Source organism: Hyperolius riggenbachi, chromosome 7 (genome assembly GCF_040937935.1).
Source record: "Hyperolius riggenbachi isolate aHypRig1 chromosome 7, aHypRig1.pri, whole genome shotgun sequence".
Lineage (NCBI taxonomy): Eukaryota > Metazoa > Chordata > Amphibia > Anura > Hyperoliidae > Hyperolius > Hyperolius riggenbachi.
Window position 1 is genome coordinate 277,373,085 of NC_090652.1, and position 144,179 is coordinate 277,517,263.

The following is a 144,179-nucleotide window of genomic DNA, read 5'->3' on the forward strand; positions in this document are numbered from 1 at the left end:
GCCCAGCCGCTGATACACACGCTGCTTCTGGCTAAACAGGAAGCAGTGTGTGTATCACCGGCTAGACAGAGGAGGTGACCAGCGGTGAGTGAGCGCCAATTGCAACCAGGGAGGTGAGTTGCCCTCTGTATACAGCACTTCCCTGCGCTTACTCTGCAGTCAGACTCGGAGGGGGGAGCACAGAGGCGGCCCGTGGAGAGGAAGAGAGGGAGAGGTCAGGCTGCCCTTCCCGTGGCTGACTCCCCCATCCATTACAGCACCCCCACTCCTTCTGCGCTCAGGGCGGCCGCACGGGTCGCACGGCCCTAGAAACGGGCATGCCTTTCTGTGCTCATTCCTTTAATTTGCCAATAGCTTAATAAAGGTGTCTCAAACCTCCGATTTTAGGTTTGCAAATCTCGAACGCGAACATGCGAAAAAAGTTCACGAACATGCAAACTTTTCGAACCACCATAGACTTCAATGGGCAGGCGAACTTTCAAAACTACAAACACTAATTGTGGCCACAAAAGTGATGGAAAAGATGTTTCAAGGGGTCTAACACCTGGAGTGGGGCATGGCGGAGTGGGATACATGCCAAAAGTCCCAGGGAAAAATCCGTATTTGACGCACAGCAGGGTTTAATGGCAGAAATTACATTGCAGTGCTAAATTGGAGGCCTAAAGTGCTTTAAAACATCTTGCTTGTGTATACATCAATCAGGTAGTGTAATTAGTGTACTTCTTCCCACTGACAGACTAAACTCACTGTGTAACGCAATGCAAACAGCTGTTTGTGTAGTGACGAGACGACCGTGCTGGACTGGTGCGCGCCATGGCAAGAGTGCAGGCGATGGCGGTTTTCAAGCCCATATGGTCGGGCTGAGGTAGCTCAATGACAGAACAACAGTGACTAAGTGTCCAGCTGATCGAATTTGGTCTGTTCACAATGAAGCAACAACCTTATTATCTTCTTGGGTCAGGTGTGCCCTCAACCCCAACACACTCATTTAGCCGGTCATTGCTTCATTGTGATTTGCAAGCCCCTTCACTGCAGCAAAGTAATGATCACAAAGGGGAATTGAAACATGTACATGCCTTTTGTTTTGTTGTTGCAGCCGCAGTGCAGCCAGAAAAATTAGGCAGGCATGTATTGTACACGCACCAGAAAAATTATTATAGCAGCCGCTGCTAGCAGCGGCCTTAAAAACTCAGGAATCCACCTGGAGTCCAGGACCCTGTTGGTGGTGGCGAAGAATGCAGTCAAGTGGCTTGCAGGCTGAGATGCTGTTTGGGGACCAACTTAGTCTTGAGGCAGGCAGTCACACAGTGTGCAGGCAGAGATGCTCTGTGTGGGGACTGTCTTCAAGCAGGCCTGACCGTGCTTTGCAGATCAGGCATCCGTGGTCAGATTGACCCTTGACCCAACGCTGTGTGCCAGAGATGACACCACTTGCCTTTCAACATCACGGTACAGTTTGGATATCGCCTTTTTTGAGAAATAATTGCATGATGGTATCTTACACTGCGGTGTGTGTGTGCCTTTGCTGTTGTGAGCTGCTTTTCCTCAGGTGGTCATCCTATTGCAGTTTGTGCTTTGTAATCATGTGCCTTCGTAAGGTAGTTGTCCCTACGTGGGTCTTGGTCTTTCCACGGCTCAATTTTCGGTGGCAGAGAGTACAGATGACATTGCTCTCATCTGAGGCAGACACACGGAAAAATGTCCACACCGCTGAGCCCTGGGATGAGGGCACTTTGGTGATGGCTGCCGACGGAGTGTTAAGTGGGGTGCCAGAATCAGAGTAGGAGGAGGAAGATATGTCACGCTTCCGTGCGGAAGCTGAGGAAGATGAGGTGTTCTGTGTTAAATAGTCAACTATGTCCTGACAATATTGGGGGTTGATGGCACTTGCCTTCATCTGAACACTGTACTTTGGTCGAGGGCCACACGAAATCACGACAGCACGACCTCGAACAGACCTGCCGGGTGGCCTGCCTCTGGCTCTGCCTATTGTTTTGTCCATATTGGGGGGAATGAAGTGAAAGGTATGCACTGACTTGACTAATATGATGTGCGGTTACACAGGTCAGGTGCAGTGAAAAGGTTGCAGTGACTGCTGGTACAACAATGTACGGTCACACAGGTGCAGTGAAAAGGTGACTGCTGGTACAACAATGTGCAGTCACACAGGTGCAGTGAAAAAGTGACTGCTGGTACAACAACGTGCGGATAAACAAGAGCAGTGAAAATGTGACTGATGGTACAACAATGTGCGGTTACGAAGGTGCAGTGAACAGGTATGCAGTGGCTGGTATATAAAACTGTGTGCTGTTACACATGTGCAGTGAGAGGTATGCACAGAGTGGTATTACAAATGTGCAGCTGTCACACACACAGGTACAGTGAACAGGTATGCAGTGACTGGTATATAAAACTGCGTGTTGTCACACAGGTGCAGTGAAAGGTATGCACGGACTGTGCTGGGCCTGCCACAGTATAGCAATAAGCAAGGGCCAACTGTGACACACAGGGCTGTAATATGCAGTGTCAATGGCACAAATGTGCAGTCAAACACAGATGCAGTGAAAGGTACTGACTGCTTGTATAATATGTGCAGTCACACACACAGGTGCTGTGAAAGGTATATACTGAATGTGCTGGGCCTGGCACAGTATAGCAATTAGCAAGGGCCAGCTGCGACAGACATGGCTGTATATGCAAGTGTCAGTGGCACACACGCACACACAAAAAAAAACACATAGCAAGAACATTAGTTCTCAAAAGAGCTGTTTTGGTGGTGCTTTTTAGCAATAAGTATCAGCAAGGAGCAAGCTAACAAGCCTAACTAAGCTTTTCCTATGTCTCTGCAGCAACCTCTCCCTTCTCTCACTACTACAGCAGCAGACAGAGTGAGATCATGGCCGACGCTGCTGCCTTATATAAGGGGGGGGGAGCTCCAGGAGGGAGTGCAGCCTGATTGAGAAACATTAGGTTGCTTAAAGAGAATCTGTATTGTTAAAATCGCACAAAAGTAAACATACCAGTGTGTTAGGGGACATCTCCTATTACCCTCTGTCACAATTTCACCGCTCCCCGCCGCATTAAAAGTAGTCAAAAACAGTTTTAAAAAGTTTGTTTATAAACAAACAAAATGGCCACCAAAACAGGAAGTAGGTTGATGTACAGCATGTCCACACATAGAAAATACATCCATACACAAGCAGGCTGTATACAGCCTTACTTCTGAATCTCAAGAGATCACTTGTGTGTGTTTACCTTCTGTCCCCAGCTTCTCTCATGCACTGAACATTACAGGCTTCCTGCAGACAGCTCTGCCTATGTCGTTAATTCCTCAGTATGTGACAGACCAGCTCCTTTCACAGCCTCCAGAGGAGGATTTTTATCCAGCTCTCTTCTATCACTGATAAGATAGCAGAGAAGCTGCTGGCTTATGTAAATAAAACACACACTGGAGTGTGCATAGAGGAACAGTTCAACACTGAAGAACTTGGCAGCCTTCCAGACACAGGCCGACAAGTCTGACAGGGGAAAGATACATTGATTTATTACAGAGATGGTTATAGTAGAAAGAGCTGCAGTGAGCCAGAACAGATTAGAATAGGTTTAGGAACTTGTAGGATGGTAGAAAAAACGTTGTAATTTTTGTTACAGAGTCACTTTAAAGGGAACCTTAACTGAGAGTGATATGGATGTTTCCTGCTAAACAATACCAGTTGCCTGGCAGTCCAGCTGATCTCTGTGGCTGCAATAGTGGCTGAATCACACCCTGAAACAAGCATGCAGCTAATCCAGTCTAACTTCAGTCAGAGCACCTGATCTGCATGCTTGTTCAGGCAGGGACGGATCTGGGGGGGGGGGGGGCAAGCGGGTATCTTGCCCCAGGCGCAGTTTGTTGAATTCTTAAAAAGGCGGCAAAATGAATGGCAGTTTAGGCGCCAAAACCTGACCTTTAGGCGCCAAAACCTGACCTTGCCCCAGGCGCAACTTGGTCTTGATCCGTCCCTGTGTTCAGGGGCTGTGGCTAAAAGTATTAGAGACACAGGATCAGCAGGCGATTCAGGCAACTGGTATTGTTTTAAAAGGAAAAATCCATATCCTTCTCAGTTTAGGTTCCCTTTAAGGATTTGTAGCATAAAAGCCAACTCACATTGGTTGGGAATTGAACCCAGGTCTCACTGTGTGGTGGGCAAGTACCTTAACTGCTGTACCACCAACGCTACTACTGATCCTATGTCTCTAATACTTTTAGCCACAGTCCCTGAACAAGCATGCAGATCAGGTGCTCTGACTGAAATCAGACTGGATTAGCTGCATGCTTGTTTCAGGGTGTGATTCAGCCACTATTGCAGCCACAGAGATCAGCTGGACTGCCAGGCAACTGGTATTGTTTAACAGGAAACATCCATATCACTCTCAGTTAAGGTTCCCTTTAAGCAACCTAATGTTTCTCTTGGATTGAGCAGAGATGGTACATGCTAGGCTAGCTTCAGTTAGTAGTGTTGGTGGTACAGCAGTTAAGGTACTTGCCCACCACACAGTGAGACCTGGGTTCAATTCCCAGCCACGGTATGTAAGCTGGCTTTTGAAATACTATAATTCTCTGGCAGATGAGACCCTCCAGGAGAAGGGAGGAGGGAGAGTAGAGTAGGCCTGTAATTGAAAATTGACCTTAAAATAGGGGTTTATGTGAAATCTAGATTTTTGCCTGGGACTTTTGATGTGTATTTCACTCAATCATGTCTGCCTCCAGGTATTAGATCCCTTGAAACATGTTTTCTATCATTTTTCCAGACGGTAGAATTTTTTCTATTTTTAAAAGTTTGCCTCCCCATTGAAGTCTATTGCGGTTCGCAAACTTTTTCGCGAACCGAACCTTTCGCGGAGGTTCGCGAACCAAAAATCGGAGGTTCGCGACATCTCTACTAATCACAATGAAATGATCTATATCTTGTTTTTTTCACCACCAATTGGGTTTTTTGGGGTTGATATTTGTTTTCAGTAATTACTTTATTTTCTACTAGTAACCTTAGCCTGTGTAAAAATGGGCTAGGTCTGTCGGCACTCCTCCAGGCGCGCATGCACAGGCACACGCCCACCTCTTCTGGCCCCTTCCTCCCTCCGCTCTACACAGTCTCTGCGTCCCTCCCTGCACAGGACACACACACACACACACACACACACACACACACACACACACACACACACACACACACACACACAAAGTCAGGCACAGGGACGCAGAGACACTTGCATATTATTATAGAGGATGCATTTTAAAGAGAAAAACAAGGGAAAAAATAAAAAATACACTTTCTCCAATTTCATCCCCTATGGTTTTAATATAAACACTGCTACTGTCCATAAAACCCACACATTTTATCTGCCTATTTGTTCTGGTTATCACAAGATTTTAACTATGTCCCTAGTACAAAGTATGGTGACAATATAGTATTTGGAAATAAAGGTGTATTTTTTCTTTGGTGTTTTGTTTTTCAATATTTTCACGTGCACAGGAAAGCATGTGTATGCACACAGCGGCAGCAGCACTGTCTGGCTTATAAAAAACGAGTCATTAAGAGGCTCTAGCTGGACGTTTTTATAAGTCAGCTTGTTATTAAGTGGTTAAACGTTATGTGATAGGTGCTGCTGAGAACCATTTAAATTCAAATTATAACAAACTCATGTAAGAGGTAAAACAAATGTAAAAAGTAAAATTTATTTGTTCCATTATGATCAATTGATACATAACACATTTCTTCTTGTCTTCTGCATCGGTATAAAATTTTAAGTACAAAACATACCGGTACTACCGGCATTGTAATGCTTCTGTCTCCTCATAAGACCTTGTCCTGCTGCTCTGTGCTGCTCCCTTTACTTAACATTTTAAAACTCATTATAATCCGCAAGATGGCTGCAACACCAGAACTACTTTCAGGTCCTTGCCGTGCAATGTTGCTGGAAAGTCACACTATACAGTGAAGCATACAGTACAATAAAAATATGCTTCACTGCCACTGTAAACGCCAGGTTAACACAAAGCATGCGTTGCATTACTCTGTCGGGACCCGCCCCACCCCACTCCACTCATTGTGAAAGCCCCATAGGAATGTCACTGCACTGCGCTGTAATGCAATGATATTGGCGTGAATTCACTAAGATTATCTACTTTCTTTAATAACGTTTCTGTATTTATCACCATGGTGATGAGGCATGTCGTATTCAGGAAACATTTTACCTCAGGCAAACCTAAAGTTAACTCTTCTGTCTTTAAGTTAACTCTTCAACCCTTAAAATAACTCCAGAATTCTAGATAGGCTGTTAATTAACTGCATGTGAAAATAACTACAGAGGAGGTAACTTAACTACAGAGGAGGTGACTTAAGGAATGAAGAGATAAGATAACTCTCTTACTGTCTGGTGGTACCTTTTCTCTTGCCTTATCTCCAGCGTGATCTTAGTGAATTGAGGCCATTGTCTGTTGCAACACAGCAAAATGGGCACAGTGTTAAAGGGCCCTTACGGGATGCAAGAAAGAGAAGTGGCCTTAGGAAGGAGGAAAGAAATCAGCCCCCTTCCAAATGTCCTCTTCAGCACACAGTCTGTGTAGAATATTCGCTTTATAAGAGGCACAGTTGTTTTCCTCTACTTTTGGGGTAAAAAATGCAGTAATTTATGGAGGTTCCTCTTATGTCTTCTATGGGCTCCAGAAAGTGACAGTCCAAAGTATAAAAATAAGTATTAGCATCTACACATCAGAGTAGGATTATCCACCAGGCAACCTAGGCAGGTGCCTGAGGCCTAGTGGGTGTCAAGGGGCCCACCTTCCATCTTCTGTGACATCTCTTCACTTCAGCTTACCAAAAGGACCACAAGGGGGCCCCAAATCTACTGCCTTGCCTAGGACCCCATTATATGATCATTACATCTTAATCAATTTCTGCTGTACATCCAAGCTAATAAACAACAAAAGAAGGTGAAGGAGACACCCAAAAAAAGATAAAATAAAAACAGTCTAAAAACCGGGAATGGGTTGCTTACCTACAAACATAAAGCGCTAAGGCCCTTTTTGCACAAGGGTGCCTTTTCCATAGTTTCCAGTAGGGTGCCACATCTATTTTTAAATTGTACAAATAGCATCCGATTCCCTCTAGCCGTGTCATGTACAGCTATGGAAATTCAGATGTAATATGCAGAAAACTGACATTTTACTATCAAAATGACTACTCTAAAATAGTAGAATATTGGTACATGTAGTATTCTACTACCAACTATTGCCCAGTGCTCAAATTTTCTGGCGCCTGTTTTTAGCATACGCATGTAGCCTAGGGCCCTTTTACACTTAATCAGTCGCTCTCAGTTATAACTGAAAGAAAACATTTTTTCAAAGTAATGCTCATGCTTTCCTATTGCACAGTTCACACTATACGCTTTTTAAAGAGGAACTCCAGTGGAAATAATGTAATAAAAAGTGCTTCATTTTTTAATTATGTATAAATTGATTTAGTCAGTGTTTGCCCATTGAAAAATCTTTCCTCTCCCTGACTTACATTCTGACATTTATCACATGTGATGTAAGTAGAAGGAAATGCTGCTTGCTTTTTTGGCAGTTGGAAACAGCTGTAAACAGCTGTTATTTCCCACAATGCAACAAGGCTCCCACAGTGTGATGTCAGAACCATGGTCCTGACATCACACTGTGGTAGTGTTGGGCGAACATCTAGATGTTCGGGTTCGGGCCGAACAGGCCGAACATGGCCGCGATGTTCGGGTGTTCGACCCGAACTCCGAACATAATGGAAGTCAATGGGGACCCGAACTTTTGTGGTTTGTAAAGCCTCCTTACATGCTACATACCCCAAATTTGCAGGGTATGTGCACCTTGGGAGTGGGTACAAGAGGAAAAAAAAATTAGCAAAAAGAGCTTATAGTTTTTGAGAAAATCGATTTTAAAGTTTCAAAGGGAAAACTGTCTTTTAAATGCGGGAAATGTCTGTTTTCTTTGCACAGGTAACATGTTTTTTGTCGGCATGCAGTCATAAATGTAATACATATAAGAGGTTCCAGGAAAAGGGACCGGTAACGCTAACCCAGCAGCAGCACACGTGATGGAACAGGAGGAGGGTGGCGCAGGAGGAGAAGAAGGCCACGCTTTGTGAGACACAACAACCCCGGCCTTGCATGAGGGCAAGAAGCGTGCGGATAGCAGGCTTTGTACCGCCATGCAGTCATAAATGTAATAAAGATAAGTGGTTCAATAAACAGGGACCACGCGGCAACGCTAACCCAGCAGCAGCAGACGTGATGGAACAGGAGCAGGCGCAGGAGGAGAAGGCCACGCTTTGTGAGACACAACAACCCAGGCCTTGCATGAGGGCAAGAAGCGTGCGGATAGCAGGCTTTGTACCGCCATGCAGTCATAAATGTAATAAAGATAAGTGGTTCAATAAACAGGGACCACGCGGCAACGCTAACCCAGCAGCAGCAGACGTGATGGAACAGGAGCAGGCGCAGGAGGAGAAGGCCACGCTTTGTGAGACACAACAACCCAGGCCTTGCATGAGGGCAAGAAGCGTGCGGATAGCAGGCTTTGTACGGCCATGCAGTCATAAATGTAATAAAGATAAGTGGTTCAATAAACAGGGACCACGCGGCAACGCTAACCCAGCAGCAGCAGACGTGATGGAACAGGAGGAGGCGCAGGAGGAGAAGGCCACGCTTTGTGAGACACAACAACCCAGGCCTTGCATGAGGGCAAGAAGCGTGCGGATAGCATGCTTTGTACCGCCATGCAGTCATAAATGTAATAAAGATAAGTGGTTCAATAAACAGGGACCACGCGGCAACGCTAACCCAGCAGCAGCAGACGTGATGGAACAGGAGCAGGCGCAGGAGGAGAAGGCCACGCTTTGTGAGACACAACAACCCAGGCCTTGCATGTGGACAAAAAGCGTGCGGATATAGCAGCAATGCTTTTTGCCGCCATGCAGTCATAAATGTAATACAGATGAGAGGTTCAATAAACAGGGCCCGGAAACGCAACACCATCCCAGATGTTCATTGGTCATGTTACTTGGTTGGGGTCCTGGAGTGTTGCGTAGTCATTTCCAATCCAGGATTGATTCATTTTAATTTGAGTCAGACGGTCTGCATTGTCTGTAGAGAGGCGGATACGCCGATCTGTGACGATGCCTCCGGCAGCACTGAAACAGCGTTCCGACATAACGCTGGCTGCCGGGCAAGCCAGCACCTCTATTGCGTACATTGCCAGTTCGTGCCAGGTGTCTAGCTTCGATACCCAATAGTTGAAGGGTGCAGATGGATGGTTCGACACAGCTACGCCATCTGACATGTAGTCCTTGACCATCTTCTCCAGGCGATCGGTGTTGGAGGTGGATCTGCACGCTTGCTGTTCAGTGGGCTGCGGCTGCATGGGTGTCAGAAAATTTTCCCACTCCAAGGACACTGCCGATACCATTCCCTTTTGGGTACTAGCTGCGGCTTGCGTTGTTTGCTGCCCTCCTGGTCGTCCTGGGTTTGCGGAAGTCAGTCTGTCTGCGTACAACTGGCTAGAGGAGGGGGAGGATGTCAATCTCCTCTCTAAAGTCTCCACAAGGGCCTGCTGGTATTCTTCCATTTTGACCTGTCTGACTCTTTCTTCAAGCAGTTTTGGAACATTGTGTTTGTACCGTGGATCCAGAAGGGTATAAACCCAGTAATTGGTGTTGTCCAGAATGCGCACAATGCGTGGGTCACGTTCAATGCAGTCTAGCATGAATTGAGCCATGTGTGCCAGAGTCCTACCAGAATCCTCATCATCCTCTTGTGAGCGTTGTGATAGTTGTTGTGATGCATCATAGTCGTCACCTTCCTCCTGGTCTGCTTCTGCTGACCATTCGCGTTGAATTGTGGAAGTCCAACGTGCACCGCTCTGGCCCTCGTCAGTGGTGGCATGAAATTCCTGCTCCAACTCCAGCTGTTCCTCCTCCTCTTCTTCGTCATAGCTGCTGGGGCCAGCGTTCCCTGAGGCGGATGGCCTGATGTTGGTACCATCACGCTGATCGTTTTCTCCTTCAGATTCCCCCAGTTGCATCATGACAGCTGTTTCCTTGATTTTTAACATCGACCTCTTCAGTAAACACAGCAGTGGTATGGTAATGCTGACTGAAGAGTTGTCACTGCTCACAAGCAACGTGGATTGCTCAAAATTTTGGAGGACTTGGCAGAGGTCCAACATGTTGGCCCAATCGGATCCACAGAAGCTTGGCAGCTGGCCGGATGCGCCTCGGTACTGCGCCGTCATGTACTGGACCACTGCACTCTTCTGCTCGCAAAAGCGGGCTAGCATGTGCAGCGTAGAATTCCAGCGCGTAGGGACATCACACAGCAAGCGATGGTGGGGGAGATTGAAGCGCTCCTGCATCTTGGCGAGTGCCCCCGAAGCAGTACTGGAATTTCTACAATGTTTGGACACTCGACGCACCTTCAACAGCAGATCGGGCACGCCTGGGTATGTCCTCAGGAACCGCTGAACTACTAGGTTCATCACGTGCGCCAGGCAAGGGATGTGTGTCAGCTTAGCCAACCTTAAAGCGCGAATGAGATTACTCCCATTATCACACACAACCATGCCCGGTTTCAGGTCCAGCGGTGCCAGCCACAAATCCGTCTGTTCCTTTATTCCCCTCCAAATTTCCTCCCCTGTGTGCTGCTTATCCCCAAGGCAGATTAGCTTCAGCAACGCTTGCTGACGCATGCCAACAGCTGTGCTGCACTGCTTCCACGATCCTACTGCTGCTGGGTTAGCGTTTCCGGATGAGGTACAGCTTTGAGATGCGTTGGAGGAGAAGGAGTCAGAGAGGTAGGTGCTGCTGTTATCCAGTGGGAGGGACGGCGGTGCAGCTGTTTGTGGCGTGGGCAACACCCGTGCCGTAGCAGGTGAGGAATCGCTGCCAGGCTCCACAAGGTTCACCCAGTGCGCGGTAAGGGAGATGTATCGACCCTGGCCGAACGCACTCGTCCAGGTGTCAGTGGTGAGGTGAACCTTGCAGGCAACGGCATTCTTCAAGCTTCGGGTTATTTTGCTGACCACGTGCTCATGCAACTCAGGCACTGCAGAGCGTGCAAAGTGGTAGCGGCTGGGAACCACGTAACGTGGGATGGCCACTGACATCATGCCCTTGAAGCTGTTTGTCTCCACCAATCGATATGGCAGCATTTCGCAGGCCAGAAGCTTGGCTATGCTGGCTGTTACTGCCACGGCCCGGGGGTCATTTGCTGGCAATTTCCTCTTGCGCTCAAACATCTCCGACACAGACAACTGAACCGTAGCGCTGCACACGGAAGGGCTGTTGGTTGTTGTGTTTGATGAACACTGGGAGACCTCAAGAGCACTACTCCGGAAAGTGACAGTGTCAGCGTCGTCTGATGTTTGTGAATGTTGTGAACCACGCAATGGCTGGGCTACTGCTGCTGCTGAGGCGGGTCTGGTGAACCCAAGGGAGGCAGTGTTGTTTCTGGTACCCTGTCCTGACGCGTTTGCCCAAAGAGTGGGATGTTTGGATAGCATGTGACGGCTCATGCTGGTGGTGGAGAGGTTGTTAATATTTTTCCCCCTGCTCAGGCGGGTCTTGCACACCTTGCAAATCGCCATGGTAACATCCTCAGTGCAGTCTTCAAAGAAAGCCCAGACTTTGGAGCACCTGCCTCCTTGCTGGCGATTTCTGTTTGCTCCTCTTTTGCCTCTCACTTGAACTTCCACGCTTGTGGTGCCTGAAATTGCGCGCCGCCTACCTTGTGGCACAAGGCGAACTCGTGCAGCAGTGTGTTCTTCAACAGACTCATCTGTGCTGCTGCTACGACGGCGATGTTCTCGTTCACAAACAAAATCTGGGTCTCTGTCCACATTGTCCATACCCTCCTCTTCCATCTCCTCAAACTCGTCATATGTCATTGTGGGCCACCGCCGTGGAGTAGAGCTCCCCACAACAACCTCTGCGCAGCACACTCCAACGTCGTCTTCCAGATCTTGTCGGCCGACCTCCTGCAATTGCAACCCCTCCTGCCCAAATTGCTCTGGGATTTGGGTTTCCGAGTCCTCTTCGGACTCGCCTCGTATTTCAGTGCGCGGTACATTTCCCACAGTTAACGGTTGTGAATCCAGGCACAACATTTCTGGCTGTTCCTCCATTGACCTTTGAAAGGTGGAAGTTTGTTGGGCTGGGAATAGCTCCTGCGAATACCCCATTGTGTCCTGAGGTAATTCATCGGACTGGTTATCTGGCAGTTGTGTGCGTGGTGTCGCTGCCGGTTGTGTCAGCTTTGTGCCCACTGGCTCCTTGTAACTGGCTGAGGACTCGGACCTCGTGCGTGATGTGCTGGTGCTGCTTAACCCACTGCTGGACGCTTGAGAGGTCATCCAAGTAATTATCTGGTCCTGTTCTTTTGGATTTGTGAGGGTTGTTGTCCTGGACAACATGGGTGGTATTGAGTGGGTTTTCTTGGGTGCTCCCCTGTGGCCTGTACGTGAACCGTCAGGGGAAACACCTCTTCCCTTGCCCCTCCCTCTTTCACCGGATTTCTTCCTCATTTCACTTATCCTTACAGTACACGCTGACTGGCAGCAGTACAGTGGCAGTACAGAAATGCTATACAGTACCACTATTCCCAGCAGCGACACAGAGCACAATGCTATACAGTGACGGGTGAGCGGTGTACCACTATTCCCAGCAGACACAGAACAGTGAACAGAATGCTATATAGTGTGGCTGAGCGAGCGGTGTACCACTATTCCCAGCAGACACAGAACAGTGAACAGAATGCTATATAGTGTGGCTGAACGAGCGGTGTACTACTGTTCCCAGCAGACACAGAACAGTACACAGAATGCTATATAGTGTGGCTGAACGAGCGGTGTACTACTGTTCCCAGCAGACACAGAACAGTACACAGAATGCTATATAGTGTGGCTGAACGAGCGGTGTACTACTGTTCCCAGCAGACACAGAACAGTGAACAGAATGCTATATAGTGTGGCTGAGCGAGCGGTGTACCACTATTCCCAGCAGACACAGAACAGTGAACAGAATGCTATATAGTGTGGCTGAGCGAGCGGTGTACCACTATTCCCAGCAGACACAGAACAGTAAACAGAATGCTATATAGTGTGGCTGAGCGAGCGGTGTACCACTATTCCCAGCAGACACAGAACAGTGAACAGAATGCTATATAGTGTGGCTGAGCGAGCGGTGTACCACTATTCCCAGCAGACACAGAACAGTGAACAGAATGCTATATAGTGTGGCTGAGCGAGCGGTGTACCACTATTCCCAGCAGACACAGAACAGTGAACAGAATGCTATATAGTGTGGCTGAGCGAGCGGTGTACCACTATTCCCAGCAGACACAGAACAGTGAACAGAATGCTATATAGTGTGGCTGAGCGAGCGGTGTACTACTGTTCCCAGCAGACACAGAACAGTACACAGAATGCTATATAGTGTGGCTGAACGAGCGGTGTACTACTGTTCCCAGCAGACACAGAACAGTACACAGAATGCTATATAGTGTGGCTGAACGAGCGGTGTACCACTATTCCAAGCAGACACAGAACAGTGAACAGAATGCTATATAGTGTGGCTGAGCGAGCGGTGTACCACTATTCCCAGCAGACACAGAGTGGCAGTAAACAGAATGCTATATAGTGTGGCTGAGCGAGGTACACAGAGTGGCAGTAAACAGAATGCTATATAGTGTGGCTGTGCAAGCGGTGTACTACTATTCCCAGCAGACACAGAGTGGCAGTAAACAGAATGCTATATAGTGTGGCTGAGCGAGGTACACAGAGTGGCAGTAAACAGAATGCTGAGCGAGCGGTGTACTACTATTCCCAGCAGCGACACACAATGACTGGGGGGGACCCTGGCTAGCGTGGCTGGAGCGCGAACTACCCTGCCTGCCTACCCAAAGCTAAACCCACAGACAAATGGCGGAGATATGACGTGGTTCGGGTATTTATTTACCCGAACCACGTGACAGTTCGGCCAATCAGAGCGCGTTCGGGTCCGAACCACGTGACCCGTTCGGCCAATCACAGCGCTAGCCGAACGTTCGGGGAACGTTCGGCCATGCGCTCTTAGTTCGGCCATATGGCCGAACGGTTTGGCCGAGCACCGTCAGGTGTTCGGCCGAACTCGAACATCACCCGAACAGGGTGATGTTCTGCAGAACCCGAACAGTGGCGAACACTGTTCGCCCAACACTACACTGTGGGAGGGGTTTCACCACAATATCAGTCATACAGAGCCCCCTGATGGTCTGTTTGTGAAAAGGAATAGATTTCTCATGGGAAAGGGGGTATCAGCTACTGATTGGGATGAAGTTCAATTCTTGGTTACAGTTTCTCTTTAACTGAAAGCAATTCCACAATGCATTGCTATGGAAAAAATGCGTAACAATGCATACTAACGCGTACCTACGCATTAAGTGTAAAAGGGCCCTAAGGGTTAAAACAAAAAGCTGGTGCAGCAACACATCAGATAGAAGACCATTAGGATAGGAGACACCTCGATGAAGTAGCTGAAGTTGGTGAAGTAGGGGAAGGAGGTGAAGTAGGGGAAGTAGATGAAGTAAGTGAAGCAGGTAAAGTAGATGAATTAAGGTAAATAAATGAAGTACATGAAGCAGGTGAAGTAGATAAAGTAGGGGAAATATATGAAATACGTGAAGCTTTTGAAGTAGATGAAATAGATGAAGTACGTGAAACAGGTAAAGTAGATGAAGTAGTTGAAGTAGATAAAGTCGGTGAAGTAGATGAAGTCGGTGAAGTAGATGAAGTAGGTTTGAAAGTGATTAGGTACTCCGGATAGGCGTGGTCATCATGAAACACTACGAAGTAGGTTGTATCTGTCAGGCTGTCCACAACCGAATCATAACGATCTTCATTGGCGTCATTATTGATGTATGGAGGCTCCATGAGTGACTGATTTCCAGGACAGAATTTTCCAGTGATCACCATGGCCTGGTAGACGCGCTTGTGTCCTTGGTTGTCTGGAGCGGAGTATGTGTCTTGGCAGGAGTAGTTTGACTTTACAGCAAAATATGTTCCCTTTCCACGTGCTGTACCTGTGCAATTCAAATGCCAACAGATTAAATTTAATCAAAGAACTATTAAAAAAAAATCTGCAGTTATGACTGTAATCAATTTAGTATTGTTGGTTACGCCAACCACACACAGGCATAAACTCCAGATGGCCCTAAGCTGGCTGCAACAATCCCTGGCCCATATGCAATTTACTTTTTCTCCTGAATTTTCTCCTAGGTGATATTTTCGCGTCTAGTGAAAAATGGCGCCGGCAAAAAAATGGTGCCCCCTTCTGCTCGATATATGTTTAAAACGATATTTATCGTTTTAAAGGTTAAAATAGTGCAGACCTTTTGAACGAAATGTATCGTTTTAAAACTTTTTTTTTTGTCCTGCCTGAACAATATTTATCGTTTTAACCCCTGCTTTGCTGCCGTTTGGAAAATATTTGCCCGCCGGCTTTAATGTTTAATAGCAAAGCCCCCTTAAAAGCTAAAAACACCAAATTTGCAGGGAATATTAACCTCTTGATGACCAGCTAACGCTGATTGGCATAAACTGGTCGTCTGCGGGTTTCCATGGAAACGGCCGCTCGTGCGAGCGGCCTTTCCATGTCCGTTCACGGAGGCTGTCTCCGTGAACAGCTGGAGAGCTGCCGATCGCGGCTAGCCGGCGAAATGTAAACACGCGGGGAAGAAATCCCGCTGTTTACATCATACGGCGCTGCTGCACAGCAGCGCCGTAAGGCAGATCGGCGATCCCCGGCCTCTGATTGGCCGGGGATCGCCGTCATTTGATAGGCTGAAGCCTATCCGTCCTGCGCAGCTCAGGGAGGGAGGGAGAGGGAGGGAGGGGAACGGAGCGCCGAAAACGCTGCGGAGGGGGGCTTTGAAGAGCCCCCCCCCGCAAAGCGCAGAGAGCCAGTGGCGATCAGACCCCCCCAGCAGGACATCCCCCTAGTGGGGAAAAAAGGGGGTAAGTCTGATCGCCCTGGCTAAAACCTGATCTGTGCTGCGGGATGTAGAGCCTACGCAGCACAGATCATTCAGAAATCCACTGGTCGGCAAGTGGTTAAGAAGAAAATTGTGAACAAGAGGAAATTTTTTTTTTTTCAAAAAGACCTCATAGTTTTTGAGAAAATCGATTTTGAATATTCTTCTTCTGACCGTGGGAAAATTAAACGCCCGCCGACTTTAGTGGTTAATAGCAAAGCCCCTTTAAATGTCAGAAACACCAAATGTGTAGGGAATGTTAAGAAGAATAGTGGGAACACGAAGAAAAAAAATTGTTCAAAAAGACATTATAGTTTTTGAGAAAATCGATTTTAAATCTTCAAAGAGGAAAATGTATCTATTTAAATCGCGCAATGACATTTCCATGGAAACAATTCCCGCCGACTTTAGCAGTTAATAGCAAAGTCCCCATGAATCCTAGCAACACCAAATTTGCAGAATATGTTAAAAAGATACTGGGAAACAATATTTAAAAAAAATTGAACATTTTTAATTATTTTTTTTTAAATTTAAATTTTTGGGTTATGTTCTGAGTGTGGGAAATTTTTTGAAAAAAATGATGTGGCGTCCCCCCTCCCGAGCCTCTGTAACACCTTGTCCCCCATGCAGGCTGGGATAGCCAGAATGCGGAGCCCCGGCCGACTGGGGCTTCGCACCCTGAGCTATACCAGCCCGCATGGTCCATGGTATGGGGGGGCTTCGGGGGGGAGGGGCGGCCAAGCCTCCCCCTCCCTCCCGGAGCCCCTTGTCCAATCCATTGACAAGGGACTCTTCCCCGCCTCCCTTACCCCAGGTGGAAGCGGGGACAACGACTCCCTGGGGGGGGGGGGTTCATGGTGGCATCTGGGAGTCCCCTTTAAGAAGGGGACCCCCAGATTCCCACCCCCCTCCCAGGAGAAATGAGTATAGGGGTACAAAGTACCCCTTACCCATTTCCACAAAGGGTTAAATGAAATAAAAACGCAACAACGAGAAAAGTCCTTTAATGTTCTAAATTAACCACAAATACTTACCTGTACCTTTAAGAAAAAAATCCCACGCCAATTAGATCCCACGACAGTATCCTCCATACACATACACAGTGCTGGGTTAGGCTGAGTATAAGGCCCATGACTCTGCAGCTACAGTACTGGCTACATACACAGTGCTGAAGTAGGCTGAGTATAAGGCCCATGACTCTGCAGCTACAGTACTGGCTACATACACAGTGCTGGAGTAGGCTGAGTATAAGGCCCATGACTCTGTAGCTACAGTATTGGCTACATACACAGTGCTGGAGTAGGCTGAGTATAAGGCCCATGACTCTGTAGCTGCAGTATTGGCTACATACACAGTGCTGGGTTAGACTGAGTATAAGGCCCATGACTCTGTAGCTACAGTATTGGCTACATACACAGTGCTGGAGAAGGCTGAGTATTAAGCCCATGACTCTGTAGCTACAGTACTGGCTCCATACACAGTGCTGGGGTAGGCTGAGTATAAGGCTAATTACTCTGTAGCTCCAGTACTGGCTCCATACACAGTGCTGGAGTAGGCTGAGTATAAGGCCCATTACTGCAGCTACAGTACTGGCTACATACATAGTGCTGGAGTAAGCTGAGTATAAGGCCCATGACTCTGTAGCTACAGTACTGGCTACATACACAGTGCTGGAGTAGGCTGAGTTTAAAGAGAACCCGAGGTGGGAATTACTAATACTATTGGGGCACAGAGGCTGGTTGCACACACTAAGACCAGCCTCTGTTGCCCCATCGTGTGCCTCCATGTCCCCCCTGCTCGTCGCTACAGACCCCGCAGTGCTGGCGACACGCAGCGTGTCGCCAGCACAATGTTTACCTAAGCGCTGTTTGTCAGCGCCGCTCCCCCGCCTCCTCCGCATCGGCGCACCCGCCCGTGTCCCTTCCCTCCCGCTGATAGGAGGGAAGTGGCGCGGGTGGGTAGCGGCGATGCGGAGGAGGGCGCTGACAGACAGTGCTTAGGTAAACATTGTGCTGGCGACACGCTGCGTGTCGCCAGCACTGCGGGGTCTGTAGCGGCGAGCAGGGGGGACATGGAGGCACACGATGGGGCAACAGAGGCTGGTCTTAGTGTGCGCAACCAGCCTCTGTGCCCCAATAGTATTAGTAATTCCCACCTCAGGTTCTCTATAAGGCCCATGACTCTGTAGCTGAATTACTGGCTACATACACAGTGCTGAGGTAGGCTGAGTATAAGGCCCATGACTCTGTAGCTACAGTACTGGCTCCATACACAGTGCTGGAGTAAGCTGAGTATAAGGCCCATGACTGCAGCTACAGTACTGGCTACATACACAGTGCTGGAGTAGGCTGAGTATAAGGCCCATGACTCTGTAGCTACAGTACTGGCTACATACACAGTGCTGGAGTAGGCCGAGTATAAGGCTCATGACTCTGTAGCTCCAGTATTGGCTACATACACAGTGCTGGAGTACGCTGAGTATAAGGCCCATGACCCTGTAGCTACAGTACTGGCTACATACACAGTGCTGAGGTAGGCTCAGTATAAGGCCCATGACTCTGTAGCTCCAGTACTGGCTACATACACAGTGCTGAGGTAGGCTGAGTATAAGGCCCATGGCTCTGTAGCTACAGTGCTGGAGTAGGCTGAGCATAAGGCCCATGACTGCAGCTACAGTACTGGCTACATACACAGTGCTGGAGTAGGCTGAGTATAAGGCCCATGACTCTGCAGCTACAGTACTGGCTACATACACAGTGCTGGAGTAGGCTGAGTATAAGGCCCATAACTCTGCAGCTACAGTACTGGCTACATACACAGTGCTTGAGTAGGCTGAGTATAAGGCCCATGACTCTGCAGCTACAGTACTGGCTACATACACAGTGCTGAGGTAGGCTGAGTATAAGGCCCATGACTCTGTAGCTACAGTACTGGCTACATATACAGTGCTGGAGTAGGCTGAGTATAAGGCCCATGACTCTGCAGCTACAGTACTGGCTACATACACAGTGCTGGGTTAGGCTGAGTATAAGGCCCATGACTCTGCAGCTACAGTACTGGCTACATACACAGTGCTGGAGAAGGCTGAGTATAAAGCCCATGACTCTGTAGCTACAGTACTGGCTCCATACACAGTGCTGGGGTAGGCTGAGTATAAGGCTCATGACTCTGTAGCTCCAGTACTGGCTCCATACACAGTGCTGGAGTAGGCTGAGTATAAGGCCCATTACTGCAGCTACAGTACTGGCTACATACATAGTGCTGAGGTAGGCTGAGTATAAGGCCCATGACTCTGTAGCTGCATTACTGGCTACATACACAGTGCTGAGGTAGGCTGAGTATAAGGCCCATGACTCTGTAGCTACAGTACTGGCTCTATACACAGTGCTGGAATAGGTTGAGTATAAGGCCCATGACTCTGTAGCTCCAGTACTGGCTACATACACAGTGCTGGAGTAGGCTGAGTATAAGGCTCATGACTCTGTAGCTCCAGTATTGGCTCCATACACAGTGCTGGAGTAGGCTAAGTATAAGGCCTATGACTGCAGCTACAGTACTGGCTACATACACAGTGCTGGAGTAGACTGAGTATAAGGCCCATGACTGCAGGTACAGTACTGGCTACATACACAGTGATGGAGTAGGCTGAGTATAAGGCCCATGACTCTGTAGCTACAGTACTGGCTACATACACAGTGCTGGAGTAGGCCGAGTATACGGCTCATGACTCTGTAGCTCCAGTATTGGCTACATACACAGTGCTGGAGTAGGCTGAGTATAAGGCCCATGACTCTGTAGCTCCAGTACTGGCTACATACACAGTGCTGAGGTAGGCTGAGTATAAGGCCCATGACTCTGTAGCTCCAGTATTGGCTACATACACAGTGCTGAGGTAGGCTGAGTATAAGGCCCATGACTCTGCAGCTACAGTACTGGCTACATACACAGTGCTGGAGAAGGCTGAGTATAAAGCCCATGACTCTGTAGCTACAGTACTGGCTCCATACACAGTGCTGGGGTAGGCTGAGTATAAGGCTCATGACTCTGTAGCTCCAGTACTGGCTCCATACACAGTGCTGGAGTAGGCTGAGTATAAGGCCCATTACTGCAGCTACAGTACTGGCTACATACATAGTGCTGAGGTAGGCTGAGTATAAGGCCCATGACTCTGTAGCTGCATTACTGGCTACATACACAGTGCTGAGGTAGGCTGAGTATAAGGCCCATGACTCTGTAGCTACAGTACTGGCTCCATACACAGTGCTGGAGTAGGCTGAGTATAAGGCCCATGACTCTGTAGCTACAGTACTGGCTACATACACAGTGCTGGGGTAGGCTGAGAATAAGGCCCATGACTGCAGCTGCAGTACTGGCTCCATACACAGTGCTGGGGTAGGCCGAGTATAAGGCCCATGACTCTGTAGCTACAGTACTGGCTACATACACAGTGCTGGGGTAGGCTGAGTATAAGGCCCATGACTCTGTAGCTACAGTACTGGCTACATACACAGTGCTGGAGTAGGCTGAGTATAAGGCCCATAACTCTGTAGCTACAGTACTGGCTACATACACAGTGCTGGGGTAGGCCGAGTATAAGTCCCATGACTCTGTAGCTACAGTACTGGCTACATACACAGTGCTGGAGTAGGCTGAGTATAAGGCCCATGACTGCAGCTACAGTACTGGCTACATACACAGTGCTGGAGTAGGCCGAGTATAAGTCCTATGACTCTGCAGCTACAGTACTGGCTACATACACAGTGCTGGGGTAGGCCGAGTATTAGTCCCATGACTCTGTAGCTACAGTACTGGCTACATACACAGTGCTGGGGTAGGCCGAGTATAAGTCCCATGACTCTGTAGCTACAGTACTGGCTACATACACAGTGCTGGGGTAGGCTGAGTATAAGGCCCATGACTCTGCAGGTACAGTACTGGCTACATACACAGTGCTGAGGTAGGCTGAGTATAAGTCCCATGACTCTGTAGCTACAGTACTGGCTACATACACAGTGCTGGTAGTGTTGGGCGAACATCTAGATGTTCGGGTTCGGGCCGAACAGGCCGAACATGGCCGCGATGTTCGGGTGTTCGACCCGAACTCCGAACATAATGGAAGTCAATGGGGACCCGAACTTTTGTGCTTTGTAAAGCCTCCTTACATGCTACATACCCCAAATTTACAGGGTATGTGCACCTTGGGAGTGGGTACAAGAGGAAAAAGAGCTTATAGTTTTTGAGAAAATCGATTTTAAAGTTTCAAAGGGAAAACTGTCTTTTAAATGCGGGAAATGTCTGTTTTCTTTGCACAGGTAACATGCTTTTTGACGGCATGCAGTCATAAATGTAATACATATAAGAGGTTCCAGGAAAAGGGACCGGTAACGCTAACCCAGCAGCAGCACACGTGATGGAACAGGAGGAGGGTGGCGCAGGAGGAGAAGGCCACGCTTTGTGAGACACAACAACCCAGGCCTTGCATGAGGACAAGAAGCGTGCGGATAGCATGCTTTGTACCGCCATGCAGTCATAAATGTAATAAAGATAAGTGGTTCAATAAACAGGGACCACGCGGCAACGCTAACCCAGCAGCAGCAGACGTGATGGAACAGGAGGAGGCGCAGGAGGAGAAGGCCACGCTTTGTGAGACACAACAACCCAGGCCTTGCATGAGGACAAGAAGCATGCGGATAGCATGCTTTGTACCGCCATGCAGTCATAAATGTAATAAAGATAAGTGGTTCAATAAACAGGGACCACGCGGCAACGCTAACCCAGCAGCAGCAGACGTGATGGAACAGGAGGAGGCGCAGGAGGAGAAGGCCACGCTTTGTGAGACACAACAACCCAGGCCTTGCATGAGGTACCGCCATGCAGTCATAAATGTAATAAAGATAAGTGGTTCAATAAACAGGGACCACGCGGCAACGCTAACCCAGCAGCAGCAGACGTGATGGAACAGGAGGAGGCGCAGGAGGAGAAGGCCACGCTTTGTGAGACACAACAACCCAGGCCTTGCATGAGGTACCGCCATGCAGTCATAAATGTAATAAAGATAAGTGGTTCAATAAACAGGGACCACGCGGCAACGCTAACCCAGCAGCAGCAGACGTGATGGAACAGGAGGAGGCGCAGGAGGAGAAGGCCACGCTTTGTGAGACACAACAACCCAGGCCTTGCATGAGGACAAAAAGCGTGCGGATATAGCAGCAATGCTTTTTGCCGCCATGCAGTCATAAATGTAATACAGATGAGAGGTTCAATAAACAGGGACCGGAAACGCTACACCATCCCAGATGTTCATTGGTCATGTTACTTGGTTGGGGTCCTGGAGTGTTGCGTAGTCATTTCCAATCCAGGATTGATTCATTTTAATTTGAGTCAGACGGTCTGCATTTTCTGTGGAGAGGCGGATACGCCGATCTGTGACGATGCCTCCGGCAGCACTGAAACAGCGTTCCGACATAACGCTGGCTGCCGGGCAAGCCAGCACCTCTATTGCGTACATTGCCAGTTCGTGCCAGGTGTCTAGCTTCGATACCCAATAGTTGAAGGGTGCAGATGGATTGTTCGACACAGCTACGTCATCTGACATGTAGTCCTTGACCATCTTCTCCAGGCGATCGGTGTTGGAGGTGGATCTGCACGCTTGCTGTTCAGTGGGCTGCTGCTGCATGGGTGTCAGAAGATTTTCCCACTCCAAGGACACTGCCGATACCATTCCCTTTTGGGCACTAGCTGCGGCTTGCGTTGTTTGCTGCCCTCCTGGTCGTCCTGGGTTTGCGGAAGTCAGTCTGTCGGCGTACAACTGGCTAGAGGAGGGGGAGGATGTCAATCTCCTCTCTAAAGTCTCCACAAGGGCCTGCTGGTATTCTTCCATTTTGACCTGTCTGACTCTTTCTTCAAGCAGTTTTGGAACATTGTGTTTGTACCGTGGATCCAGAAGGGTATAAACCCAGTAATTGGTGTTGTCCAGAATGCGCACAATGCGTGGGTCGCGTTCAATGCAGTCTAGCATGAATTGAGCCATGTGTGCCAGAGTCCTACCAGAATCCTCATCATCCTCTTGTGAGCGTTGTGATAGTTGTTGTGATGCATCATAGTCGTCACCTTCCTCCTGGTCTGCTTCTGCTGACCATTCGCGCTGAATTGTGGAAGTCCAACGTGCACCGCTCTGGCCCTCGTCAGTGGTGGCATGAAATTCCTGCTCCAACTCCAGCTGTTCCTCCTCCTCTTCTTCGTCATAGCTGCTGGGGCCAGCGTTCCCTGAGGCGGATGGCCTGATGTTGGTACCATCACGCTGATCGTTTTCTCCTTCAGATTCCCCCAGTTGCATCATGACAGCTGTTTCCTTGATTTTCAACATTGACCTCTTCAGTAAACACAGCAGTGGTATGGTAATGCTGACTGAAGAGTTGTCACTGCTCACAAGCAACGTGGATTGCTCAAAATTTTGGAGGACTTGGCAGAGGTCCAACATGTTGGCCCAATCGGATCCACAGAAGCTTGGCAGCTGTCTGGATGCGCCTCGGTACTGCGCCGTCATGTACTGGACCACTGCACTCTTCTGCTCACAAAAGCGTGCTAGCATGTGCAGCGTAGAATTCCAGCGCGTAGGGACATCACACAGCAAGCGATGGTGGGGGAGATTGAAGCGCTCCTGCATCTTGGCGAGTGCCCCCGAAGCAGTACTGGAATTTCTACAATGTTTGGCCACTCGACGCACCTTCAACAGAAGATCGGCCACGCCTGAGTATGTCCTCAGAAACCGCTGAACTACTAGGTTCATCACGTGCGCCAGGCAAGGGATGTGTGTCAGCTTAGCCAACCTTAAAGCGCGAATGAGATTACTCCCATTATCACACACAACCATGCCCGGTTTCAGGTCCAGCGGTGCCAGCCACAAATCCGTCTGTTCCTTTATTCCCTTCCAAATTTCCTCCCCTGTGTGCTGCTTATCCCCAAGGCAGATCAGCTTCAGCAACGCTTGCTGATGCATGCCAACAGCTGTGCTGCACTGCTTCCACGATCCTACTGCTGCTGGGTTAGCGTTTCCGGATGAGGTACAGCTTTGAGATGCGTTGGAGGAGAAGGAGTCAGAGAGGTAGGTGCTGCTGTTGTTATCCAGTGGGAGGGACGGCGGTGCAGCTGTTTGCGGCGTGGGCAACACCCGCGCCGTAGCAGGTGAGGAATCGCTGCCAGGCTCCACAAGGTTCACCCAGTGCGCGGTAAGGGAGATGTATCGACCCTGTCCGAACGCACTCATCCAAGTGTCAGTGGTTAGGTGAACCTTGCAGGCAACGGCATTCTTCAAGCTTCGGGTTATTTTGCTGACCACGTGCTCATGCAACTCAGGCACTGCAGAGCGCGCAAAGTGGTAGCGGCTGGGAACCACGTAACGTGGGATGGCCACTGACATCATGCCCTTGAAGCTGTTTGTCTCCACCACTCGATATGGCAGCATTTCGCAGGCCAGAAGCTTGGCTATGCTGGCTGTTACTGCCACGGCCCGGGGGTCATTTGCTGGCAATTTCCTCTTGCACTCAAACATCTCCGAGACAGACAACTGAACCGTAGCGCTGCACACGGAAGGGCTGTTGGTTGTTGTGTTTGATGAACACTGGGAGACCTCAAGAGCACTACTCCGGAAAGTGACAGTGTCAGCGTCGTCTGATGTTTGTGAATGTTGTGAACCACGCAATGGCTGGGCTACTGCTGCTGCTGAGGCGGGTCTGGTGGTGAGTCTGGTGAACCCAAGGGAGGCAGTGTTGCTGGTACCCTGTCCTGCCGCGTTTGCCCACAGAGTGGGATGTTTGGATAGCATGTGGCGGCTCATGCTGGTGGTGGAGAGGTTGTTAATACTTTTCCCCCTGCTCAGGCGGGTCTTGCACACCTTGCAAATCGCCATGGTAACATCCTCAGTGCAGTCTTCAAAGAAAGCCCAGACTTTGGAGCACCTGCCTCCTTGCTGGCGATTTCTGTTTGCTCCTCTTTTGCCTCTCACTTGAACTTCCACGCTTGTGGTGCCTGAAATTGCGCGCCGCCTACCTTGTGGCACAAGGCGAACTCGTGCAGCAGTGGGTTCTTCAACAGACTCATCTGTGCTGCTGCTACGACGGCGATGTTCTCGTTCACAAACAAAATCTGGGTCTATGTCCACATTGTCCATACCCTCCTCTTCCATCTCCTCAAACTCGTCATATGTCATTGTGGGGGGCCGCCGCCGTGGAGTAGAGCTCCCCAGAACAACCTCTGCGCAGCTCACTCCAACGTCGTCTTCCAGATCTTGTCGGCCGACCTCCTGCAATTGCAACTCCTCCTGCCCAACTTGCTCTGGGATTTGGGTTTCCGAGTCCTCCTCGGACTCGCCTTGTATTTCAGTGCGCGGTGCATTTCCCACAGTTAATGGTTGTGAATCCGGGCACAACATTTCTGGCTGTTCCTCCATTGACCTTTGAAAGGTGGAAGTTTGTTGGGCTGGGAATAGCTCCTGCGAATACCCCATTGTGTCCTGAGGTAATTCATCGGACTGGTTATCTGGCAGTTGTGTGCGTGGTGTCGCTGCCGGTTGTGTCAGCTTTGTGCCCACTGGCACCTTGTAACTGGCTGAGGACTCGGACCTCGTGCGTGATGTGCTGGTGCTGCTTAACCCACTGCTGGACGCTTGAGAGGTCATCCAAGTAATTATCTGGTCCTGTTCTTTTGGATCTGTGAGGGTTGTTGTCCTGGACAACATGGGTGGTATTGAGTGGGTTTTCTTGGGTGCTACCCTGTGGCCTGTACGTGAACCGTCAGGGGAAACACCTCTTCCCTTGCCCCTTCCTCTTTCACCGGATTTCTTCCTCATTTCACTTATCCTTACAGTACACGCTGACTGGCAGCAGTACAGTGGCAGTACAGAAATGCTATACAGTACCACTATTCCCAGCAGCGACACAGAGCACAATGCTATACAGTGGCGGGTGAGCGGTGTACCACTATTCCCAGCAGCGACACAGAGCACAATGCTATACAGTGGCGGGTGAGCGGTGTACTACTGTTCCCAGGCCCAGCAGACACAGAGTGGAAGTAAACACAATGCTATAAAGTCTGGCTGAGCGGTGTACACAGAGTGGCAGTACACACAATGCTATATAGTCTGGCTGAGCGGTGTACACAGAGTGGCAGTACACACAATGCTATATAGTCTGGCTGAGCGGTGTACACAGAGTGGCAGTACACACAATGCTATATAGTCTGGCTGAGCGGTGTACACAGAGTGGCAGTACACACAATGCTATATAGTCTGGCTGAGCGGTGTACACAGAGTGGCAGTACACACAATGATATATAGTCTGGCTGAGCCGTGTACACAGAGTGGCAGTACACACAATGCTATATAGTCTGGCTGAGCCGTGTACACAGAGTGTCAGTAAACAATGCTATATATAGCGTGGTTGAGCGAGGTACACAGTGGCAGTACACACAATGATATATAGTCTGGCTGAGCCGTGTACACAGAGTGGCAGTACACACAATGCTATATAGTCTGGCTGAGCCGTGTACACAGAGTGTCAGTAAACAATGCTATATATAGCGTGGCTGAGCGAGGTACACAGTGGCAGTACACACAATGCTATATAGTCAGGCTGAGCGGTGTACACAGAGTGTCAGTAAACAATGGTATATAGTCTGGCTGAGCGGTGTACACAGAGTGTCAGTAAACAATGGTATATAGTCTGGCTGAGCGGTGTACACAGAGTGGCAGTAAACAATGGTATATAGTCTGGCTAAGCGGTGTACACAGAGTGGCAGTACACACAATGCTATATAGTCTGGCTGAGCGGTGTACACAGAGTGGCAGTACACACAATGCTATATAGTCTGGCTGAGCGGTGTACACAGAGTGGCAGTACACACAATGCTATATAGTCTGGCTGAGCGGTGTACACAGAGTGGCAGTACACACAATGCTATATAGTCTGGCTGAGCGGTGTACACAGAGTGGCAGTACACACAATGATATATAGTCTGGCTGAGCCGTGTACACAGAGTGTCAGTAAACAATGCTATATATAGCGTGGCTGAGCGAGGTACACAGTGGCAGTACACACAATGCTATATAGTCAGGCTGAGCGGTGTACACAGAGTGTCAGTAAACAATGGTATATAGTCTGGCTGAGCGGTGTACACAGAGTGTCAGTAAACAATGGTATATAGTCTGGCTGAGCGGTGTACACAGAGTGTCAGTACACAATGCTATATAGTCAGGCTAAGCCGTGTACACAGAGTGTCAGAAAACACAATGCTATATATAGCGTGGCTGAGCGAGGTGCACAGTGGCAGTACACACAATGCTATATAGTCAGGCTGAGCCGTGTACACAGAGTGGCAGTAAACACAATGCTATATATAGTGTGGCTGAGCGAGGTGCACAGTGGCAGTACACACAATGCTATATAGTCAGGCTAAGCCGTGTACACAGAGTGGCAGTAAACACAATGCTATATATAGCGTGGCTGAGCGAGGTGCACAGTGGCAGTACACACAATGCTATATAGTCAGGCTAAGCCGTGTACACAGAGTGTCAGAAAACACAATGCTATATATAGCGTGGCTGAGCGAGGTGCACAGTGGCAGTACACACAATGCTATATAGCCAGGCTAAGCCGTGTACACAGAGTGTCAGAAAACACAATGCTATATATAGCGTGTCTGAGCGAGGTACACAGTGGCAGTAAACAATGCTATATATATAGTGTGGCTGAGCGAGCGGTGTACTACTGTTCCCAGCAGCGACACACAATGACTGGGGGGGACCCTGGCTAGCGTCGCTGGAGAGCGAACTACCCTGCCTGCCTACCCAAAGCTAAACCCACAGAGAAATGGCGGAGATATGACGTGGTTCGGGTATTTATTTACCCGAACCACGTGACCGTTCGGCCAATCACAGCGCGTTCGGGCCCGAACCACGTGACCCGTTCGGCCAATCACAGCGCTAGCCGAACGTTCGGGGAACGTTCGGCCATGCGCTCTTAGTTCGGCCGTGTGGCCGAACAGTTTGGCCGAACGGTGCTCGGCCGAACTCGAACATCACCCGAACAGGGTGATGTTCTGCAGAACCCGAACAGTGGCGAACACTGTTCGCCCAACACTAAGTGCTGGGGTAGGCTGAGTATAAGGCCCATGACTCTGTAGCTACAGTACTGGCTCCATACACAGTGCTGGGGTAGGCCGAGTATAAGGCCCATGACTCTGTAGCTACAGTACTGGCTACATACACAGTGCTGGGGTAGGCTGAGTATAAGGCCCATGACTCTGTAGCTACAGTACTGGCTACATACACAGTGCTGGAGTAGGCTGAGTATAAGGCCCATGACTGCAGCTACAGTACTGGCTACATACACAGTGCTGGAGTAGGCTGAGTATAAGGCCCATGACTGCAGCTACAGTACTGGCTACATACACAGTGCTGGGGTAGGCCGAGTATAAGGCCCATGACTCTGTAGCTACAGTACTGGCTACATACACAGTGCTGGGGTAGGCTGAGTATAAGGCCCATGACTCTGTAGCTACAGTACTGGCTACATACACACACAGTGCTGGGGTAGGCTGAGTATAAGGCCCATGACTCTGCAGCTACAGTACTGGCTACATGTGCTACATGTTGAGAATCTATGGTAACAGATTGCTGGAATTATCTGGGTGACATCTTACCATGTTTCCCATTGTAGATGCGGTTGAAACCATGTTTGTTAATGTTGGCGATGCAATCCGTAGAGGTGCCATGGTACAGGTGCCGTACATTTCGCTGTCCGTAATGCTTGCAATTCACGGCCTGCTTATTAATTGTGAAACTCTGCCAGAGCCTCACATTCTGGATCCTAACAATCTGCAAAAATGAAACATGATCCATTAACACCTTAACAATATATACATGGAGTCATTTTATACATTTTAATTCAAATGGATTTGAAAAAGCACAATATGCGATTTTGTTTTAAAGGGATGGTTCAGGGACAATAAAAAAAAAAATTCCATATCCACTTATCTGGGGCTTCCTCCAGCTCGTGGCAGGCAGGAGGTGCCCTCGGCGCCGCTCCGCCGGCTCCCGGTGGTCTCCAGTGGCCGACCCAACCTGGCCAGGACGGCGGCCAAGTCGGGCTTCTTCTGTGCTCCATTCTGCGTTTCACGCCGGCGCGCTGACGTCATCGGACGTCCTCCGGGCTGTACTGCGCAGGCTCAGAACTACTGAGCCTGTGTGAAACGCAGAATGGAGCGCAGAAGAAGCCCGACCTGGCTGCCGGCCTGGCCAGGTCGGGTCGGCCACCGGAGACCACCGGGAGCCTGCGGAGCGGCGCCGAGGGCACCTTCTGCCTGCCACGGGCTGGAGGAAGCCCCAAATAAGTGGATATGGATTTTTTTTTTTTTATCGTCCCTGAACCTTCCCTTTAGTGACATGAGCTGTCTGGACGAGAAGTGACATTAGTTATGCAGGCCTGCTGATGATGCTGGACTATGGGGAAAGACAATAATTTATGAAGGTCTTGTTTCTCATGAAGGTTATATGAGATTTACTTTTTTACTGACATTTGGCTCTCTATGAAGATTCACTGGAATGTGATGCTGTCCTGTCCAGACTGTGTTTGCTAAAAAGGGAACCTAAACTAAGAAGGATATGGATTTTTCCTTTTAAAATAATACCAGTTCAGGTGCTCTGCCTGGAGTCAGACTGGATTAGCTGCATGCATGTTTCAGGTCTGTGATTAAGCAGCTATTGCAGCCAACGAGATCAGCAGGACTGCCAGGCAACCGGTATTGTTTAAAAGGAAAAATCCATATCCCTCTCAGTTTAGGTTCCCTTTAAATTATCTGATTTAGTACCTGATATCTGATCAGATTTAGTACCATATGTCGACTAAGCAAACCTGGAGCTTTATATAGATTTAGTGAGATTTGTTACTCCACAGTAATTCACTGACATCTGGTGCTCTACAGAGATTTACTGACATTTGGTGCTCTACAGAGATTTACTGACATTTGGTGCTCTACGGAGATTCACTGAGATTTGGTGCTCTACAGAAAGTCACTGAGACTTGGTGCCCTACAGAAATTCACTGATATTTGGTGCCCTACATAGATTCACTGAGATTTGATACCCTACAGAAAGTCACTGAGATTTGGTGCCCTACAGAAATTCACTGAGATTTGATACCTTACAGAAAGTCACTGAGACTTGGTGCCCTACAGAAATTCACTGATATTTGATACCCTACAGAAAGTCACTGGGACTTGGTGCCCTACAAAAATTCACTGATATTTGGTGCCCTACAGAAATTCACTGAGATTTGGTACCCTCTAGAAATTCACTGAGATTTGGTACCCTCTAGAAATTCACTGAGATTTTGTACTATTGGTTTGCAATAGTAATCCTTCTAGGGTAGATTGAAAAAAAAAAAAAAAACCTGTTTGAGTGAAGAAGAGCAGGATTTATTCTCACACTACACACTCTTTAGTGGTCATCATCTATATTCAGGCAACCACAATCAACATAGAAAAAACAAGGCCAGTTTATACTTTTCCTTAATTACGGACGCAAATTTTGTCGTTAGGACACAAATTCATAATTTCGTAATTGCCATACACACCCTAATTTGGAATTCTATAAGCAAAATTTTGTTTTTGTAAATTACTAATTGCAATTACTGATAATGCAAAGGCCCCTGCACATGCTGTCGCTTTAAAGGTGTCAGGAGGTTCTTCTACAGCCACTTCTAAGACAGGTGCTCTTTGTCAAGGTGCACTTAGCAGTCATGCATGCTGAGATACTTGGTTTTGGGCCTTGCAATATCTGATAATGCTTAGGTCCCTGCACATGTTGTCACTTTAAATGTATCAGGAGGCTCTGGACTGGAACACAATTTAGAGAACGGACAAATTTCTGTGTTAAACACGAAATTCTGATTTGTTTGTATTACGTAAATTATCAGAATTACGAAAAACGATAGTAATTACGAAATTCCCCATAAATGCAAATTTTTGTGTAATTCGATTTGAGTAATTTGATTCGATTACGACCATAATCGTAATTTCACAAATTACAGAAATTTTGCATAATTGAAATTAGGTCATTACGCTCATCACTAGCATCTTCCCATTCTATGTGCAGCTTCCTCTTTCCTGTGTGACTTTCGTGGGCTTCAACTACTTCCCATTCTATGTGTAGCCTTCTCTTCCATGTAGCCTTCTCTCCCATTTTATATGTAGCCCTCTCTCCCATGTGTAAGCAGCCCCTCCTATTCTATGTATAACACTCTCTTTCACCTACAGCAGCCCCTCCCAGTCTATGTGTAGCCCTCTCTCCAACGTGTAAGCAGCCCCTCCCATTCTATGTATAACACTCTTTCACGTACAGCAGCCCCTCCCATTCTATGTGTAGCCCTCTCTCCCATGTGTAAGCAGCACCTCCCATTCCATGTATAACACTCTCTTTCACGTACAGCAGCCCCTCCCAGTCTATGTGTAGCCCTCTCTCCAACGTGTAAGCAGCCCCTCCCATTCTATGTATAACACTCTTTCACGTACAGCAGCCCCTCCCATTCTATGTGTAGCCCTCTCTCCTATGTGTAAGCAGCCCCTCCCATTCTATGTATAAGACTCTCTTTCACATACAGCATCCCCTCCCAGTCTATGTGTAGCCCTCTCTCCCACGTGTAAGCAGCCCCTCCCATTCTATGTATAACACTCTATTTCACGTACAGCAGCCCCTCCCATTCTATGTGTAGCCCTCTCTCCTATGTGTAAGCAGCCCCTCCCATTCTATGTATAACACTCTCTTTCACATACAGCAGCCCCTCCCATTCTATGTGTAGCCATCTCTCCCATGTGTAAGCAGCCCCTTCCATTCTATGTATAACACTCTCTTTCACGTACAGCAGCCCCTCCTAGTCTATGTGTAGCCCTCTCTCCCATGTGTAAGCAGCACCACTCATTCTATGTATAACACTCTCTTTCACGTACAGCAGCCCCTCCTAGTCTATGTGTAGCCCTCTCTCCAACGTGTAAGCAGCCCCTCCCATTCTATGTATAACACTCTTTCACGTACAGCAGCCCCTCCCAGTCTATGTGTAGCCCTCTCTCCTATGTGTAAGCAGCCCCTCCCATTCTATGTATAACACTCTCATGTACAGAAGCCCCTCCCATTGTATGTGTAGCCATCTCTCCCATGTGTAAGCAGCCCCTCCCATTCTATGTATAACACTCTTTCACGTACAGCAGCCCCTCCCATTCTATGTGTAGCCCTCTCTCCCATGTGTAAGCAGCCCCTCCCATTCTATGTATAACACTCTTTTTTATTGTACAGCAGCCCCTCCCAGTCTATGTGTAGAACTCTCTCCCACGTGTAAGCAGCCCCTCCCATTCTATGTATAACACTCTCTTTCACGTACAGCAGCCCCTCCCAGTCTATGTGTAGCCCTCTCTCCCACGTGTAAGCAAGCAGCCCCTCCCATTCTATGTATAACACTCTTGACTTGCTTTGCGAATCAGCCAATGTGCTTTTCTACATGCTGTGTATTTTACACAGCGTGTGGATGTGTTTACTTTGTTGCGGAGCTTCCTATTGGCTGGCGTCATAGAGGCTCGTCTCCCCTTACATTGCTGTAGAGAGGCGATACTATGCCGCTCCCACTAGCTGTAGCCAAGGCAACGCGGGAGGCGGCGCTTTGGCTCCGCCTACTCCGCGTCACGCAGGCCAGTTCCCCGTCAGGTCCGCCAGACAGGCGGCCTGCTGGGAGAAGCGGTCATGCGTTCCTTGGCACAGAGATGCGCCCCTGCTGCCACCCGATAGGTAAGAGTGGGAGAAGGGGGCAGTCATACATTCGAACTAGCCTATAGTGAATAACCAGTGAAGTTTCCCATCAGGTCCGCTCTGAGGACGGACCATATGATTGGTTTGTTTAAATGAGTAATCTTATGTGATTGGCTATTGTTCTCTTATGATGTGTATATAAACCTGTATGTTTGTCAGTGTGAAACTTGAAGGCGTACAGCTTAGCTTGATAAAGGGGCGGCTGCCCTGAAACCTTGTGATGACAGCTGATTACTGCCAATAAAAAGAGCTGAAACTTTATATAGATGGTGCCGGTCTCATCTCTACAATGTATAACACTCTTTTTCACGTACAGCAGCCCTCCCCCAGTTTATGTGTAGCCCTCTCTCCCATGTGTAAGCAGCCCCTTCCATTCTATGTATAACACTCTCTTTCATGTACAGCAGCCCCTCCCATTGTATGTGTAGCCCTCTCTCCCATGTGTAAGCAGCCCCTCCCATTCTATGTAGAACACTCTCTTTCACGTACAGCAGCCCCTCCCATTGTATGTGTAGCCCTCTCTCCCATGTGTAAGCAGCCCCTCCTATTCTATGTATAACACTCTCTTTCACATAGAGCAGCACCTCCCAGTCTATGTGTAGCCCTCTCTCCCATGTGTAAGCAGCCCCTCCCATTCTATGTATAACACTCTTTTTCACGTACAGCAGCCCTCCCCCAGTCTATGTGTAGCCCTCTCTCCCATGTGTAAGCAGCCCCTTCCATTCTATGTATAACACTCTCTTTTACGTACAGCAGCCCCTCCCATTGTATGTGTAGCCCTCTCTCCCATGTGTAAGCAGCCCCTCCTATTCTATGTATAACACTCTCTTTCACATAGAGCAGCCCCTCCCATTGTATGTGTAGCCCTCTCTCCCATGTGTAAGCAGCCCCTCCCATTCTATGTATAACACTCTTTTTCACGTACAGCAGCCCTCCCCCAGTCTATGTGTAGCCCTCTCTCCCATGTGTAAGCAGCCCCTTCCATTCTATGTATAACACTCTCTTTTACGTACAGCAGCCCCTCCCATTGTATGTGTAGCCCTCTCTCCCATGTGTAAGCAGCCCCTCCTATTCTATGTATAACACTCTCTTTCACATAGAGCAGCACCTCCCAGTCTATGTATAACACTCTCTTTCATGTACAGCAGCCCCTCCCATTCTATGTGTAGCCCTTTCTCCCAAGTGTAAGCAGCACCTCCAATTCTATGTATAACACTCTCTTTCACGTACAGAAGCCCACCCCATTCTATGTGTAGCCCTCTCTCCCATGTGTAAGCAGCCCCTCCCATTCTATGTCTAACACTCTCTTTCACATACAGAAGCCCCTCCCATTCTATGTGTAGCCCTCCCTCCCATCATTTCTAATAGACCAGATAATGTATCAAATGTGCAGGTTCAAGAACATTTGGGAAATAGTGATCACAACATGATAACGTTTGATCTGGTGACTGATAGGCCACGGGGCAGCGGGACCACTAAAACTATGAATTTTAGAAAAGCAAAGTTCAATCAAATTAGGCAGGCACTAAGTTTGGTGAACTGGGATAATGTACTACAAGGGAAGGACACTGAAGGGAAATGGCAAGCTTTTAAACTTATTCTCAATCAATATTGTAGTATGTATATCCCATATGGAAACAAAATGTCTAGGAATAAAAAAGGCCTCTATGGATGAATAGAAAGGTTAGGGATAAAATGAAGAGGAAAAAGAATGCCTATAAGGTCCTAAAACAGGAGGGGACTGAGGCTGCACTAAGCAATTATAAGGAGTGCAATAAAAATTGTAAAAAAGAAATTAGGCTGGCAAAGATCGAAGCTGAAAATCAAATCGCTAGGGATATCAAATCTAACCCAAAAAAGTTTTACAAGTACATCAACTCTAAAAAAAGAAAGGTTGACTGTATAGGAATCCTAAAGGATGAGGGTGGGAACTCAATGGTGGATGACCAAGGTAAGGCAGAGTTATTAAATGCTTTCTTTGCTGCTGTCTTCACAAAGGAAACAGCACTGTTGCAAACTACAGAGGCGGAAGAGTCTCAATCTTCTAACTGTAATATTAAATACTTAATGCAGCCAGGAAGAAGTAAAGGCAAGACTAAATAAATTAAAAATAGACAAGGCACCTGGCCCGGATGGCATGCATCCTCGGGTCCTAAGAGAATTAAGTTCAGTTATAGATAAGCCCCTTTATCTTATCTTTTGTGGCTCTCTTGCAACTGGCAGAGTCCCAGTGGATTGGCGTACAGCCCACGTTTTCCCATTATTTAAGAAGGGCAAAAAATCTGATCCAGGAAATTATAGACCTGTAAGCTAAACATCAGTTGTATGCAAACTATTTGAGGGGTTACTTAGAGATACTATACATGACTTCATAGTAGAAAATAAACTTATTTCTCAGCATCAACATGGGTTTACTAAAGACAGGTCCTGTTTGACTAACATGCTCAGCTTTTATGAGGTAGTGAATGCTAATATGGATATTGGGAATGCTGTAGATGTGATATACTTGGACTTTGCAAAGGCCTTCGACACTGTTCCCCACAGAAGTCTGGTGCAAAAGTTGAGGATGCAAGGACTGGGGAAGAGTTTGTGTGCATGGATAGGGAACTGGCTAATGGACAGAAAACAAAAGAGTTGTGGTCAATGGATCGTACTCAAAACGGGAGACTGTTAGCAGTGGGGTCCCACAGGGGTCTGTACTGGGTCCAGTGCTCTTCAATTTATTTATTAATGACCTAGTAGATGCAGTAGTGAGCAATGTTGCTATTTTTGCAGATGATACAAAATTGTGCAGAATCATCAACTCTCAGGAAGATAGTGTCATATTGCAACAGGATCTGGATAGGATGGCTATATGGGCACATACATGGCAGATGAAATTCAATGTTGACAAATGTAAAGTCATGCATTTTGGTCGTACCAATGGTCTAGCACCATACAAAATAAATGGGATACAGTTGGGAACATCAAACTTGGAGAAGGACTTAGGAGTACTCATCGACAACAAGTTAAATAATCGTACTCAATGCCAAGCCGCTGCAGCTAAAGCGAACAACATTTTGGGATGCATTAAAAGGGAAATAAAAACTCGAGATGCTAGCATAATATTGCCCCTGTTTAACTCTCTAGTAAGGCCACATCTGGAATATGGAATTCAGTTCTGGGCACCACATTACAAAAAAGATATTGCAGTTTTAGAGCAGGTGCAGAGACGAGCTACAAAATTGATACGTGGGATGGAAGGTCTCGCTTACCAAGAAAGGTTAGATAAACTGGGTTTATTTAGTCTATAGAAAAGACGCCTTAGAGGAGATCTAATTAACATGTATAAATACATCAGAGGGCAATAATAGCTTGGCGGATAAGCTTTTTGTCCCTAGGCCTTCTCAAAGGACTAGAGGACATGAGCTGCGCATGGAGGAAAACCGTTTTAGCCATTTATTTAGGAAAGGGTTCTTTACAGTAAGAGTGATTAAGATGTGGAATGCATTGCCACAGGAAGTCGTTATGGCAAACTCTATACCTGCATTTAAAGGGGGCTTAGATGCTTTCCTTGCGTTGAAAGACATCCATGGCTACAATTACTAGGTTATGCCTAATGATGTTGATCCAGGGATTTTATCTGATTGCCATCTGGAGTCAGGAAGGAATTTTTCCCTTTTGGGGCTAATTGGACCATGCCTTGTGGGTTTTTTTCGCCTTCCTCTGGATCAACAGGGGTATGAGGGGGACGGGCTGGAGTTGTACTTTGTACTGGTTGAACTCGATGGACGTATGTCTTTTTTCAACCAAAATAACTATGTAACTATGTAACTATGTGTAAGCAGCCCCTCCCATTCGATGTATAACACTCTCTTTCACATACAGAAGCCCCTCCCATTCTATGTGTAGCCCTCTCTCCCATGTGTAAGCAGCCCCTCCCATTCTATGTATAAAACTCTCTTTCACGTACAGCAGCCCCTCACATTGTATGTGTAGCCCTCTCTCCCATGTGTAAGCAGCCCCTCCCATTCTATGTAGAACACTCTCTTTCACGTACAGAAGCCCCTCCCATTCTATGTGTAGCCCCCTCTCCCATGTGTAAGCAGCCCCTCCCATTCTATGTAGAACACTCTCTTTCACATAGAGCAGCACCTCCCAGTCTATGTGTAGCCCTCTCTCCCATGTGTAAGCAGCCCCTCCCATTCTATGTATAAAACTCTCTTTCATGTACAGCAGCCCCTCCCATTCTATGTGTAGCCCTCTCTCCCATGTGTAAGCAGCCCCTCCCATTCTGTGTATAACACTCTCTTTCACATAGAGCAGCACGTTCCAGTCTATGTGTAGCCCTCTCTCCCATGTGTAAGCAGCCCCTCCCATTCTATGTATAACACTCTCTTTCATGTACAGCAGCCCCTCCCATTCTATGTGTAGCCCTCTCTCCTATTTGTAAGCAGCCCCTCCCATTCTATGTATAACACTCTCTTTCACGTACAGAAGCCCCTCCCATTCTATGTGTAGCCCTCTCTCCCATGTGTAAGCAGCCCCTCCCATTCTATGTATAACACTCTCTTTCATGTACAGCTCCCTTGGGCAGCAGCTCCCTTTCAGTGTTGCTTGGATACCCCCTAATTCCAGATTCGACTATTCGGCCGTGATTGACAAAAATCCGGAAATTCCATGATTAATTTCCAGATTTGAAACAGACTTACGAATTCGACTTGGATTTTTTTCTGTGAAACAGGCAATCACGGATATTCACGGCCATGATGTCGGAAAAGCGTTTAAGCTATTATTAAAACCCCCATACATGCTACAATCCCCCAAATTGCATGGATTATAAAGGTGATAAGGGGCTACAACCTAAACACAATTCCAAAACGAACTTTTAGTTTTTGAGAAAATGGATTTTAAAGTTAAATCAACACTTTAAATGCAGCTATTAATTGGTAATAAGTGGTTTCAAACAGGGAAATACACTTTAAGCAATCACAGAGGTGAAGGTGAGTCCCAATGGCACCTGGCGGGTGGATGTCCGTGGGTGGATGTCACAGCAAGCATGGGGCTGACTTAAGTAATCACTCACTGGCTAGCTAGCTGAATACAAGTATCAGATAGATACAGTATAAGGGCAATGTAAGGACTGAAAATGCTCTTGCTGATGTACAATATGGCCTGGAGATGATCCTCTCAGTGCCACAGAGTCTATCAAGGATGGAGCTATGGAAATGGCCCTCACTTTATATACAGGAGGGGAGGGCAGAGCCTCCCCTCCTATGATTGGTTGCTAGGGCCTGGCTAAGGGCCTCTGCTTGGCTGAGAGATGTCAATTCTGCCCATTTTCGCCAATCATGACCTAATCTCGGATTTCCACAGCGATCACGACCGTAACCGAATTCCGAAAACTTGCAATCACAGAATTTCCGTGGCCGGTTTCCGTGATCCAAAATCTATCACAAATTCGGATTCGGCAGTCGATTAGTGGAAAAATTCTAGTGAATCACGGCTATTCCGTAATCACTGCTCCCCTTTTCCATGTTCCATGTCCATCTACAGCAGGGGTCTCAAACTCAATTTACCTGGGGGGCCGCAGGAGGCAAAGTCAGGATGAGGCTGAGCCGCATAAGGAATTTCACAATCGCGGCGCATCGCCGCCTCTGCCGGCCCCTCTCACTCTTCCTTCACAGAGAGGGGCGGGGAGAGGCAGCGATTGGCATCAGGAGGGGCAGAGCTGAAGCTGAAAGCTCTGCCCCTTCCAGGAAATGCTGGCGGATTGCCCCCCGGGCGATGTGGGGGCTCTGCAGCCCTCGTTTAGCGATGGGGATGCGGCAAATTACTTGGGAGCAGTGAAGCAAACTATAAGGAAGCTTTTGCTGGCGAGGGCCACAAAATATTGTATCGAGGGCCGCAAATGGCCCGCGGGCCGTGAGTTTGAGACCCCTGATCTACAGCATTCCTTTTTCATTTACATTCTCTCTTATATGCAGCACCACCCCTTTCATGTCCAGCTATCCGCTAGGCTTGGGCTGCACAACTTTTTAAGAAATTATGCCTTTGCAAAAAATATAAACGATCCCACTTGGATGTGACACACTCTTTAAGCTTTTTGGAATTACCTGTTCAAGACCTTGAGACTCAGATTAAAAAATAGTAAGAATCGATACTCACCCGGGACTTCCTCCCGCCTTTAAAAGCTGTGTAATAACGTATAAGCCAAGATCCTTCAGAGTGCGGACTCAACTTAACTGACTGAGATTTTCCATTTAGTTGAATTAAATTTTTTTCCTGAAATCAATCAAAAATATTGTCTGGACTAGATGGGATATGTGTGTCAGTCTGTGGGGTATGGGGTCTGGGAGGGATGATGGGGTGGGGGGGTTTAGAGTGGAGTGGGGTATAAAAAATGTACTATGGGGCCCTGCTTCTATTTTCTATGTAAAAATTTCTTCCTTTAGGATATTATAAGGGTAACTGGAAAAATAGACTTTTGGGCTCATTTTTGTATATTTAAAATTGTTGATGACCCTCTTCTTAGTCCATGTCCAGAATGTTGCCTTCCTTTTCGGTGGTACTTCCTTCACCAAAGATAATTATGATATGATGATGTATATTGGCACTCAACATAGTGGTCAAGTCTGTAATAAATAACATTACCTCCACCACTTGATATGAGCCTCCAGAGGTGGACAGAAAGTTAGCTGCAACCTCTCTGAATTCTGTTGAACTTTTATCTAGTTTCACTTCTTGATGCCAAGAGCCAGCAGTATTTGTCCACGTTGATGGATAGATGAATCTCACTGTCAAAAACAACAGTACAGAATGGGATTTGAATATACAGGTTCATTTGGGCATTGTTTCCAAGGTATCGTGATCTGAGGGAAAAAAAATGAATGAAGCCCATGGCGATTGCAGTGTTTCCTGATGCAGCTAATTGTCTTTTGGGTCACTACCGTTCCCGGTCGTCTAAGCATTCAACTGGATTCCTCAGTCAAAAACTTTGCCAGAGCAATTCAAAACTGTGCAGGCGCTAGTTCTGAACCGTGTGTGCACAGCAAAAGTTAGCCCTTGTCCATGCGCATGGGCAATTCAGAATTACTCAATGCTGCTCAGAGGAGATCCCGAGTAGAGTTGGGCCGAACGGTTCGCCGGCGAACGTGGTTCGCGCGAACTTAGGTGGTTCGCGTGCGGGTACCGCACGCGAACGTTTTGCGGAAGAAGTTCGGTTCGCCCCATAATGCACCTGAGGGTCAACTTTGACCCTCTACATCACAGTCAGCAGGCCCAGTGTAGCCAATTAGGCTACACTAGCCCCTGGAGCCCCACCCCCCTTATATAAGGCAGGCAGCGGCGGCCATTACGGCCACTCGTGTGCCTGCATTAGTGAGAGTAGGGCGAGCTGCTGCAGTCTCTCATATAGGGAAAGATTAGTTAGGCTTAACTTCTTCCTGGCTGCATACCTGTTCTGTTCAGTGAGCCCTCAGCCCACTGCATACCTGTACTGTGATCCTGCCACTGCATACCTGTTCAGTGATCCTGCCACTGCATACCTGTTCTGTGAACCCACCCACCACCACTGCATACCTGTTCAGTGATCCTGCCACTGCATACCTGTTCTGTGAACCCACCCACCACTGCATACCTGTTCAGTGATCCTGCTGCCACTGCATACCTGTTCTGTGAACCCACCCACCACTGCATACCTGTTCAGTGATCCTGCCACTGCATACTTGTTCTGTGAACCCACCCACCACCACTGCATACCTGTTCAGTGATCCTGCCACTGCATACCTGTTCTGTGAACCCACCACTGCATACCTGTTCTGTGAACCCACCCACCACTGCATACCTGTTCAGTGATCCTGCTGCCACTGCATACCTGTTCTGTGAACCCACCCACCACTGCATACCTGTTCAGTGATCCTGCCACTGCATACTTGTTCTGTGAACCCACCCACCACCACTGCATACCTGTTCAGTGATCCTGCCACTGCATACCTGTTCTGTGAACCCACCCACCACTGCATACCTGTTCAGTGATCCTGCTGCCACTGCATACCTGTTCTGTGAACCCACCACTGCATACCTGTTCAGTGAACCCGCCACTGCATACCTGTTCTGTTCAGTGGACCCGCCACTGTATACCTGTTTAGTGAACCCGCCACTGCATACCTGTTCTGTTCAGTGGAGTTTGGTGTGTCAGTGTGAAGCAGTACCTTAATCACACTACCTGATTGATGTATACACATGCAAGATGTTTTAAAGCACTTTAGGCCTGTCATTTAGCATTCAATGTGATTTCTGCCCTTAAAACGCTGCTTTTCGTCAAATCCAGATTTTTCCCGGGGACTTTTGGCGTGTATCCCACTCCGCCATGCCCCCCTCCAGGTGTTAGACCCCTTGAAACATCTTTTCCATCACTTTTGTGGCCAGCATAATTATTTTTTTTTTCAAAGTTCGCATCCCCATTGAAGTCTATTGCGGTTCGCGAACTTTAACGCGAACCGAACCTTCCGCGGAAGTTCGCGAACCCGGTTCGCGAACCTAAAATCGGAGGTTCGGCCCAACTCTAATCCCGAGAGGCTGGGGAGAGAAGAGGATCAGGCATGGGGGAATGGGAGGGACCCTGCCACGGACAACAAGCAGCATCAGGAGGTGATAAACGTTTCATTCAGTATTTTTCTCTGATTTGGGGGCACTTTAAGACTTAGACCTGAGACCCACTAGCAGCGCTTTTCTAAGCGCTTGTGATCTGTAATGCTCTTGCTAATGTAATGCTATGGGGGATTGTCTTACAAAATCACAGCTCTAAGTGGGATCACACCCATAGCCTTACATTAGCAAGAGCTTTTCAAATCACAGGTGCTTAGAAAAGCGCTGCTAGCGGGTCCCAGGTCTTAAACTGAACCGTGAATATACATAAAAAGGTTTTTTAAATAATCTTAGATATTACAAAATAAAAACAGGAAAATACCTATTGCTTTTATTTATAGATATCCTCTTCTCTTCAAATGAAGTAGGAAATGTGGGCACTGTTTGTCACCCAGAAATTTGACACCGCCATAGGTGCCCATGTTATTATAGAATTACTGGCTAAAGCTGGTCATTTGGGCCCCGAAGGTGCCTAAGATTCATACCAGCAGCAATAATTACAGACAGTGGAGTTCCATTACTTTGTGGTGGAACTCTAGCAGCAAAGACATTGGCAGGGACAGTGTAAAAAACAGCGGTGGAGTTTGGTGTAACTGAACTCCATAGTGGCATGGACACTAGTTAGTGGTGTTTGATAGCGGTGGTGTCAGTAGTGCTAATCTGATCCAGTTCTGATCAGAACAATTCCAAACACGGTTCTGAATGTAAAGATCCTAAACATGTCAACACTATTAATGGCATCTGAGATGTCAATCCTAGAGTAATCTGAGTAATAACAGTGCTCATCTACCATAAAGTGTAGTAATTTATGCTATGTACTTGTTTTTAATATAGACAATGTTAGATTCAATTGAAACACTGAATTTAAAGCAAACCAAAGGGGAAAATAAACTGATGAGATAAACAATTGTATTTATCATCATACTCCTAAAAATGACTTTTTTTTCAGATGTCTCATGCTTTCATTTTATATTTAAGCATTTACAAAGTAGATTTAATGTTTTATTGTCTCTGCTCAAAAGCAGTCTATTGAGTGTTCCAGTGTTAAAATACATTACCTTTTTCTATCTATCCCCTCCTTTCAGAAGTTGTATTATGTCAGGAAAACTTTTATGGCTGTAATTTGCTTATAAGTGAGGTTTATTCCTGACGAGGTGCCAGCTGTCACTTGCATGCCTGTAAATTAACTCTTTCAGGCAGCATAATAAAAAAGAAAAACAGCCTGGTTATTAATATTTTTTGCACCGTACATACACGTTTGTCTCATCATGACACATATCACCTCAGGTACACTTTAACTAGTTAACCACTAAGGGGTTTTTCCCCTTATGGACCAGAACAATTTTCACCATTCAGCGCTCCTTCCATTCATTCACCAATAACTTTATCATTACTTATTATAACAAAATGATCTATACCTTGTTTTTTTCAACACCAATTACACTTTGGTTTGTACTTTTTGCTAAAAATCATTGTATTCTAAATGTATTTTAATGGTAATAATTTAAAAAATGGAAAAAATTCATTATTTCTCAGTTTTCGGTCATTATAGCTTTAAACTAAATTGTTCTATTGTGGATAAAATCCACACATTTGCCCATTTGTCCCCGTTATTACAACTTGTAAAATACGTCCCTAGTACAATGTATAGCCACAATATTTTATTTGAAAATAAAGGTGTATTTTGTCGGTTTTGTGTCTATCACTAATTACAAGCCCTTGTTTACAAAAATAAAACTAAAAAATAAAAATGTAATTTTGTATAGGGAAAGTGGGCGCTGCATTAGTCATTGGGGTGAGGAGAACATTTGTGGTCACAAATGTTATGGTGAAGGGGGGAGGGGGTGGCTATACAGGCTATAGGGGATTTCTATGGTAGCAGCACAATGTTGGAGAGGGTGAACGGTTATGAGGCAGGTTGCTTTGGCGCATGCACGGGGCCGTGTAGTGCCTGTGTTCGGCACCGCTATAGCTGCAATGCTATAGTTCACGTCCTGCGTACTTGTAAATCAGGGGCCGGCAATGGCCAGACCCCAAATTACATGTGTCCCCGCCACCATGAGTTGCTATGACTTGGAGGGGAAATTGTTTTTTTAACGCCACCGGGAACTTCAGTGCCCAACTCGACCACGGTGATTCCATATGTACGCGGATGGTTACCCCAAGATTCTGGTGTCAAGATGTAGGTAATCAGAATGAACCCAGTTAAAGCGGACCCAAACCACACTTTTTTTTTAATTCAAAATATTTAGTTGCACTATTCTGACACATACAAAGATAAATAAACACTCATTCAAGCCTATGAGCATTTCAGTGCATGCTTTTCGCCCTTCTCTTTTCATAACTAGGGTTATACAGGTGGCAGCCATTAGCAATTCCTCCTTTGCTGGACACCATCTACACCAACAGTTTGCCGGATTCTGTCCCGGCAATTTGAAAGGAAGGGAGGGGTTTCTCCACTAAATGTAAAATATTTTATATTTGTCATCATGCAGCTGAAAAAAGGCTGCTATTTATTATTATAAGTTAGAAAATAGATTTTATTTCTGAAATCTTGTATTTTTAATTTGGGTCCACTTTAATGCAAGACAAAAGGATGTAAATATATTTAATGATTCTTCAAATCTAAAATATCTTGCATAAATACCTTGTGATATTGCCTCTGCAATTAGTTCTTCCCGTTTTTGTTCCTGAAATAGTCAAAACATAATGTAGAGAGCTTGAAATACTGATGGATAAATAGAAGGATGGCTAAATAGAAGCAGGACGTTTTGAAACAGGTTGATACCATTTATTGGCTTATTTAAAAGAAAAAGAGTAAAGCTGGTCATACACCTATATATTTCCTTTCAGAAAAGAATTGATTCAGAAGGAATTGATTCCAACCATAGACTGCACATCCATTTCCCATTGATTCCAGCAGGGAAGCTATTAAAAATGGATGGAACTGCAGAGTTGAATTGTTCAATGCACTGCAAAGCTACAGGCCATTGATCTGCCAATGCTCTCAACCCACCCCCATCAACCTAAATTTTCCACCGTGTCCAATTGATACTTTCAAATGATTTCTGGCTAAAAATGAGTTGAATCTTGAGGGAATCGAATAGGAAAATCGATGAGTGTATGGGCACCTTAAAGGGACTCAGAGCTGAACTAACTAAAAGGTTTTATACATACCTGGGGCTTCCTCCAGCCCCACCCGCTCGTATTGTTCCCACGCCACCGTCCTCCGCTGCCCGCAGCTTCGGGAACCAGGTCCCGTCACTGACGCCAGTCATAGCCAGTCTACGCAAGAGTAGTGCTCTGTTTGCGTATCTCTCCAGCAGCCACTGGAGAGATACGTAGAGGGTGCACTTCTCCTGCGTAGACTGGCCCGACTGACGTCAGTGTACAGCTCTGGTACACTTTAAGCTTTCATCTAATAAGCCTTCTTCATACTCAATTCCTGTGTTAGATGTTAGAAAAAAACAGCTTACATACATTAAAAGAAAAAATACACATACCCAGGCACATCGCGTCTAGTTAGGACATTAAATAAGTTATCAAGGAAAGGGAGGTGCTGAAGGGGGTGTGGCCAGAAAACAGCAAAAATCCATTAACTCCTCGCACTCTCGCATGCAAATGTTCAAACAAATGAATTCACAGATTCACTCATCCAGGCACAACTGTTATCCCTACAGCTAAGTTAAAAGCCGGGGTTTTAGTTCACAGAAGAATGCATTCTTATGCTTAGTCACCTATACTGCGCAGAAGTACCCAGGTAAACATAGGTGTCCTAACTCTAGCCCTGTAACATGCATAGTGCAGACATGCAAACACATTCATTGCATCAAACCTATCAATGGATTAGGAGCCCACATCCTGACGTCCTCTCCTGGGACAGATAGGTACTAGCCACTGGTGTGCCGTCTCTTCTTTTACTTTTGATGTGACATTAGCTGTTTGAGCAACCCAGGTGAGACAAGGCACCGGCAGATTGTTTCAGGTAACTTGTTACCTGATTAGCTGCTTACCAAGCACCTTGGTGAATTCCAGACCCGGATCATCCACAAGGCACTTATAGGTAGTTGCCTAGGGCCTGGAGAGAGTCTAGGAGCCTGGTGGATTCTAGCTCCCATCACATCTTATTGAAAAAAATCCAGATGACCAACCAGGGGACCATCAGCTGTGGGCAAAAACTGCTATCTCGCCATTTCATCATCATAATCCATTTCTGGAGATAGATACTGTACATAGATAGAAATAGATAGATAGACAGACAGACAGACAGACATATTTGTTACCTGAAGCTCTGTGCATTTTTCTTGAAAGACCTTAAGATAGGTTTGGTAGATGGGCTCTTGGATGACAACAATAGAGATTATTTCAAGAGATGGAATAGCTATTGCTGGCAAATATTTTAAAATGCTATTTAAAATAGCATGAATTGATGCTTCTGGAGCAATACGAGCCATGCCTGAAAAACAAATACACACAATGGAATAAAAAAATAATATGTATATAAAAGTAACCTCCCTGGCAGTAATCCCGACTCCCGAGTGTAGCTCAGGGTAGCCGCCGAGAGCTCTATGCAGAGTATAGCGCGCAGCGCAAGCTTTTACTCACCTCCTGGGGGATGCAGATGTCGGTAGCCACTATCCTTCCTGTCCTCTGAGGCTCTGAATCACTCTGGTGAGATCACCGTCTGTGATCTCACTGCAGAGTTACAGCATCACCCGGAGGACGGAGGTAAAATTGCAGCGCTGGAGCCCAGGGAGGTGAGTGAGAGCTGGGGCTGCTGCAGAGACTCTGGCGGCATGATTTTTTCCTGATTTTAGAGTCTGAAAATAAATGTTTTAATAAGACTCTAAAATCCAAAAATAATCATACCACTAGGGGGGTTAAGATATCCTTCAAGTGCTTGTATCTGTAAAGTCATAGTGGATTAACATAAAAAGTACACAGATGCAAAAAACATATACTCACAATCATATTCACAATTTGGAAAGCATGGAAAAGGTAACTTGAAAGCATACCCAAACTGAGAAAAAAAAACACCTAACCTCTGTAGAGGGAGAGAGATATGGTGGCTTCCACATTTATTTACTTTTAAACAATACCGCTTACTTTAGGGGTGTAAGTAGAAATCAATGGGCCCTCCTCCTTCCTCTAAAAACATACATTGGAAAGGCAGGCCAGGCAGGATATTTAGAAAAAATCCACATACTTACAGTATAGGTAGCTAGGTATAGGTGCCCCCCTGTATAGGCAGCCTAGTATAGGTGCCCCCTGAATAGGCAGCCTGGTATAGGTGTCCCCAGTATAGGTAGCCTGGTATCAGTGCCCCCCTTTATAGGCATCCCGGTCAGAGGCGTAGCTAGGGCTTTCAGCGCCCGGGGACAAAGACTATTAATGCGCCCCCTAAGGTGAAAAAAGGGGCGTAGCCACGTACTAAATGTGGGCGTGGTTATGGGTGAGGCCAAATGTACAGAAAGTTAGCAGTAGCGTAAGCAGACCTGCCAAGCATGCTGTTGCATGAAGATATCCAATAATATAAATACATAATAATAATATGGTAGAACATAGGCAGGATTACACTAGGAGTGTGGTAGGATTAGATTGTGAGCTCCCTGTAGCCAAGGGTCTCTGGCTACAGACCTCAGGCTCAGGCCTTGAGCCTGAGGCCTCTAGTCAGAGACCCCACTAGGCCGCAGGCAAACTGCCTGGTGGTTTGGTGGGCAGTGGACTGGAGACCTTGGTCAGCAGTGAAGGGGGGGGCTGGTGAGTCTGGGAGTGAGGGGTCGCAGTAGCCAGTAGGCTGGCAGAAAACGTACAACACAGTCAGGCCGGTTGCAGCCTACAGCTGCTGGATAAAAATGGATCTGGGCTGGGCTCTGGCAGGCAGCACCATTGGCAAAAAAATATGTGGGCGGAGCATCCAAAATTGCCTTTGTGTCCTGTAATGGAATTATGGTAAGACAGGAGGAGGGAGGGGGGTAACTCAGAGGATGCTGCAGCAACAATGGCAGGCAATACTTATATTGATTTCTAATAAGAAAGTATTATTATCCCATTTCTTGCTCCCCCCCTCATTTCTTTCTTTGCCTGGCTGGGGTGGGGCGCCAGGCAGACTCGGAGGGCTTTTACATACATTTTTAACTGGTGGAGAATTTCTTTGCATGCTCCCACCTGATGCCCCCTGGAGACACAAAGATAAACCTCAACATATCACGACATGGCACATACCCCCCCACCTACTGACCCCCTCCTTCACATCATATATACCTAAATTAAATATAGATCGATAGACCCCACCCTTCATATATACCTTCATACATACATATCATCATGTCATATATAACTTCTTACCCCTCCACCTCCTCCCAATCAACTATACCCAACCTTGCTTCCTGCACATATTATTGATATGTGTATGTATGAAGGTATATATGAAGGTAGGGTGGGTCTCTCTATCTAGGGGGGTCAGTATGTCTCCTATAAACAATTTATGGAATCTGCAGGAAGGTTGGGTATAGTTGATTGGGAGGAGGTGGAGGGGTAAGAAGGTATTATATATGACATGATGATATGTATGTATCATATATACACCTTCTTAACCCCCCTACCTCCTCCAATCAACTATGCCCAACCTTCCTGCAGCATTTTCCATAAACTGTTTATAGGAATAGTAGGAGACTGAGACATTCTACCTAACCTAACCGCTGCTCTCCCCAACAGTACCATTCCCCCCCCCCCAGGCTTACCCACCCTCCTTCTGCCAGGCTTCCTCTCTCTCAGTGAGCCTCACCGTCAGCGTCAATATATGCCTAATAGGCGCTGGTCCTCCTCCGCCTGGCAGCCCTGGGCTGGCTGTCTGATGCAAATCGTCGTCCCCGTCCGGCTCCACGCGCTGTCTCCTACTCCGGCCTCCACCTGTCTTCTTCCTCCCTACCTCGTGACTCGTCCTCTGCAGCCAATGGGATGGCGGCGCCTCGGTCTCTCTGCCGCTCTGCGTGGCGTTCCATTGCAATGGACGCTGCGCGGCGGTGCGGCGATGACGTGTGACGTCACTAGTGACGTCACTGACTGTGGAGACCCGGCCCGGAGCCGCTGGCAGCAAAAATAATAAATTTAGAAAAAAAAAGACACTGCAGCTGGGCGCCCGTGGGGACCCAGCGCCCGGGGGCACTTGTCCTACCCCGACCCCCCCAAGCTACGCGTCTGATCCCGGTATAGGTCTTCACAGTATAGGTAGCCAGTTATAGCTGCCCCCTGTATAGGCAGTCTAGTATACGTGTCCACAGTATACAGTGGCTTGCAAAAGTATTCGGCCCCCTTGAAGTTTTCCACATTTTGTCACATTACTGCCACAAACATGAATACATTTTATTGGAATTCCCAGCGAAAGACCAATAAAAAGTGGTGTACATGTGAGAAATGGAACGAAAATCATACAGGATTCCAAACATCTTTTTTTACAAATGAATAACTGCAAAGTGGGGTGTGCGTAATTATTCAGCCCCCCTGAGTCAATACTTTGTAGAACCACCTTTTGCTGCAATTACAGCTGCCAGTCTTTTAGGGTATGTTTCTACCAGCTTTGCACATCTAGAGACTGAAATCCTTGCCCATTCTTCTTTGCAAAACAGCTCCAGCTCAGTCAGATTAGATGGACAGCGTTTGTGAACAGCAGTTTTCAGATCTTGCCACAGATTCTCGATTGGATTTAGATCTGGACTTTGACTGAGCCATTCTAACACATGGATATGTTTTGTTTTAAACCATTCCTTTGTTGCCCTGGTTTTATGTTAAGGGTCGTTGTCCTGCTTTTATGTTAAGGGTCGTTGTCCTGCTGGAAGGTGAACCTCCGCCCCAGTCTCAAGTCTTTTGCAGACTCCAAGAAGTTTTCTTCCAAGATTGCCCTGTATTTGGCTCTATCCATCTTCCCATCAACTCTGACCAGCTTCCCTGTCCCTGCTGAAGAGATGCACCCCCCGAGCATGATGCTGCAACAACCATATTTGACAGTGGAGATGGTGTGTTCAGAGTGATGTGCAGTGTTAGTTTTCCGCCACACATAGAGCTTTGCATTTTGGCCAAAAAGTTCAATTTTGATCTCATCTGACCAGAGCACCATCTTCCACATGTTTGATGTGTCCCCCATATGGCTTGTGGCAAACTGCAAACGGGACTCCTTATGCTTTTCTGTTAACAATGGCTTTCTTCTTGCCATTCTTCCATAAAGGCCAACTTTGTGCAGTGCACGACTAATAGTTGTCCTATCGACAGATTCCCCCACCTGAGCTGTAGATCTCTGCAGTTCGTCCAGAGTCACCATGGGCCTCTTGACTGCATTTCTGATCAGCGCTCTCCTTGTTCAGCCTGTGAGTTTAGATGGACGGCCTTGTCTTAGTAGGTTTACAGTTGTGCCATACTCCTTCCATTTCTGAATGATCGCTTGAACAGTGCTCCGTGGGATGTTCAAGGCTTTGGAAATCTTTTTGTAGCCTAAGCCTGCTTTAAATTTCTCAATAACTTTATCCCTAAACTGTGTGGTGTGTTCTTTGGACTTCATGGTGTTGTTGCTCCCAATATTCTCTTAGACAACCTCTGAGGCCTTCACAGAGCAGCTGTATTTGTACTAACATTAGATTACACACAGGTGCACTCTATTTAGTCATTAGTACTCATCAGGCAATGTCTATGGGAAACTGACTGCACTCAGACCAAAGGGGGCTGAATAATTATGCACACCCCGCTTTGCAGTTATTGATTTGTAAAAAATGTTTGGAATCATGTATGATTTTCGTTCCACTTCTCACGTGTACAGCACATTGTATTGGTCTTTCATGTGGAATTCCAATAAAATTGATTCATGTTTGTGGCAGTAATGTGACAAAATGTGGAAAACTTCAAGGGGGCCGAATACTTTTGCAAGCCACTATAGGTAGCCAAGTATAGCTGTCCACTCTATAGGCAGCCTGATGTAGGTTCCCCCTGTATGGGTAGCATAGTATAGGTACCCCCAGTATAGGTAGCCTGGTATAGGTGCCCCCAGTAAAGGTAGTCTGGTATAGGTGCCCCCAGTATAATTAGCCTGGTTTAGGTGTCCCCAGTATAGGTAGCCAGGTACAGACACTCCCTGTATAAGTAGCCTGGTATAGGTGCCCCCAGTATAGTTAGCCAGGTATGGGTGCCCCCCAGTATAGGAAGCCTGGTATAGGTGGCCCAAGTATAGGTAGCTAGATATAGGCGCCCCCACTATAGGTGGCCTGGAATAGATGCCCAGGGCAGAGGCAAGAGAGGCTCCAGCCTCAGGGCGCAGTGTAGGAGGGGGCGCACAACTCACTCAGCTATCATTCCCATATTGTGTTTGAAGCAGTGTGAAATAAGAAAAGAAGATACATGGCAGCGACTGCAAGCCAGATAACCATAGATTTAGGTTTTGGGGGGGGTTGGGGGCTCTAGGGCACCTCTTAGACTAATAGCAATCAGTGTGTGACAGCTGGGAGGGATGGAGGGGCGCACTTTGGCGTCTCTGCCTTTTCCCGGCTCTGTAGGTGCCCCCTGTATAGGTAGCCTGGTATCGGTGCCCGCAGTATATGTAGCCAGGAATAGGTTCCCCCAGTATAGGTAACCAGATATAGTTTCCCCCAGTATAGGTATCCAAGTATAGGTGTTCCCAGTATATGTAGCCAGGTGTAGTCCCCCCTCCCCATATAGGAAGCCTGGTATAGTTGCCCCCATTATAGAAAGCCTGGAGGAGGAGCAATGGGCACACACAGCCATGGGGATAGGGGCCCAACCTGTGGGAGTACCACAAGGCTCTTTTTCATTTACACTCATAGCCTGGGACAAATAATAAGCTCTTTTGGGTTTCAATATCACCTCTATGCTGATGACACCCAATTTATTGTTCTGCCTGCAGACCTCTCCACACTACTATCTAACGTCCCCGACTGTCTATCTGCTGTATCTACATTCATGTCATCCCGCTTCCTTAAACTCAACATGAGCAAAACGGAGATTGTGATATTTCTACCTTTCCTCTCTGTTCCACCTCCCATAGTCACAATCAATTGAATGCTGATCTCTTTGGCTGTTGTAGTGACTGAATCATACACCTGAAAAAGTCAGACTTCAGTCAGAATTGATGTGCATGCTTGTTCAGGGTAGCTAAGAGTAGAGGCAGAGGATCAGCAGGACAGCCAGGCAATGTGTATTATTTAAAAGGAAATACATATGGCAGCCTCCATATCCCTTTCTTTAGGTGTAAGGTTTTCACCTTGCATGACAATTCAAATACCCAAAGAACCAAGAGGATATGTTATATATAATTATACCATGAACTAATGTTTTACCTGTTCCAATGGCTGGGATTGCTAAACTCTTGAACTTGTTTTTATCACATTCTAGGAGGACCATGTCCGTCGCTGGTTCATAGGCAGGCACATCGGTTGGTCCGATTATATGCATGATGTATTTTGCCTTAGTTTTTCCTCCGCTAGTTACCGCAGCCTTCCCTCTAAGCAATGTGCCTGAAAAATATATTTACAAAAGATGCTAAGCACTCCCAGACGCAGGCTTACGATATCGGACACATGCAGCTGGGCCAGAGCCTGCGTACTAATGCCCGACTCTGACGACCCAGAAGAGGCTGCAAGGGGGCATTTAAATATGAAAGTAGGGGACAGAGAAGAAAGGGGGGAGCGGTGGCCATCAGGATAGCTCCCCATACATGCCTGCTCTCCACCCCCCCCCCCCCCCCCGTTTCTCGGACTTGATTCAGCTTTGGTATCCTTTAAGTCCTCTTGAGGCCACTCAATCAGGGATGATCACCGGATGAAATATGAAAAGGTTTTATTCGAATTTCATCCAGTTATTTATATCACCTGTGTGGTTGGTCATGGGGGGGGGGGGTTAATCTTACCCATGAGACGTCTTCTTTGATCCGTCCCTCGGCTCCTACCACGTGGGGTGCTCCCTTCCGAGCCTCTTTAAACCCTTCTCCCCCGTGCAGGCTAGGATAGCCAGAATGTGGAGCTTCACATCCTGAGCTATACCAGCCCACATGGTCCATAGTATGGGGAGCTTTGGAGGAGAGGTGCAGCCAAGCCTTCCCCTCTCTCCAGAGCCCTTACCCAATCCATGGACAAGGGGCTTTTGACAATCTCCGTTGCTTCTGGAGGAGGTGATGGCCACAGATGCCCTGGGGAGGGGAGTCCTGGTGGCATCTGGCAGTACCCTTTAAGAAGGGGACCCCCAGATGCCAATCACCTCTCTAGCAGAAATGAGTATATATGAGTACATAGTACCCCTTACCCATTTCCACAAAGGGCTAAATATAATGACAACACAACAATGAGAAAAGTCCTTTATTATTCTTAATTAATCATAAAAACTTACCTGTACCTTTAAAAAAAAATGTTCCCACACCAATATCCTCTAATGATCTTGATTGAGGATCTCTGCGTACCCACCACCACACACACCGCTCCCTGCCACCAGCTCTAGCTACACTAAGTATAGCTGGAGCCAAAGCATTTTTAAATTTGGCTCAAAGGCTCTTCATTGGTATATTAACAGCCCAATAGGGATCCTCCTGATCTATTAACAGACCAATGGGGAGTCTTGGAGCCAGATTTAGAGATGCTTTTGCTCTATCTATACTAAGCGATATCAGGGTTCTATGGGTGCTCCAGGGTGGGTGCGGCAGGCGGGGAGGAGAGCGTGAAGCCGCACAGGAGGGACGGATGGAGCTCTAGCTATACTTCGTATACCAGCGTGGGACTGTTCCAAGGACATTGGCATTGGATCATTTTTTTAAATGTTTTCACGCCCCCTTGGGAAGGGGCGTGTGAACTGGGGGCATCTGGGTGTCTCCTTCTTAAAGGGGACTTCCAGATGCCACCATGAACCCCCCAGGGCGTTGGCGGCCCCCACCCCTGGAGTCCATGGATTGGACAATCGCTACTGTTAGGTTGATACATTATCTGTTATTTACCGCATTTAGGTGTATACTTTTTTCCTATCGTAAATTTGACATTATATATTTATTTTCTCCAAAACTACAAGGTCTTTTTGAATATTTTTTTGTCCTCTTGTTCCCACAGTCCTCAACATACCCTGAAAATGTGGTGTTTCTGGCACGTTCAGGGGCTTTTCAAAAATCGCTAAAGTCGGCACCCATTAATCATTTTCCACACATTAACCATTTCCCACAATCCATGGACACCGCAGTGACCAGGCTATTTTTTACAATTCAGGCCACTGCAGCTTTAAGGGCTCGCTGCAGGGCCGTACAATTCAGCACACAAGTGATCCCCCCACCTTTTCTGCCCACCAACAGAGCTTTCTGTTGGTGGGCTCTGGTCGCTGCCGCTATGTTTTTTTTTTTTATTTGTGTATTTTTTCTTTATTTATTTTTCTCTCCCTCTCTGCCCCCACCAGCCAATGAGAGCGATCGGCTATCATAAGCATCAGCCTATGAGAGCTGATTGCTCCTGAGCCTCACCAGTACAGCGCTGCTTTAGATCGCATCACTGTACAATGTAAATAGACGGTAGTTTCACTGTCTAACAGTCTCCTAGCGGCGATAGCCGCTGGTAGACTGATGACAGAGTGGAGCTCCGTCATTCAAGCGGGAATACATGCGCATCAGCGCGCGATCCGCAGCAAAACACCCCCCCAGGACGTAACGCCAATTGCGTTACGCAGTCCAGGGGTAGCCATTCACGCCAATCGGCATGACGCGGTCATAAAGCAGTTAAAATTTCACAATTATAAAAGGCTGTCAAATAGAGCAGAAAAGGTTAATATCAAAATAGTTTTAATGAGAGTTCTCCTTTAGGAAAAACATTTGCTATAAGTGTGTCTCACAAAGAAATACAGGAAATCGCCTACATTCAGTAGAAAAATCACCATATAATCTATACAACACAAAAAATTCTGAAATACCAATTGTCTTGCATTCTTTTTTGACATCGTCTCCAGCAGCAGTCAGTATAGCTCCAGAAACACCTGGAAAACAATTCCAATTTGCTATTATTTGTTTATTTTCAGTAATTATACAGTCCTGACACAGAGTGCTTTACAAAGTATAATGTTTATTTATAACACTAGAGATAATATACCTTCTATATGTTTACACGTACCCTGCTTCAGGCAATGGTGGTTTGCGGGGCACATGGGTGGGAGTACATGGTTGACCAGCGCTTTGGCAAATGATCGTCGTCTGTGTGCCTTCCACTCAGGGATGGATTAACATTCAATAGGGGCTCTAGGCAAGTTAATGGATTTGGTGCCCCCCTTGTGGTCTTTTTGGTAACATGAGGTGGTAAGAGGTCAGAGAAGGTGGCATGTGGGCCCCTTGACAACCACTAGACCCCTAGAAAAGTAATTAGTAGCACATTTTACTCTGGGAGAAATGTATTTTTTATTCATGCGTTTTCATGTATCTTAAATGTTAAAATTTTTCACCACAGTGGTCCTTTAACCACTCTACGGTGCGAGTGGCACCCCCAGGAACGCCTAACGCCGAAAGGCGTCAAGTCCTAGGGGAGAATGGATCACCCTGATTGGACCTTGGGGGGAGGGATGCATTTAAAAAAAATATACAGTTTTATTCAAAATAAATATACAACTAAATAATAATAAAAAAAACTAAACTAAACCTGTCAGCAGTGATCAGAGCCCACCAACAGAAAAGCTCTGTTGGTGGGTAGAAAAGGGGGCAGATTCACTTTGCTGCTAAGTTGTATGGCCATGCAGCACACTGTTAAAGCTGCAGTGTGCTGAATTGTAAAAAAATAGCCTGGTCTCTAGGGGGTGTAAGCCTGTGGTCCTTAAAGGAAGCATATATTACATCGTGCCTCCCCATGATATACTTACCCGGAGCTTCCTCCAGCCCCTTGCAGCTGACTTGTCCCACGCCGCATTTCCGCTCAAATTTGCCGGCCCGGGGTCCCTGACGGTGCAGAGGATGACCTCACCTACTGCACCTGAGCAAGCGCTGCTGTCAGTCAAGTCCACGTTGTCTGCGGTGTACTGCACAGGTGCAGTAGTTCTGCACCTCCGCAGTAGCTACAAACAGCATGGGCTTGATTGACAGTGGCCCTACAGGGAGGCACAGTAAGGGCGACCTCGAGATCGGCCTCTGCACCGGCGGGGACCCCAAGCCGGGGACTGCGAGCGGAGATGCTGCGTGGGACATGTCGGCTGCAAGGGGCTGGAGGAAGCCCGGGTAAGTATATCATGGGGAGGCAGGATTTGCTTGATGTTTCATTTAAGTGGTTAAGGATAAGAGGAAAATTCTACCAATAGGTCATCTCCACTAACTCACGATATGGAGGCTGTGCTAGAAATTTAAAGTCAATAGTTTCTGACCGTATAGCAGCAGCTGTGGACCCAAATTAAAAATACAAGATTTCAGAAATAAAATCTGTTTTCTAAATTATAATAATAAATACATAGCAGCCTTTTTTCAGCTGCATGATGACAAATATAAAATATGTTACATTTACTGGAGGAACCCCTCCCTTCCTTTCATATTGCCGGGACAGAATCTATTGCCGGGACTAATTATGCAAAGAGAAGGGTGAAAAGCATGCACTGAAATGCTCATAGGCTTGAAGCAGAGTTTATTTATCTTTGAATGTGTCAGAGTGGTGCAACTAAATATTTTGAATTAAAAAAATGTTTGGTTTGGGTCCGCTTTAATCAGCAGAAAGCTAATTGATTGGCAGCTAGTGCCTTTCATTTGCTAGCATGTCTTTCCCAATTTAATGTTTATGCAAGGTGTCAGAATTCCACTTAGGGCCCTAACACACCAAATAGTGTTTTGACTGTCTTTTTTTTTTTTTTTTTTTTAAACTCCTCCATTGACTTACATTAAAATCACTGTGAAATTGGGGCAAAATCGATGTGATCGTAATTTTTTCGAAAAATCAAAAATTGCGGCAATTTTTCCCTGATTTGTTGTAAATCAATGGAAGCGTTTTTTAAAAAAAAAAATGAAAACAACCCTGCTAGTTGGTTCCAGGACTAACTGTCGAAGTTACAGTCACTTCTGAGGTAGGACGGTTGAAATCAGGGCCAGCTCTAGTGTGGGGCAAGAGGAGGCTGGGCCCCCTAAAATAAATGTTCTGCCCCCTCAATCGGGCAGAACGGCAGGGAGGGGTGGCGGGGACAGTGGAACAGCGAGCAGGGGACGTGCTCAACTTCCCCCACCAGACTGTGGTGGGACCCCCATGGTGAACTGGCCACGGGGGCCAATAGATGCCGTGCCAGTTCATCCCCGCAGCTCACCGCTCCAGCCTGCATAGTCTTCCAGCAGGCAGAGCAGGGCTATGGCAAGATGGCACCCGAAGCCCTGCACTGCATACTATTTGTGTCTCCAGTACAGGGCTTCGGGCACCATCTTCCTGTAGCCCTGCTCTCTGCCTATCAGGGGAGGACTTTCGCAGGCTGGCTGCGCCATTGCAGATCGTCGGGAGAAGCTGCGCCCAGGGAGAGGAGTCTTCTGCAGGTGAGTAAACGCTTTTTTTTTTTACAGGTGGGCATTAATTTTTGGTGCAACGCTGGCCACATTAAGATTATTTTATCGTGAAACGCTGGCCACATTATGATTATTTTATGGTGAAACGCTGGCCACATTATGATTATTTTATGGTGAAACGCTGGCCACATTATGATTTTTTTATGGTAAAACGCTGGCCACATTATGATTTTATGGTGAAACGCTAGCCACATTATGATTATTTTATGATGAAACGCTGGCCACATTACAATTATTTTCTAGTGAAACATTGTCGCATTACGATTTTTTTCTGGTGAAACGCTGCTGCATTGCGATTATTTTCTGGTGCAAGATTGCCACATTATGATTATTTTATGGTGAATCATTGCTGTGTTACGATTTTTTTACGGTGAAAGATTACCGCATTATGATTATTTCAATGGTGAAGCACTGCATGCATTTCATGTGTCGGAGGTAATGGTTCGTGCATTTCATGTGTCGGAGGTAATAATTCTTGCATTTCATGTGTCTTGGAGATAACGGTTGTTGCATTTTATGTGTTGGAGGTAATAGTTCTTGCATTTGATGTGTTGGAAGTAATGGTTCTTGCATTGCTGCTTCACTGTTACGTGTTACTTTACAGTTAGCCCCGCCCACATTACATTATGCCCACACCCATTTTTTCAGCACGGCGCGCAAAACTTACATCACTTAAAAAAAATGTGCTCATACATGATGCCCCCTTCACATTTCTGACTGCCCCCTCATATGTGCCTTTCTAGAACCGGCCCTGGTTGAAATAGCAGTTTTATCTGTTTGGTTTTTTTCACCCCTCTGCCGCTGTGTGCATATTACAGCTCTTTGAGCTCCTGTACCCTGCTGCCAGGTTCCCTGATGCCTCCTGCAGCCTCGTAGGCTCTGGTAGTAGAGTAAGAGCTGGTCTACACTAGGTCCGGAAACGTATCCGTGGCTGCGTTTTTCAAACCTGATGAAAAACGGAGTCCCGGATACTAATGTTTAAAATAGCAGCCAGCCTCACCCAAGTAAAAAACGGATCCGTCTGCGTTTGCGGGGATCCGTTTTCAAAACCTGAACGGAAGGTCCGGACCTGCTGCATTTTCACGCAACGATTCAGGACCACGGATACACGCAGGGGTAGTGAAAGTAATGAGAAAACGCATCTCCAGCTCCACAGGCAAAAAACGGATGTGAAAACGGATAGCCTGAGCTTTATGATTGGCCCAAAAAATCCTCCCACTCCTTCCTAATGATAGAGACGTTTTCTGTCTGAAACTGATACAAAACTGATGCAAAACTGATGCACTTTCATCAGTTTGCAGTACGGTGGGTCCTTCCCCTGATCCGGACTGCAGTGTCCGTCCTGCAACCGGGTCTAGTGTGGACCCAGCCTAACAGACTAGTTGTCCAAAGCAGGGCCTGCGAAGCTGCAGGGGGCCTCAGAGCACCTCCCTGCTCAGAAAAACAATTGTCTCCAGCTCGGCATGGGAGGAGCTGAGAGGGCTGTAAGATGCACATAGCGGAGGGGAGGAGATGTTTTTATAAAACTGCTATTTCAACATGTGAATGTACTGTACAGTTTGTATGGGAGAGTTGGCAGGCACTCGGGCAACGCTTATTGGTGGCGCTGGCAAAAATGACACACATCTCAGAAGAAGCTTGGCGTCTGCCATGTGAAACGGTCATCAGGTCATGCACCTGTCGGCACCCACACCCGCTGCCTCCCACCACCACCCAGGTACAGCGTTTTTGGACACTTTTGTGATGACACATGTTTTGATGCTTGCCAAGCCTGTCATTCACCTGCAATGTTTAATTACATCTTGCCACTTGTGTGTCATTTTGCTGCATATTAAACTATAGTGCTAGACTCACTTCCATTCTTTGGAATTTTTTGAATGTACTGTACCAAAGCTGCAACAGTAAGTGGAATTTTGACGTCCTGCACAAACCTTACATGTGTAACGTGTCTCCTCTACTGCTTTAAATTTGCTGTAGTGCCCCTTTAACATCGGTTTACACCATAAAGATTAGCCCAAGTTTTGCGTTGAATATTTGTGAACTATAGTGAATGACTGCTTGAAGGACATTTGGATTAATATACATTGCTGTGCTGATGCTTTTCTTGTTTTAATTTGAAATAGTAAATATGCAAGTGCACAGAGAGGACGGTATCAGGAAAAAGGGCGCCGGCTGAGGGTGGACGAAAAGGGCACCGCCATAGATAGGGTTGAGCCGAAATTTTCGAAATTTCGCGTTACTATAATTACGCATGCGAAATTTGCTATTACGGCGCGAAATTATGGTAGCGTAATTGCCATTAAAATCGTAATTGATAATACCGTAAGCGTAATTTTCAATGCGTAATTTCGCGTTTCGTTTATAACGTAATTTCACGTACAACTATACCGTAATTTCAGTTAAACCATAACGTAATTTCGCATTTCTTCGTAATTTCGTGAATTTCGTAATTATTGTTAGCGATAAAAAGAAATACATTTCAATTTTGAAAATGAAAGTAATTTCGTTTATAATAGTAATTACTAGACACAGGAAAGTGTCTGGGTATTGGAGATTGTCCAATCATATTACAGGCTTCTTTTGAGATACATCCTAAACAACCAATTGTAGTTTGACCCACCCTCCTAGTATATAATCTGGCAGCCATGTTAGTTTCACTTTGTGGGTTGTTGTTTCTGTAGGAGAAGGAGTGAGAGAGCACATTGCAGAACTCATATATGATAATGGCATGCTTTGCGGACATTCATAATATGAGCTATCGCGAAATTACGTTACGTAACTACGCTTACAAACGGTTGCATGCAAGGCAAAAGTAATTTCGCGATACCCACCGTAACGCAAAAACTACGCGAAAATTAACGCTTACAGTAATATGAACTATTGCGAAATTACGTTATGTAACTACGCTTACAAACGGTTGCATGCAAGGCAAACGTAATTTCGCGATACCCACTGTAATGCGAAAGCTACGCGAAAATTACGCTTACGCGGAATTTCGCGAAATCCTTCTTCATTACGATTATGTACTTACGGCCATAATCGTACTTACACTAATAACGCGAAATTTCGCGAAATCGTAATTAAGTCATTACGCTCACCTCTAGCCATAGACTCTAATGCAATTATTGTTAATTCGGCGAAAAAAGCAGAAAAAAGGGCGCTGCAATAAATATCATTAACAACATTAGGACATTAAAGTTTTTGAAGTACGTTATTGTTTTACAAGCTTGCAACATTATAATTTTTATCATTATTCTTTCATTTGTATGTACAGATTTTACGTTATCAAAGATATTATAGTTTCTATATGTAAAAGGGTGTTAGGGTTAGGCACCACCAGGGGTATGATTAAGGTTAGGCACCATACGGGCGGTGGTTAGTTTTAGGCACCACCAGGGGGCTGGTTAGGGTAAGGCACCACGGGGGTGGGGGGGTTAGGGTTAGGCACCATCAGGGGTGTGGTCAGGGTTAGGCGCCAACAGGGGTAGTGGTTAGTTTTGGGCACCACCAGGGGAGGGTTCTATGTGAATGTAGGGTTGGGTTAAGCTGTATTGTGGAATTACATAACGATTTTTAACGTTAATATTTTTTCGTAATTATTTTCCGTCTGTTTTTACAATGGTATTTATTGTTAATCACGTTTGACAACGATGTTTATCGTTATTAAGATTTCGTTATCTACCGGCACCAATTCGTTATCCAGCCGGGCCCTTTTCTCAAGGCGCCCTTTTTTCATGCATGCGAGAGGACTTTTTGTGATAAAACCAAGTTGTGTAGGTCTCTCTGCAGTTGCATGCATGGCGTAGCAATAGGGGGTGTAGAGGTAGCGACAGCACCAGGGCCCTTCTTTAACCACTTTATTAAAGCTTTATTGGTGTTATGCTGGTAATGATCACCTCTATATGTGCTTTGATTAGTTGTAACCATTAATAGACCATTCTCTCCAGCCTACACCTCTCTGACACTGTGACTGTCATTGGCGGCTTCAGTGGCGTAGCTAAGGAGCTGTGGGCCCCGATGCAAGTTTTACAATGGGGCCCCCCAAGCACTCTATACATAATGATTGAAACGGCGCACCAAAACCAAGCCAAGGACAACCACAGTGTCAGAGGTGCAAGAAGGGGATGGGGAACAGCTTGTTAATGATTACCACTATTCAAAGTATCTATAGAAGTGATTATTATGAGCACAGGACCAATAGAGAGCTAATACTGCAGTTGAGGGAGGGCCCTGATGCGGTCTCAACATTTTGCAATCCCTATTGCTATGCCCAGGGTGGGTTTGTTGCTGTTTATCAATTGTCAATACTCATCAATACTCTCCTACACTGTATACTAGACCCTTGCTTGACACACTTTGGCAAGTTACAGGGGAAAAAAAAAGGTTATACAAATTAATTGGCACTTTTTGCACAGAAATCCTGGGGAAATTGAACGCCAGGGAGGTTAAAGAAACATTTTATTTCATTATAGATAATGGACCCGATGCAGTAAACTACAGTAAAGTTGCCATCACTGGACCTTTACCGCAGTGTACTGCATCAGGCCCATTGTATCTCCTGACTATTTCTCCACATAAGCACCTCATTTATTTAAAGAGACACTGAAGTGAAAAAAAATTATGATATACAGTAATGAATTGGCTGTGTAGTACGGATAATTACTAGAATATTAGTAGCAAAGAAAATATTCTCATATTTTTATTTTCAGCTGTATAGTTTTTTTTTATAACATTGCATCATTCTCTAATATTTGCAGTTTACACATTACTCAGGATCCTAAATAATTATGCAGAGAAACCCAGTGAACTATTGACCTGTCCTGTGCAGAAGAAAAACCAATATAGTGACTTACACTTGAGATAACAAGCTTTAGAAGTCAGAGTTCTCTGCAACTTTGAGACTTTGAAAGTCGTGGAGCTCAATGGCTTTTTTGCATAGATAACAACTGGAGTTTCTTAACTCTTCCTGTACTGGAAACAAAATTATCTCTGCTCCTAATGTTTTATTTCTTAGCTGATACAAATCATATCATAATTTATTTATTTTTTTCGCTTCAGTGTCTCTTTAATAATTTAATATATTCTTGTACAAGGTTTTTCAATCCATTTTTTTACAGAAACATCACACTCCTCACCAATGGGTAAGAGTAATTGATGGGGGGGGCTTTATGTTAATTCTGAAGTTATGTGTAGAGGGGAGGGACTTCATGTTAATGCTGCTGAACAAGCCGCTACCTGCATTCTGTAGAAGTGCAGGGAGAGAAGAGGTTAACCCTGACAGGTGCAATTTAAATGCCACAAAAAGAATACCTTGTCTGTCAGGTACCAGTCATTTTTTTTACCAAGATCCTGCTGGCTTTTAACATTTTCTGCCCCAACCACAGGCCTTATTTTCCTTTTGTATAATTTAACTATTAGTACAGTTGCCTCTCTTTACCACTAGACTGATCCAGGGTCTTGTTTGTCAAGTTCAGTATACAGTCCACAGTTTGATCAGTGATATCCCCTTTTATCAATTCAATTGTTCTTCCAAAGGCTGCAAAGCTGTGATAGTTGGTCTATATAGGAAGGAAAGAACAGCAATATAAAAATGTAATAGTTGGTTTTAAAAAGAAAAAAGCATTAGCAAATACGGTGGTTTTCGTTTTGCTGGAACATGTGCCACATATTTCACATATTTTCATGAAGATGCAAATTGTCATTAAATGCAGTTAGGTCACTGGGGCACAAGAAAGAACATTTTCATTAAAAAGGCCCTTTGGGGGGAAATTACCATATTGGGGACATGCTCTGTAGGAGAAAAGCCAATTGCCTCAATTCACTAAAGGCAGTTCGGTATTTTACACATCTTTTTTCCAAATTCACTAAGATTTCCCGCATGCGTTAGAAGTTCAGTAATAAACCAAAAAACATGCTTCAATTGATTAGCCCTGTTGGTAGTCTCACCAGCTGTGAAGCAGGTCAGGAAGAAACAAGAAAGCTTTCAGTCTTCTCTTGCAAATCTGTGCATGAGCCGTTCTATTTTCTGTCCAGTTCATTCCCTGTACCCAGTTAGATATACATCTATGCTGACTAAAAAAAGCTCTTTAGTGTAAAAGTACCGTATATACTCACATATAAGCCGACCCGTGTATAAGCCGAGGCACCCACTTTTCCCTCAAAAACAAGGAAAAGTGATTGGCTCACATATAATCTCCCTTCCCAATGTAGCACACTCCACAGTAGCCTGATGTTCCCCCAGTACAAGTCAGCTCCCCTCCCCATAGCCAGATGTGCCCCAGGATCATACAGCTGCGTCTCAAGAAGCCACTACATGGCGCTATAGATATGAGACACAGCGATTACCACACAGGAAGAATCCCTGATCATTGCACCGCTAACACGTTGCTTGCACGCTCCGCTCCACAAGCCAGGGGACACAGGTAGTCTTGTGCAGCACACTCTGCACACCATGTTGCAGGGGATGGGGGGGGGGGGGGCACAGACACAGCAGGGAGCCAGCTGGCAAAAGCAGGATCACTAGTGCACAATCCTTATGCTCCTCTGCCAATAACAAAACCAGCTCCACCATCCGTTCTGCTCAACTGACTCACTTATATGCAGAGGGGGTATCTTTTCAGCACATTTTTTATGCTGAGAAATTAGGCTTATACGCGAGTGGCTGGATAGTGTACGTGTACTGGTTAAGGGCACCGCCTTCGACATGGGAGACCAGGGTTCGAATCCTGGCTAGGGTCTGTACCTATTCAGTAAGGAGTTCAAGGCAAGACTCCCTAACACTGCAGGGTGGCCTCTTGAGTGCGTCCCAGTGGCTGCAGCTCTTGCGCGCTTTGAGTCAGACACGAGAAAAGCGCTATACAAATGTTCGTATTATTATTATTATTATTATATACAGTATACAGATATGCACATCTAAAGGGATTCAGAAAAGCCTATTTAAATGTCTCCTTTTCCTGATCTGCCATTCTGAAGACCCGCCCACCAAAGTATCGGATCAAATGGAATGAGAAACAGGTCTGTGTTGTTCTCGCTATTGGCTGTCTGGCTCTCACTATTGGTGGTCTGCTACATCTGTCAACTTTTACCGCATGGAGATTGTGCCTTACCAGCTAGTTAGTGCTGGAGATATACACCGAACACGATTACTTAATTTACCGAATGCTTTAATGTTTGTGAATTGCAATTTCTTGACATTTCTTGAGGTATTCACCACAAGTCGGTAGTTTACCTCAATAGCCGGTAATTTTACTTTTTTGTGCAGTAATAGGTTTAGTGAATTAGCATTTGGCAAATTAATCAGTAAAATCATCTGTTTTCTGCATTACTGAATGCCATAATGTTTAGTGAATTGATATCAATGTATTTTTGTGAAATGACACCTTTTTCACAGGAAAAACAATTTTGCATTACAGAGAAGTCCTACTCCTGCCACAACCCCTCCTAGTCTCTGCAATGTCCCATTCTGCTGCAACTGTGGCCCACTATGCCCCACATCTCTTTTGTCCCTTCACCCTGATCATGCATGGCCTCTACTTCAGTACACATTGCCACCCATGTAGAGATTGACTGCAGTCTGGTCACAGTCAGATTTTGATCCATCTTAGGCCTGGTGCACAGTGCACACCAAAACCCGCTAGCAGATCCGCAAAATGCTCGCAGATTTTGAAACGCTTTTCCTTATTTTTCTGTAGCGTTTCAGCTAGCGTTTTGCGGTTTTGGTGTAGTAGATTTCATACATTGTTACAGTAAAGCTGTTACTGAACAGCTTCTGTAACAAAAACGCTGGCAAAACTGCTCTGAACAGGCGTTTTTCAGAGCGGTTTGCGTTTTTCCTATACTTAACATTGAGGCAGAAACGCATCCGCAATCCAAAAAATGCCTCACCCCGGGAGTATGCGTTTCTGCAAAACGCCTCCCGCTGTGGTGTGCACCAGCCCATTGAGATACATTGACCAAGCGTATTCGCACCCGCAAGCGGCTGCAGAAACGCTGAAAAAGCCGCTCGGTGTGCACCAGCCCTTAAAGGGAACCTAAAGCGAGAGGGATATAGAGACTGCATTATTTATTTCCTTTTAAACAGTGCATACATGGCCGGATTTCAGGCAAGACCACAAAGACCATGGCCTAGGGCACCAGGAAAGTAAGTAGGGGGACTGTAAGCAGCAGGACGATAGTAGCAGTTATCCTGCTGAACTTTCATCCTCCTACACAGAGTTTGCACATAGTGGTGGGCGGTTACCAACAGCCGGATCTGGCACTCTGGGGATGAACGGGCAACGAATGGGCACTGACAGTGATCTCTGCTGCCTGTCACTCACCGAATGTGCCGCTTGCCAAAGAGGTTAAAATCCCTGCCATCATGTCACTAACTGCCCTCAGAGAAGCGTATACTGTAAACCCTGCCATCATGTCACTAACTGCCCCCAGAGAAGCTTATAATGGAATCCCTGTCATCATGTCACTAACTGCCCTCAGAAAAGCTTATAATGTAATCCCTGCCATCATATCACTAACTGCCCCCAGAGAAGCTTATAATGTAATCTCTGTCATCGTGTCACTAACTGCCCTCAGAGAAGCTTATAATGTAATCCCTGCCATCATATCACTAACTGCCCCCAGAGAAGCTTATAATGTAATCCCTGCCATCATATCACTAACTGCCCTCAGAAAAGCTTATAATGTAATCCCTGCCATCATATCACTAACTGCCCCCAGAGAAGCTTATAATGTAATCTCTGTCATCGTGTCACTAACTGCCCTCAGAGAAGCTTATAATGTAATCCCTGCCATCATATCACTAACTGCCCTCAGAGAAGCTTATAATGTAATCCCTGCCATCATATCACTAACTGCCCCCAGAGAAGCTTATAATGTAATCCCTGCCATCATATCACTAACTGCCCCCAGAGAAGCTTATAATGTAATCTCTGTCATCGTGTCACTAACTGCCCTCAGAGAAGCTTATAATGTAATCCCTGCCATCATATCACTAACTGCCCCCAGAGAAGCTTATAATGTAATCCCTGCCATCATATCACTATCTGTCCTCAGAGGAGCCTACAATCTAATCTCTACCGTGTTGGGGTGGGGGGGGGGAGTTTAGGATGCTATCCCAGTCCAGGGGCAGCTGGTGATAGTGGGCCTTCAGCGGTAAAAAAAAAACAAAACAAATCCGGCGCCGAGTGCATATTACCTGAATGTTCTGCTCATTCTCTGCCTCTAATACTTTTAGCCACAGACCCTAAACAAACGTGCAGATCAGGTGCCCTGATTGAAGTCTGACTGGAGTCGTTGCAGGCTTGTTTCAGGTGTGTGATTCAGACACTACTGTGGCCACAGAGATCAGCAGCATAGCCTGGCAACTGGTATTGCTTAAAAAGAAATAAATATGGAAGAGTTGCTTTAGGTTCCCTTTAAAGACTTGTTTGACAGAACTCCACAAATGGAGTGGTGGTAGGGCTGCTACGTATGCAAGTAAATGCTGATCTTACTTCAGGCCCTACAGTGTCCACACAAGCGAAAGAACCAGCGGAAAGTGGCGGTGCCAAGCCCTATGGAAGCCTCGACCTCCCATACCCTATGAGGAGGCCATGTAACCCGGCGAGACAGCTGTTAGGAGAGTGGGAAGTGGCATCCTGAAGACCATGTTACCTACACATCAATCCAGCACTGTCTGTTGCCATCACCACCAGTCTTTCTGACATGCAAGTATATAGCCTGCACTGCTACAGCATTCTTCACGCTGCTTGCTTTCACCCTTAGCTATGCTCATGATAAATGCTGCAACAAAGTAAGCTGAGATTCATGCTGAGTCCAAGGTTGCTAACAAGTTTGTTTGCTGGGCACTAAATGTGCATAATGCTGAACTGTGTCTCACGCATTTTTCATCAGTAAAATAGTGCAATTTTACCAATGGTGTGCCTGCCTCATCTCTCTCTCTCTGGCTGTAAAAAGCTGATCAGTGTAAACACAGTGTTGACTCTAGCGATATTGAAAGTAGTATAGCATCATGAGGACATTTGGGTGTGCATTCTCTAACCCTTCCTTTTTACAACATTCCTGACGGGATGGATAAAATTGATCTGGACATTGTGGAATGCAGGAAGGAAACCTTAAAGGACGCCTGACCCGAGGCAAAGCTCCTTAAAGTAAGCACGGAGATATGCTCATGTTGGATCCGCATACCTCTGTGCATTGTCTTTTCCTCGCCTTGTGCCCCCTGGTCCACGTAATCACTTCTTGAAAAATATGATCTTTGGCTAAAGTCAAGCTTTCAGACAGGAAGAGGTAGGCTTGTGGTGTGGTAACTCCCATTCCTTCCTGTACCCTGCCCCATTAACTCCCCTTGAGTGGAGGAAATGGGAGGGTGATAGGAGGGAACATCACTTCAAACCTGCCTCTTTCTGTCTGAAAATTTAACTTTAGTCAAAAGTCACATTTTTCAATGCCTGATTATGGGGAACGGAGAGAAAGAGATGAGGAACGGACAATGCACAGAGGTATGTGGATCCAGCGTGAACGTACTTTTATGTACTTTCCTTCGGTAGCTTTGCTCAGGTCAAGTATCCTTTAAAGCTAAATACCCACCGGCAGTTATGGGCAGATGGATCGGGGCTCTTCGTCGACGAACGATCGCTTCGCCAATCCATCTGGCCAAATCTCCAAGCCTCAGTTGTGGCGTCAGAAACATGAACAATTGTTTACACGATTAAGGCAAAACCCATGCAAAATCATCCTCAACCTCTTAATTGGACATGTCGGTCATTCAGAAAGGAACGATCGCCACGAGGGCATACAGTACGTTGTTAATCATTATTTAATGAAATTTTGCTAAACGGTGTTGTGCGATATTGTGAAAATTGTTTGCCGCGCAGAATGGCTTGCCTAAATCGGTTAGTGGGTATGGGCCTTAAGTGAGTTGGAAATGACTCAGAAAAGGCCATGAGAAGCAAGGTATGAAAGTGGCAACAGGTGAAAAGGTGGATCTAAACATCTGCTACAACTTTGACTATCCATAGTGATAGCAATGTCTGATAGGGCAGAGCAGTATAGATGAGTGCTTCCTTTATATTTTATAGGAATTCATGTGAACAAGATGTTCAGGAGGCACATATGTGCTGGACATGGACATATCTGCCATGCTGTTTCCAATCTACAAGTGTATACATTTGCATTAACAATGGTTGCACATGGTAAATTACAGCTCCAAAATAGAATATGTTACCTGGTAGCTCTGTAAAAACGTCTGATACTTCTGGTACACACTGTTATTTAGGACCACTATGGAGATTTCAGAAAGTTTGGTCCTTATTGTTGGATCAACTAGATACTCTTCAATCGCACTCATGATGGATCTAACTGAATTCTGGGCATGTAGATCTGCTGTGTCTGTGGTAAAAGGAAATATAGAATGACAAATGAGAAATTCAGAAACCTTCAATTCTAAACCACTTACCCTTTTTTTCGTAAAATAAGGAGCTCCGGGATATAAGACGTACTTAGGTTTAGAGGTGAAAAATCAGGGAAAAAAATAAAAATTCTAAACCTAGGTACGTCTATAGTTCGGAGGCGTCTTATGCACCTTGTCCCCTCAAGCTGTCTTTATATAAACTACACTGCCCAGTTATACTAACCTCTGCTGCCCTCCAGCAACACTCCCCTCTAACACTAATCCCTGCTAACGCTAATCCCTGCTAACACTGAACCCTGCTTACACTAATCCCTGCTAACACTAATCCCTGCTAACACTGAACCCTGCTTACGCTGAACCCTGCTAATAATAAACTACATGTGCAGCAGAAGTAGTTGCTCCCTATCCAGTTGACGCAAATTCTCCCTCTGGTCTCCCTCCGACACAAAACCAGTGCGCTCTGAGCCCATCTCCTGTCTTCCGTCCCATTTTCAGTCCAGTGTACAGGCACCGCGAGTCCTCCATCTTCAGCCCGCTCCAGGTCCTGTCTTCTCCCACTTCCTGGTTCATGCTGTCATGCGTGACCTTGCGTTAATTTAAAATTCACCTTCCCCCTCCTGGGTTGGCTGCCCGCATTCAGTGCACAGCAATAGCCGGAGATGTTCACAACACTATTAGCTGTGATACGTCCATGGGTGGGACCTAGAAGTCCATCTCTGCAAATTTCTGTGCAGTGAAGACTGGCAGTCAACCCAGGAGGGGGAAGGTGAATTTTAAATTAACGCAAGGTCACACATGACAGCATGCAGCAGGAAGTGGAGAAGATGGGACCAGGAGCGAAGCCGGTGAAGTGTTTGACCATGTTACACTGCACTGGCTGAAGATGGAGGACTTGCACTTCCTGTACATGGGAGAGAAAATGGGACGAAAGAAGACAGAAGATGGGCTCAGGGTGCACTGGTGTTGTGTCGGAATGAAGACCAGAGGGAGGATTTGCACCAGCTGGATAAGTAACAATCCTTCCGCTGTGCTCTGCACTTGGGGGTCACCTTATATACCATACAGTACATTCAGACTATAAGACGCACTGACTTTTTCTCCCCACTTTTGGGAGAGAAAAGGTGCGTCTTATATTCCGAAAAATATGGGTAGGTCTGTGTCACATGACAAACTTAGTTTCTGTGCCATGATAATACAAGAGGCACCAAAGAGAAAAAAAGAAAAACTGTTCAAAAAGGAGCTATGGTGGTGGACTTATCGCAGAAAGAAAGCCAAACATAAGTAGCTTAAAGAGAAACCGTAACCAAGAATTGAACTTAATCCCAACCAGTAGCTGATACCCCCTTACCCATGAGAAATCTATTCCTTTTCTCAAACGGATTATTAATTGTATGGCTGATTTAGTGGTGAAACCCATCCTACAAATGATGTCAGCGCCTCACAGCACTGAGGGACTGACTTCACACTGTGGGAGACTTGTTGCATTGTGGGAAATAACAGCTGTTTACAACTGCCAAAAAAGCAAGCAGCATCTCTTTACAGTGACATCATCTGCCAGCACTAAAAATGTCACCATGTGATAAATGTCAGAATGTAAATCAGGGTGAGGAAATATTTTACAATGAAACACTGACTAAATCATTTATACATAATTATTGTAAGAAATAAGCACTTTTTTATTACATTATTTTCACTGGAGTTCCCCTTTGGGTTTTTTTTAGACACTTTATAACAGATAATGCTTTTCATGGGTATTATTCCCACTTCCTCAGATCATAAAAGTGCCTTATTGGCAAGTGTAGTGTGACCACATGCCTCTGTGAAGCACAAGGGGCCATATGCAATTGAAGGTGATAAGAAGCTGAAAAGTGCGAGCTTCTTATAACCTCACATCGCTCAGGAGTTACCAGTAAATTAAATTGCCAGTTTCACCTGAGCGATGTTTGTGTGTAAAAGAGCATAACTCGGGCAAATACTAGATATTTGGCGGAGCGATGCTCCTGTGTGGCAAGTGATGAGGAGCGAGGCATTTGTGCTGGGTAGCTGTCCTTCATGACCATGACACTGCTGCCTCGCTCCCCCAGGAGATGCGCATGACCCGGCGCAAGAGCCAGCCTTTGCTCTTACTCACTGCTCGCCACCTCCCTCCATTTGTCGCTGCCCGCAGACCCGCCAGGACCTTCTCTGCTACCACCGCTGTCCTCCTCTTACTGGGAGCCCTAGCAGAAGTATCTCTGAATGTCCCGCTGGGGCTCCCCATTCGTCTAGTAGAGGGCCTAATGAGAACGAGGATAATTCTCATTGGGCTACCTACTGGACAAATGGGGAGCCTCAGTGGGACATTCAGAGATGCGGACGGCTCTCCATGAAGAGATGGACTAACTCAAAACCTGTCGGTAATGTCAGATTTCTACTACCTACTGTAAGTGACAGCAACGTAGGAGAAAAGTCATTTATGGCTCATTTTACTCTGGAAAAAAAAACGTACTTCTTATTTGTATGTGTTTTAAATTTTAAGATTTTTGCGACAGTTCCTCTTTAAGCAGCTTTTTCTTTGTACTCTTATGACCACAGGCGCTTACAGTCAATATCAAATTGTGAATATCTGTGTTAATTGGACTTCACAGACACAAAGGTGACTAGAGATAGTGCAAACGGTTCCCGAACCGTTCGCCGGCGAACATCTCAGCATCTCTGGGCCCTGTACTACTTCCGGGTCACTATGACCCGGAGTAGTACGCCTGCGCTGGCCCGGCAGTGCGCGTCCTAGATCTCGCTCCTGTTGCCGGGCACTTTCTGCGCATGTGCGTGACATCATGAGTGACGTCACGCTCATGCACAGAGAGTGCCCGGCAACAGGAGCGTGATATAGGACGCACACCGCCGGGCCAGCGCAGGCGTACTTCTCCGGGTCATATCGACCCGGAAGTACTACAGGCCCCAGAGAGATTCGCCCGGCGAGGTGACTGGACCCTGAGGAAGATTGTGGAGAAGGACCGATTCCAGACCTTGATGGACCTGCGGAAGCAGTGGACTGAGTCTGGAGTAGAAACATCCAGAGCCACCGTGTACAGGCGTGTGCAGGAAATGGGCTACAGGTGCTGCATTCCCCAGGTTAAGCCACTTTTGAAGCAGAAACAGCGGCAGAAGCGCCTGACCTGGGCTACAGAGAAGCAGAAGTGGACTGTTGCTCAGTGGTCCAAACTACTTTTTTCGGATGAAAGCAACTTTTGCATGTCATTCGTAAATCAAGGTGCCAGAGTCTGGAGGAAGACTGGGTAGAGAGAAATGCCAAAATGCCTGAAGTCCAGTGTCAAGTACCCACAGTCAGTGATGGTCTGGGGTGCCATGTCAGCTGCTGGTGTTGGTCCACTGTGTTTTATCAAGGGCAGGGTCAATGCAGCTAGCTATCAGGAGATTTTGGAGCACTTCATGCTTCCATCTGCTGAAAAGCTTTATGGAGATGAAGATTTCATTTTTCAGCACGACCTGCCACCTGCTCACAGTGCCAAAACCACTGGTAAATGGTTTACTGACCATGGTATTACTGTGCTCAATTGGCTTGCCAACTCTCCTGACCTGAACCCCATAGAGAATCTATGGGATATTGTGGAGAGAAAGTTAAGTGACGCAAGACCCAACATTCTGGATGAGCTTAAGGCCGCTATGGAAGCATTCTGGGCCTCCATAACACCTGAGCAGTGCCAAAGGCTGATTGCCTCCATGCCACGCCGCATTGAAGCAGTCATTTCTGCAAAAGGATTCCCGACCAAGTATTGAGTGCATAACTGAACATAATTATTTGAAGGTTGACTTTTTTTTTGTTTTAAAAACTCTTTTCTTTTATTGGTTGGATGAGATATGCTAATTTTTTGAGATGTATGTGCGTATATATCATGTTACAGTATACTACAAGTTTGAATTATCTGCACTCCAGTCTGGGATTAGTCACAGTTTGCATGTGACAGGCAGCAGCTCCCTTCCCCCTCAGCCTCACAAACTGCAATAAAAAAGCACACACACAGAACTTGGAGGGGGAATGCAGAGGGCGTGCATAACTTGTCCCTATCACAGCATAGGCAGCTCTTTCCTCTCTGGGTCGACAAAGCTTGACAAAGAAAAGAAGATTAGATATATTACAGAGACAGTGCAACTAGAAAAGGCTGCAGTAATCCAGACCACATTAGAACAGGTATAGGAACTTATAGGATAGACGATATAAGGCTGAACATTTTGTTACAGAGTCTCTTTAAAAGGAAATAAAAATGGCAACCTCAATATCCCTCTCACTTCAGTTGTCCTTTAAAGGAAACCAGAGACGAACAATAGTCAAAGTTTTATACACTGGCCGAGCTGGAGAAGGCTGAGGATGGCAGCGTGGGACGGATCCATGTGGATGGGGCTGGAGGAAGCACCAGGTATGTATAAAATTTTGACTATTGTTCGTCTCTGGTACACTTTAAAGAGGAACTGTAACCAAGTATTGAACTTCATCCCAATAGCTGATACTCCCCTTCCCATGAGAAATCTTTACCTTTTCTCAAATACATTATTGGGGAATGGAGGGGGGGGGAGTGTCTTTATGGCTGATATTGTGGTGAAACTCCTCCCACAGTGTGATGTCAGAACAGTTTCCCATATGTGAGCCTTGTTGCACTGTGGGAAATAACAGCTGTTTCAACTGTCAAACAACCAGTATCTCCCTCTACGCAAATGTATATCTATAAAAATACAACCTTTAGCTTATCGCATTGTTAGGGAGTGTGGTTAAAGATTATGGCTGTTGATGCTGTCTTTTTTTTTAATGTCTGCCAGTAGTAAAGATGATGACCTGCAGGCTTATTGTGGATCAAAGCACAAGAACACATTACATGGCGAATATCAATAATTTCTTGATTGCTTCAATTTTTTAAATTCTCACTTTGCAATGTATTGATTTATATTTTTCCTCCATCCCAAAAGTTCCTCTTTAAATTCTCCCCCCATCTTGCACACACACAAGCTAATGTCAGGTGGTGCACGCATGGCTAGACTGGGAGGACCACTGGAAATAGAAGCAGTATTTCAGTCCTTGCTCTGACTGTTGCTGGTTTCAAGAAATACAGTTTTTAAAATGTATGCTATGTATTCTTGAGTCACATTTGTCAATACGAATTAAGAAATCATGCTTGTCTAAAAAAATTCAGTAAATGTCACCATCCCTTTTTACCTGTTCCAGTGGCTGGGAGACTGACAGTTGCCAGGTTGTGCTGGTCGCAGGTCTTCAGTGCCTTCTTCACAGATGGTATAATGATGTCTGGTGTTACGTTGATCAAGTGAATGATTTTGTGGCATTTTAGGTTACCAGCACCGGTTACAGCAACACCATTGTTGGGCAGCGTAGCTGAAATATACGAAGTACGAAAAAACATTTATCTCTGCAAATGGGTTAGAAAGTCAGCAACAAAGCTTATTAGATACTTTTAGATGCTTTAGAATGAGCATTTCTCATACTATGTGCAGGGGTGCGATTTGCTAAGGTTGTTGTGACCCCAAACAGAACTTAATTTGTTTCCCCCCCCCCCCTCCCCATGGGAGCAGCACACTTCATGATGGAAAATGGGCGTGACATGATTAGAGATGGCCTGAACTTTTCGCCAGCGGACAGCTCCCGGCGAAGAACGCATGTTCGGGGCTGCTGGCGAACACATGGCATGTTCAACCCAACCCCCCCCCCCCCCCCCCCACATACCTCATCATGGAGACAAACTTTGACTCCTCACCCCAGAGTCTTCAGGCACATGGCAGCCAATCAGCTATCCCTCCTTCTTGGACTGCACCTCTCATTAAAGACGCCAGCACGGCAGCCATTTTACACTCTGTCTGTGGCTGCTGTGAAGCAGTGTAGGGAGAGAGCTGTTAATAGGTAAAGCGGTAGTTAGGCCTCTTTTCTGTGTCCTCAGCAGGGCCGGATTTGTACTTTTTACCGCCCTAGGCCCGTTGTCATCATCTCCCCCCCCCCCCTTTCTTCTCTGCCCAACTTTCTAAAACATTTGGTGCCGGTCATTATAATATTTACACTGTGAGCCTCACACAGACGCAGTATGAGCTTCTTGCTCGGGCTCTGGCGGAAATAGATGAGCCAGATTGGATATGTGCGAGCTGCCTGCGCAGTAGAGTAGACCTGATCGGACTTGGCGTTTTCTGCTGGAGCCCAAGCAGAAAGCAGCTGTTTAAAGTTCAGGGCGACCCAGAGGTGGAAGCCATAGTGTGCCTGTGCAGACTTTCCAGGGTGCCAGCGCTGGATCGAGTGCTAAGGAGGACACAGGAAACTTTATTAGTGTCTAGAGACTTCCACGTCCAGAGGAATGTACCCCCTAGGGCACTTTTTTTCACTACAGATACTCTTTACTGCAGTGGGGCACTATGCAGCAGGATACTTCTATACAGCACCTGACATGTCACATGACATGCAAGAACACCTGGGAGCTGTACAGAAGTATGCAGCATAAGGCCCAGTTCACATTGACACAAAAAATGGACTGTAAGTGGACAGTGATGGAACAGATCTTAATGGTAATGAATCCAATGTTAACCTTTGGATCTGTTCCCATTGCTCCTTTAGGGCTACAACCCACTAGAACAATTGTTTTGAGTGTTTAGGGAGGTCTTCAAAACGCTAGCAATTTCCCTAAACACTCAGCCAATGTTAATGGATGGGCCAAATTCCACAGTAGCGATTGCGATGACCAAAATGACAAACGCAGGACATGCAGCATTTTTAAGCATCAGCGTTTTTGCAATGTAAAGTATATAAACGCTGGCTTAATCGCTCATGAATCGCTATACAGTGTGATTTGCTAGCATTTTTAAATTACTGCACACTGTAAAAAGAAAATTAATTGAAAGGACCAATCAGAATTAAAAATCGCTATTCGCAAATTGCTACACAATCGCTGGCACAAAGCTTACACTTTTTAAAATCTCTCCCAAAATCGCCAGAAACGCTCATGGAATTGCTTACAAAACACTAATTAAAAACGCTAGCGATTTGTAGAGGGTTCTAGGCCTCAGAATTCATACGTTCCTCAGAACGTAAAGAAAACTTGGGTCTGCAATGATTTTTCCAGATCGAAGGACACGTCGCATTGAACGTGCACTAACCGAATGGATAAAAAACGAATATCTTTAAAAACGAATACGGTTTAGACAGATGCGTTTTTTACATGGATCATTTTTTTTTTATTTACAGTGTGAACCGAGCCTTAAAGTGCCTAGGTGTAATGAAAAACAGAGTTTAGATCTTCCCTGCCACTGGAGTAGGTAGAATACCATGCTCTGCTCCTCTGAATATAGGGAGATGGTGTCAGTGGTACACTGGTTTGTAGTTTTATAGCACTGTGTAGCAAATGCATTTGCACCAAGTCCATGTTCTATGAATGGCAGACACATAACTTCTAACCTGTAACTTATTCTCAGCAATGTGCTGCCCTGTCAGTCTGCCCAGAAGGGCTTAAACACACTTTTTTTTTTGTGGCTGTCTGCACCTCTGCCCTGGGATTCCATTCATCACTCCCACGGCAAAACCTCCCTAGTATTATTACTGAGTGCAGGGGAAGAGCAGACATTAGAGACTGTATACAGCAGATGCCAGTGTAACAACAGAAGGAGAATACTGACCGTGAGACACAGAGCAGGATAAAAGCAGGGGAGTGCAGCATGCAGCTAAATGTTAAAGCCATGTGCAGATTGCATCTATGGCTTGGCAGAGTGATACTATACCGAACGTTTCATGCCGATCTCAGTCATTTCCTGGACCTGCACAATCTTCTGTATCCCCGTCCCTCTGAATTCCGATAGGCAGGAGCAAGGAGGAGGGCGGGGATACAAAGGGTTGCACTGATGCCACTGGCCAGACTTGGTAAAGCCTCTTCCATGGCTTCACAGGCTGATTCTGAAGAGGGGGCGGAGAGACTACAATTGAATGACAGCGGGCAGAGCTGTAATGATGCGGCCAGCCAGCCACTGCTCCTGTCTATTAACAAAGCTGCCCGCTCTGTCCCTGTCTGTAGCTGCCGCTGCTGCACACACAGGCATGCTACTGTGTGCAGAGCAAAGCGAGGGGCAGCTGCAGACAAAGTGACACTGCTACATTGTGGGGGATAGCATGGGCGGCCATTGGGACATTGCTGTCTGTTTCTGAACCCGCCCCCTCCTTGGCTCCGCCCTAGTCCGGGGCCTACGAGGCCTGCCCACAAATCCGGCCCTGGTCCTCAGTGGAGCTTCTTGCTGCTAGTAAAGCGTCCTGAGCACCCAAGAGCCTTATAAGGGCTTGTACATTGGTTTTCTTGCTATTGTTATATTGCAGTTCTGTGTGTCTTCTGACTGTCCAGGGCTTTGACTTTAGCTGTTGGACACAGGTGTGCACACTGCTGCAAGTGGTACAGTACCTTCCATAATAGCCCACATAAGTGCTGTTTTATTGTATTTAAGGCGTTACAGGCAGGGCCTTATAAGTGATTGTTGCAGATAGTATTAACCCAGTATGGTGAGCACTACACACCACTGGACAAAGATTGCAGCCGAGAGGACTAACATTTATGTCCTGAGGGTGTCAACTAATAAAAACAATGATTGGCTCACCTAAGATTATCACTAATACTCTTTGTGGTTGTTTGCGGTGCAGAAAACGCGGCGTTTCGTCTGTCAGTGTGAAGCGGATCTAACCCTTATACTACCTTATCAACGTGTACACATGTTTTAAAGAACTTTATTCCAGAAATTAAGGAATGTAATGTGATTTCTGCCCTTTGGAGAACACAACTATGTAAACTCCGTAATTTTTGATGGGACTTTTGCCAAGGATCCCCCTCCGGCCTCCGGCATGCCACGGTCCAGGTGTTAGGCCCCTTGAAACAAGAAACAATCCCTATAGGTTTTAGAATTCCCCTACCCATTGCATTGTATGGCGGTACATGAATGTTTGCTGCAAATTTGCAAAAAAAAAATATCGATGTTCGTGACTTCACTAGACATGATGTGGGTGGAGCCAACTGCATGATCTTATGTCAATATGAACCAAAAACTTCTGAGAAATGCAAGGGTAATTCAGGGCTCCGGCGATCGCCAGACCACAAATTACATCTCCCTCAGAGTTGCTCTCTGATACGGTAAAACGGATTTCTGTGGAATTCCAATTTCCGTTTTCATATTAGAAATGCTGATTTCCAATCGGAAATCCGGAAATTTAAATTCCGCTTACCAAATGAGCATACACTAACAATAAAGTGGCTAGCAAAATATATCACTTTTCTGGTCATTGTGTTTCTTTTGCTTCATGTACCAGACCCAGCCCAGTGTAGATAGTCAGATGTTCCCCCCAAGATAGCCCCCAGTGTAGGTAGACAGATGTTACCCCAGATGGCCTCCAATGCAGGTAGACAGATACTCCTCCCAGATGGTCCTCACTGTAGGTAGTCAGATGTTCCCTCCAGATGGCCCCCACTGTAGGTAGACAGATATTCCCCCAGATGGCCCCCATTAAAAGTAGTCACATGTTCCCCCAGAGATGTCCCCCAGTGTAGGTAGACACATGTTCCCCCAGATTGCCCCCAGTGTCAACAGTTAGATGTTCTCCCCAGATGGCCATCAGTGAAAGTAGTCAGATGTTCACCATCACCCCCAAGATGGTCCCCAGTGTAGTTAGTCAGATGTTCCCCCCAGTGTAGGTAAACAGATATTCCCCCCAGATGGCCCCCAGTGTAGGTAGTCAGATGTTCCTCCAAAGATGGCCTTCACTGTGGGTAGTCAGATGTTCCCCCCAGATGGTCTCCAGTGTAGGTGGTTAGATATTGCCTCAAGATGGTCCCCAGTGTAGTTAGTCAGATGTTCTCCCCAGATAACACCCAGTGTAGGTAGACAGATATTCCCCCCAGATGGCCCCCAGTGTAGGTAGTCAGATGTTCCTCCCAAGATGGCCTTCACTGTGGGTAGTCAGATGTCCCCCCCCCAGATGGCCCCCAGTGTAGGTGGTTAGATATTGCTGCCAGTGTAGGTAGTCAAATGTTCCCCCCAGCCCCCAGTGTAAGTTGTCAAATGTCCCCCACCAGATAACCCACCTAGTACAGCTGCTGTCTTCCCTAAATTGCATTGAGTAGTTAGTACCCACATGTCCACGATCTGGCACTGCCGAATCACATGTCCACGATCTAGCACTGTCGAATCTCACTGCTCTCTTTTGCCGCTGAGAGCCATATCACTATGTTTCTGTGCTTCTCATGATGACATCATCATAAGAGGTAAGCCAGGAACCATGGTGACAGCATGTTAAGCGGCAGAGGAAAGCAGTGGGATTCGGCGGTACTGGATTGTGGACATGTGAGTTCCCAGTCACTGCAACTCAGAGCAGAAAGAGGCCTGTGGAGAGCGTTTCTGCAGCAGGCCTCGAACAGGGCAGTCCAGTGGGGGATGCCCAAGGCCCCTGCAGAGGGATGGGGCCCCAAGCTTCCATATGGGTTGCTTGTACCCTAGCAGCGGCCCTGACTAGGCAGCACGTTTAGGTTTAGATTGATAATATTTACTGTCTGATTATAAAGAATGGAATAAAGCAAGGTGATAAACATCTGAAGAAAAGACTGAAAAAAAAAATTGGCATGAATTATACCCCAAAATGCGCATTGTGCCTTTACTGTGGGTCCAGCTGCAGCGAGAATGTCTTTGGATACACCTGGAAGAGTGAGAAATTAGACATAATTATTTGCAGTTTTCTATAACATACACCAACAAAGCCTATCATTTCGTGAAAAATTAAATAACGTATAGCGATGGATGACTCATATTGAATGACCATCATGGTGGATCATGCCACGGCTATTCGTTCCAACCATTGCTAAAGTCAATAGACTGTCACAAACAATAAGAACGATCGTCTAAACAATTGTTTGCATCCCATCATTCGTTTTTCGTTTTAACGATTGTGCCAGATGGATCCCATGAACAATTGTTCATTGTCAAAGATCCCTGATCCATCTGGCCGTGGATAATTGTCTCCAGATATCTTCAAGGAACTACACTGGAGACATCATAGCTACCCTTGCCTGGGTCATATATGAGTTCTGAGACGGGGTTGCTAAAAGGTGTTAATACAGTTGCATGAAACAGCCACAGCAAAAGGCCTTTTTAAAAAAAAATAAAAGTAATTCTTGGACAACCTGATTAACAATTAGGACAACCTGTGTGTTAACAAAAAGATCTCTTTGCAGATGGCTGCATCACACAGCTACACAACTGCTGAACCATTCAGAAACCACTGCTGTGTTCCACTATGACAAGCGAAGACTGCAATCTTTTACCATACAATAGCAGATCATTGAAATTTTAAAATTCCTTAAAAATTCAGTTTAATGTTTGCTGACTCAATTATCCCCACAGACCCATATCAATACTATTGTATTATTATTATTCAGTATTTATACAGCGCCGACATCTTCCACAGTGCTGTACAGAATATGTATTGTCTTGTTACTTAACTGTCCCTCAGAGGGGCTCACAATCTAATCCCTACCATAGTCCTATGTCTATGTATGTATCGTGTAGTGTGTAGCGCAGTCTGGTGCCAACTTAGGCGGTAGCCAATTAACTGTATGTTTTTGGGATGTGAGAGGAAACAGGAGTACCCTAAGGCCCCTTTTACACATAATAAGTTGCTCTCAGTAATAACTAAAAGAAAACTGACTTTCAAAGTAATGTCCATGTTTTCCTATGGGGTCCATCTGAAAATGGCGCAGGGAGAAAAATGGCGCACCGTTCTGCCGATAAATGTATCATAAAACGCTATTTACCGTTTTAATGTAAATACAATAAAACGGTAAATTTAGTTTTATGCTACATTGATTGCAGAGCGGTGCGCCATGAAAACCATGCAGGGGGCTGGGGTCGGTAGTATAGGCAGCGGGGGCTGCTAGTATAGGCAGCGGGGGCTGGGGGAGAGAGGCAGCGGGAGACTAGAGGGTATAGGCAGCAGATGTATGCAGAGGCATACGTTACCTTGTCCCGGGCCGGCGATCGCTCTTTCCCTCTGCTCCTTCCATTCGTTTGCTGTAGTCCTGCAGCCGGCCAATCACCATGCGGAGACTGAAGCCACATGGTGATTGGCCGGCTGCAGGACTACAGTAAACGAATGGAAGAAGTGAAGGAGCGGAGGGAAGGAGCTATCGGCGGCCGGGTCAAGGTAACGTATGCCTCTGCACATCCTCCCCCGATGCCTATGCCCTCCAGTGTCCCGCTGCCTCTCTCCTCCCCCGACCCCCGCTACATTTTTGAACACTTATAACGCTATTTAGCGTTATAAGTGTAAGGCACACTGCCTGCGCCATTTTTTAACACTTATAACGCTAAATAGCGTTATATAATGTAAGTCTATGAGGCGCCCTTTTTATCCCCCTGGCGCTGTGCGCCATTTTTAACTGACCTGTTTCCTATGGCCTCAACGCGTTTTAACTAAAATCTTCTTCCCAATGCGCTGCTATGGAAAAAAAACGCCCACTAACATGTACTAACGCATACTAACACATGCCAACTGATTAAGTGAAAACTGAGTGGGGGGGGGGGGGGGGAGATATGTTAAGGTTAGTCACTATTAGGGGGTCTTGGGGTTGGGCATCGGTAAAGGGAGGGTTCTGTGTGAGTTTAGGGTTAGATTAGGTCATAGTAAGGTATTGGTTAAGATTACCGGCATTTTAATATTGTAATTAAGTAGTAGAATGTCGGTAATTTTACTGATATTCTACTAGCGGCTGGCTCCACCTCCCTTTTTAATGGTTGCCTCTTTTTTTACATGTACACAGACAGGTACTCTTTAATTCATTATGGCAACAGACAAGGTGTAAACTGTAACAACCTATAGCAGAGAGAGTTTCAAACATTTGCCTTCTACCTGCCTTGAGCAGCCTGCCTGTAACAAGTAAACATGAAATTGATTTGACTCCTTTAGATTATAGCATATTGTTCATCATCTGTTCACCCCTGTTTTATGTTGGAATGTATGCAGGAATTAGGCAAGTTCTTGTAAAAACACACATGATTGAAATATTTGCTTTGTAAAGCTTTTCTGTGAAGATGTAAACACTCCGAGAGCCATAAACAAACTACACATTTACAACATACAAATTATATACAAACTTATTAAAGCTTACCAGAGTTTTGGTCCAACGTGGCATTGTTGAAGTTGATTATGGCGTTTGTTGTTTGCTTTGTTATGTCCCCCTTCTTAACCTTCACAGTGGTGTCGCCCACCACCACTATATCAGCCATTATGGCAGCTCCCTGTTATCTGGGCTTTGTCCTCACTCCTAAAAGAACTGCAAAATAAAGAACCGGTAGTGAGCATTTCATAACTCCAGGAACGAATATGGCTGTCAAGTGTCCAGTTTATTTTAACCTCCCTGACGGTAACCCCAAGTCAGGCTCGGGGTGGAAAAAAGAAGCCAGGAGTTGTAATCCCGACTTGGGGTAGCCGCCGGGAGTTCTATGCAGAGCCTTAAGCGCAGCAGGCGTTTCAACTCACCTCCCCAGGATCCAGGCACTGGCAGCCATTTTCCTTCTGGTCCTCAGAGGCTCTGGATCCCTCTGCATAGATCGCCGTCTGTCTTCATGATGATAGCCAGCGATCTCACTATAGGGTTACAGTGCCACCCAGAGAATGGAGTGAGAACTGCAGTGCTGGATCCCAGGGAGGTAAGTGCAGGGGCTGCTGCAGATCTCTCTGCGGTATGATTTTTCCTTCCTGGTTTTAGGGTATAAAAGTGTGCAAAAAATTTCACTGCTTTTAGACCCTAAAATCTGTAAATAATCTGGGAGGTTAAAGGGGAACTTCAGCCTAAACAAACATACTGTCATTAAGTTACATTTTTTTACATTAAGTTTATTTTTTAGGTTTCATTGCACAGGTGTTGTTTATTGGTCCTGCATCACACTAGGTTGTATACTGAACCCGGGTTCTCCCCCTGTTGGGCTCAATATTGAGCCTACTGTGGGGTTTTATATCTGACAGCAGCATTGTGTCATTATACAATATATTGCATTTAGAGTGATTGTTTCATATGCAGCAGGCATCATGTTGGAATATTTGCTTGGTTTTTAAATGGTTTTTATTTATTATTGAATCATCAATATTGTGATTATTATACCTAATGTTGAATAAAGATTTTTGTTATACTTTTTCAAATTTTGCTGTGGGAGGTGCTATTTTTTAAGGGCTTTCTTCCTCTACCATATAATTGCTCTTGTGTTGAGCCCTTGCACACACAGTTATTTGGTTGAGGTGTTGCAGACACTTTCCAGAAGGGCTCTGCCTCTGACACAGAAGACTAGGGTTCAAATCTCGGCTCTGCCTGTTCAGTAAGCCAGCACCTATTCAGTAGGAGACCTTTGGCAAGTCTCCCTAACACTGCTACTGCCTATAGAGCGTGCCCTAGTGGCTGCAGCTCTGGCGCTTTGAGTCCGCCAGGAGAAAAGCGTGATATAAATATTATTTGTCTTTTGTCTAGTCTACTCCTCAATCTCTTTCTCCTCTCCTGCGTCCCATTTGTCCACTGTGATCAATGCAATTCTCCGTCCTCCATTTTAAAAATGGCCTTTACCCAATAACTGCTTTCGGGTCAGCACACTGTTAAACAGTAATACCACCCACTTGAGCCATAGGGAAACTTGGGCATTACCTTGCACATTCAGTTGTAACTGACAGCTGCTGATATATAATTGACAGCAACTGGTATATTTCAGTTCTGACAAAATATTGGCCTCAATTCACTAAGATCATGCTGTAGATAATAAGGCAAGAGTAAACTTACCACTGCACAGTGAGAGAGTTATCTTAGCTCTTCATTTCTTAAGTTACCTCCTCTGTAGTTATTTTCACACGCAGTTAATTAACAGCCTGTCTTTAACGTTACAATTCTGGAGGTATTTTAAGGATTGAAGAGTTAACTTAAAGACAGAAGAGTTAACTTTAGGTTTGCCCGAGGTAAAATGTTTCCTGAATACTACAAGCTTTATCACCATGGTGAAAACACTAAAAACATTATTAAAGACAGGAGATAAGCTTAGTGAATTGAGGCCAATTGTCAGAACTGGAAGGGATCACTGTAAGAAGAAAATGGTGAGCTTCTGAGAGGAACTGGCGGTGAGGTTAGTATGTAATATTTATTTGCAGCTACGTCATGTGTTTATTTTAAATCATTTTCCTCACTTCAGGTTCCCTTTAAGTGTATTGTACCTGGACTAGACATAAGCCCGCCCATTTAAGCCCGCTCAGCCGCGATCCCCCTTACCACCACCTTGCCCATGCCGCAAGTCGCGCTACCCGCACCCGTCCTCCTACTCTCCAACCACGGATGGATCAAGACCAAGTTGCGCCTGGGGCAAGGTCAGGTTTTGGCGCCTAAAGGTCAGGTTTTGGTGCCTAAACTGCCATTCAATTTGACGCCTTTTTAAGAATTTAACAAACTGTGCCTGGGGCAAGATACCCGCTTGCCCCCCCTCCCTAGATCCGTCCCTGTCTCCAACGTCTGCCCATGTGCCACACATGCGCAGTAGCACAAATGCACGGACACCCGGACAGGAGAGGATGCAGGGACACAAGGATTTTATTATAGAGGATTGTGAAACAAATTGTAAATCTGGATGAACCTATCCTGCTGACTTGGAGTGTGCATCGATTCCTAGGGTGTTTGCGATCGCATTTTCCCTATGCTTCGAAGCGCAGTACAGTAAACTTTTTTTTTTTAATAAAACTTTAATATATTTACTATACTTATAACTGTGTTATACTTAAAGCTGAACTGTAAACTGTATAAAAAACAAGAGTTTCACTTACCTGGGGTTCTGCCAGCCCCCTGCAGTCGACCTGTGCCCTTGCATCTTGGACCAATCCTCCATTTCCCCGCTGCGGCTCACTTTTTCCCATATTGGAGGTCGACTTGTAAGTGAGTGAGTCGCGGCGGGGGATCAGAGCATCGGTGAGTGGCTGCATGGGAAAAGGTCGGCTGCAGGGGACTGGCAGTTTACAGTTCCGCTTTAAAGGAAGAGGTCATAGGCGCTTCTCTAGGATCAATCAGAGAAGCTCCTGTAAACTCTTCATTTAGGGGCCGGAGCTACGGACGGAAGAAGGAAATCAAGACACCGGGTGAGTATTTAAAGTTTTATTTAATACATGGTTGCTCGGCTCCCAAAGCGCTGCATAATTGCTTTGATAGGTAGCTAGAAGGGGATTACAACGTACTAATGCGGTAATCCTCGAGGACCTGTTTTTGGCGGTATGGTGCGGCTTCCTGGCTAAAGTCAATTCCCAGTCTGAAACCGGCCTAAAGGTGGCTGTACACGCTTAGATTACCACCCATTGATCAATCCCTATCTGATAATGAAATGTACTGAATATCTATGGAATCGCAAGATTGCACTATCAATCTACCACTGCTTCCCTGCAGCATCCAATCAATGAATCCATCCAAACCACAATCAATGCTGCTCGTTGCACTATAGATTTCCAGAGTGATTGACTCTGCTGGTAAAAACTGATGCGTGTATGGCCTGCTTAAAACACCTGTTACAAATACTTTAGTGATAAGGAGGTTTTGAATCAGAATCATAACATGTATAGGAGTACTGTACATGATTCAAAGATTTTGGTTTAATTGACTTCATACTCTGCATCCTTAGTACAAAGGATTTGAAGTCTACAGGTGAAACTTGAAAAATTAGAATGTCGTGCAAAAGTAGATTTCAGTAATTTAACTTAAAAAGTGAAACTAATAGAGCAAAGTCCATGTTATCCAGAATTCTGGCAAAGAGAAGTCTCAACTAATGGACATGCCTGAGGGAAAATGGGGACCTCTTTTGGGGGCTTTCTGTGGGTGCTGACAGGAGGTAAAATACTTACCAAGCCTCCTGTGATGGCTGGCAGTCTCCATGTACCTCCTAGTGGGCTCCTAGCTGTTTCCGGTGTCTGTATACGGAAGCTGGTGTGTCACATGACCCGGTGCGGGTCAGCTGACACTTTGGCTTCTGTGCACTGGGGAAGCCAGAAAGCCACTTGGAGCCCGCGGGTAGATGCAGGGAGACTGTCAGCCATCGCTGGAGCCTCAGTAAGTATCTAAGGGGGAGTTTGGCACTATGTTGGCCAGTTGCTCAAGCAACCGGCAAGCAGAGGTACCCGGCAATCAGGCGATCCCCGCCAGTGCTGGATACTGGGGACTGTGCTGTAGATGAAATAGGAACTCTTTGCAGGTGTTTTGGATACATTAGCTGATTAGAGTCTGATACTTTGAGCAAAGAATATTGAACGATTTCACAATATTCTAATGGTCTGAAATTTTGATTTTGTGGTTTTCATAGGCTGTAAAGCGTGCATGGAAAAAGGGCGCCGTGAAAAAAGGGCCCGGCTGGATAACGAAATGGCGCCAGTGAATAACGAAATCTGATAACGATAAACACCGTTGTCAAACATGGTTAACGATAAATACCATTGTAAAAACAGTTGGAAAATATCAAAAAGATATTGTAATAATTTGCTCAGCTGCCTGTGCAGGCAGGCAGCTTTTTGACCATTGTTTAGGTTTGCATGCTGCAGGACTCTGGAAAGGAGAGCTTCTGTCAGTTTTGCAGCTTGTGCTTGCTGAGGAATTTGCATACGTTGTCATGCAAATTGCCTGGCCACATTCATTGGAGGCGTGTACTATAAGTACTATGTGTTTCCCACAATGCTTGGCTGGTCATAAGGATTCCTTCCTGTGAAACACTCCTGGAGGAGTGTCAGCCTTACTCTCTGTTTGAAGATCAGCTTAGAGTAATTCCTGGAAACTGCACTAGGCAGGTTTCCTTAGTGCAGTTTGGATTGCTTATCTGTTTTGTTTGTTCTGTTGCGATTGTCCTGTCCCAGCGGTGGTCGACAGGAAATCGTTCTGATCTCTGTTCTTGGAATATAGCTGGTGCAGCGGTTGCTACCAGCTATCTCTTCTGATCTGTCTCCTTGGATCGCGCTAGCCTCTTTTCGCTAGTGCTGTGGATCCTTCTGTTCTGCTACTCTGTACCTGGATCGCACTAGCATCCTGCGCTAGTGCTGTGGATCCTTCTGTTCTGTCTCCCTGGATCGCACTAGCATCCTGCGCTAGTGCTGTGGATCCTTCTGTTCTGCTACTCTGTACCTGGATCGCACTAGCAACCTGCGCTAGTACTGTGGATCCTTCTGTTCTGTCTTCCTGGATCGCGCCAGCCACTTTCGCTAGAGCTGTGGATCCTATCTCTCGCTTGTCCCTGTTTTCGTGTGTCTGTCTTGTCTGCTACGAACGCTTGCTGGAGGCTCGGTGAGGTAACCGTTAAGCAAGCGCTCGCGTCCTCTGTTACATGTTTGTCTGTCGATGGTTAGTTAGGCGTGCTTGTCTCTATTGTGCTTATCACGTGGAGACTGCGCATGAATGCGTGCACTGTTGCGATTGAGTGCGGTGTTTGCGTTCAGTTAGGGTTTGTTATTTTCCGTATCACCTCATTGTATGATTTGCTGTGCCTTTGCTATCCTCGTATTCTGTTCTGATCTGCCTTGTGTCACTTTTGGCAATCGCCTTTCTTGCGGTTGCGTTTCTGTTTCGTATCTGCTGTTGTGTGTGCGCTGTCGCGGGGTGGCGACTAGATTGGCGCACACACATACAACCTGTCCCTTTGCTCGTTCTCATACGCAATCGCTTCTCTTGCGATTGCGTTCTGCGCTTCGTACAATTCCTGTTTGGCATTTGTGGAGGTACAGAGGATTGGTTCCTCTGCACTCCTCAGCGCCATCTGCCGACAGGAATTTCCCTCTACGGGTGCGTAGCACCTTTTGCTGGGTTCCTGCAATTATACGCTTGTGGAGGATTTCTGCCGTATCAGCACACGCATTGTGCGCTGATCACGGAGAAAGTTCCACAATCGTTACAGATATTAACATTAAAAATCATTACGCAATTCAACAATACAGCTTAACCCAACCCTACTCTCACACAGAACCCTCCCCTGGTGGTACCTAACCCTAACCAGCCCCCCGGTGATGCCTAACCCTAACTCCCCCCCCCCCCCCCCCGGTGGTGCCTATCCCTAACTACCCTCCTAGTGGTGCCTAACCCTAACCACCCCGACTGGTGTTGCCTAAAATTAACCGCCACCCGGGTGGGGCCTAACCTTAACCACTCCCCCTGGTGGTGCCAAACCCTAACCCGTATTAACGATAATTGCATTAGAGTCTATGGCGGCGCCCTTTCCGTCCACCCTCAGACAGCGCTTTTTTTTCCTGCTATAAGCCATAATCATCAACATTATACCAGATAAAGGCTTATAATATCTCACTTTGCATGTAATAAGTCTATTTTTAACTTGAATTATTGAGATAAATGGACTTATTGGAATATTTTAGAGATGATCGTAATCTATTTGCCATTACACCAAATTTTGCATACATTTTATTACGGCCATATGTCATTATGATTTGGACGTTCAAATGATGTCGTTTAATCCATTTGTAATTTTGCATAACTTTTCTGTAATTTTTGCATAATTTCATGCCAACTTTAGAGGTTAAGTCCCCATACATGCTATTGTCACCAAAACTGGTAGGTATGTTAAGAAGAAAATCATTTTTCAAAAAGACCTTGTAGTTTTTGAGAAAATCAATTTTAAAAATGCAAAGGAATAATATTTTTTAAACTTAGAAAAAAGGAAACCGTAAATTCGGGCGCATGAGGAAAGTAGACAAAAAGGGCGCCGCCATAGACTGCCATATTAATTATCGTTTGACGGGCGCCCAACGGGAAAAAAAGGCGCCTGCGTAAAATAACGTTTTATTATTATTATTATTTAGTATTTATATAGCGCCGACATATTACGCAGCGCTGTACAGTGTATATATATATATATATTGTCACTAACTGTCCCTCAAAGGAGCTCACAATCTAATCCCTACCATTGCCATATGTCTATATTATGTAGTGTAAGTACTGTAGTATAGGGCCAATTTTTTTTTTTTGGGGTAGCCAATTAACTTATCCGTATGTTTTTGGAATGTGGGAGGAAACCGGAGTGCCCGGAGGAAACCCACGCAGACACGGAGAGAACATACAAACTCTTTGCAGATAGTGTCCTGGCTGGGATTCGAACCAGGGACCCAGCGCTGCAAGGCGAGAGAGCTAACCACTACGCCACCGTGCTGCCCAGTAATGTATCATTACATTTTTGCTAATTAATGTTTTCCACATTTCCCCACGATCATTGTCGTTAACATATTAAAATTGTATCCCTTACTGTTTGTAAAACATTATTATACACAAAATAAAGTGATCAGTACGTAACATAAATTGTAATATATTTTATCCTTTACTGCTTTTATAACATTATTCTCCACACAATAAAGCGATCACTAAGGGGGGCCTTAGGTTTAGGCACCACCAGGGGGTGGTTTTAGGTTTAGGCACCACCAGGGGGTGGTCTTAGGTTTAGGTACCCCCAGGGGGGTCTTAGGTTTAGGCACCACCGGGGGGGGGTCTTAGGTTTAGGCACCACCAGGGGGGGTCTTAGGTTTAGGCACCACCGGGGGGTCTTAGGTTTAGGTACCACCAGGGGGGTCTTAGGTTTAGGCACCACCAGGGGGGTCTTAGGTTTAGGCACCACCAGGGGGGTCTTAGGTTTAGGCACCACCGGGGGGGTCTTAGGTTTAGGCACCACCGGGGGGGTCTTAGGTTTAGGCACCACCGGGGGGGGGGTCTTAGGTTTAGGCACCACCGGGGGGGGGTCTTAGGTTTAGGCACCATCGGGGGGGTCTTAGGTTTAGGCACCACCGGGGGGTCATAGGTTTAGGCACCACCGGGGGGTCATAGGTTTAGGCACCACCGGGGGGGTCTTAGGTTTAGGCACCACCGGGGGGGTCTTAGGTTTAGGCACCACCGGGGGGGTCTTAGGTTTAGGCACCACCGGGGGGGTCTTAGGTTTAGGCACCACCGGGGGGGGTCTTAGGTTTAGGCACCACCGGGGGGGTCTTAGGTTTAGGCACCACCAGGGGGGTCTTAGGGTTAGGCACCACCAGGGGGGGGTCTTAGGTTTAGGCACCACCGGGGGGGTCTTAGGTTTAGGCACCACCAGGGGGGTCTAGGGGTTAGGGGTAGGTACAGGGAGGGTTCTGTGTGAGAGTAGGGTTAGGTATAGTTTTAGTAAAATTTTAGTAATACTTACTAATGTTTTACCACACTTATTACGAACTTAGTTACATTTCTATCATCGTTATAAACAATATTTTCAGATTTTATTATAAGAAGAAAGAATAAATGAAGGTTATTCACAATAATATACAATTACAGCGATTAAACATACAGTATATTATCGTTTTTTTAAAGAAACGTAATTATAAGTTTCACTTTTGAAACAGGGAAGATTAATGTTTTCACAATTGCCAATTTCATACACATTTAGTGATTTATACATTTGTAAAACATTATTTTTAAACTAAATACAGCACAATATTTGTATAAACGCTATTAGTGCTTATCGTTTACACCACGCGCCCTTTTTTGACGTACGCCAGAAAACATGACAGTTTAAAAACCATTTTTCCTTTGCATATTTAAAATCGATTTTCTCAAAAACTAAAAGGTCTTTTTGGGAATTCTTTTTCCCTTGTTCCCATTATTCTTCTAAGCATACATATCAATTTTGGTGATGATAACATCTATGAGGGCTTTGCTATTAAAAACTAAAGTCGGCATGAAATTACTTGAACATTACGCGAAATTGCAAAATTAAGGTTCCTGATTGCATTTTAAACACAAAATTAATTATGATTTTACCCAAAATTTCACTTGCATCATAATTGTGAATTACCATGCAAAATTACATCATGCAAAATTTGTGCTCATCACTACGATATTCAAATTTTTCAAGTTTCACCTGTGAAGGAGATCAGTTGACCACTGACCAGAAGCTTACTCTTTTAGTCTTTTAAATTTAGCTAATAAATGGTATCATCCTGATTCAAAACTATCTGTAAAACTATGTCTTAACGGATAGCTAACACAGTACTCCTCTGCCAGTTATACATAAACCTTGTGCACTTACTTTAGTGTATCTGGCAGGAGGATCTGGTTTCTAGTGCTTCTTTAAGCAATACGCATCACAACTGAAAGTGATTTCTTTGTTCACGGGGGTGCTATTTGTAGGCTCTTGTTTTTCCATCCGGTTATATTTATTTTGATAACTGGGGAATTTCCACACAGCAGCTGACATGCCTTACACAATGTGTGAGTTTGTTTGACTTGGCACCTGCCTAGTTGTAATGATAAAAAGTTGTTTCAATATGTAACTTGAAAAGCTATATTTTCTGGGAATAGTACTGGTGTTGCCAGTGACTATAAATCATAGTTACCTAGCTAGTTTGGTTGAAAACTAAAAACAAAAAACCGCCTATCGAGTTCAATCAAGGAGAAAAAAATAGAGAAGCATGTGATTTGTTTGATCAGCTAAAAGATGTGCAAAGTTTTGATTTGCTGTGATAACGTCCTGTTTTAGCACATGATCATGATTAGTAGCAAATCAGAGACTTGCATAACTGTCACCTGACCAAACTATCACATGCTTCTCCATGAGTTCTTCTAGACATGACCGTTACTAGCCTGCACCCTCACATATTCCAGTTGATCCAGAGGAAGGCAAAAACCCTTACAAAGCTCAGGCCACCTAAGCTTTAAGGGGAAGAAATACCTTCCAAACTCCAGGTGGCAGTCAGATAAAATCCCTTGATCTACTCTGCTGACAATGACCTATTACAGCCACTCGGATGTACACACTAACCCCCTTAGCCCCACCCAAATGTCACCCAGTAACCCCCCAACTATAGCCCCACCAATACAACACCCAGTGCATCCCACAGGCACCCAGTATGTCCTATAGCCCAACTTCAAAGGGCACCCAGAGCCCTCTTAGCCCTCCTACAACCAGCAACCACATGACACCCAGTACCCCTGTAGCCTGCACCCAGCAATGCATGGTATCCAGTACCTCTCCTAGCTTGCACCCAGCACCAGCATAGCACACAGCAAGCATCCACATGATATGCAGTATCCACAAAGCCTGCACCTAGTACCTACATAATACCAAGTACAGTACTTCCCTAGCTTGCACCCACATGATATTCAGCATCTACACGATACCCAGTACCCATATGGTACTCATAATACCTGGACACCCGTGACCCATCACCCAAATGGTGCCCAGCACCCACATGTCACCTTCCACTTACATAGCAAGCACCCAGCACCTACATGTAATCCAGAACTTCCCCTAGCTTGGCTTAGCATCAAAATGACATCTACATAGCCTCCTTTCAGCACCCACACAGCATCCAGTACACCCAATAGCCTTTGCCCACTACCCACATGGCATCCAGTAACTCTTTAACCTGCCCCCAGCACCCACGTGGCACCCAGCACCCACATACTTAGTACTCACATGGCACCCAGCATCGTTTAACATGGCCTACAGCTTTGCACGACCTTCATCTCAACACCTGTACATCCAATACTGCTTAGTACATTCTGCAACTTGATACTCAGTACTGCGCACTACAACTTGCCCCCCACTACTACTTCACACCCAGTACTGCACAGCACTAACTTCGACTTGGCACCCATGGCTACATAGCATCTAATACTAGTAACATGCATTACATGTGGTGCCAAATAGGCCAAAACCTACCAATGTACAGACACGTTCTATAGATAAAGTTGACGGACTTGTCTGAGGTTTTTTGGAGAAGAGAGAAGATACAATTGCACGATGGATGGTAGATCGGCTTCTGGTGGGCAGAGTGAGGAGTGAGGAGGGAACATTGGGCTTTTATTGTATTTTAGCAGCACACATAAGCAATAGAGACATTCAGCAGTTTCTCTTTACTGTAAACTAGTTGATGATGAGAAACAGAAATGATGACTCACTGAACTCCCAGTTTCTGTTTCTGTGAACAGAAACAGAAATGACTTACTGTTTGCGCTTCATGTTCCAATAAAATAGTACAAAGGTTGAGAGACTTCACAAGGGAAAACATCTTACTAATATTATAAATGTGAAAGTTTGGATGTTTGTTATTCACTTAACCACTTCTCTACCACAGGTTTTTTACCCTTCAAAAGCTCTTCCCATTAACTTTATCGCTAATTGTAACACTGAAATGATCTATATATTATATTTTGCGGGAAAAACTAGGCTTTCTTTGGGCAGTAGTTTATGCTAAGAATTATATTATTTTATATGCATTTGACAGGGAAGAAGAAGAAAAAAATGAAAAAAAAACACAATTTCTCAGCTTTCAGCCATTGCAGTTTGAAAATAAAATGTGCTATTGTAGATAAAACAGACATTTTATTTGCCCATTTGCCCCGGTTATTACAATGTTTAAATTGTGTCCCTAGTACAATGTATGGGTTGGGGGTAAGGAGTTAAAAGAACAAAGAAAATGCATTTAATTTTTCTATGGTAAGTGTATAATGGTGTATTTGGAAGTAGTTTTACTTTTTGGCCACAAGATGGTGCTATACTAACTCTGCTTTCTAAAATAGAGAACAGAACCAAGTGTTTACATGTGTTTACAGGTGTTTATAAACAAGGACGTAGAAAAGTGTGGCAGAAGTTGCTAAGTGGTTAATAACATATAGGATACTTTTTATCCACATAATTAAAACATGGGTGGAGACAAATACAAATTTCACTGGGAAAATGTAAACTGCAGCCATTCTTAAGGTGGCCATACCAGTGGCGTACCTAGGGCATTTGACACCCAGTGCTTGGAATGAAATGACACCCCCCCACCCGCCACCAAAAAAGGAAAGCACGCCATGGTGGGTAATGTCAGGTATGGGCGCCCCCCAGTATAGATATCCTGGAATTATTGCCCCGAGTATAGGTAGTTTAGTAAAGCCACAATGTGCAGTGTTTCCCTACAAAATACACGACGCAGCAGTGTTTTGCCAAAATATATATAATATAAGATAATCCCCCTTTAGCACAGGTAGCCAGATGAACCCCCATTTAACCCCCCATTTAGGATAGGTAACCAACATGATACCCAATTACAGTATATATAGCCAGATCTCCTTTAGTATATAGCCAGACCTGTCCCTTTAGTATATAACCAGTGTATATATTCAGATTGCCCCTGTATAAAGCCAGGGTATATAGTCAGATCCCCCTGTACACAGCCATTGTATATAGTCAGATCTCCAATGGATTCCCCTTGTATATAGTTAGATCCCCCCCTGTATATGGCCAATGTATTTCTGGCTGAGTGACCCCCAGGTTCACACACACATACAAACACGAGAGAGCGAGAGAGAGAGAGAGAGAGAGAGAGAGAGAGAGAGAGAGAGAGAGAGAGGACATGAGGCAGAAACAGAGTAAGGAGGAAGAGAGAGTGGAGAGAGACAGGAGACAGTAACAGGGCAGAAAGAGACAATAGGCAGAAGACAGGAGGGAGACTGAGCAGAGAGAGCTGAGAGAGAGACCGGAGGGAAAGACGGAGCAGAGAGAGAGAGAGACAGGCAGGAGAGACAGAGCAGAGAGAGAGAGAGAGACAGGCAGGAGAGACAGAGCAGAGAGAGAGAGCGACAGGCGGGAGAGAGAGAGAGAGAGAGAGAGAGAGAGAGAGAGAGGCGGGTGAGAGACAGAGAGAGAGAGAGAGAGAGAGAGAGAGAGAGAGAGAGAGAGAGAGAGAGAGAGAGATAGACAGGAGGGAGAGACAGAGCAATTAGAGAGAGAGATGGAGACAGAGCACAGCGAGAGAGACAGGCAGGAGAGACAGGGCAGAGAGAGAGAGAGAGAGAGACAGGCGGGAGAGACAGAGCTGACAGAGAGAGAGAGACAGAGCAGAGAGAGAGAGAGACAGAGCAGAGAGAGAGAGAGAGAGAGACAGGAAGGAGAGACAGAGCAGAGAGAGAGACAGGAAGGAGAGAGAGACAGAGCAGAGAGAGAGAGACAGGTGGGAGAGAGAGAGACAGAGCAGAGAGAGAGAGACAGGTGGGAGAGAGAGAGAGAGAGAGGCAGAGCAGAGAGAGACAGGTGGGAGAGACAGAACAGAAAGAGAGAGAGACAGTTGGGAGAGACAGAGCAGATGAGAGAGAGATGGGTGGGAGGGACAGAGCAGAAAGAGAGAGAGACGGGTGGGAGAGACCGAGCAGAAAGAGAGACAGGTGGGAGAGCAGAGCAGAGAGAGAGAGAGAGACAGGAGGGAGGGACAGGAGAGAGAGAGAGAGAGAGACAGGTGGGAGAGACAGAGGAGAGAGAGAGACAGGTGGGAGAGACAGAGCAGAGAGAGACAGAGCAGAGAGAGACAGGAGGGAGGGACAGGAGAGAGAGAGACAGGAGGGACGGACATGAGAAAGAGAGAGACAGGAGGGAGGGAGGGACAGGAGAGAGAGAGAGAGGGAAGAGAGAGGGGAGAGAGACTGGTGGGAGAGAGACAGATGGGAGACAGACAGGTGGGAGAGAGCAGAGAGAGAGAGAGACAGAGCAGAGAGAGAGAGAGGGCGCTCTCATACTGGGCATATATACAGAGCAGCAGCCCCGGCACTTACCACTATAAAGCCTCACTGAGCCAGGGTGGCGGGGCCATACCACGTGCTTTGAAACAAAGCGTCAACAGCCAGCCCAGCCAAGACCACCAACACAGGCTGACAAAAGCCCAAATAAAGGGAATGATAGAAAGCTACAAGGACCGATACTTAGAGAATGGAGAAGTGACATAAAGAACTCCCAGAAACTCACTATCTACCAATCACTACAGAGGGAGTACACAATGGCTCCATATCTGGAGAGGCTACACCACCACAAAGACAGACAGGCCTTGAGCTTGTACTGTCTGAGTGCCCACAACCTGGAGATAGAGACAGGACGACACAGACAGACATGGAAGCCCCGGGAGGAGAGACTGTGCAGGCAATGTGACCAGGGGGTCCTGGAGGATGAGGCCCACTTCCTGCTACACTGCAGCAAATATACACTGTTGAGGACTGCCCATTTCCAAAGACTCTCCGCCCACATCGCAGATTTCACCTCCACAGATGAGGAGAGGAAACTCTACATCCTACTGGGGGAAGAGGAAAAAACTGTGCAAATAGCTGCCCGATATGTCACGGCCTGCCTCCAACTGAGAGGAACATGATACCACATGGACTGTATAACCTCATACTCCCCTCCCCTATGGACTGTATGCCTATACCCCCCTCCCCTATGGACCAGTGGTGCTCGGATACCCCTTTTTATTATTCGACTTTGGTCGAATTCGAATAGTAAATTATTAGAGTTCGGTCGAATATTCGAGTCGAATATTTTTTACTATTCGATTCGACCTCGGACTTCGAGCTCACTATTCGAGTCGGTATTCGAGCTCATTATTCGAGCTGACTATTCGAATTGGCCTTAAATAGCTTCCAACACTTGTTTTGAGGGTGAATGATGCAAGAAACATCTTTTTTTCCAAGTAACAACAGCAAGTGATTATGTGGGGATGTTCCTTTAAAAAAAAAAAAAGGTGGAAAGAGAAGTTGTGTCCAAAATTCTGTTCAGTAGTGTATATACTTCTTTTTCTTCTTTTGTATCTTTAATATCTTCTTCTTCTTCTTTTTCTATATCTTCTTCTTCTATATCTTCTTCTTCTATATCTTCTTCTATATCTTCTTCTTCTTCTATATCGTCTTCTTCTACTTCTTCTTCTATATCGTCTTCTTCTACTTCTTCTTCTTCTTCTTCTTCTTCTTCATCTTCTTCTTCTTCATCTTCTTCTTCATCTTCTTCTTCCTTATCTTCTTCATCTTCTTCATCTTCTTCTTCATCTTCTTCATCTTCTTCTTCATCTTCTTCTTCTTCTTCATCTTCTTCATCTTCTTCATCTTCTTCTTCTTCATCTTTTTCTATATCTTCTTTTTCTATATCTTCTTCTTCTTATTATTTTTCTATTTCGTCTTCTTCTTTTTCTATATCTTCTTCTCCTTCTCCTTCTTCTTCTTCTTCTTCTCCTTCTTCTTTTTCTATATGTTCTTCTTCTTCTATATCGTCTTCTTCTTCTTCACTTATTTCTCTTTTCTTTTTATTTTTTTAAGGAAATGCAGCTATTTTTGAGCGTAATAAATAGCTGGTGGTGCACGCATGTTGGAAGTGCCATTGTATGTGCTCCCTGGCAGTGGAAACACACAGACAGCAGGAGGTAAATTCAGCAGCAGCAGCAGGAGGAGGAGGATGATTGTGTGGCAGCAGGCAGTCAATGAGGCAGGCAGCGAGACATAATAGGCTGTGTGGTACCTAGCGGTGGTACCAGGCCGTAAATACACAGCATGAGGTTCCAGACAGCGGTCGTGAAGCCCACATCATGTCCAATACACAACTGGGACAACACAGTTTTCAACCCAGACACCTCTAAAAATAATATCACAAAGTATTAATAAAAAGTATATATATTTTTATCTTTCTTTTAAAGAAATGCAGCTATTTTTGAGTGTAACAAATAGCTGGTGGCGCATGTTGGAAGCGCCATTGTATGTGCTCCCTGGCAGTGGAAACACACAGACAGCAGGAGGTAAATTTAGCAGCAGGAGGAGGAGGATGAGTGTGTGGCAGCAGGCAGTCAATGAGGCAGGCAGCGTGACATAATAGCCCTGGTACCTAGCGGTGATACCAGGGCGTAAATAAACACAACAGGAGGTCCCAGACAGCGGTCGTGCAGCCCACATCGTGTCCAATACACAACTGGGACAACACAGTTTTCAACCCGGGCACCTCAGAAAAATGTAAAAAATTTTTTTTTTTTTAATGGTTTACTTTTTTTTTTTTTTTTTTACAGCAAATTACACAGATATAGCTAGCTATTGTTGGACGTAATAGCTGGTGGCAGAGCGGCAGCAGAAGGTAAATCTGTGTACCCTGGCAGTGGGAAACACTGACAGACAGACAGCAGAAGGGCAGTACACAGCAGCCCACTGTAGATGTAAAATGTGTGGCTGCAGGCGACGTAATAGTAAAACTGAACCAGGCTGGCTTAGTGAGCAGGAGCCAGGAGGTGGTAAAGGGTGGTAAGGCACATTAACGATGGTTCTTCCGGCAGCCAGTTCATGTCCCCCTCTCGCCGACAACAGGGGCCAGGAACTCGCCTTCCACCCACGCCTGGTTCATCTTGAGAAACGTCAGTCTGTCCACAGACTTGTGAGACAGATGTGAGCATTTCTCGGTGACCACGCCACCAGCTGCACTGAAGCAGCGCTCGGACAGCACGTTGGAAGGGGGGGCAGGACAGCACTTCCAGGGCGTACTGCGCCAGCTCGCTCCAGATCTCCAGGCACTTGACCCAATACTCCATGGGATCAACAGGGGCATCGCTGTCAAGCCCGCTGTAGGACCCCATGTAGTCAGTCACCATGCGGGTCAGGCGCTGGCTGTGACCGGAGGAGGATGCTGCTGCATGCACCTCCTCTCTAGTCACTGCTGCCAGAGCCTCTACAGTCCTGTAGAGCTCGTTGCTGAGAGACAGCAGGTCTGTGGGGCGCTTGCTGCTGGATGCAGGCACCTGCTGCTGCCTCTGTGCTGGCTGGACAGTGGGGGTGGAAGGCTGGGGGAAGGCTTCCTCCAAGCGCTCAACAAGGGCCAGCTGCAAGCTCCTTATTTGTTGCGCTGGCTCTCCTCCTGCAGGCGGCAGGAACTGGCTCAACTTCCCCTTGAGGCGCGGGTCCAACATCATGCTGATCCAGATGTCCTCCCTCTGCTTCATCTGGATCACCCTGGGGTCCTTGCGCAGGCACGTCAGCATGTGCGCTGCCATTGGGAAGAGGTGGGCCACGTGTGCTGGCACATCGACGGCAGTGCTGTCCTCATCCTCCTCCTCTGTCTCCTCAGCCTCATCCTCTCTCAACCCCCGCACCAACTCAGCTGCGCTGTGCTGATCCCCCTCATCAGCAGCAAGGTCAGGGACCTCCACCAAGTCCTCCTCCTCCTCCCCCTCAGAGGTGGACTGTGCAGCTGCATGCCGCTCCTGCTGGGCCAAGGCTGCTGCTCCCTGTTCCAGCAAAGCATCGAGGGCCCTGTTCAGCAGACAAACCAGGGGCACCCACTCACAGACCATAGCATGGTCCCTGCTCACCATGTTAGTGGCGTGCAGAAAGGGAGCCAGCACTAAGCACACCTGCTGCATGTGCCTCCAGTCGTCATCGGTGATGATGGACGGGATGTTGCTGGTCTTGTCCCTTTTCTGAGCGGCGGAAACAGTGGCCAGGGCAAGGTACTGGTTGACAGCGTGCTTCTGTTCAACCAGACGCTCCAACATCGCCAGGGTGGAGTTCCAGCGAGTTGGAACGTCAAGGATCAGCCGATGGCGTGGCAGCTCCAGCTCCTTTTGCACGTCTTCCAGGCTCGCACAGGCTGCAGCCGAGCGCCGGAAGTGACGCACAACATTCCTTGCCGTTTCCAGCAGTTCGCCCATCCCCTGGTAGGTGCGCAAGAACTTCTGCACCACCAGGTTCAGCACGTGGGCAAGACAGGGGATGTGGGTCAGGTTTCCCCTGTCAATTGCGGCAACCAGATTGGCCCCATTGTCTGCCACCACCTCTCCGACTCTGAGGCCTCTGGGGGTCAGCCAAATCCTCTCCTGCTCCTGGAGTTTGGCCAACACATGGGTTGCCGTCAGTTTTGTCTTCCCAAGGCTAACCAACTGCAGCAGCGCTTGGCAGTGGCGGGCCTTCACGCTGCTGCTGAGGCGGGGGGTTTGGCCAGGTGTGCCGGAGGATGGCAGAGGATCGGAGGAACCTGCTGCAGTTCCCCTGACCCTGCGGGGTGGCACCACCCACTGTGTTGCTGCTGCTGCTGTGCCCGCTGCTGCTCTCCCATCCTCACCCCCTTCCACCAAGCTGACCCAGTGGACAGTGAAGGACAGGTAGCGGCCTGTCCCGAAGCGGCTGCTCCAGGAGTCCATGGTGACGTGGACCCTTTCACCAACCGCATGCTCCAGCCCTCGCTCCACATTGGCCATCACAAAGCGGTGCAGTGCAGGAATGGCCTTGCGGGCAAAGTAGTGTCTGCTGGGGAGCTGCCAGTCTGGGGCTGCACAAGCAAGCAGCGCACGCATGTCGCTCCCCTCCTGCACGAGCGTGTACGGCAGGAGTTGGGAGCACATGGCCCGTGCCAGCAAGCCATTCAGCTGACGCACGCGACAGCTGCTGGGAGGCAGAGCCCTAACCACCCCCTGGAAGGACTCGCTCAAAAGGCTCTGGCGTGGCCTTTTGCTAGCACGGGAATCAGCGGACACAGCAGAGGAGGCCACTGAGGACTGGCTGCCAGAACAGGCCTCAGTGTCGGCGGCAGGAGTTGCAGAGGGGGGAGGAGCAGTGCGTTTCCGCACTCCTGCTGGTGCTGCTGGAGGAGCAGGAGGGCGGGTGGCTGCTGTTGCTGCTGCTGCTGAAGGTTGTGCAGTGATGGGTGTGGTGCCACTGCCAGCACCAGATGCCTTCAGCCTCTGGAACTCCTCATGCTGGTGGAAATGTTTAGCAGCAAGGTGGTTGATGAGCGAGCTGGTGCTGAACTTTAAGGGGTCTGCACCTCTGCTCAACTTCCGCTGACAGTGGTTGCAAGTGGCGTACTTGCTGAAAACTGTGGGCATTGTGAAAAATTGCCAGATTGGTGACAAGAACAACCCCCTACGGCCTGGAGCTGCTGCTGCCTGTCTCCCTGTGGTGATTGGGGGGGGGGGGGGGGGCTTGGGTGCGGCTGGTGGTGGTACTGGCAGATGCTGCTGCTGCTGCTGCTGAGCCTGAGACACCAGCAGGCTGTGGGACCTGCCTACTGCTGCCATTGCTTGCAATGATGCGCCTCCTTGCAAGGCCCACAAGCGCATCCCCAGGTGCTGGTGGTGGCGGCACCCAGTCTTTGTCTGTCACCACGTCATCATCATCATCATCATCCTCCCCCTCCTGAAACATGTCCTGCTGGGATGATGACCCCCCAAACTCCTCTCCTGATGCATGGATGGGCTGCTAAACTGTCGCCACAGTCTTGCTGTCCAATCCCTCATCCCCCAAAGTGCCCATCAGCATCTCCTCCTCCAAATCGCCAACAACAGCAGACAATACCCTGATGGTGCCTGGGGTAAAAAATACTGCTGAGTGACAGGTCGCCAACTTGTGACGGTGAACTGGCCTCCTCCCCAGGCCCTGCTGGGCGGCTGCTGCAAACAGGGGTGGTGGTGGTGGTGAGGGTGGAGGCCTCGGATGCAGAGCTGATGGCGGGCTGCTCATCCTCCGTCATCAGTTGCACCACAGTGGCTGCATCCTTTTCCTCAATGGGACGTTTCCGACCCGGCTGGAGGAAAATAGGAGCAGGTACTACACGCTGCTGCTGCTGTGTCTCTGCAGCGTGAGTTGCTCCTGCTGGGCGGCGCCCAAGGCGTCCACGGCCAGTGGCTATAGGAGGAATGTTAGCCACTGACGCAGCTGCTGCGGAACTGTGCATGGTGGCGCGGCCGCGGCTTGCCACAATGCTGCTCCCTCTCCTCTTGATTCCCTTGCTGCCCTTCCCCTTGCCCAAACCGTGCTGGCTGCCACTTCCAGACATCTTAGATGTTTTGGGCGTAAACAAAAAAGTTTTTTAAAAGGGCGCGTGAAAAAGTGGGGTACTTTAATGGAGTGGGTTGGTGGGTGAGGTGACACTAATCACTAAGTGATTAGATCGCTAAGTGATTACTAGTACAGTACTAATACAAAATACAATAATTCAGTAATCAGTAAGTGTGAACAGTGAACAGTGAGTGTGTCCTCTAGTACACTAACTAGAAAATACAATAATCAGTAGTAATCAGATTAAGTAGAAGGAAATAGAGTGTGTGTACTGAGTGCACGCACACACACACACGCAGGAGCTAGCCTATGAACAGTGACTGAGTGTCCCTCCCTAGTAGTAAGTAGTAAGTAAGTGTACAACTAGAAATTACAATAATCAGTAGTAATCAAAAGGAAATAGAGTGTGTGTACTGTACAGACAGTGCACGCACACACACACGCAGGAGCTAGCCTATGAACAGTGACTGAGTGTCCCTAGTAGTAAGTAGTAAGTAAGTACAACTAGGAAATTACATTAATCAGTAGTAATCAAAAGGAAATAGAGTGTGTGTACTGTACAGACAGTGCACGCACACACACACACGCAGGAGCTAGCCTATGAACAGTGACTGAGTGTCCCTCCCTAGTAGTAAGTAGTAAGTAAGTACAACTAGGAAATTACAATAATGAGTAGTAATCAAAAGGAAATAGAGTGTGTGTACTGTACAGACAGTGCACGCACACACACACGCAGGAGCTAGCCTATGAACAGTGACTGAGTGTCCCTAGTAGTAAGTAGTTAGTAAGTACAACTAGAAATTACAATAATCAGTAGTATTCAGAAGGAAATAGAGTGTGTGTACTGCACGCACACACGCAGGAGCTATGAACAAACAGTGACAGTGAGTGTCCTAGTACAGTTACTACAAAATACAATCACTCAATAGTAAAGGACAGCAGAAACACTGGTATAATAAACTAACAGAGGACAGGAGGACAGCTGCCCACACAGGCAAGGCCCTGAGGCCTAAAGCTGTGAGCTTGCCTGCAGCAGCTGTCTGTCTCTATGTAACACACAAGCTACTAACTAAAATACAATGTCTATCTAACTAACTACAATATAGGTGTGTATAGGAGGTGTATGTGAGCAAAAACGCTAGGTAATTGACCACTATAGAGCTCTTGCTAAGCCAAAGCACAAAGGAGCAGATCTCTCTATGTACAAAGTCAGGCAAGGACGGAAAAACAGAACATGGCGGCCGCTATTTATAGGGTAGGGGCTGGCCAGGGTCCCACTCTGTGATTGGCTGCCGTCAGAGGGCCCGGGAGCCCTCTGATTGGCTCTAAGGACATCAATCTGGGCTATGACGCTATTCGAGCTCGGTATTCGAGCTCGAATAGCGCTGTTTGCTCGAATAGCTCGAATAGTGAATGGGCAATTCGAGTTCACTCGAATAGCCCATTCGAATAGCTGCAGCTATTCGAGCTCGGTATTCGAGCTCTAATAGCTGAGAAAGAGCTCGAATATTCGAGCTACTCGAATATTCGAGCTCTGCTGAGCATCCCTGCTATGGACTATATACCCCATCCCCCCCATACCATCCCTTACATCCTCCTATGGACTGTATACCGATATCCTTCCCTTATTCCCACAACCCCCCCCACGTTAATGTTTTGTTTTGCTTTGGCAATGCTAAATGTATTTGGTCCTGCCAATAAAGCTTTTTTGGATTTGGATTTGGAGAGAGAGAGAGAGAGAGAGAGAGAGAGAGAGAGAGAGAGAGAGAGAGAGAGAGAGAGAGAGAGACAGAGCAGAGAGAGAGAGAGGAGAGAGAGAGAGACAGAGCAGAGAGAGAGCGGAGAGAGAGAGCAGAGAGAGAGAGAGGAGAGAGGAGAGAGTGAGAGAGAGAGAGAGAGAGAGAGAAAGAGAGAGAGGCAGAGAGAGAGGCAGAGAGAATGACAGCACTGAACATGAGCTCCTGAAACTTTACCAATTTTACCTTGTAATGGGCAACTGAATGGACACAAAGGACACAGCCAAGACACAGCCAAGACCAAGACATAACATGGAAACCAGAGGAGCCTATGGAAGTCTAAAGAATAAAAAGACTAAAGATTAAAAAGCAAATGCTCTGAATGGAGAAGATAACCACTTATAAAAGGATAAACAAGCTGTGTCACTCAGAGGAAAAGCAACAAGCAGCAGCAGTCAGCTCCAGCCAACCAACAGATCCTAACACCAGCAGAGAGTAACCCCAGAACTGACCAAACCTGCAGAAAACAAGGTAAGGACATTTTTGCTGAATATTACTTATAGAAATAAGAAAAAGTTTATCAAGATATTTACAATGGAAACATTGAAGCCAGCAGATCAAACGGCAAGCCAGGATGCAGATAGGCCCAGCACATCTAGCAGGAGGTTTGGCAATCGGGAGATCGGTTACTCTCCTGGCAATAAAAGCAATGATGCAAAGAAAGAAGAAAGACTGAATCTAACTAAAAGCGTGCCAGAGACTGTTTGCTGACTATTCCTCTAACCCTAGAGTAAGAACAAACCTCATATTTTTTACACATGACACCCAAGCCTGGCATACTGCCATTTGTGAAAAATTCAAAAAAAGCATAACAAAAATGGCATCACGAATGAGAGACAAATTAGAATGAAAGACAAGGAGGACCCAGAGGTTACTACACTTACAGTAACTGTATACCACAATGGCAGTGTCTTGATCCAAGGGGCAGAACTTTACTTACATATATTTGAAAAGCTTTATCCTGATGTTGAAAAACTTGCAATTAACTTTAAAGAAAACCAGACAAACTGTCAACACAAACAATGGTCGTAAATCATCTGCAAGGACTGTTCCCAGAGATAAGGCTGAGGACCAAACTCCAACACAGCAGAAACAGCCCTCCTCCAGAGAAGACCAGGCACCAGGCTCCTCACACCCCTCCCTGGAGACTATCAGAGACTGTCTGTCCAAATTATAAAGAGACTTCACTTTTTTCAGGGAAGAAACTAGAAGCAGCCAAGGTGTGAAAAATGCAAATGATCAACCGAGAGAAGAAATAGCCAGGATGAAAGCTGAGCACACTGCAGCCTTCAATGATATCAACATTTCCATACAAAAACTACAGGAGGAAAACTCACAACTTAAAGAGGGGATCAGGAAATTAAAAAATATTAAAACAACAAAAGTTAGAGGAGACAACAAAAAGCACAAAGGCCCCCACAAAACCTGTGCCGACCAAAGACAGTGCTCCGCACAACACACAGGATGCAATAAACACCCAAGAGACCAGTGACAATCAGGCTTGCTCTCCAGGACTCCCGAATGCGAATTTACCCGAATTATTCGGGTAAATTTCAGCGTTCCCGAAGTCGAAGCCGAATGCGCCGGACCCGAAGCCGAAGGCGGCCGAATGTGCGCATTTGAATTCGGCCGGATGACGCGTTGGGTTCGGCTTCGAGATTCGGGAGTGACGCGGGCCAATCAGAATTCCTCCAGCCGAGTCCCTGGCAACGCTAGCAACCAATCAGCGGAGGGGAGCCTGGCCCTCCCCGTTATATAAGGCGGCGGCTATTTTGCGGAGCTACGCACTTGTGTGACTGAGCTGGTACTGAGAGCATCTCCAGTGCTGTGCTCAGGGCCGGATTTGTGGGAAGGCACAATAGGCCCGTGCCTAGGGCATACCCATAACACTCCAAGCCTCAGCTGCTGTGCACCTGCATACAGGAGTGCGAAATTACAAGAAGCCCGAGAGGATAGAGTATGCACTGCTTCTCTGTCCTTTGTGTGACTTGCTTCAGTCAGTCACAAACAGGTGATGGTGCAGCGCAAAGGAGAGAAACCCATCCAAAACAGAACAGGTAAGTAGAAGGATCCGACACTACACACGCTGGCATAGATGTAGTGTAATGCTAGGTACACACGATACAATTCTGACAGATTTACTGTCAGATCGATTATTTCCAATGTCTGATCTGATTTCCGATACATTTTTCAATCGATTTTCCGTTCATTTCTATGAAAAAATCATTCAGAAAATCTGTCGGATAGCAGATCGGACATGTTGGAAATAGTCGATCTGACAGTAAATCTGTCAGAAAATTGCATCATGCGTACCTAGCATAAGCTCATGGGTACTTTACACAGTGACAATTTAGCACTTGGGGCAAGTTAAGACAGATCTTAATCAGTCAGCAGGAAGTTTTTATGTTTTGTAATAGAATGATAATATTTATTGGCTAACCAAAAGAAAACAGTGCGCCTTTGTTCCTAAATACAAGATGTTAGGACACACAGCTATATATATAGTCAGCAGGAGATGCATACATTGTTCTGTAAATATAAATAAATGTAATACAGTTGTCATTCTGTTTCAAAACATCCTGCTTTCACTGATGGCTAACACAGAACAATGCTTTGCTGCTTCTTAAACATGTCAGGAAAGAGTTAAACTGTATAGCACATGGAATGTTGCTGTCATTCCTTAGGAAAGAAAAACAAACCATAAATTCAACAGGTCTCAGGTCTTTAACAGCTCTGACCAAGTAATAAACATCAGTCAGGGGGGTGGGAGAGCTAATAATTCCTGTCAGTGAATGCAAGCGTAAAGAAACTAATCTGAAGTCAAAAGTTGTACTACTTGAGCCCATATATTTTTCTTCTCACAGCAGCTTGTATGTCCCCACTCATTATACTAAGGACAAGATCCGCAGATGACAACAGATGCTGTCATCACACACACTCTGCAGTGAGAGAGATGCAGGTAACTCTGGAATTCAGGCAGAATAGAGCAAAGTAGAAGTGATTTACTTTGACATGTGACCTCTTATCTCTCCAAGTCCTGCGCCCTGCTGAATTTTATCGCCCTAGGCCTTGACCTTTGTGGCCTTCCCAGAAGTCTGGCCCTGCGCATCCACTAGCTTTATCAGCACTAAAATGATGCTGTTGGTTGGGGGGCGGTAAAAAGTACAAATCCGGCCCTGATCATTACCTTGCCGCAGTGAAGGGGCTTGCGTTTCACAATGAAGCAATGACCGCCGGCTATAGGAGTGTCTCGGGGGGTGGCACACCAAAGATAATAAGGTTGTTGCTTCATTGTGGACAGACCAAATTTGATCAGCTGGACAGTCACTGTTGTTCTATCACTGAGCTACCACAGCCCGGCGACCATATGGGCTTGAAAACCGCCATGGCCTACACTCTCGCCATGGTGCCAGGGCCGCGCCTGGGCGGGTGCATTGCACCCAGGCGCCGGCGGCGGCAGGTCGTCCTCCTCCTATATATCATCTCTCTACTACTCCCAGCTGAACTCGCTGGACACACTGTGCGGGCGGCTGCAGTGGCGTCCCTACCATGGGGCGGCCAGGAGCGCTCCGCTCCGGGTGTCAGCTCCAGGGGGGGGTGTCATCAAGGCCTCCCCAGAAGCCTTGATGACACAGGAGGGGAAGCAGCGCTGAAGGAGGGGTGGCAGCGTCGGCGGGGAGGGGGGAAATACCCCCCCACATCTCCCTCACCTGGGTCCCCTCCTTCGGCGCTTCCCCTCCACGGGCACCGGCAACGGGCACTGACAGGGCGGCTGATAGCCGCCCTCAGTTTACCCGAGCAGGGCTACGGGAAGATGGCCGCCGAAGCCCGCACTGGAGACAAAAACAGACGGCAAGATGGCCGCCGACGCCATCTTGCCGTCTATTTTTGTCTCCAGTGCGGGCTTCGGTGGCCATCTTCCCGTAGCCCTGCACTGATGACGCAGCAGGAGACGGCGCGGGACATTCAAGAGGAGCTGCGGAGGCTGCCTGGGATTCGGAAGAGAGGTTTCATCTGCAGGTAAGTGAATGGGTTTTTTTTCTTTTACAGGTGCACCGGCCCGGCCACCCACCGCTGCTGCCCATCTACCCACCGCTGCTGCCCACCACCTACCCACCACTGCTGCCCACCTACCCACCAGGCTACCCAGCAGGCTACCCACCGCTGCTGCCCACCTGCCCACTGCTGCTGCCCACCTGCCCACCACTGCTAGCAGGCTACCCACCACTGCTGCCCACCTACCCACCACTGCTGCCCACCTACCCACCGCTGCTGCCCACCTACCCACCACTGCTGCCCACCTACCCACCAGGCTACCCAGCAGGCTACCCACCGCTGCTGCCCACCTACCCACCACTGCTGCCCACCTACCCACCAGGCTACCCAGCAGGCTACCCACCGCTGCTGTCCACCTACCCACCACTGCTGCCCACCTACCCACCACTGCTGCCCACCTACCCACCAGGCTACCCAGCAGGCTACCCACCACTGCTGCCCACCTACCCACCACTGCTGCCCACCTACCCACCACTGCTGCCCACCTACCCACCAGGCTACCCAGCAGGCTGCCCATCTACCCACCACTGCTGCCTACCTACCCACCAGGCTACCCAGCAGGCTACCCACCACTGCTGCCCACCTACCCACCACTGCTGCCCACCTACCCACCACTGCTGCCCACCTATCCACCACTGCTGCCCACCTACCCACCGCTGCTGCCCACCTACCCACCACTGCTGTCCACCTACCCACCAGGCTACCCACCACTGCTGCCCACCTACCCACCACTGCTGCCCACCTACCCACCAGGCTACCCACCGCTGCTGCCCACCTACCCACCGCTGCTGCCCACCTACCCACCGCTGCTGCCCACCTACCCACCACTGCAGCCCACCTACCCACTACTGCTGCCCTCCTACCCACCAGGCTACCCAGCAGGCTGCCCATCTACCCACCAGGCTACCCACCACTGCTGCCCACCTACCCACCACTGCTACCCACCTACGCACCACTGCTGCCCACGTACCCACCGCTGCTGCCCACCTACCCACCAGGCTACCCAGCAGGCTACCCACCGCTGCTGCCCACCTGCCCACCGCTGCTGCCCACCTGCCCACCACTGCTAGCAGGCTACCCACCACTGCTGCCCACCTACCCACCACTGCTGCCCACCTACCCACCGCTGCTGCCCACCTACCCACCACTGCTGCCCACCTACCCACCAGGCTACCCAGCAGGCTACCCACCGCTGCTGCCCACCTACCCACCACTGCTGTCCACCTACCCACCAGGCTACCCAGCAGGCTACCCACCACTGCTGCCCACCTACCCACCACTGCTGCCCACCTACCCACCACTGCTGCCCCCCTACCCACCAGGCTACCCACCATGCTACCCACCTACCCACCACTGCTGCCCACCTACCCACCAGGCTACTCAGCAGGCTGCCCACCTACCCACCACTGCTGCCCCCCTACCCACCACTGCTACCCAGCAGGCTGCCCACCTACCCACTAGGCAATCAGGCTGCTCACCCTTAACCACCTACCCACCAGGCTATCAGCTTGCCAACACTCAAATCTGCTACCGATATTGTGTATTTTGTGGTCAGATCTGCTACCGACATTGTGTATTTTGTGGTCAGATTAACTGCCGACATTGTGTATTTTGTGGTCAGTTTAACTACTGTCATTGTGTATTTTGTGGTCAGTTTAACTACCGTCATTGTGTATTTTGTGGTCAGTTTAACTACCGTCGTGTATTTTGTGGTCAGTTTAACTACCGTCATTGTGTATTTTGTGGTCAGTTTAACTACCGATATTGTGTATTTTGTGGTGAAATCTGGTGCTGACATTGTGTATGTTCTGGTCACATCTACCGCAAGATTGAATGATTTTTTTCTGGTCAAATCTGCCGACATGATAGAATGTATTTTCTTGTGAAATCTGCTCACATAACGTGTAATGTCTGGTGAAATGTTCTCGCATTACGTGTATTTTATGTTGAAAGCTTCTGACATTTTGTGTATTTTCTGGAGAAAAGCTGCGCAATGATGTGAATTTTCTGGAGAAAGGTTGACTAAAACTTGGGTGCACTTTTAAATTAGCTCCGCCCCATCCGGTCATAGCCACGCCCATTTTTTCACAGGTGCAGGTGGTGGACTGTGGGTGGGGGGTGTCTTTCAATACCTAGCACCGGGTGTCAAATGCCCTAGGTACGCCACTGGGCGGCTGTGCCTGACGTCACATGTAGACGTCGGCGCAGCCCAATGGGGAAACAGGCAGGCATACCACCAGCCCACCCACCTGACCTAATGTCGCGCTTGACGGGGGGGAGGAGCCTCAACGAGTGAGACTGCCTCGGCTTCCCGCCCGACCCGACCCGTGCAGCCTGCGTGGAGAGAGCGCGCCAGAGAGCTGCTAGCAGCGGCGCCAGCACAGCACAGACGCACGCAGTAACTGCCCGCCCCGCAGCCCGGCCTGCGCCTCCTAGTGCCGCCCGCCCGGCGCCCGCCATCGTCCGTGGTCACAGACGGTGTGAGACTTCCGACCCGACCCGTGCAGCCTGCGTGGAGAGAGCGCGCCAGAGAGCTGCTAGCAGCGGCGCCAGCACAGCACAGACGCACGCAGTAACTGCCCGCCCCGCAGCCCGGCCTGCGCCTCCTAGTGCCGCCCGCCCGGCGCCTGCCACCGTCCGTGGTCACAGACAGTGTGAGACTTCCCGCCCGACCCGACCCGTGGTGCGTGCAGCCTGCGTGGGGAGAGCGCGCCCGAGAGCTACTAGCAGCGGCGCCAGGCCGCCAGCACAGACGCAGTGACTGCCCGCCCCGCAGCCCGGCCTGCGCCTCCAAGTGCCGCCCCGCCCGCCACCGTCCGCCGTGGTCACAGTCGCCAGCACAGACGCAAATCACGCAATGACTGCCCGCAGCCCGGCCTGCGCCTCCTAGTGCCACCGTCCGTGGTCCGTCCGTCCGTGGTCACAGTCAGCTGCAGCCGCCCGCAGAGCCACTGCCTGTCTGCCTGCCTGTATGCTCCTCCACCCAGACTCAGCCAGAGGTGAGTGAATTGCTGCCATTAAGATTGCATTTGTGGTGGGGGAAATGAAATCTGGCTGCCATTAAGATTGCATTTGTGTGGGGAAATATGCTGCAATTAAGATTGCATTTGTGGTTAAATCTGGCTGCGGTTAAGATTGCATTTGTGGGGAAATTGGCTGCCGGAAAGATTGCATTTGTGGGGAAATCTGGCTGCCGTTAAGATTGCATTTGTGTGGGGAAATCTGGCTGCCGTCAAGATTGCATTTGTGGGGAAATCTGGCTGCCGTCAAGATTGCATTTGTGGGGAAATCTGGCTGCCGTCAAGATTGCATTTGTGGGGACATCTGGCTGCCGTCAAGATTGCATTTGTGGGGACATCTGGCTGCCGTCAAGATTGCATTTGTGGGGACATCTGGCTGCCGTCAAGATTGCATTTGTGGGGACATCTGGCTGCCGTCAAGATTGCATTTGTGGGGACATCTGGCTGCCGTCAAGATTGCATTTGTGGGGACATCTGGCTGCCGGAAAGATTGCATTTGTGTGGGGAAATCTGGCTGCCGGAAAGATTGCATTTGTGGGGAAATCTGGCTGCCGTCAAGATTGCATTTGTGGGGAAATCTGGCTGCCGGAAAGATTGCATTTGTGTGGGGAAATCTGGCTGCCGGAAAGATTGCATTTGTGGGGAAATCTGGCTGCCGGAAAGATTGCATTTGTGTGGGGAAATCTGGCTGCCGGAAAGATTGCATTTGTGGGGACATCTGGCTGCCGAAAAAATTGCATTTGTGGGGAAATCTGGCTGCCGGAAAGATTGCATTTGTGTGGGGAAATCTGGCTGCCGGAAAGATTGCATTTGTGTGGGGAAATCTGGCTGCCGGAAAGATTGCATTTGTGGGGAAATCTGGCTGCCGTCAAGATTGCATTTGTGGGGACATCTGGCTGCCGAAAAAATTGCATTTGTGGGGAAATCTGGCTGCCGGAAAGATTGCATTTGTGGGGACATCTGGCTGCCGTCAAGATTGCATTTGTGGGGACATCTGGCTGCCGTCAAGATTGCATTTGTGGGGACATCTGGCTGCCGAAAAAATTGCATTTGTGGGGAAATCTGGCTGCCGGAAAGATTGCATTTGTGGGGACATCTGGCTGCCGGAAAGATTGCATTTGTGTGGGGAAATCTGGCTGCCGGAAAGATTGCATTTGTGGGGACATCTGGCTGCCGGAAAGATTGCATTTGTGGGGAAATCTGGCTGCCGGAAAGATTGCATTTGTGTGGGGAAATCTGGCTGCCGGAAAGATTGCATTTGTGTGGGGAAATCTGGCTGCCGGAAAGATTGCATTTGTGGGGACATCTGGCTGCCGTCAAGATTGCATTTGTGGGGACATCTGGCTGCCGAAAAAATTGCATTTGTGGGGAAATCTGGCTGCCGGAAAGATTGCATTTGTGGGGACATCTGGCTGCCGGAAAGATTGCATTTGTGGGGAAATCTGGCTGCCGGAAAGATTGCATTTGTGGGGAAATCTGGCTGCCGGAAAGATTGCATTTGTGGGGAAATCTGGCTGCCGGAAACATTGCATTTGTGGGGAAATCTGGCTGCCATTAAGTCTTAATGGCAGCAGATTTACCCACAAATTCAATCTTATTGGCAGCAGTCGATTTCCCCACAAATGCAATGTTATTGACAGCAGTCGATTTCCCCACAAATGCAATGTAATTGGCAGCAGTCGATTTCCCCACAAATGCAATGTAATTGGCAGCAGTCGATTTCCCCACAAATTGTGGGGAAATCGATTGCTGCCAATAACATTGCATTTGTGGGGAAATAGACTTCTGCCAATAAAATTGCATTTGTGGGTAAATCTGCTGCCAATTCTCATAGCATTTGTGGAGAAATCTGCTGTCAATTCTCATTGCAGTGACTGCCCGCAGCCCGGCCTGCGCCTCCTAGTGCCACCGTCCGTGGTCCGTCCGTCCGTGGTCACAGTCAGCTGCAGCCGCCCGCAGAGCCACTGCCTGTCTGCTTGCCTGTATGCTCCTCCACCCAGACTCAGCCAGAGGTGAGTGAATTGCTGCCAATAAGATTGCATTTGTGGTGGGGGAAATGAAATCTGGCTGCCAATAACATTGCATTTGTGGGGAAATCTGGCTGCCGTCAAGATTGCATTTGTGGGGAAATCTGGCTGCCATTAAGTCTTAATGGCAGCAGATTTACCCACAAATTCAATCTTATTGGCAGCAGTCGATTTCCCCACAAATGCAATGTTATTGACAGCAGTCGATTTCCCCACAAATGCAATGTAATTGGCAGCAGTCGATTTCCCCACAAATGCAATGTAATTGGCAGCAGTCGATTTCCCCACAAATTGTGGGGAAATCGATTGCTGCCAATAACATTGCATTTGTGGGGAAATAGACTTCTGCCAATAAAATTGCATTTGTGGGTAAATCTGCTGCCAATTCTCATAGCATTTGTGGAGAAATCTGCTGTCAATTCTCATTGCAGTGACTGCCTGCAGCCCGGCCTGCGCCTCCTAGTGCCACCGTCCGTGGTCCGTCCGTCCGTGGTCACAGTCAGCTGCAGCCGCCCGCAGAGCCACTGCCTGTCTGCTTGCCTGTATGCTCCTCCACCCAGACTCAGCCAGAGGTGAGTGAATTGCTGCCAATAAGATTGCATTTGTGGTGGGGGAAATGAAATCTGGCTGCCAATAACATTGCATTTGTGGGGAAATCTGGCTGCCGTCAAGATTGCATTTGTGGGGAAATCTGGCTGCCATTAAGTCTTAATGGCAGCAGATTTACCCACAAATTCAATCTTATTGGCAGCAGTCGATTTCCCCACAAATGCAATGTTATTGACAGCAGTCGATTTCCCCACAAATGCAATGTAATTGGCAGCAGTCGATTTCCCCACAAATTGTGGGGAAATCGATTGCTGCCAATAACATTGCATTTGTGGGGAAATAGACTTCTGCCAATAAAATTGCATTTGTGGGTAAATCTGCTGCCAATTCTCATAGCATTTGTGGAGAAATCTGCTGTCAATTCTCATTGCAGTGACTGCCCGCAGCCCGGCCTGCGCCTCCTAGTGCCACCGAAAGATTGCATTTGTGGGGAAATCTGGCTCCTGGAAAGATTGCATTTGTGGGGAAATCTGGCTGCCGGAAAGATTGCATTTGTGGGGAAATCTGGCTGCCGGAAAGATTGCATTTGTGGGGAAATCTGGCTGCCGCAAAGATTGCATTTGTGGGGAAATCTGGCTGCCGGAAAGATTGCATTTGTGGGGAAATCTGGCTGCCGGAAAGATTGCATTTGTGGGGAAATCTGGCTGCCATTAAGTCTTAATGGCAGCATATTCAATCTTATTGGCAGCAGTCGATTTCCCCACAAATGCAATGTTATTGGCAGCAGTCGATTTCCCCACAAATGCAATGTTATTGGCAGCAGTCGATTTCCCCACAAATGCAATGTTATTGACAGCAGTCGATTTCCCCACAAATGCAATGTTATTGGCAGCAGTCGATTTCCCCACAAATTGTGGGGAAATCGATTGCTGCCAATAAGATTGCATTTGTGGGGAAATCGACTTCAGCCAACAAGATTGCATTTTGTGGTCGGCCGGCCCTCCACCATGTGGACTATTGTGCGCCACCGTCCTCGGCCTGATGTCCTCCTTTTCAGGGTGTGATGTCCTCCTTTTTGGGGTTCTGCAAGTGGCCACCGTAGCTCTTTGCAGGACTCAGCCTGAGGCTTCCTGGCTGTTATTGTCACCGCTGTCCCAGCCTGCGCTACTGACTGCACTGCATGCTGCTAACACTATGCTATCCCCGGTGCACCGGTATGTATGACTGGTTATCTTGTGCTGCGGAACTACAACTCCCAGCAAGCCTGCCGCCCTGGGACCTCCCTGGATGTAGCTTCACAATACATTTGCAAGTCGATCCATAGCAGCTACAGACCAGGGAGATGATGGGGCTTTCACAGACTTGTAGTTCTACCTTTAAAAGTACACAGATACGTTAAAGCTCAGCAGTTAGCATCTATACCAGGCATGGGCAAACTCGGCCCTCCAGCTGTTAAGGAACTTCAAATCCCACAATGTATTTGCCTTTATGCGGCATGACTGTGGCTGTCAGACTCCAGCAATGCATTGTGGGACTTGTAGTTCCTTAACAGCTGGAGGGCCAAATTTGCCCATGCCTGATCTAGAAAGTACATTGTGGCTGATAGAGATGGGATCTAATGTTCGACTTGCTAAGTTGTTTGTTTTTTATCTACATTTCCATTGTCGGACAAATGTTTTGTGTGTTCAGAAAGGCAGTAATGTAAACTGAATACTTTCCATCTTGGAGTATACTTTTGCAAATATTCAAGTGAACCTGAGATGATGAATAAAATTGTGCGCGCACATTATTACTAACTACGTGCTGATAGCTTGTACGCTCTATCTGGGACACCTGAAGTAAGTGTGAACTCTGTAGCGTATACATAGACTAAAGGGGGCCTCAGAATAGTCATCTGCCTAGGGCCCTATGGTTAAACCTGCTCTGATTTCCCCCCAGCTATCCCTAAAATGCTTCTTGTTCTAACCTCTAAACTGATATCCTACTAATACTTTCCCTCTCCCATCACACCCTTTTTAGATGGACAGCAAAAAACCCCCAAGCTATCAGGCTTTCAAAACCTGCAGCGCAGAAAGCAAAAGGAAGAAGCCTTGAAAAAAATCACTTCCTCTATAACTAGTTTTTTACAGCCAGTGCAAACATCAGTGTCAGGGCTGGTGCACACCGAGCGGCTTTTTGGGCGTTTTCAGATCCGCTTGCGGCTGCGGATCTGCTTGGTCAATGTATCTCAATGGGGTGGTGCACACCAGAGCGGCAGGCGTTTTGCAGAAACGAAAAATGCCTGGGTGAGGCATTTTTTGGATTTCGGATGCGTTTCTGCCTCAATGTTAAGTATAGGAAAAACGCAAACTGCTCTGAAAAACGCCTGTTCAGAGCGGTTTTGCAGGCGGTTTTGTTACAGAAGCTGTTCAGTAACAGCTTTACTGTAACAATATATGAAATCTACTATACTGAAAACCGCAGCAGCAATCCGCAAAACGCTAGCAAAACGCCATAGAAAAATAAAAAAAAGCGTTTAAAAATCTGCTAGCATTTTGCGGATCTGCTAGCGGGTTTTGGTGTGCACCAGCCCTCAGACTCTGAAAAACATCCTAGTGTTAAAGAAACCACACCATCAACATCAGCTTTAAGAGATGAGGAAGAAGCTGTTGGTGCCTGCCATGATGCTCTGCCATGTTTACCTTGTGAACAGACCATTGAACCAATGGAGGAAGACAATTCTACAAATCCTTCAAACACTCTGTCAGCAGCAGAGTTACCCAGTGCTGAACAAAGCACAAGTCCCATTTCACCGGACTCTGACTCTGAATCTGAATCTGCTACAGGTCCTCATGAAGAATTGGTTGCTAAAGAAACATTGTCAAATTCAAATGATCCTGGTGTGTGGCCAGAAAAAATAGATGACAGGCTAAGGATAGTATTGATTAAAGCAGGCCCTGTTCAAGAGAAATCCTGTCAATTTCCCAAGGATGTTTCCAACAGGAACTTTTCTGTGTCATATTACCACAGGGTGTTGGACAATGGAGAAAAAATACCAAGAAATTGGTTAATGTATTCAATGGCAAACAATTCTGTGCAGTGCTTCCCATGCAGAATTTTTAACAGTGACACAATGACACTAGCCACTAAAATGGGCTTTAGCGATTGGCAGCATTTGTCCAGACATTTAAGCCGCCATGAAAAAAATACAGCTCATGTACAAAACTATAAAAAATGGATGGATCTATCAAAGTCTTTACAAAAAGGGACTACAATAGATCACCTTAACCAACAAATCCTTGAACAAGAAGAAAAACGGTGGTATGAAGTCATAAAAAGGATAATCTACATCATTCAGTACTTGGCTGGACAAAATCTAGCATTACGAGGTAAAACCAGTCAATTATTTCAAAGAAATAATGGTAACTTTCTAAAATTATTTGAGATGATTGGTAAGTTTGACCCCATTGTTGCTGAACATATACAGAGAGTACAGTGCTCCATCTCAGAGCATTCCCACATGCCACACTACCTGGGGGACAAGATACAGAATGAAGTCATCACTATCCTTGGAACAAACATAAAAGACTTCATACTGAAAATGCTGAAGGAGGCAAAATATTATGCCATTATTCTTGATTGTACACCAGACACCAGCCATGTTGAGCAAATGAGCATCATTGTACGGTTTGTGGTTCTAAATGAACAGACCAAAAAAATTGAAATCCGGGAACATTTCTTGGATTTTTGCCCAATATCGGATTCATCAGCCAAAGGACTAACATCATTCTTGCTGAGCTATCTATCAGAAAATAACATCCCGATTCAAGACATGCGTGGTCAAGGATATGACAATGCTGCAAACATGAAGGGAAAGCATAATGGTTTGCAACAGAAGATACTGGAGGTAAATCCAAGAGCATTTTATGTTCCATGCTCTGCACATACTCTTCATTTAGTTGTCAATGATGCAGCAAAGGTTTCATTCATGACTGTTGATTTCTTTGGTATAGTTCAAGAATTGTACGTTTACTTTGCCTCATCCACACACCGTTGGGAAGTTCTTAAAAACCATGTTGATGGCCTCACTGTGAAACCACTTTCTGATACCAGATGGGAAAGCAGAGTGGAAGCAATCAAACCACTGCGCTATTTCCTTCCTGAGATATATGATGCATTGTACGAAATCTCAGAGGACGACCACAGAGATATTAATACAAAACACCAAGCTTGTTCATTAGCAAGTAAATTAAAAACGTACAAATTCATTTGCTCTGTTCTCATCTGGTATGCAATTCTGTCTAAAGTTAACATAGTCAGTAAGCTCCTGCAACAGCCATCACTCAACATATCACAGTGTGTACTTGAGCTGGAAAAGTTGCACAAACATTTAGAAGAATACCGGTGTGATGAAGGATTTGAATCGGTTTTGGATGATGCCAAAGAGATTGCTGAAAAGCTTGATATAGGCAGTGGCGTACCTAGGGCATTTGACACCCGGTGCTGGGTATTAAAAAGACACCCCCCCCCCCCCATTAAAAAAAAAAAAAAACAGCAAATGTGGCATGCTAAACGTGACACGGCGGGTAATGCCAGGTGTAGGCTCGCTCCCCCCCCTAAAGTTGTCCTTAGTATAGTATAGTGGCACCAGTATAGCTAACAAAAAATGGGTGCGGTTATAACATGCGGCGCGCATTGCGCGCCGCGGCGAAAAATGGGCGTGGCCATGACCGGATGAGGGCAGAGCTAACTAATTTAAAGTGAACCCGGGATAAGAGTGATATGGAGGCTGCCATATTCATTTTCTTTTAAACAATAGGCAGCCCTGCTGATCTATTTGGCTGCAGTAGTGAACTGAATTACACCAGAAACAAGCATGCAGCTAATCTTGTCAGTTCTGACAATATTGTCAGAAGCCCCTGACCTGCTGCTTGCTTATTCAGGGTCTATGGTTTAAAGAATTAGATGCAGAGGACCAGCACAGCAGCCAGGCAGCTGGTATTGCTTAAAAGGAGATAAATATTGCAGCCCAATATTATTCTCACCTCGGGTTCCCCTTAAAAGTGCAACACAAAGACAGTGGGCCTTTCCCCAGAAAATTCACATAATTGTTCAGGTTTTCTCAAGAAAATACACGTAATGTGAACAGATTTGACCAGAAAATAGTTCAATCATGTCGGCAGATTTGCCCAAAAAACACGTTCAATCATGTCGGCAGATTTGCCCAAAAAACACGTTCAATCATGTCGGCAGATTTGCCCAGAAAATACATGCAATCATGTCGGCAGATTTGCCCAGAAAATACATGCAATCATGTCGGCAGATTTGCCCAGAAAATACATGCAATCATGTCGGCAGATTTGCCCAGAAAATACATGCAATCATGTCGGCAGATTTGCCCAGAAAATATATGCAATCATGTCGGCAGATTTGCCCAAAAAACACGTTCAATCATGTCGGCAGATTTGCCCAAAAAACACGTTCAATCATGTCGGCAGATTTGCCCAGAAAATACATGTAATCATGTCGGCAGATTTGCCCAGAAAATACATGCAATCATGTCGGCAGATTTGCCCAGAAAATACATGCAATCATGTCGGCAGATTTGCCCAGAAAATACATGCAATCATGTCGGCAGATTTGCCCAGAAAATACATGCAATCATGTCGGCAGATTTGCCCAGAAAATACATGCAATCATGTCGGCAGATTTGCCCAGAAAATACATGCAATCATGTCGGCAGATTTGCCCAGAAAATATATGCAATCATGTGGCAACCTGGCCAGAAAACACTTCAATCATGTAGCAGACCTGGCCAGAACAGTCGATACACCTGCTAATATAAATTAAATAAAAATTTACTCACCTGAAGCAGCAGCAGACCTCCTGTCCCGGCCTCCGTCCGGCGCGCAGCTCTCACGATCCTCTGCAGCCAGCAACTGAAACTCCCGCGGTGAGAGCAGGGCTACGGGAAAATGGCGCCCGAAGCCCTGCATTGCAGACTCAGTCTCCAGAGCAGGGCTTCGGACGCCATTTTACTGTAGCCCTGCTCTGCCGCTGTTGGAGCTGCGGGCTGCTGCTGTCAGTGAACTGACACAGCGTCTATTAGACGCCGAAAATCAGTTCACGCTGGGGGTGCTTGGACAATATTAGGGGGTGCTTCAGCACCCAAACCACCCCCCTGGCACCGCCACTGCCCCAGTATAGCTAGTATAGTTGCCCCAGTATAGCATAGTGGCCCCAGTATAGTTTAGTGTAGCATAGTGGCCCCAGTGTAGCATAGTGGTCCCAGTGTAGCATAGGTGCCCCCAGTGTAGCATAGTGGCCCCCAGTGTAGCATAGTGGCCCCCAGTGTAGCATAGTGGCCGCCAGTGTAGCATAGTGGCCGCCAGTGTAGCATAGTGGCCCCCAGTGTAGCATAGTGGCCCCCAGTGTAGCATAGTGGCCCCCAGTGTAGCATAGGTGCCCCCAGTGTAGCATAGTGGCCCCCAGTGTAGCATAGTGGCCCCCAGTGTAGCATGGTGGCCCCCAGTGTAGCATGGTGGCCCCCAGTGTAGCATAGTGGCCCCCAGTGTAGCATAGTGGCCGCCAGTGTAGCATAGGTGCCCCCAGTGTAGCATAGTGGCCCCCAGTGTAGCATAGGTGCCCCCAGTGTAGCATAGTGGCCCCCAGTGTAGCATAGTGGCCCCCAGTGTAGCATGGTGGCCCCCAGTGTAGCATGGTGGCCCCCAGTGTAGCATAGTGGCCCCCAGTGTAGCATAGTGGCCGCCAGTGTAGCATAGGTGCCCCCAGTGTAGCATAGGTGCCCCCAGTGTAGCATAGTGGCCCCCAGTGTAGCATAGTGGCCCCCAGTGTAGCATAGTGGCCCCCAGTGTAGCATAGGTGCCCCCAGTGTAGCATAGTGGCCCCCGGTATGAGGGAAGCTTGGAAGGTGGGGTGGCGGGGTCCCCTCCTTCCGGCGCTTCCCCCTCCTAATTAGCAGCAGCCAGCAGCTTAGCGAAGCGGGCGGGGAGGACTTACTCACCTGCTCCAGGCGATGGCGCATAACGTCATCCTCACATGACGCTGGTCTCTCTGTCGCTCACTGTGCTTCCGCAAATCAGGAAGCACAGTGGGCGGTGGAGAAGGTGGAGACCAGCGTCAGGTGACGATGACGCTATTTGCCATCGCCTGGAACGCAGGAAGTAGGTGAGTAAGTCTTCTCCGCCCGCTCCTGCCCGCTCATCAAGCTGCTGCTAATTAGGAGGGTGAAGCGCCAGAAGGAGGGGACCCAGGTGAGGGAGGTGGGGGGTCCGGCCCCCCTCCCCGCCGCTTTCCCCGCCACCCCTCCTTTCCGGGTTGCTTTCCCCCTCCTGTCCGGCCGGCACAGGCCTCTGTGGGGGCCTTGATGACACCCCCTGGGGCGCCCGACACCCGGTGCGGGGCGCCCCATGCCGCCCTATGGTAGGAACGCCACTGGATATAGGTACTGACTTTCCTCCTGCTGTATCAATTCGACCACGAAAGAGAAAAACCTTCTTTGACCATGAACATGAAGATGAACCACTGAAAGATCCAAAGCTTTATTTTAAAGTTAATTTTTTCTTCAGTATTTTGAACACAGCCATTCACTCTGTAAATGAGCGATTTACTTTGCTTCAAAGCCATTATAAAACATTTGATTTTTTGTATCGAATACCAAGATTGGAGATGGACAGAAAACAAATCTTTAACTGCTGCCTAGATTTGCAAAACAAGCTGTCTGACACCGGAAAAAAGTCTGACATTAATGCTCTTGATTTGTCTGACGAACTGGATACAATTCAAACGTTTCTTAAACCACATATGAGCATCAGTGACATACTACAGTATATCCTGGAAAATAACTTAAAAAGCATGTTTCCAAATATTGACATTGCTCTACGCATACTTCTGACCTTGCCAGTAAGTGTTGCTTCTGGGGAACGATCTTTTTCGAAGCTTAAACTAATTAAAAACTACCTCCGTTCCACAATGTCCCAAATGCGGCTTACAAATTTATCCAGAATAGCCATTGAGAGTGCCTTGTGTGAAGAGCTTGACATACATGACATTATAAAGAAATTTGCTGCTACCAAAGCACGAAGGGTTAATTTTGTTTAATGGTACGTTTGTGTTAATTTAATTATAATTAACATGCAACATTTTTGTTGTAGAGCATACTGCTCTTTTAGTTCATATAGTATTACTTTTAAAGAGTAACTGTCAGGCTGCAAAAGCTAATTTAAACCTCTATTCTCCCGTGTTAAACAGTTTAGAAGGAAGCCAAAAAGGCAATACTGAAGTTAAAAATCTCTCTTACTTTTGATGTGTGCTGAACAGCAAGGCTCTTTATTCCCAAGCTCTTAAAAGGACGAGAGGCCGCATACCACACAGCAAAGCATTCTGGGGCCCTCATCTCGGCTGCTAGTGAGAAGTTACAGGCTCAAGTTACAACAGCATGTAACGTAGTGCAGCTCATAGCACTGGAAAATCTCCTGGCAGAGTATACTGCATGAGTCCGCTATTGTTCCTAGCCACATGGCTAATTAATATTCACTGCACAGTAGTGTTATCCATTACAAGCTTTTTTGTGAGTCGAATCATCAGGAAGCAGGAAGGACATGACGACACAATTGGCTTCATAGGAGACAGACAAACATGGAACCTGCCATGAGCTGTCAGGAGCATCATTCTCTGCAAATCCTATATACAAATTCTGTGAAATCCAAACATGGACAGTGAAATGCATATGTAATGTAAGTACAGCCAATATTTAGCTACTGATGTATGTGTTTATTTTCTCTGAGACTTTATACCTAACAGCTCCTCTTTAAGGTTTAAAAATGTTGTACATTTGTTTGCACTGTTAATATTTCATAAATATTTTGTGATGTTTAAATGCTTATACGAGTAGGGGTGGATCAGCACCACCTCACAATGTTGGTATATGCTTTTTGTTTAATTTTTTTGTTATAAAAAAAGTTTTATGAGGTATCGCCCCTTAGGGGAAGACGACTCACCCCTGTCGCCCCCCCCCCCCTTCTCTTAGTACGGTATACCCTTATGCCAGGTGGTGGTGCCAGTGGAGGGGGTAGCGCTGTGACCTTGCCAGCTAAAAATAGCCGGTGACTCAACTACTTTGCGCCAATTCCCTTACCGCTGTAATGTCAGCTATTGCAGCCCCGCACATTGTGCAGCCCAGCATGCGCAGTAGGAGCCTGCGTCCCATTAAATTGTGCAGCCACGTAAAACGTCCTAAATATCTCCGATTGAGTCATTGCTATGCATGGAAGAGGGGTAGAAATGGGGTATCACATGCATGCGTAAAGAGGTGGAAGGTGTGGGTGTGATTAGGCAGGACATGGGTGTGGTTATGTGGTTGGGCGTGGTTAATTTAACCACTCCCATAGGCGCCTGAGAAAATCTTGCACCCAGGTGCCAGGCACCCCAGGCTCACCCCTGCATGGTGCACACCAGTCCAGCACGGCCGTCACTACACAAACAGCTGTGTGCGGTGCGTTACACAGTGAGTTTGGTGTGTCAGTGTGAAGCAGTACTCTAATTACACTCCGTGATTGATGTATACACATGCAAGATGTTTTAAAGCACTTTAGGCCTGCAATTTAGCATTCAATGTGATTTCTGCCCTTAAAAAGCTGCTTTGCGTCCAATCCAGATTTTTCCCCGGGACTTTTGGAGTTTATCTCACTCTGCCATGCTCCCCTCCAGGTGTTAGACCCCTTGAAACATCTTTTCAATCACTTTTGTGGCCAGCATAAGTGTTTCTAGTTTTCAAAGTTTGCCTTCCCATTGAAGTTTATTGCGGTTCGCAAAAATGTGCACAAACTGAACCTTCCGTCGAAGTTCGCGAACCCGGTTCGCGAACTGAAAATCGTAGGTTCGGGCCATCTCTACTCACGACATGTCTCACGCAGGTAGAAGGCATATTATTGTACTTGCACTCCAATGTTTTTTGGAAAGTGAAATAGGAGGCCCAATAAAATCCTATGGGAGATTTTAGCATATTTGCACACCCGTAACTCTGGTTTGCAGAGATGTAGGGAACCCAACATTGGAGTGCATGTCCAGCAATATGCCTTCTACCTGCATAAGACATGTCATGGGCAGAGCAGGGACAAGGTCCTCCAGCACCCAAGGCTGAGACACCAAAGTGCGCCCCTCCATCCCCCCCACCCCAGCCGTTACACACTGATTGCTATTAGACTAAGAGGCGCCACAGGGCCCACAACCACCCCAACACCTTAATATCTAGTTATATGGCTTGCAGTTACTGCTATGCATCCCCTTTTATTATTTTTTTCTTCTTCATACACAATTAGGAATGACAGCTGAATGAATTGTGCTCCCCCTCCCACACTGCGCCCTGAGGCTGGAGCCTCTCCAGCCTATGCCTCGGCCCGGCCCTGGTCATGGGATTCAGACTTTGCTAACGACCATGGCTGCGATTTATGTTCGTCAGAATCGCCTCCATTAACATTTTCAAAATGAACAGGTTTTTGTGACCCTAGGCTATGACCTCTTTGGCCTAGGGGCCCGAAACTCACCAGTCATGATTCCCCTAAGAGTCCCTACAATGCTAGAAAATGTGCCACTGCTGAGCCATCGTCCTTTGAAAAGATTTGGGATTTTTGAAAGTGAAATAGGGATAATAGCAAATGGCAGAATTCAGCACTTTTGCACCCCTATAACTGTTAATAGCAGTTAATAGCAAAGGCCCCTTACATCCTAGCAATTCCAAACTTGCAGGATATGTTAAGAAGTTAGCAGGAAACAATATTTAAAGGACTTCCGAGGCCACAAATGGGAAAAAAGTTAAATACCTTTTCATAATCCAGATCCATGGAGGACGCCATCCGCGCCCTCCTGTTCATTCCGCCATAGCTCTCGCAATAATACCAGCCCCGGTCAGGTCCCGACCCTCCGAACAGGTCGGGTTCTCATTCCCCCCTCAATATGGCCACCACAGATTGCCGCGGCTGTTCAGTCCGCATAGACGCGATTGCGGCTGTGCAGCTCTAGGACCTCCTCCCAATGCATCCGATGTATGCACACATATTGATGAGGCGGCGGGAGGAGGCCCTAGAGCTGCGCAGCCGCAATTGTGTCTATGCGGACTGCTCAGCCGCGGCAATCTGTGGCGGCCATATTGAGGGGGGGAATAAGAACCCGACCCGTTCGAAGGGGTCGGGACCCGACCGGGGCCGGTATGACTGCGGGAGCCATGGCAGAATGAATGAGAGGGCGCGGATGGCGTCCTCCATGGATCTGGATTATGAAAAGGTATTTAACTTTTTTCACATTTGTGGCCTCGGAAGTCCTTTAAAAAATATATATATTATTTTTATGTGCGAAGTGTGGGAAATATGAAAAAAAAAATGGCATGGGGTCCCCCCCTCCCGAGCCTCTGTAACCCCTTGTCCCCCATGCAGGCTGGGATAGCCAGAATGCCGAGCCCTGGCTGACTGGGGCTTCGCACCCTGAGCTATACCAGCCCACATGGTCCATGGTATGGGGGGCTACGGGGGAAGAGGGGCAGCCAAGCTTTCCCCTCCCCCCCCCCCCACCGGAGCCCTTGTCCAATCCATGGACAAGGGGCTCTTCCCCACCTCCGGTGCCCCAGGAGGAGGTGTGGGTGACGACTCCCTGGGGGCGAGGGGGGGGGTTTCATAGTGGCATCTGGGAGTCTCCTTTAAGAAGGGGACCCCAGATGCCTACCCCCCCTCCCAGGAGAAATAAGTATAGGGGTACAAAGTACCCCTTACCCATTACCACAAAGAGTTAAATGAAATAAAAACACAACCACGAGAACAGTATTTTATTATTCTAAATTAACCATAAATACTTACCTGTACCTTTAAAAAAAAATTCCCGTGCCAACAACCTCGGTAAACAATCCAACGAACACAGTATCCTCTTATCTTGCGATCTTCAATTAAGTTGATTGAAGATCTCCGACGCCCCCCACATAGCAGAGAATGCATCCATTGGGACGCATAGCTGCCGACTTCCGCTATCTCTCCCCATCTGCCTTCACCTGTCACCCTCACCTAGGCTGGCACCTGGTGCACCGGGTGCCAGCCTAGGTGAAGGTGAAGGCAGGTGGTCAGAGACACCGGGAGCCGGCAGCTATACGTCCTGCTCAGGACGCATTCTAAGCTATACTAACGGTTCATGAATCATATGGTTCTTTTTAATGAATCGGTTCTTTTTAATGAATCAACTCTTTTTTCTTTAAAACTTTAAAATCAATTTTCTCAAAAAGTATAAGGTCTTTTTTTTAAAAAAAAATTCCTCTTGTAGTCACTGCCCTCCTCTACATACCCTGCAAATTTGGTGTTTTTACTATGTAAAGGGACTTTGCTATTAACCGCTAAATTCGGCGAGCATTAAAGTCTATGGGTGAACCAAACTTATTTTTGAAAAAAAGTTCCTGGTTCACTGCTAACGCGAGCCACCGAAGTTCGCCAGGAACCGTTCGCCGGCGAACCGTTCAGGCAGATGGCATTGCTTTGATCTGAGGCAGACACATAAAATTTTTTCCAAACCGCTGAGCCCCCTGGGGTGATGGCACAATGGTGGCATCAGCAGCTGACATTGAAGGGCATGTTGGCTGGCTGTCCATAGGTGGCGATACATGGCGCCGGACACTGCCAAAAGCTGTTTCTGACGACAAGCTCCCCATGCTTCTTTCAGCAACTCGTCTCTTCCTACTCCTCTCTGACTCCCCCTCTGAACTGTCCCCTTGGTCATCGTTTCTCTTAGGAACCCACGTGGCATCCGTATCATCATCATCATCATCATCATCATCATCATAATCATCCTGCCCAGCTTCGCTTGCCTCAGACACCTCATAAACTGCACCAACAGCAGGTACTTCATCATCCTCCTCCTCACACGTTACGTCCATAGTGTCGCTACCTAACTCAGACATATGAGGTGGTATAACTTGCTTAGCGCCTTCATTTTGTTGTAACAATAATGGCTGTGCATCAGTGATTTCCCCACCAAATAACTCCTGCGAATTGTCAAATGCAGTGGATGTGGTGCTTGTAGTAGCGCTGGTGGCTGCGGAAGATGAGGTGTTCTGTGTTAAATACTCAACCACCTCCTGACAATCTTGGGAGTTGATGGGACGTGCCTTCTTCTGAGCACTGTACTTTGGTCCAGGGCCGCACGAAATCACATCAGCATGACCTCGCACAGACCTACCGGATGGCCTTCCTCCGGGTCTGTCTCTTCCTCTACCTGTTTTGTCCATATCGGGGGGGGGGGGGGGAGGTGGGTGAAGTGAAAGGTATGCACTGACTTGACTAATACAATGTGCAGTCACACAGGTGCAGTTAACAGGTATGCACAGAGTGGTATGTCACACTGCGTGCTCTCACGTAGGTAGGTGTATATCACACTGCGTGCACTCACGTAGGTAGGTGTATATCACACTGCATGCACTCATGTAGGTAGGTGGGTGCACTGAACAACAGTGTTGAGAGAAAGTGTAATTAGGGCCTTGCAGTAACATAGATTGTAGTGTAACTATTTGAACTAATATACCCTTCTTAAACTTGAAGATTGTATACAAATGTAAGCAGAGTGGCACAGTGGAAGTGTGCTGGGCCCATAACCCAGAGGTTGATGGATCGAAACCTTCCTCTGCTAGGCACGATTTCATTTTTGCACCTCACTTTATCGCATGGGCAAAACGGTTTCCATAGCGCTGTAAGAGAAAGTGTAATAAGGGCCCTGCCGTAACATCGATATTACGGTAGCTAAGACTACTCCTGGGCCTTTCTTGTAGTTGAAGAGATGAGTGAACTGTGACACCACACTTAAAAAAAAACAAAAAAAACCCCTGCAAACAGAGAAGCTTCCCCATATTGGAACACTGGATTTGGTAGAGTGTTAAGCCAATGTGTTGTAAGACACAAGTAAGCTTTAGGTTATCAGGAATGGTTGCATGGCCGCCTAGCTTTTCATCCTTCCCAGGTCAGCTAGGCTGGCTTCAGCCTGTAGTGTTGGTGGTATAGTGGTGAGCATAGCTGTCCTCCAAGCAGTTGACCTGGGTTTGATTCCTGGCCAATGTATGTGAGCGTGCTTTTGACATCCTACAAATCCCTGGAAGACAAGATACGCCAGGGGACACTTGACCCAAGTCCCGTTTGGCCCACATCCTGAACCTGGTTGTGCAGAAGTTCCTGCTCACCTACCAGGGGGATGGATGATTTGCTGGAAGCGGCAAGGAAAATAGTGCACCATTTCCGCCGCTCTGCCAGTGCCTCAGCAAAGTTGGCCTACCTGCAGCAACGCCAAGGCCTGCCACAACACCGGCTTGTCATGTACCAACTCGCTGGAATTCCACCCTGGCGATGTTGGAGCAGCTGCTTGAGCAGAGGAGGGCTGTCAGCCATTACATCATCAAGGTGACTATTTCCAGCACCACCAACCTCCAGGTCCTCTCCAACACACAATGGAGGCAGATGCAGCAGTTGTGCTTGGTGTTGGCTCCCTTCCTGCAGTGAACCAGGAAAGGGCATCCCTCTGCGAGTGGATGCCCATGGTTTGTCTGCTGGACAAGGCCCTGTGCGATCTGATGGAAGCGGGAGAGGAGGCCCTGACCCAGCTGGATCAGCAGCCGGCTGTGCAGTCCACCTCTCAGGAGGAGTTGGAGGTCCCTGACCTTGCTGTTGAGGGGGGGGGGGGGGGAAAGCCGAGCGCTGCTGCAGTGGTGCGAGGGTGCAGAGAGCAGAGCGAGGCTCAGGGGCCAAAGGAGGACGACAGCAATGTCGGCTCTGGGGGTGCCAACGACGACCCTGATTACGTCTCTGCTGCGTCAGAATTGTTCCCCATGGCAGTGCACATGCTGCAGTGCCTGTGCAGGGACCCCAGGGTGAAGCAGATGCGTGCTCGGGAGGACATCTGCATCAGCATAATCCTTGACCCACGGCTGAAGAAGAATGTGGGTCAGTTCCTGCCTGCTGGAGACCCTGACCAGCAAAAAGGGAGTTGCAGCAAGTCCTTGTTCGGCAATTAGAGGAAGTCTTCCCCCAGCCTTCCACCCCGTCCAGCCAGCACCGCAGCTGGTGCCTGCAGCCAAGCAGGCGCTCAGGAGACCTGCTGTCTCTGACTAAGGCACTCTACATGACTGTAGAGCTGCCAAGAAAGGAGGTGCCTGCAGCAGCCTCTTCCTCTCAAAGTCAGAACCAGCGCCTGACTCGGATGGTGGAATACTACATGGAGTCCTTCAGTGGGCTCAACATCAGCGATGACCCTGTGGACCCCATGGAGTACTGGGTCAAGCGTTTGGAGATCTGAAGCAAGCTGGCGTAGTATGTCCTGAAAGTCCTGTCTTGCCCCCCCTCCAGCATGCTGTCCGAGAGGCGCTTCAGTGAGGCCGGTGGTGTGGTCACAGAGAAGCGCTTTCGTCTGTCCCCAGAGTCTGTGGACAGGCTGACATTTCTGAAGATTAACCAGGCCTGGATTGAAGGCACATTCCTAGCCCCTGTTGTCGGGGGGGGGGGGGGGGGGGGGGGGGGGGGGACATGAGGTGGCTGGGAATCTCTTTACCACACGAAGGAGAAGAAGAAGGTGAAGAAGAATAAAGAAACATACAGAAAACAACATTTTTCATCAAAAATGTTTTATTTTTTTATTTTTTTTTAATTATACCACCACACTATTTTGTTTTTTCTTTAAAAGAAACATGATACTTTATGCATAATTTGCCCTAAAAGAAGTTTTGGAAGCAATTTAAAGGCCAAATTCGCGATTCCGCAGTAATCACAATACGAATGCAAATTCAAATTTGTTTGTGTGATCGTGATTACAGCCAAATCCAAATTTTCGCAAACCCAAATTCGCAGCAGCTCGATTAGTAAAAGGGGTTATTCGAGCAACCCTGTTGATAGGTAGTGAAAAGGCTGTAGAACTCTTCAACTGCTTGCTGCTGCCTGGCAACTGGCCACTGCTGCCTGGTACCTGCTTGCTGAGCACACAGTTCAACTGCCCTTGGCATTGAGCCCTTTTCAAGCTGAATATACTTGCATAAAATGTTACATACATTTGTATGAACACATACTTGCATCTCATTGATCATCCGTAAGTCTGCACCAGCCACACTGTCGTCCTCCTCCTGACCTGCTCTGCATTCCGCACATGCACTCTCCACAGAGGGAAGGGGCTGATCAGAGCGTACCTGGGATATTTGAGGATGGACGGATATGGACAGACATGTAATAAATGCAAATAGAGAAAGCACTGTGAGGATTTGGGGGGGGGGGGGGGGGGGGGAACAGTGTGTGCAACTGGAAGATGGGATTTTTTTTTTTTCCCTGGTTGAACTTGGACAGATGTCTTTTTGTAACAGCAGCAATGGAGGTTAATATACGACCAAATATAACAACTTTCTCTAGCAAGCTGCAACAGCCCCAGCTGGTCAACAATTGCCATTCATTAAGTACTTTTGTGAATAAAGAAATACTAGAGAATCCCCCATAAGTAGATGGACTAATCAAAAACCTGCCAGATTTTCACAACCTACTGTAATAGCAACATAGTAAAATGCACTTTAAATTTCTATTTTGTAAGATTTTTTTTAATTTTACAATTTTTCAGCAGTGTCCTTTAACCATAGCACAACTAAAAAAATTAAAAAAAAACTAATTCATATTCTATTAAAAATGGTAAAGAAAGCAAATTTCCTTAGGGTATGTAAACTTCTTGAAATTGTCATGTACTCATAAGGAAGGCACACCCAATATGGAAACAATATGGACAACGGAAACAGCACTGTTGCAAATTACAGAGGCAGAAGAGTCTCAATCTTCTAACTGTAATATTAAATACTTAACGCAGGAAGAAGTGAAGGCAAGACTAAATAAATAAAAAAATAGACAAGGCACCTGGCCCGGATGGCATGCATCCTTGGGTCCTAAGGGAATTAAGTTCAGTTATAGATAAACCCCTTTATCTTATCTTTTGTGACTCTCTTTCAACTGGCAGAATCCCAGTGGATTGGCGTACAGCCCACATTTTCCCATTATTTAAGGGCAAAAAAATCTGATCCAGAAAATTATAGACCTGTAAGCTTAACATCAGTTGTATGCAAACTATTTGAGGGGTTACTAAGAGATACTATACATCAGGGGTCCCCAACCTTTTTTGAGCCCGGGGCCCACTATCCCGACCAAAATTTTCCCCGGGGCCCCCCTGGGGGGGGGGGGGGGGGGGGGGGGGAGGGGGGGTTGAGTGGGCGTGGCTAGTGTCGGCGGCAGCAGCCTCCCCCCTTTTTTCCCAGATTCTACAGTATAGTAAGTACAGTTTCCACAGTATAGCAAGTCCAGTTACCACAGTATAGCAAGTACAGTTACCCCAGTATAGCAAGTACAGTTACCACAGTATAGCCAGTATAGTTACCCCAGTATAGCAAGTACAGTTACCACAGTATAGCAAGTACAGTTAGCCTAGTATAGCACGTACAGTTAGCCTAGTATAGCAAGTACAGTTACCACAGTTTAGCAAGTACAGTTATCCCAGTATAGCAAGTACAGTTACCACACTAAACCAAGTACAGTTAGCCTAGTATAGCAAGTACAGTTACCCCAGTATAGCCAGTAGTTACCCCAGTATAGCAAGTACAGTTAGCCTAGTATAGCAAGTATAGCTACCCCAGTATAGCCAGTAGTTACCCCAGTATAGCAAGTACAGTTAGCCTAGTATAGCACGTATAGCTACCCCAGTATAGCAAGTACAGTTACCACAGTATAGCAAGTACAGTTAGCCTAGTATAGCAAGTATAGTTACCCCAGTATAGCAAGTACAGTTACCACACTATAGCAAGTACAGTTAGCCCAGTATAGCAAGTATAGTTAGCCCAGTATAGCCAGTAGTTACCCCAGTATAGCCAGTAGTTAGCCCAGTATAGCAAGTATAGTTAGCCCAGTATAGCAGGTATAGTTAGCCCAGTATAGCAGGTATAGTTAGCCCAGAATAGCAAGTATAGTTAGCCCAGAATAGCAAGTATAGTTAGCCCAGTATAGCAGGTATAGTTAGCCCAGTATAGCAGGTATAGTTAGCCCAGTATAGCAGGTATAGTTAGCCCAGAATAGCAGGTATAGTTAGCCCAGTATAGCAGGTATAGTTAGCCCAGAATAGCAAGTATAGTTAGCCCAGAATAGCAAGTATAGTTAGCCCAGTATAGCAAGTATAGTTAGCCCAGTATAGCTGGTATAGTTAGCCCAGAATAGCAAGTATAGTTAGCCCAGAATAGCAAGTATAGTTAGCCCAGAATAGCAAGTATAGTTAGCCCAGTATAGCAAGTATAGTTAGCCCAGAATAGCAAGTATAGTTAGCCCAGTATCGCTGCCCCAGTGTAGCCTCTCCTCCCCCCGCGCGGCCGCTGCTCCTGTTACCTTACGAGCAGGCAGTCGCTTCCTTATGTTCCCCATAGCTCCTCTCCTCTTGCAGCACCTCGTATTACAGCAGCGCTTCCCGCGCGGCTGCTGTAGGAAGGGTAGGAAATAGGGCAGCGGCTTCCTGTAGCGGCGATCGCCGTTACCATGGGAACGCTGCCCCGCCTCCTTCCCTCCTTACAGCAGTCGCACAGCAAGCGCTGCTGTAATACGAGATGCGAGAGGGGCCATGGGGAATATAAGGAAGAAAGCGGCCGCCGCTCATAAGGTATCAGGAACGGCGGCCGCTGGGGGGAGAGGGAGAAAGGCCAGATCCGCCGCGGCCCCCCAGAAATCTGCCAACGGACCCCCAGGGGGCCGCGGCCCCCAGGTTGGGGACCTCTGCTATACATGACTTCATAGTAGAAAATAATCTTATTTCTCAGCATCAACATGGGTTTACTAAAGACAGGTCCTGTTTGACTAACATGCTCAGCTTTTATGAGGTAGTGAATGCTAATGCTCCAGTGCTCTTCAATTTATTTATTAATGACCTAGTAGATGCAGTAGTGAGCAATGTTGCTATTTTTGCAGATGATACAAAATTGTGCAGAATCATCAACTCTCAGGAAGATAGTGTCGTATTGCAACAGGATCTGGATAGGATGGCTATATGGGCACATACATGGCAGATGAAATTCAATGTTGAAAAATGTAAAGTCATGCATTTTGGTCGTACCAATGGCCTAGCACCATACAAAATAAATGGGATACAGTTGGGGGCATCAAACTTTGAGAAGGACTTAGGAGTACTCGACAACAAGTTAAATAATTGTACTCAATGCCAAGCCGCTGCAGCTAAAGCTAACAAAATTTTGGGATGCATTAAAAAGGGAAATAAAAACTTGAGATGCTAGCATAATTTTGCACGTTTAACTCTCTAGTAAGGCCACATCTGGAATATGGAATTCAGTTCTGAGCACCACATTACAAAAAAAGATATTGCAGTTTTAGAGCAGGTGCAGACGAGCAACAAAATTGATACGTGGGATGGAAGGTCTCACTTACCAAGAAAGGTTAGATAAACTGGGTTTATTTAGTCTAGAGAAAAGACGCCTTAGAGGGGATCTAATTAACATGTATAAATACATCAGAGGAAAATATAATAGCTTGGTGGATGAGCTTTTTGTCCCTAGGCTTTCTCAAAGGACTAGAGGACAGGACCTGCGCATGGAGGAAAAACGTTTTAGCCATTTATTTAGGAAAGGGTTCTTTACAGTAAGAGCGATTCAAATGTGGAATGCATTGCCTCAGGAAGTCATTATGGCAAACTCTATACCTGCATTTAAAGGGGGCTTAGATGCTTTCCTTGCATTGAAAGACATCCATGGCTACAATTACTAGGTAATGCCTAATGATGTTGATCCAGGGATTTTATCTGATTGCCATCTGGAGTCAGGAAGGAATTTTTCCCTTTTGGGGCTAATTGGACCATGCCTTGAAAGGGTTTTTCGCCTTCCTCTGGAAGAACAGGGATCTGCGAGGGAGCAAGCTGGTGTTGTACTTTGTTCTCTGGTTGAACTCGATGGACATATGTCTTTTCAACCAAAATAACTATGTTACTATGTAACTATGATATTGGGCTCTATTCACAAAACTTCTCAAAAATGACTTATCACCCAATTGATAAAAAAACCTCTCAGCACATTTACAAGCAAAATAATCACTTAAAGTAAGTTATTCTTGATTAACTTAATTTCAATATTACTTTCCTTACCTTAATTATATTACATTTTTAAGCTTCCAACGTGCAAAAATATAACAGAAGGTGAAAACAGAGAAAACAGGCAAAAAAGCCTTGTGAATCATGACCATTGTGTGGGCCCTAAAAACTTAAAAGAGCTTGCTGGTCAAGCTTACAGAATTAGCTGTACAGTTCTACATTCATTTATATCAGGGGTGCCCACTGGGTAGATCACGATCTACCAGTAGATCTCACATGCCTAAAGCACTGACCGATTTTTCCACCTCATGTAGTATGAGGATTTCAGAGCCGGGACAAGGTCCTTCAGCACCCAAGGCTGAGACACCAAAGTGCACCCCTCCATCCCTCCCACCCCAGCTGTCACACACCGATTGTTATTAGACTAAGAGGCACACACACACATCACCTTTTCTTATTTTTCTCTGCTTCAAACACACTAGGGGAATGTTAGCTGAGTGAGTTGTGCGCCCCCTCCTACATTGCACCGAGGCTGGAGCCTCTCTCGCCTCTGCCTTGGCTCTGGAGGATTTACCTACACAATCTGCTCATAGTGTTCAAAATCTGTTGACCTCATACTACATGGAGGTGGTAAAGTTGCTGAAATCGATTCATAATCTGTTTGCAGTAAAGGCAGCCATACGATCCCTCTCTGATCAGATTCGATCAGAGAGGGATCTATCTGTTGGTCGATCTGATGGCAAATCGACCAGTGTATGGCTACCTTAAGGGTTCTCTTTTCCACTGCACAGGTGAATCGCAAAATCACAAATCGCTAGTGATTTTTAAATCGTTAGGGTTGCTACTTTACCATAGAAATCATGAGAAGTATTTTCCACTATAGTGATTCAATTTGTAAATCGCAAATTGCAATCGCTTTCTGGAGTGATTTTAAGAGGCATTATGCAATGCAAATGAAAAATCGCAATCGCATAACAAAATTAATTTTTAAAAAAAATCGCAATTGCTGGCTTTTGTGATTGTGATTGCTAGTGGAAAAGGGCCCTAACAGGCTTAAGTGATGGATGGGCAGCACACTGTCTTTCTAACTTGGGTGAGCTTAGTGTGATGTGCCTTCCTTGAGTTTTGATGAGTGATAGAAGAACCCAGGTGAAATAAAACTAGTGCCTCAAAGCTTTGCTTGGATTGGACTGCTCTGGCACTAAAGTTTGTCCTGAGGAATTGGGCTGTATGCACCCATGAAATGTGTTGACAAATTGTGGGTAATAAAGGACAGAAATGTTGTGCACGATGGCATCTTTAAAGTAAGACACCTTTATTTTCAATTTTATTAATAGTTTTATGTCACCTGAGAACCTCTATCCCTCATCGACTCGCATAACCTCCTTTGGAGGTCGACTATCTGGCATGCTTATTTGGGCTGGCGTATTGTTCCCTTTTTGCAAGAGTGAGCAAAGCGTCTAGAGAGACCTTGATACCTAAGGAAAGATGGGTTTTCTCCACATGTCTAACTGGTTGGTTTCCAACACAGAAACCCAATTTTGTGAGTATCATTTTATCACTATTTTTTCATCCACACTTCTAACATACTGCACCAGCTGGTCTGCTGCTATAGGTTTTTTTTTTGTATAGGATTATGGTGTTGCAATGTGGTAAGCCATACATTCAAAAGCATTATGGGGTTCTGCCAATTACAAATTCTGCCAAGCTCTGAGCCTAATATTGTAATTATGATATTGTGACTCTGGTCAAGCACCATTCTTGCAGATGTAGAAAGTGCAGGAACCATCTCAGCCTCCGTGGAACAGGAAACGCATGAAACGGCCGTCAGGCTACTCAATCCCTGCACCCACCACTGGCCTCATTCATCACACCAGTGGTGTGTGTGACACCATTTAGTAGTGAATTGTATCTGTTGATGACACAATTAAACAGCTTGCATAGCAGTGCTGACCAACACGTTTTGTTTCTACATCTGCATGATTAAGCCTACACGGTCTGAGCATGGCACACGCCACAGCAGCCAGCCGGTAGCATCAGCCAGCGCCCAGAGCAATGCTCCGGCTTCACCTGCCATACTGCCAATGCAACCCACGTTTCTTCCTCACCATCAAGCACTACTCTGGCTTACTGAGGAGGACACCATAAAATGCATTTAAATTTACTGGTGGCCATCAATGTATTGTCTGACTTCTATATTCTGCAATTGTGGCTTACAACTGAAGAATTTTCGAAGTAGCTCACAAGCCAGAAAGTGCAGGCAGCTCTGATTTACATTATAGCTTCTGGCTACAAAGTTTATTTGGAGAAAGTACACATCATAAAGATAAAGATCCAACAACTATCCTACATACAAAATAAGGTACAGTGGATAAATTGGGGGTGAAAATCTTAAAGTGTACCAGAGCTGAGCTATAAATAAAAAAAAAAAAAAAAAAAAAAAAAAAAAAAGATTTATACACGCCTGGGGCTTCCTCCAGCCCCATCTGTTCAGATTGCTCCCACGCCGCTGTCCTCCGCTGTCTGCATCTTCAGGAACCGGGCCCCGTCACTGCCGTCAGTCGGCTCCAGTCTATGCACAAGTAGTGCGTCCTGTACGCATCTATCCTGCAGCTGCTGGATACGTAAAGGGCGCCCTTCTCGTGTACTGATGGCAGTGACGGGACCCGGGTTCCCAAAGCTGCAGATAGCGGAGGACGGCGGCGTGGGAGCGAACCGAGCGCATGGGGCTGGAGTAAGCCCCAGGTATGTATAAATCTGTTTTTATAGTTCAGCTCTGAGTCCCTTTAAATAGTTTTGAAAAGATTTGTAAAGCTACTGTTTTTTTAAAATGCCACTGTAACCCCCCCCCAAAAAAAAAAATTCCAGTGTTAAACTGCAACTGCAGTGTTTGCAACCCATCTACGCCATAGACACTGTAGTGCTTTTAATCTGAACATTGGTGGTAATGAAGGATGGTCAGGGACATGTAATTTCCAAGTTGGTGCAAACTAAGTATGCAATGCTACTTGGAAATTGATCTACTGAATACAGCCAGAATTAATAGCATCTCACTAGCAGCCATCACTACTGGTGGCGCGTGCATGCAAAAAGGACACCAGGTAAATTTGGGTGCCCAGAAAACCTGATCGTAGAATATAGGTAAATTTACTGATATTCTATCACTGTGAAAATGATGATAGTAAAATATCAGTAATACATAGCAATATTTTACTATAGCTAAACATAACCCTATTCTTACACTGAACCCTCCTACTACCAATGCCTAACCTTATCCCACTCACCATGCCTAACACCTTAACCACCCTACCCCCATGGCTAACCTTAACACCTTAACCACCCTACCCCCATGGCTAACCTTAACCCCCCCCCCACCACCACCACACTCCCATCACAGCAAAGAAGAAAACCCTGTAAAAATGCAATTATTCGGTCGTCGCCATAGGAGCACGTTGAAATACCGGTAACCAGGGAAAATGTGGGCCCTCAATGGAAGTAATTCAATGGACTCCTATAGTGGCGCCCGGAAAAAAGAAAAGCATTTTTTTGGGGGGGGGGGGGGGGGGGGGGATTTGTGGGGATTGGTGGCGGTTCTCAAACTTTTGCCTTTAGCAGCTGCTTAAGTTTCCCCCTGTCACTGGTGACGCCTCAGTAGGCCACAATGCTGTTCACATACATCAGTAAAATAAAGCCCAAATCATCAAGTGTCCTGCACATATTTTTTATGCAATCCTGAGATAGGGACTGTTAACAAAAAAAAAAAACAACAACAAAAAAAAGTTTGTGGAATTTCCAGATTGGTAGAAATGACAAATTTTGTGGGGTTGAGGAGATCCCAGAAAAAGTTTAGAGGTAGATGGATCAGTAACATGTCTTATATAAGCAATCTCAGCATGGAAGGTAGTGTAGAATGTCTGAACGTGATCAGGTACTCCGGATAGGCGAGGTCATCATGGAACACAACGAAAAATGATACATTTTGCATGTTGTCCACCACAGAATCATAACGTGCTCCATTGGGGTCATTCTTGATGTGAGGAGGCTCCTTGTATGATGGATCTCCGCGGCAGTAATTTCCAGTTATGACCATGGCCTGGTAAACATACTTGTGTCCTTGGCTGTCTGGAGCGGAGTATTTGTCTTGGCAGGAGTAGCTTGAATGTACCGCAAAATAAGTTCCCGTTCCACATGATGTGCCTGTTCAATTCAAATGTCAATGATAAATAAAATCGCAACAGAAGAACTATTTGAAAATATTCATGAGTATGTTAGGACTGTACACATTAGTATCGGAATGTTTCATATGGTCAAGATGCTTCTGACTCCAGGAAAAATGAGGAAGGGATCCAGTGAGCAAATTGGGGCCCAGATGGATGGATCAAGAATCTGTAGGAGGTATATGTGAATCCGCCTCATGCCCTCATCTAATGCATCTCCAGCTTTGGGGGAACAGATCCACCCAATATATGAGCAGACACTTCTAGTCATTGTGACCAATCTGTATTTTTGTTGTAGGGGTTTGTGTGGGGACAGATTGTCCTTATCCCTGTCACAGTGATGTGGAATCAGAACAACAAAAATAATAATTATACTGACTAGCTCAGACTCCTCTGGTTTTTACCATATTTAGTGCACTGGTTAAAGGAAACATCCAAGCAAATGGAGAAGAAAAAAAAAATTAAAAAAAAAATCCACCGACCCAGGGCTTCCTCCAGCTCGTGGCAGCTGTCTTGTACCCTTGCCGCAGCTCTGGTGGCTCCTGGTCTCCTCCGCTGCAGAACCCAACTTTGCCAGGTCGGGTTCCGGGGCGGCCTCTTCTGCGCTCCACGGCGCGGGTCACGTGGTCTGGCCGACGTCATCAGGATAGTACTGCGCAGGCGCAGTAGTTCTGCACCTGCGCATTACCGTCCTGATGACAACGGCCGGACCACGTAACCCGCGCTGTGGAGCGCAGAAGACGCCGACCCGGAACCCGACCTGGCGAGGGCTGCCACGGGCTGTAGGAAGCCCCGGGTAAGTGGATTTTTTTTCTTCATTTGCTTGGACACTCCCTTTAAGGGCTCTGTCTCTGACACAGGAAACCTGCGTCCAGATCTTGGTTCTCTGTTCAGTAAGGAATCATTGGGCAACACTCCCTAACACTGCTACTGCCTGTAGAGCGCCCCCTATTGGCTGCAGTTCAAGTGCTTTGAGGAGAAAAGCACGGTATAAAATGCTTTTCGTCTTGTCTAATGTATTTTCCACATTGGTTGAAAGAGTGCAACATACAAGGCATTTTATTACTGCCAAAACTCAGAAATGTTAAATCCATGTGAAGATGGATTTAACAAGTATGCAGCTAGTGTCTGTATCCCACACCTGAAACAAGTACGCAGCTAGTGTCTGTATCCCACACCTGACACAAGTACGCAGCTAGTGTCCGACTCCCACACCTGACACAAGTACGCAGCTAGTGTCCGACTCCCACACCTGACACAAGTACGCAGCTAGTGTCCGACTCCCACACCTGACACAAGTACGCAGCTAGTGTCCGACTCCCACACCTGACACAAGTACACAGCTAGTGTCCGACTCCCACACCTGAAACAAGTACACAGCTAGTGTCCGACTCCCACACCTGACACAAGTACACAGCTAGTGTCCGACTCCCACACCTGACACAAGTACACAGCTAGTGTCCGACTCCCACACCTGACACAAGTACACAGCTAGTGTCCGACTCCCACACCTGAAACAAGTACGCAGCTAGTGTCCGACTCCCACACCTGAAACAAGTACGCAGCTAGTGTCTGACTCCCACACCTGACACAAGTACGCAGCTAGTGTCTGACTCCCACACCTGACACAAGTATGCAGCTAATTCAGTCAGCGCACCAAATCTGCATTGCTTGTTCAGGGTCTATGGATAACAGAATGAGAGGCAGATAATTAGTAGGTCAGCCAGGCCGTTTGCATTGTTTAAAGGGGCACTATGGTGAAAATTAGGCTAGTGGGATAACCCTGCCAATATTAGGAGCATAAGTTTTTTAAATGTTTGCTTGAGAGGTTTTAGATAGCATATGCAGTAATACTGCCTGTCGTCCCCCTCTGCTGACTGTTGGGCTGCAGTGCTTTGTAATTGCTGATTGCTCCTCTCGTGCATCTCAGCTGAAGACATTGGAATGCAGGCTGCTCCTCAGCAATTGCTGTGTAAGATGGTAGATAAATAAGCAATGTGAATGGCTTGGCTCCTCCTGCGTCCAGTGCCATGATCTCAGCACTCCCTGATCAGTCTACATATCTCAAACAGCTTGAGCACGGAGAAAGCAGAGCATAAACCAGTTGTAACAGTACTGAGAGGGGGAGTACACCGCATAGCTTAAGAAAACGACTCATACACACAGACCATAGTCTTTGGAAAGTGAAAGATCACAGACCAATTTTACCCCCTTCCATGTAGTATGAGAGCCATACCTACACAGTCTATTCTATTAAGCTGAACTCCCATCATTCAGAAATCTTTGCAAGATGCTGCACACAAAGATGCTGTAGTCATTCAAAAGATCAGTATCTGCAAAAGATCTGTTCCTGCAAAATGCATTCATAGTCTGATATCTGCAGATCCTCATACACACCTTGTTTTACAGGCATTCATCTGCAGATCAGATTCACCAGGATGGATCTTCAGATCTGCAGATGGTCTGATCAGGGGCGTAGCAATAGGGGGTGCAGAGGTAGCGACCGCATCGGGGCCCTTGGGCCAAAGGGGCCCCGAAGGGCCCTCCCTCAATTACAGTATTAGCTCTCTTTTGGTCCTGTGATCATAATAATTACTTCTATAGATACTTTGAATAGTGGTAATCATAAACCACCTTCTCCCCATCCCCTTCTTGCACCTCTGCCACTGTAGTTGCCATTGGCAGGTTTTGGTGCGCCGTATCAATTGTTATGTATAGAGTGCTTGGGGGGGCCCCAATGTAAAACTTGCATCGGGGCCTGCAGCTCCCTAGCTACGCCACTGGGTCTGATCTGCAGATGAATGTCAGTTAAACAAGGTGTGTATGAGGATCTGCAGATCTCATAGACTATGAATGCATTTTGAAGGAACGGATCTCTGGCAGGAACAGATCTTTTGCAGATACTGATCTTTTGTGTCTGTACAGCATCTGTGTGTGCAGCATCTTGCAAATATTTTTTTCTGATGTGGAGTTCAGCTCCATAGAAAAAGACTGTGAAGGTATGGCTCTCATACTACATGAAGGGTGGTAAGATTGGTCTGTGATCTTTCATTTTCCAAAGACTATAGTCTGATGTGTGTATGAGCCTTAAGTTAGGCCATAGCCTCCACACCTCTCTTCCCACCTCATCCCCTATTCAACACCTATTGTCGCCAGATTACACTGTAGTAAGAGCTAGTCCCTTATAAGATAATAATTGAGGAATCCCTTTTCATAGGAAGAAAACAAATTGTTCCAAAATGGATGATTCCTGAGACCCCCCCCCCTTCCCCAATGCTATTTACCATAGGTTACTGAACTATAACCAGCACTATCTACTGTTACACAGTTAATCTTTAGTGCTGGCATTTTAGCTGTGCAACTTTCAAACTGTACTGTCCAAGTTAACTTCCCAGAGCCAAATTGTATAGATGCTCATTTGGATTCCTCGGAATTTAAATTCTCGTATTTCCGATCGGAAATGGGCTTACCGCAGCAGTAATCTATCTCAGAAACTGGATTTCAGCTGGAAATGCCACATTACTGCAACTCAGCAATTTTAGCCCTTTCTCAGAACTTGAAAGCATTGGACCAGAGTATGCAACATTTTTGGCGAAAATTCGATGGCCGCAGTAGTCTTCGAACAATCGCAAGACTCCGTATTTCTTGGCCTAAAATTTCCATGGTATTTTGATCACTGTGGTATTTCAATTACTGCGGTATTATGTAGGTAGAAAAAAACGTTTTGTAAAAGTAATACTTTAATGGCTAACTGATTAACTGCTTGAAGACCACAGGCTTGCCCTCCCGCTCCACCCATCTTCCAGCAGTTGAAAGCTGGGATGTATAAGCCAGGTGCATTTTACTTGGTTCCGTGCAGGTTCAGTAACTAGGGGGGGAGCAGCCGTCCACTACTAACCTTCCCTTTCTCTGATATTCGTATTATGGGTTGAAGGTCCTGATGACCACACTTGTTTTATGCAGTGCTGGGCCAAAATTACGCATGAGCGTAATTACGCATCATAATTCAATGTAAACTTACGCGTAAGGGTTACGCGTAACTTACGTTCTTACGCATAATTATTTACGCGTAAGACCGTAAGTGGTATCGTAATTACACTGTCTACCGTAATTGCTAGGCATGCGTAATTTTACGAACACTTACGCGTAATTTTACACGTAATTACTAACGTAAAATCTCCCATTTTCTAAGAGTAGTCAATCAGTCAACATCCTAAGCAACCAATAGTATCTTCTCCCGCCCTTCAGTATAAGCGTACGTTTTGACGCATACGAATGATATGTACGCAATAACTGTCACATTGACGGCTATTGCGTACATATCGTCCGCATGCGTCCAAAAATACGCATTAATGGTCATTACGGCACTACGCGTAACATCGTAGTGTAAGCGCCTTCATTGCGGTATCCTTACGCGTAATTGCGTAAGTTTACGCGTAATTACAGTGATGTACCGTAGATAATTTCCTACGCCGTAACCGTAATTACGTAATGCGTAATAGCGTAAAATTACGCGTAATGATCCGTAAGCGTAGATTTTTCCATTACGAGCAGCACTGGTTTTATGAGCCTTGAATGATAGATCCCTTGGCTGTGAGGGTCACCGAGGTGAGACAAGGGAAGGTGTGTGAATATTAAGGGGCCCAATCAAAGTTTTTTTTTTTGGGGGGGGGGGGGGGATGAGGTTTTTGATGTAGACCTCTTCAATATCATAGGAGTCTAGTGAATTGGGTAGTCCCTTACCATTTTTGCCACAGTATATTCGGTTGAAACCTCCTTTGTTAATGTTGTCAATGCTTTTAATAGAAGTGCCATGGTAGAGGTGCTGTATATTCTGCTGCCTAGGATATTTTCTATCCACCGCCTGCTTCTTCACCGAAAAACTCTGCCAGAGCTTCACATCCTGGATCCTAACGATCTACACAAATGGAACAACACATTAGCAAAATGTTGAAATAGATAAACCACCAATGCACAAGTTTGTATCAAATTCTGGAGAGTACAGGTAGTCCCTGGTTAAGGAATGAGATAACCTGAATCGGTTATTAAGTCGGAACACTGTGCCATCTCTGTCCCCTGTACCTCCTCTGTGCCCCCCTGTGCCTCCAGTGTCCCCCTCTGTGGCACCTCTGCCTTCTGTACCTGCAGATACAAGTTAAAAAGCCATTTTTTTCTTTTAATTTATTTAAAATAGATTTTCTCAAAAACCACAAGTCCAAGTTGAAAAAAAAATTATTTTTGACTTGTTCCCTTGGAAACACAGAATCCATGCCGATCGTATCGCGGGTGTTTCGTAAGTCGGTCATTCGTAAGTCGGGGACTACCTGTACTACCTGTACTGCTCTCTCTCTCTCTCTCTCTCTCTCTCTCTCTCTCTCCTGTGAGTTAGGCTGCATTACTGGCTGCTGTAACGTGGGACTTTAACGTCCCACTGTGAAACCAGCCATAAACACCAGAATTGGCCTGGATTATTTACAAATTTGCGACTATTAGCTGGCAAGAGTTTACAGCTTTACGTTATAAAATAGCAGGTGAAACAGAGGCACTAAATAGATTAAAATGCATTAACACAGTTTAACAGGGGAGGTAATGATGGACTTCTCAACTGAAGATGCAAGTGGTCTTTTTTCAAATAGCTTTATAAGGACAAAACTTCAAATGTGACTCGTTTCGCAGGTGTTACCTGCTTCTTCAGGCACACATACACAGTACCTGTTTTGTGAACACAGCGGGTAGGCGCCTCCCTTCCCTGCAATTAGCGTTTAACAATAAAGTGGTTTAAAAAAAAAAAATAGCAGAAAGCGGTAAGGACGAGTCAGGCTTGTCCAGTATTTACAATTACTCACCTGGGTATCGATGGCGTGCGGGATCCCTAGCCGGCACCTCGCGGCTTCCCTGCGGGTGTATTCCAACTTTCTACATAGTCATCCCCAGCAGTGATCTTTCTCCTATGTTGCTTCCTGTCCCTTGGCGATCACCAGAGCCGGGACAAGGTCCTCCAGCACCCAAGGCTGAGACCCCAAAGTGCGCCCCTCCATCTCCCCCACCCCAGCCGTCACACACTGATTGCTATTACTAAGAGGTGCCCCAGGGCCCCCAACACCTTAATCTCTAGTCATGTGGCTTGCAGCCACTGCCATGTATCCCCTTTTCTTATTTCTCTCTGCTTCACACACAATAGGGGAATGATAGCGGAGTGAGTTGTGCGCCCCCTCCTACACTGCGCCCTGAGGCTTGAGCCTCTCTCGCCTCTGCCCCGCCCTGGCGATCACGTCTCCGGCGTATCCCTCTGACGACATTTAATGCGCCCCCTGGTGTCGGGCACACGCAGTGTCATCACAGTAGATGGCCTATTCAAAATTTTTTGTACTACATTCAATTTAAACATCTATATTGGATCCAATATAAAATATAACAAATTAGTGCAGAACAAAGCTATGAGCAGCACTACTGCCCATAGCAGCAAATAAAGTGGAAAAAAAAGTAAAATAAATATTTTTAATTAAAAAAAGGTGCTTTTTTTATATGGTTTGTATGCTTGAGGACGGCTTGCAAAAGTACACCTTGCAAGCAGTCTGCAAAAATGCTTACAATATAAAGACACGCTTAAAACAAATTGTACCGCTTTTGGAACAAATATCACAGAAATTAAATGCCAGGAATTATGTATTTAATCTACTTGGTACCTCGGTTTCACTTATGATTGAACCAACAATCAGTTTCCTGGGGCAGAGGCCATACCACATGGAAAACTGTTCTGACACATCCGGTCAACATTCTGCACACTTTAAAATATGATTGATGCTTCACTGTTTGAAAAGAACTACCTAGTAACCATCACACCAGTTATCAACAAAATTACCTTCACCACCATGTATGAGCCCCTGGAGGAGGACAAAAATTTAGCTTCAATCTCTTTGAATTCTGTGGAATCTCTGCGTAGTTCTATTTCTTGATGCTCATGTTTTTCAGGGTGCGACCATGTAGATGGATAGCTGACAATGACTGTCAAAGGAGGCGACACAGAATAGGTTGTTTTCCCCTGAATACAACTTTTTATTTATGTTATCACAAGTAATCAGTACAACTTTCCACAAAATAGGTTTGAACGAAATTGGAGACCAAATCAAGTAAGATAATTGATAGTGTTTCCCCGAAAATTAGACACCGTCTTATATTAATTTGTCTTTCAAAATTTGTGCTAGGTCTTATTTTCGGGGAGGTCTTAAATTCTATGATGGCAGCCAGATAGATTCCCCCTACCCGCCCACTACCTTTACCTCCCCTGCTC

At 46.7% G+C, this 144,179-nt stretch overlaps 2 protein-coding genes across 8 annotated transcripts in view; both read right to left on the reverse strand.

Moving 5' to 3' along the window:
- Positions 1–14,164: 14,164 nt before the first annotated feature.
- Positions 14,165–90,654, reverse strand: LOC137525853 (protein mono-ADP-ribosyltransferase PARP15-like). The gene is made up of 13 exons (XM_068247077.1): positions 90,598–90,654; positions 81,666–81,830; positions 79,136–79,198; positions 73,703–73,876; positions 68,308–68,471; positions 62,521–62,641; positions 54,485–54,547; positions 51,889–52,065; positions 45,832–46,004; positions 44,196–44,238; positions 39,554–39,696; positions 28,768–28,942; positions 14,165–15,120 (listed from the first exon to the last, which is right to left on the reverse strand). The coding sequence occupies exons 2-13, from the start codon at positions 81,781–81,783 to the stop codon at positions 14,546–14,548; spliced, it is 1,989 nt and encodes a 662-aa protein (XP_068103178.1). The 5' UTR covers positions 81,784–81,830; positions 90,598–90,654; the 3' UTR covers positions 14,165–14,545.
- A 45,666-nt stretch (positions 90,655–136,320) lies between these two features.
- The window catches only part of LOC137525063 (protein mono-ADP-ribosyltransferase PARP15-like), an 83,636-nt gene continuing 75,777 nt past the window's right edge, over positions 136,321–144,179 (reverse strand). For 3 of the 7 annotated variants that reach the window (XM_068245826.1, XM_068245825.1, XM_068245824.1), the window contains exons 11-13: positions 143,751–143,893; positions 141,632–141,806; positions 136,322–136,868 (exon numbers count right to left, since the gene is read on the reverse strand). In XM_068245826.1, the coding sequence (XP_068101927.1) occupies positions 136,546–136,868; positions 141,632–141,806; positions 143,751–143,893 (641 nt within the window). In that variant the 3' untranslated portion in view covers positions 136,322–136,545. Of the gene's footprint in view, positions 136,869–141,631; positions 141,807–143,750; positions 143,894–144,179 lie in introns of all 7 variants that reach the window. The other 4 variants (XM_068245820.1, XM_068245822.1, XM_068245821.1 and 1 more) reach the window with 2 other exon arrangements.

Bases quoted from the DNA above. Each gene is read 5' to 3' on its own strand.
- LOC137525853 (XM_068247077.1), bottom strand. From the start codon at position 81,783: ATGGCTGATATAGTGGTGGTGGGCGACACCACTGTGAAGGTTAAGAAG. The intron at 62,642-68,307 runs GTAACATATTCT...CTTCCTATATAG, and splicing joins CGTTTTTACAGAGCTACCAG to ACCAACTATCACAGCTTTGC. The intron at 44,239-45,831 runs GTAACAAATATG...TGACTATTTCAG, and splicing joins AAAAATGCACAGAGCTTCAG to GAACAAAAACGGGAAGAACT.